At 49.1% G+C, this 142,678-nt stretch overlaps 3 protein-coding genes across 6 annotated transcripts; 1 reads left to right on the forward strand and 2 right to left on the reverse strand.

The window, feature by feature from the left end:
* Positions 1–23,425: 23,425 nt before the first annotated feature.
* LOC149864277 (uncharacterized) lies at positions 23,426–48,557 on the reverse strand. Of its 4 annotated transcripts, none has more exons than XM_090049056.1 (2): positions 48,419–48,557; positions 23,426–29,823 (listed from the first exon to the last, which is right to left on the reverse strand). In XM_090049056.1, exon 2 carries the CDS (start codon positions 29,663–29,665, stop codon positions 28,973–28,975), a length of 693 nt encoding a protein of 230 aa, XP_089905182.1. In that variant the 5' UTR covers positions 29,666–29,823; positions 48,419–48,557; the 3' UTR covers positions 23,426–28,972. The 4 variants fall into 4 exon arrangements, with proteins under 4 accessions (XP_089905182.1, XP_089905181.1, XP_089905180.1 ...); XM_090049055.1 differs by lacking the exon at positions 48,419–48,557 and adding an exon at positions 32,194–32,291; XM_090049054.1 differs by lacking the exon at positions 48,419–48,557 and adding an exon at positions 32,148–32,237.
* Positions 48,473–79,845, forward strand: LOC149864278 (uncharacterized). Its single transcript, XM_090049775.1, has 6 exons — positions 48,473–48,669; positions 49,664–49,788; positions 58,269–59,167; positions 65,491–65,992; positions 67,725–67,841; positions 73,372–79,845. Exons 1-6 carry the CDS (start codon positions 48,473–48,475, stop codon positions 74,181–74,183), a joined length of 2,652 nt encoding a protein of 883 aa, XP_089905901.1. The 3' UTR covers positions 74,184–79,845.
* Positions 79,846–112,421: 32,576 nt separating this feature from the next.
* On the reverse strand, positions 112,422–131,260 carry ZBTB45 (zinc finger and BTB domain containing 45). Its single transcript, XM_090049058.1, has 3 exons — positions 128,606–131,260; positions 122,627–124,403; positions 112,422–118,404 (listed from the first exon to the last, which is right to left on the reverse strand). The coding sequence occupies exons 2-3, from the start codon at positions 124,179–124,181 to the stop codon at positions 117,830–117,832; spliced, it is 2,130 nt and encodes a 709-aa protein (XP_089905184.1). The 5' UTR covers positions 124,182–124,403; positions 128,606–131,260; the 3' UTR covers positions 112,422–117,829.
* Between the last annotated feature and the right edge of the window lie 11,418 nt (positions 131,261–142,678).

Genomic DNA, 142,678 nt, shown 5'->3' on the forward strand with positions numbered 1-142,678 from the left:
GGGGCAATGGGGGGCAACGGGGATCACCCACTGCTGGCAGGAGTGGTGAATCTGGGGGGGGTTGTTTTTTTCTTAAAGGGCTGGAGCTGACCCAGGAAGGGCACCCGTAGGGATCGCCCCCCACCCAGCAGCACCTGCTGAGTTGGGCTTTCTTTTCCCCAAGTGCTGGGACGTGGGGCAGGCTGGGCAACCATTGCTGGGCTTATAGAGTGGGCAGGGGATGGGCCTGGCCTGGCTGATTTGGAGATTCAGAGATTTGGTAGCAGCCAAATCTCCAAATCAGATTTGTCCAAATTGAATCGGGACAGTGATTCAAATCACTGAATCAAATCACTGTCCTCTGAATTGGCTGAATCCGAATCTGAAGTGAATACTAGCCGCTTTGCACAGGCCTACTGAGTAGAGCGGAAGAATCGCCTCCTTGGTTTTGCTAGAGATGCATTGATTGATCCGTTCCAAAGTATTATTTGCCCTACTGGCTACAGCAGGGGTGGGCAAAATGTGGCCTGTGGGCCAGATGACGCCCATCAGGCCATTCAGTTGATCCTGTGGGGGCCCCTACAAAATCTAGAAAATTAATATTTATCTGACCCTGGCTGCCTATCATGAAGCCCTTGATGGTTTGCCAAAACTCAGTAAACAGCCCTCCGCCCAAAATAATTGCCCAACCCTGGGCTATAGCATTGCACTGCGGGCTCATATTCATACTGTGGCCTATTATTACCCCCAGGTCCCTTTCATTCATGATGCTATTCAGCTTGGTTCTGCTAAGCCTGTACGTGTGTTGGGGGTTGCTCGTCCCAAGGTGGAGCCCTTTACATTTCTCAACATTGAACTATAAAACATTGAGCTTTTTTGTTTAAGAAGAGTTTCCTAAGATGGAATACTTCACTGCATGTGACTTTGTGCTTACTCCATCCAATTGAAGAGGGGAGTTCCTACCTAGTAGCTATGCCAGAAGATACCTTTCTAAGGGGAATGGGGGGCGTAGCTAGGGGATGCAGGGACTGGAAAGCTGCATCAGAGTCTAAGGATCCAGGTACTCACCCGCTCTAGAAGCAATGCCTGGACTGGTTTTGTAACATGAGAGTTGGTGGGTGCTTGTGGGGATGCAACAGTGTGCATTTTTCACTTACAAAGCAAAGTCCGAAGGGCAGTCTGATGACTGTGAAACTTAAGTGGAGCTGAGCCTACTCACAAAAGTTAAAATGCAAAATATTGATGACAGTTGCATAGTGCAAGAGAATATGAGTTTATGGCTGGATCTTCTGATAAGAAATAATGAGGCATCGTTCCCAGCTAATCTTACTATATTTGTGATGATTTTAGCAGGCTCCTGTTTGTCTGGTATGTAACTGTGTGAAATGTCTATCCTTGATTAACTAATATAGTAAATATTTCTTTGCAATTAACTTGTGTTTATGTGTAGGATGAGACATTCTCCATATTGGCTTTGATAGGTGTCTCCTGATTTATTCTTGTTTTGCCTCAAGTTGTTCCCTTGAGCTTCCAAGGACAACTCCTCAAAAACCTTGTGTTTTTCCTGGTTGTTAATCCATTTTTTGGTATGTTCCAACTTAGTAGAAATTGATAACCTCTTTTTAGTGCAGAAGGCAATAACATCAAAATTGGGACTTCCTGATAACCAATAATGAACAGTTTGATTAACAAGGTTTCCCTGTCAATTACTGCTTGGGATTTTCTCCTAATTTACACAGCTACAAGACTGCTTTGAAGATGCTGAGCTAAAGGGTATAAAAGAGGAACAAAACAGTTAATAGCTTCAAGAATGAGAAATCATTCTGATAAGAACTGCTACTGTGCCCAGCTGATCTTCTGGTGAACAGAGCCACGCTTTGAGAAATTGACTGACTGAGACCACCTCTTGCTTGTATTGGTGAGAAACTATCACTTTTACAGCTAAGTATACTGGACTTTGCTTTGCTTTAGGTTCATTTAACAGTGAATACTTGTAGTAAATAAAGCCTTTCTGTCATTCATCAAACGAGTTGTTGTGTCAGTCCTTTATACAGTCCTGAATCCTATTTCATCACTTAACACGGTCCTTACAGATATCTCTTGGTAGGTGAAATATGCCAGGAACAGAATCTTGGCTATAGAATCACTTATTGTGGGTTTTTGGTTGTAGCCAAGGACATAGGCAGGCAAGGTTCTTTGAATAGATGTAGTATCTTTTATTAGACCGACTGAGTAGTTGGAAAAAAGTTCTTAGCAAGCATTTGGGTCTATCAACATTCTTCAGCCATAGGGAGTCTCTGCTGTTCTGAGACTCCAAGGAACAAGAGAAGGTAAAAGTGTGGCAGAAAGTCAGTAGAGACTTGCTATGATTAAAGAAGGGTGATTGAGCCCAAAAGCTTGCTAAGAACTTTTTTCCAACTACTCAGTTGGTCTAATAAAAGATGTCACATCTAGTCAAAGAACTTTGCCTGCCTGTGTCAGTATTAGGCATGTTTCTGTGCTTCCTCCTGGAGTACCTGGGGTCTCATGGCATGCTAATGCCCAGTCATCTTGTTGTTCTTTGAGTAAATCTGATATCTTTTATTAGACTGACTGCGAAAGCATCTGCATTTGGAGTGTGCTCTTCCTGGATGGAATAGTAAAAAAGCTGGAGGCTGGTATGCATGCAAGAAAGCCAGTCAGTGAAGATGTAAACTGAAGAGTCAATGAGTAAGAGACAGGTTGGGTGGGGAGGCAGGGGAGGGAAATGAATGTAGCTGGTAAATACTAGAGAGGTACCAGGGGAGTCAGATGTTAGGCAGGTTATAATGTGTCATAAATCCAATGTTTCTGTTTAGTCCAAGATTTTTTGTATCCAGGAGGTTGATGAAGTGAAGTTCATAGGCTCGTCTGTGAAAGGTGTTTTGTAAATTCCTTTTGAGGATTAGAACTGAGGGACTGGACAGAGAGTAGTTTTCTTGTGAGAAATGTGCCCCCACAGGTAATTAGGCATTCCTGTCTCCGATAGATTTCTGGTATGCGTTCATTCTGGTGCACAGTTGTTGTTTGGTGTCTCCTACGTATTTTCCATCATTGCATTTGGTGCATTGGATGAGATATATTACATTTCTGGAGGTGCAGCTGTAAGATCCAGGAATGCTGATGGTTCTGTTGTGGGGTGTAATGAGTTTGGGGGTGGTAGAGATATGTTGGCAGGCTTTACATTTCTTGTCATGGCATGGTCTGGATCCATTTGGTGTGTTTTGGGCCATAGGAAGTTTGCTATAGAAACTGGATTTATGGCACATCATATAACCTACTTAACATCTGACTCCCCAGGTACCTCTCCACTATTTACCAGCTACATTCATTCCCCATTCCCCAGCCTGTCTCTCATCCACTGACTCCTCAATTTACATCTTCACTGACTGGCTTTCTTGCATGCACACCAGCCTCTGCCTTCTTTACTATTCATTCAATCCAGGAAGAACACACACCAACTGCAGATGCTTCCTCAGCCTGACAAAGGGTATTTATACCTCAAAGCTTGCAAAAAAGATTTTTTCCAACTATTTGTGTTGGTCTAATAAAAGATACCAGATTTACCCAAAGAACCTTGTATGCCTATGTCCTTAGACCTATACCACTGTTAACACATCGAAGTGGTTTTAGGCAGACAAGGCTCTTTGGGTACATCCAATAACTTTTATTAGGCCAACTCAAATAGTTGGAAAAATAAAATGGTTTTATGCACTGGTTATGGGGTTTCATTATGGTGTGGCCACTCCCCACACCATGTACCACCGAAGTTGAAGTCCTCCAGTAGAAGCCTGTCCTAGCTCACCAGCCATCTAGTGACAACTCACAGCTACAGCTCTGCTCACCAGACCTCTAGTAACTAGTCACAGCTGTGTAGGTAGGGAACAGTCAGAGGAGGCATCTAGACTAAGGGTCCAAACTCCAAGCTAGCACTAACACCAATCAACATTTGTGCAACTTACAGCATAAGGTGTAACAAGGCCCCCAGAGAAGGTGCAGTCACAGCTGTTCAGTGGAATGGCTTGCTGGGCTTGCAGCCAAGGTCCCCTGGAAGCTAGCAGCCATAATAGGAGAGACACTTGGAGCCTGTAGGCCCCATGCAGTACTGAAGCCATGATAGATGTTACACTTTAAAACTGATAATGTGTTACAACCCGTAACATGATACACATGCATAGGGTTAAATTTCATTTAGGGGGTCCAAGTACTGTGTGATAATGAAAGCTCAATGGACATAGTTTACCTGAAACAGATATAGTTGAACCAGGTTCTCTGGCTGGTTTTGTAAGTCTATCATGTAAATGTGATTTAGGGTTTGTCATTGTTGAGAGTTATATAGTTTGTCCACCAGGTATAGCTCCAGAGCCTGCAATTTCTTATCTCCAGGCTTGGGATGGGCAGGGGCAGCACACTTACTAAAGCAGTTTCTAGGAAGCCAGGCTGGGAGTTCTAGCCTGGCATCACCCCAGGCTGGTCACCACCTCCTGGGAACAGGAGCCAGTGACTATAGTTTCAAGGAAGCAGAACCTGCGTCTCTGTTTCTGGGACCTCCTGCTGCCTCTGCCAGGAACTATCATTTCTAGATGTTAAATCTGGTACCAATCTACCCAAAAACTGGTGCTGTCCCAGGGGTAGAAGGCAGAGATGGGGTGAGCTTTGGCTGGTGCAGGGATAGCAGGCTCCTGAGCTAGCCAGACCTGTCTGGCCAGTTCCTTTTATGCCAATGTGGGAGAAAGGGGAGGGGTGTTGCATGTTTACTTCAGTTGTCTTGATTCCTAGAGCCCTTTTGTCATGTCCCACTGTGTCCCCTTTTGTCCAGGTCTGGGAACCAGCTTTTTACATTGAATGTCCAGGGGCAGAGACATGTCCCTAGGGTTACCACTAACTTTCCACTTAGGGCACACTCCCCCTTGGTGCCCCCTGCCCTCCCTCCCCCCTCTCCTTGCATGAGAAGCATATTGAGAGCTTGGCTCTCCCCAGTCCTCCAGGCCCAAATGCTTCCCATGAGGGTCCCATAGCTGGCTCCTGCCTCCCTCTTCATTTCCCCTGCCTCTGTGTGGCCAGTTATTCTGAACTCTAGAAGTAAAGGAGGATCCTCCCACCTTTCTCATCCCCTTCTTCCTTCCTGTTATTTGCCCCAGTTTAAAATGCCTTAGCTCCTCTGGTCTGGGTACTCTCCTTCCCAGTCGCATCAGGGTGCTTTCTGACGGTGAATACTCCTAGCTGGATAGAAGTGGGGCCTTACTGTCAGCCAAAATTTGCTTCTGTCTGACCTCAGACTGTTGGGGGAGGCTTTTTTCCCCTTTCCTATTTCCTCCAGATGGAAGAGCCCCCTTTATCACACCCAGGATCCCCTCCCTTGGAAAGCTCTCAGACACTAATTTTTCTACCCCTCAGTTTTCCTACCTGATCAGGTGAACAGATTGAACTGTGGATGTTGGCCATAGTGAGAGGTTAAGATTTTGATGGGTTGCTACCAGTGCTTAGATACCCCTAGGGATGTGGTTGAAGGGTCTTGCACTTCTCCACAGGGTCAACCAGTCACTAGGTTTGGGGCCAGGAAGGAGTTGTTCACACAGGTCACACTGGCCCAGACTGGATGTGTCTACACAAGACATTCACTGTGCAGTTGATTAATTAACTGTGCAGTAAGTGTTTTGGTATCTACACGTGCACCCCTTTTAGGGTGCACAAAACTCGGCAGCAGGGTAATCTTGTAAAATACAAGTACTACCCTGCTATGGAGTTTTTTCATGTGCAGCAGCACAATATGTGGATACTACCCCGGTTGTCTTGGGCACAGGGTGCATCAGTGCAGGGGCTGCCTCCCAGCTAGACCCACGCTGAGAAACTCTGTGCCCCAGCCAGCTAGGGCAGAATCTACATGTGGGCAGCAGGACTCAAAAAACTCCAGAGCAGTAAGCTCTGGAGTTTATTTACATTAATCATGTGTAGATATAGGTGACTAGTACGGGGTATATGGGGGTGCATATGCCGCCCTGATGGAGCCGGTGCCCCCCCCCCCCCGACAGCCGACACTGATGCTGTCGGTAGGGCTGGTGCCCTCCCTGACAGGGTCAATGGCTTCTGCGGGTGCCCCCCTGGGTTCAGGAGGCACCAGTCATTCATGTGTAGATGTGCCCACTGGAGGGGGTGGGGTTCCTGCTGGAGCACTGAGGCCTGGTCCTTTTCCTGGGACCCTCTAAGCATCTGCTTTTCTAATAATTTTTGTTTCAATATGTTACCCTGCTGTCTGTGGTATGTTGGAGGAAGTATGGAGTGTTGAGTGCTTTGTGACTGCCATGTAATAGGCTGGAGGGGATGATATATAGGGGTCATCAGGCAAATGGTCACTTGTGAACACAGGAAACAAGGCTTACTGCCTTGGGAGGCCCATCCCCTATGCTCTAGGGTTACCATATGTCTGGGTTTTCCCAGACATGTCCTTTTTTTGGGTCCTCACATCTCCACCTAGGTGGTGTTTTAAAGTATCAATAAATGTCTGGGATTTTGCTCTGCTCAGCATCAAAGTTTTTCCCGGCACTGGGCTGCAGCAGGATGGGGGAGGCACCCGCTCCTCCAGTTTGTGGGCTGGGGGGGAAGAGAGATAGCAGGGAGCTGCACACAGGGGTGGGCCAGCCAGGAGACGCTTGCAGGGCTGGGGAAGCAGGGAGCTGCAGATTGGGAGTGAGGGGCACTGGTGGGGCTGGGGCGGGGGGGCAGGGAGCTGTGGGTCAGGAGTGAGGGGCACTGGCAGGGATGGGGGGAACACGGGGCTGCAGGTAAGGAGTGGGGGGCACCAGCAGGGCTTGGGTGGGGTGGAGGTAAGGGTCTGCAGGTCAGGAGTGAGGGACACCAGGAGGGCTAGGGGGGCTGTGGTTTGGGAATGAGGAGCATCAGGGAGGGCAAGAAACTGTGGGTTGGGAGCACAGGGAACAGGCAGTGCCAGGGGTTGCAGGTTGGGAGTGTGAGGCACCAGCAGGGAGGTGGGGTGCTGTAGCTTGGGAGTGAGGAGCAGAAGCAGGGTATGGGCATATCACTGCCTCCCTTATTACCCTCCCCCCATAGGCCATGAGTGGCTCTTTTTCATCCCCTGCTGGGTTTTCAAGAACCTTTCTGTCTGATGCTCAATTCCCGCCTGCCTCCTTTTCTCATGCTGCCTCTCAGCCAGCAAAGAAGTCCTCTGTAAAACCAGCTCTGCATCTCCTTCTGGATCTGCACAAAATGTCTCAGCACCAGCTCCATGTAACAGCTTCACCAGCAGCGTCTCATGGCTTCTGGGGACATCTAAGCGTGTGTCCATCTGCTGCTCCTTAGAATATCAGCACTGTAGGACTGGTCTGTTCTCTGAACGTCTAATGCCTAGCTCAGTGGCAGCCTGATCTGCAAATGGGACTTGAGGGTGCTAACCGTCAGCACTATGGGACAATGCATGGAGCTATATAAGCACATACTGAGTGCATCTTTGATTTATACACAGTCATGCATGGGGCTAACATTGGTTTTCTTCCAAGTTGAATGGATGCAGTGGTGAAGCCTGTTAGTGAAGGGGGATAGTTGGAAGCAAGAGAAGTCAGTGCTCAGGGTAACTGGCCATGTGGTGAAGGCTAAACAGAAATAAGGGGGGGCTTCCTTGGGACTGTGCCAGAGAGGGGAAAAAGCAATTAGTGAGCAATCAACTTGGTAACTGCTACCATTGTAAAGTCAAGTACCCCTTGATCACAAACAATGGTGGGATGGGCATTTCCCCCTCTCCCCCCTTTCCTTCCCCCAACAAAGGAAACCAGGCTCAGAATAACAAGCAAATAAATTTTAGTCTTTAAGAGAGGAACACTTTAATTTACTTTATATACATATTTAGATAAATACATATATATATTATTAATTACAGCTAAATTAAAGCTAAACTAGTGAAACTATTTAAACATTAAATATTTATATACATTTATTTAAGGTTAAATATTTAAGCTTTCAGAGTATTTAAACTAAAGCTAAGTCATTAAAGCTAAAATAAATTAAATAGATATATTTTCTGTCTAGAACAGCACCACCCAGAGCATGAAAATTTGAACTACATGAATCTACTATGTAAAAACCATCATGACATGTAAGCACCATCCAGTGAAGCTATGAGGTACAGAACACACATGAACAAATGAATGTATATCACCCCTCCGGTGCATCTAAATCCGATGCAGTTGAATCCAAGTTTAGATAAATCGCTTGCAAGCATATCAAGGCCTCTGGTGATCAGCAAGGATCTGGGTTTTCTGTTTCCCACGGAAAAACAGAGAAAACCACAGATTTCCCATTTTTATCAGAGAAAACGTGGATTTTCTCTTTTAGCAGAGAAACCCACAGGTTTCCCCCTTTTGCAAAGAGATTTGCAGGCTGGCTGAGTTCCAGCCTGCGAGAGCTGTTTGCAAAAGGAGTGGGGAAACCCCCCCAACCCTGCCGGCGGGGGGGAAGGGAGATGGGGAAGGGTAGGGTCCAATGCTTGTGCTTAGGGGAGGCTGCTTCAGGCTTGCTCTTCTTGGAGGTAAGTGGGGCTTGGGGGTTGCAGGGTGGGGCAGGGCTGTGGGGGAAGCTGGCTGCTGAGGGAGCAGGGGGGTTTACAGCTGACTGGACACTCAGTCCAGGAGGGGTTTGCAGCCTCTCCACTCCCAGCTGGAGTGCCCACCCAGCTGCAAAGCGCCACCAGTCCCAGCCAGCTGCAAATCCCCCTTCCCAGATGGGGAGTGCCCAAGCTGGCAGGGGGCTGAAGGATCAGGGATGCTGCAAACCCCCTGCCTCCTGGCTAGATTGTCCAGCCAGCTACAAACCTCCCTAATTCCTCAGCCCCCAACCAGCTTGGGCACTCTGGCCCGTAGCAGGAGAGGTTTGCAGCCCCCCAGGTACTCCACAGGGGAGCCTGTTCCAAACAGTTGGCACTCGGCTTGTAAAGAAGATTTTCCTTATGTCTAGCCTGAAGTGATCTTCAATCAGATTGTGCCCATTATTTCTTGTTCTTCCCTGAGGAGCCTTGGTAAATAGATGCTCCCCCAAACCCTGATGTATGCCCCTGATAGACTTATAGGCTGCAACCAAGTCCCACCTGAGTCTTCTCTTCTCCAGGCTGAACAGTCTCAAGTTCCTTAGCCTCTCCTCATATGTCTTGGCCTCCAGGCCTCTAATCATGCATGTGGCCATCCTCTGGACTCTCTCAAGCTTCTCCACTGCTTACCTCTATTGCTTTATTTAGCCTGTGCTTGGACTCCCCTGTGGTTCAGTGGTAGAATCCTTGTCTGCCACCCAGGAGGCCTGGGTTCACTTCCTGGATGTTTATACAAATACAGCCATGAAGGCACCAGATGTCTGGACTCAGTCTGGCCTTTGGATTGTGTCTCAGTGGCCAGGGGGGGATGGAAGGTCTGGGCAGCCTCCCCCCGATGTAAAAATTACGGCTCGTTTCTTTTGGAGGCTCGCGAATAATAATTCCTCAGGCACACATTATTAGCAACACAAAGAGTATATTTGCAAATACGGTTAGAGTGGAGACAAAAGACCACTCTGCCCCCGAGGAAACCTCTCAGCTGGCTTTTATCTTCTTCTCCTGGGCACGTGTGCAGAAACAGGAATTCTTACAACTCATTTCCGGTTCATACAAACATACATGAAATGACGTCACATCATCCGTCCCATGTGCATTATAACTAACTACTTAAGTATGCGGGGCGGATAGGCATATATGCATTAGCTAATTACGCATGCTTAGAAAGCTCTCCAGGTTACCAAAAGTTCAAATCCTCTCTCTCTCAAGCACACAGTCATTTGAATTACAGCTTCTGTAATCTGCATGAGAAAGCAGAGGGAGGCTTGGGGGAAGTATAGGAAAAAGACATTAAATTAGCCAAGAGGGAAAAGGGAGTGATACTTTAGCACAAAGAATCCTTGGTAGTGTTTTTTTTGCTTATCAGGTACGAGATACAAACTGTGCAGTTCTAACAACACTCTATTCATTATGCATTCCCAATAATATTTCTAACAATATCCCCCCTCAAGATGCTTTCTGCTCCTTACTTCATTTAGGCAAATCAAGATAATTACGAGGAATTTTTCTGAGGACCATGACTTTTGCTGCAGTCTGTGCTTTAAGGGGGACTGCTGCAACTTGCATCCCTTCTACTGTGGTGGTTATCAATCTAGTGAAACAAGGAATAAGGCAAGGGATAAAAATCAAACCAGTCAGAGCACACAAAAGCACAAACCCTACTTTTCCCCACCAGGGTCCTCCAAATAATTTAAACCACCAGTCTTTACCCCATGTGTTTTCCCACGTTTGTATTGGTATATGGGCTATTTTTCTGATCTCTTTGGCAATCTCTAAGACTGCTTTCCCGTTGTCGTCTATTTGGAGGCAACAATTAGAAAGGTTGAGCTTTCCGCAGACTCCGCCATCCTCTGCGAGTAAGTAGTCTAAGGCCATCCGATTTTCGTATATGGCTGCTCTCATCTGAGAACTCTGTCGGGCCAGTAACTCGAGAGCAGTGGCAGTCTGGTTAGTAATTATTTCCAAGACTGCCTACAACCGGATGATTCTATTTAGCATATATATTGGTGTCTGATATCCCCAACTCCCATCATTAGCCCATGTAGCTGGTCCATAATACTCAATAATCCTTTGAGGAGGCCACTCGTCCTCCTTCCATTTTTGAGAGCCACCCTGTGTCAGACTTACATCAATACTTCTCTTGGCCCCTTTCCAATCATCATACAAAAAGACTCCCAACTCATTTCCAACCTCTGATGGTAGCAAAAAGAAAGCTGGTACAATCACTCCAATATAGCAAGTTCCTGTCCACCCTTGTGGTAGTATCGTATAGGCCCGTCGTCCGCAAATCCAGTAGTATCCTCTTAAGGCCCTATTTTCTCTATTAGTGGCATTTGGAGGGGCCCAACCATAGGGCATCTCGGGAAACCCCAAGCCTCCTTCTGGACCCAAAGGACCAGCGGCTGCAAGGCCTCCTTTAATGGAACATTCCCATAGCCCATCCTGGTTCTTGTCTGTACAATCTGTCCAATCATTACTTTGATTTGTGGCACTCCAATACTTATTAAACCACGCAACTGTTCCATTAGGATGCTGCCACACTAGCCGATTATACCCTGGGCTGTTAGGATAATAAAGCTGTTCTAATTTTGTAGGGTTCATCCATCTTACTTTTAAAGTCCATATGCAACGGCTATGCCCCAAGCTTTTTCCTGTACCATTATTACTGATGCAATACTCTCCCAATGCCACTTGGGAAAGTTCCCAGCTGTGGTTCTCATCCCATTTTTGACTAGTACTCTTAACATCTGCCTTACTACTCACTAGCCACTTTGGGGCCAAAGGAAAAGCCCTCCAACGCCACCGGCTTCCGGCCTCTCGGAGCCCCCCACAGGCCCAGCAGTTGGTAAGATTAAAAGTACCTGCAATTCTTTCCATCATGTCAACATACAAATTTGTCCCTGGGTAAGCAATTGGGGAAAGCGGGGGTATAGGCCAGCGGCTAAGGCTACTCAATCCTGCTTCTTTCACTATACAGATAACAACAAGGCACATTAAGATTCCCACCATATTTTCCCTTTCATGAGATCAAATACAGCCTAAATGTTCCCCTTTTACTTTCTTGTCTAATTTTCTGAACTTTGATTAAGCCGTCTCAGGCGCACTTGGAGATCACCAATAGGTTCACAGCTCCACCTGCTGGCTTCTTGTTCCGAAGACGACTCAGCTTCCGGAGTGAGCTCGTCTTGGGAGTTGATGTCCTCTGACGCTCGCGGATGTCGTTTCACACGGGTATGGTGTATCCAACGGTCATGGTCAGCAAACTTTACAGCGGTGTGGGTTGTTAGAAGTACCTGGAAAGGGCCACTCCACCTCTCAGTCAAAGGTTCCTTTTTCCACCGCTGCACGAAGACCCAGTCTCCCGGGGAGAAGTCATGTACTGGTACGTCTAAAGGCAGACGTTGAAAGGAGGCTGCATACCTGTGAAGAGAAGACAAGACAGACTGCAAAGCAATAACATACATATGAAGCTCACTATTACCTAATTCAAAAGTTACATTTTCTCGCATCCCAGGGGGTAAGACTCGAGGCGGTTTGCCAAACATAATTTCATATGGGGTCAATTTGAGGCCCCGTCGGGGAGTGTTTCGAATGCAAGTAAGAGCTAGCGGCAATGCTTGAGGCCACTTGAGGGTTGTTTCGATACAGATTTTGGTAAGCAGAGTCTTTAAACTCCTATTCATGCGTTCCACTTGTCCTGAACTCTGTGGTCTCCATGGTGTGTGTAGTTTCCAAGTGATCTTGAGAGTCTGCGCGACTTCTTGAACCACTTTTCCCACAAAGTGTTGTCCTTGATCCGACTCAATGGACTCAGGCAGGGAATACCAGGGAATGATCTCCTGCAACAAATACTTCACTACTGTAGCCGCAGTGGCAGTCCTGGTGGGCCAGGCCTCGACCCAACCAGAGAGCTGGTCTACCACGACAAGTAAACACCCGTGATTTCCGGACCGTGGGAGCTCAGCAAAATCAATCTGCCATGCCTGTCCAGGGTACGCTGCCCAGGGTCTACCTCCCATTGGCACAGGGGGTTTCCTTCGAGGGTTTACTTTCTGGCATGTGATGCACTTGGTAGCAATGCGCTGAGCTTCTACATATAGCCCTGGGGCTACTGCTTGGCAGATTACTAGATCACCCATAGCCAAGCCTCCCATATGGGTTCTTGCATGGAGCTGTTCCAGCACCTCCCGAAGCAATGGCCTGGGTATCATGACCTTTCCTCCCGGTACTATCCACCACCCCTGGGAGTTCTTTTATGCACAAGCTCTCTGTGCAACTTTATCTTCTTCAGGGGAATACTGCGGGACTAAATCCTGAACGTATGGCCATATGGCATGGGACATGGCCTGCCTGGATACCTCCTCTGCTTCTCCCCCAATAAATGCGGCTTCCTTTGCTGCCGCATCAGCCTTTGCATTTCCAAGCTTATGCTTTTCCTCAGCAGCCTTCCCATGGGCCCGCACATGAATGACTGCTACCTCTTTAGGCTGGTGGAGTGCTTCTAGTAGCTTGATAATCTGGGGGCCATTAGCAATTTTATTCCCAGAGGCCGTAATGAAACCCCTTTCTTTCCACAATAGTCCGTGCGCATGGACTGTAGAAAAAGCATAGCGAGAGTCAGTGTATATATTAACCCGCTGGTCTGTCCCCAGCTGTAATGCTCGGGTGAGCGCAGTGAGTTCCGCGGCTTGTGCCGACCATGAGCTCGGCAATGACTCCCTCCATACTACTTTATCCAAGGTTACCACTGCACATCCTGTTCGTCTTTTTCCATCAATGACAGAGCTGGAGCCGTCTACGAAGTATTCAGCATCTGGGTCTTCAATTGGGTCCTCAGCAAGTTCAGGCCGCACCTGTGTGGTTTGATTCAGGACCTCAAGGCAGTCATGCGTCGGTTTCCCTGGCTCCAGCAGCAAGGTTGCAGGGTTCAAGGCTGTAGTATGTTTGAAAGTAAGTCCTGGATTAGAGAGCAAAAATATCTCATACTGTGATTGTCTGGAGGGGTTAAGAAACTTTCCTCCCTCAGTCCCTAGGATCTGGGGAACTCCATTAGGGGTATTTCCATATCCGCACCCATGACTATCTTCTGGGCTTCTTCAACAACCACTGCTGTGGCTGCCACAGCCCGAAGACAGGCTGGCCACCCGAGTGCAACTGGATCTAGAACCTTTGAGTAATATCCCACAGGTCTCCAGGTCGGGCCCAATGGCTGTGTCAGCACCCCTGATGCAACCCCTCGATTCTCATGAACATACAGTCGATATGGCTTTTTACTATTTGGGATGGCCAGAGCAGGGGGCTGGATTAATGCTGCCTTCAGCAGATCAAAGTGCTGCATTTCTTTATTCCATTTCCATTTAGTGAGACTCTCCTTAGTTAGTGAGTCATACAGTGGTCTAGCCTTCCCACCATAATCCGGTATCCATAGTCGACAGAACCCAGTTAGCCCTAGGAATGCCCGCAACTCCTTGGGTGACTGAGGTGGGGTTAGACCTTGGATTGCCTGTATGCGATCTGTACTCAGGTCTCTGACTCCTTTTGAGAGCTTATATCCCAAAAATGTGACTTGAGGCTGACATATTTGGGCTTTCTCTCTAGAGACTTTATATCCTTTTTTCCCCAGAGTGTTTAGCAGTGACCTGGTGGCTTCCTCGCAAAGCTGCAAGTTTGGGCTTGCAACTAGCAGGTCATCCACATACTGGAGGAGAGTCACTGCGGGGTGTGATCCCTTCCACTCCTCCAAGTCCTTCTGAAGGGCAAGTCTGAAAGTATGGGGGGCTGCTACGAATCCTTGTGGGAGAACTGTCCACATGAGTTGGGCTTTATGGAAAGTATCTGGATCCTCCCATTCGAAAGCAAACAATTTTTGACTCTCCCGGTGAAGGGGAATAGAGAAGAAAGCATCTTTCAAATCTAGCACTGAAAATATTTCAGCTTCCCCCGGTACTTGTGTCAAAATCGTGTGAGGGTTCAGGACTACAGGATGGTCTGAAAGGACCTTCTTATTTACTGCTCGTAGGTCTTGGACCAGTCTGTATGAGACCCCATCTGCCTTTGGCACTCCAAGAAAGGGGGTGTTATAGGGTGAGGACCCTTCCACTAGCCATCCGCACCTCTTGTATTTCTCTATTAACGGCTTGAGTCCAGCTCTGGCCGCTCGGCTGAGTGGGTACTGTTTTACCCGAACGGGCCCCTCCCCATCCTTGAGTATGATCCTTACCAGGGAGACCGACTTAGCTCGCGCAGGGGTTCCATCAGCCCATACCGAAGGGTCTACTCCAGTCATGTGATCTTCCAAACTTACTGCAGGGCGTCGGTCCTCCAGTAGAGCCATCTGATAATTGGAGCTCTGCTTGACAGGTAGCTGGACCACCATCTGATCGGCTCTGAAAAAGATCTCAGCTTGCAATTTTGTGAGTAAGTCCCGCCCAAGGAGTGCAACCGGGCAACTTGGAGAATATACAAAGGAGTGCTCGAGCAAATGGTCCCCCACTTTGGTGAGGAGTGGTTTACAAACAGGGAGTCGGGATTCCGTTCCCTCAATTCCTTCCACAAGAACATGCTGTTCACTAGTTCCTGCACAGGGGTTTTTTTCTGGAATCATTGAAAATGTAGCCCCAGTATCCACCAAGGCTTCAAAGTTTTTGCCACCAACCCTAACGGTTACCATGGGATCTTCTCGGGCTCCAACCCGAAGGGTAGTGGTCTTAGATCCCTGTCCCCTTCATTCTGTGTCCTTACCCTTTTCTTCTGCCCACATGAGGTGACCTCTCGGTTCCCCCTCTCTCTTCTCCTTCAGCTTTGGGCATTCCCTCTTCCAGTGTCCTTTCTCTTTGCAATAAGCACAAACGTCTGCTCCCACTCTTTCTCCTTTCCCCTTCTGTATCCCAGCCTTTCCAGGGTTACCTCTAGTTATAGCAGCTGCCAGTGCTGCCATCTGTCGCTGAGCCTTTTTATCCTCCTTGCGCTCCTGCACTTGCTCACGATTCCCATATACCTTATATGCAATTTCCACCAGCTCTGAAATCAGTTTCCCAGCACCTCCCTCAGTTTTCTGTAACTTCTTACGGCTATCAGCAGTGGATTGACCAATAAACATAAGATTTACCATGCGTTGATTATCTGGGGCTTCTGGATCTAGGTCCGAAAACCTGCGAAACGCCTCATACAGCCTCCTGAGGAAAGCTGAGGGATCCTCCTCTCTTCCCTGTCTCACTTCATACAACTTAGACAGATTAGTAACCCGAGGCACTGCCTTCCCCATTGCTTCCACTATAATCCCCAGATACCGTGCACTCAGCTCTCTTCCTTCTGCAGTATGATTATCCCATCTCGGTTCTTTAACAGGACAGGTATCACGCAGGGTATGACCAGCAGCCCCCTCTGCCTCTACTCTGGCTGCTGCAATACGTTCTGCTGTTCCCAACACTAATCTCCTTTCCTCCGGGGTCAGGAGGGTCTGGAGCATCATCTGGACGTCAGCCCAAGTGGGTCGATGAGTCTGCCCAATAGATCGAAACAGGTCCCTCATCTTTTCAGGGTCTTCACGATTCTTCCAGTTAAATAAATCTGAAGTACTAAATGGGGTGTAGACAAAAGTTGCATTGCCCCCCTCTCCGATAACCTCTCGCATCGGGCAGTTCAGCACCGGCTGTGACTCTACAGGCTTGCGCAAATAATAACCCTTATTCCCTGATTCAGATAGGGCACTTGGCTGAGGCTCATGCTCTAAATCATTAGGTATGCTTTGATATGCTGGTGGTGGTCTCCCTGAGGGAGGGAGCGGTGGTGCAGAGGGACTGGATTCCGAGGAGGTGTCTGATTCATCTTTACTACCTGACAGGGCAACCGGAGAGCGGGTCCGATACTCAGCCAATTCAGAATCCCCCCGCTCATTAGACTCAGGGAGTACAGGCGGTCCTCCTCGAGTCTTTCCTTTAACAACCATCACATGAGACTTTACTAAGCATTTCTTAATCCAAGGTGGCTGATTTTGAACCACCCACAACCAACAATCAATATAAGGAAACTGATTCCAATACCCGTTCTGCATAACTATTTCATGGATAGCTATCACTTCTTTTACTACAAAGGATCCTTTCGGGGTCCAGTGGACCCCAAATGTTGGCCACTCGAGTTGACAAAACTTAATTAAATCATCTTTTTTCATCTTCACTCCATAATCTGCCGGCTTTGCAAACTTATTAAAATGACGTAACATGAATTTTAAGGGCGTATCCGAAATTTCTACACGGGAGCGACCCGTACCCATTTGCCCACAAGAGTGCGCCCAAGGCACACCAAATACCAAATACCAAAAGACCCTTAACAACAGATGGTTTACGATGAAAGCTGAGCCAAAAGTTTCTCAGCTGACATACACACCCTTTGTTTTGGATCCATACACCAGATTGGGCAAAGGGAATTTGTATACTCACTCAGATACCCCAGAGATCTCGATCAAAATACCGGAATGTGTGCCTGGCGACTCCAGAAACTAAAAATTTGCACAGGAGCCTTTAATGTCCCGAATATCCTGACTCACGTCTCAGACCTTAGGGCGAGCCCAAAAAGTTGGCTCGGTGTGCGCTCCCCGTTGTGCCGGAGGCGATTTGTCGCTGGATTTCGGGGTCGTCTAAAAAATCTCCTGCCTGGCTCGCCAGAATTGATGTAAAAATTACGGTTCGTTTCTTTTGGAGGCTCGCGAATAATAATTCCTCAGGCACACATTATTAGTAACACAAAGGGTATATTTGCAAATAGGGTTAGAGTGGGGACAAAAGACCACTCTGCCCCCGAGGAAACCTCTCAGCTGGCTTTAATCTTCTTCTCCTGGGCACGTGTGCAGAAACAGGAATTCTTACAACTCATTTCCGGTTCATACAAACATACATGAAATGACGTCACGTCATCCGTCACATGTGCATTATAATTAACTACTTAAGTATGCGGGGCGGATAGGCATATATGCATTAGCTAATTATGCATGCTTAGAAAGCTCTCCAGGTTACCAAAAGTTCAAATCCTCTCTGTCTCAAGGACACAGTCATTTGAATTACAGCTTCTGTAATCTGCATGAGAAAGCAGAGGGAGGCTTGGGGGAAGTATAGGAAAAAGACATTAAATTAGCCAAGAGGGAAAAGGGAGTGATACTTTAGCACAAAGAATCCTTGGTAGTGTTTTTTTTGCTTATCAGGTACGAGATACAAACTGTGCAGTTCTAACAACACTCTATTCATTATGCATTCCCAATAATATTTCTAACACCCCCTCCAAAACTCCTGCTTAGGCATATGCATTGAAGGTCTGGGTGACCTCTCATGCATACACCATGATCCAGAAGGATAGACAGTTGCCAAACACACCTCATGCTTATCTGACTGTGGCCTTGAAGGGAGGGGGACCATTCAGAGTGCTTCCTGAGTTCCCTCTTTGCTCAAGATGGCAAGGAGGTCCATGACCTCTGCCCATCTGCAAGTACTAAAGCACTAAGCAGATGTGGCAGAAAAGTTGCAGAGACATTATGGAAGCAGGTACACAGGTGATATGCTTCAAAAGGATCCTTGATATTGTCCCAGAACAGAAGACATAGAGTCCTCAGGGTAGATGTCAGACGAAGCAAAGTTGCAACATGCTTTTGCACCTAGCTAGCACATGCCAAGCAGGTCTGTGTCCCCCCCGTAGCAGCTGAGTTCAGTGTGACTCACAGAGGCAGCTCTTTGAAACCATGGGGGTTTGGAAGCAAAGCATTGTGTGTTTGGGAAAGACCAACCAAGTCCTTATTTTGCTTTACGGGAAGGTGCAAATCGACATGAAGTGATTCCCACTGAAGCATTTCAAAGTTGCTCCTTTTTTTTCCAGGATCATTTTTGGAACAGAACAGCCATTCCTAAAACACTTCGTTGTGAGTGTGCACCCTCAATTTTTGGAGCACTTTAAAGGAACCTAGAATGCTTCAAAGCCTATGTCTGTCCATGTCCATTGATCCCCAGGGAGCAGGAGGGAAGGTAATTCAAGGCCTGCTCCAACCAGCCCCTACTGTATTTCCCTAGGTGGTGGCAGTGTGGTGGGATGCAAGGGTCCTTTTCATGTGCCATCTCTTGGGGATGGAGTTGGCAGGCACCGAACCAATTTGTTGGGAGAACCCAGCTGGGGCTCAGACCAGAGGGAGGACAGAGTCTTAGGAGACACTCTTTCTGGAGAGCCTTAGTCATAGACATGCAGCTGAGCCCAGTTCTTCCCCTGGTTTTTCGTCCCCTCTAGCAGGGAACTAAGGACCATCTCTGAGGACCCTGGCAGTTAGTGCTACTCTGCATCCTCCGATAGAAATATAGAATCATAGGGAAAGAGGGCTGGAAGGAGGTCATCTAGTCCAACCCCTCTGCTCAAGACAAGAACATGCCTGTCTAGTCCTGATGATGTTATGCATGTTTGACTATGTATGTTATCAGAATTTGTGTATTCTTTCTTTGCATACCCTCATTAGTATGAATGTTTGGGGGGATACTTAGGCCTGTTTTTACTGTTTGTAGACAAAAGTGTGCAAACATAAAGGGCAGGTGGTTCAGATCCTGTTTGTCCCCAGACTCTTCCTTCCAAAATCATGAAGTTTGTAGGCACACAAGTTTTGTGTGTGGAAAACCGGACAAAGGTCATTGAGGAGTCAGCAGTGCAGTGGCCCTCAGTTCCAGCACAGGAGCAGGACAGGCATAAGACAGCATTTATTCCTTGAATGGTTTTGTGGATCATCAATTTCACAAAGGGAAAGACACTACGGGTACAAGCCTCTGTGGTGTGGTCAGGTGGAAACCTGATACTCAGTGGGCATGTCTACATGTGTGCCCAACTGTGCAAGTTGTTACCGCACAGTCATTTAGTACTTGCTTTATGGTGACATAGCATCTTGTGTAAATGCCCCTAGTTTCTAAAAGAGCTGAAATCCCTCAGCCTGCTTTTGAGCAGGTTGGAGTCTAAAAGAACAGGAGTTGCATAGGTAACCTGAAGAGGACCAGTGGCAGTGATATAGTAGCATTCTCTGACCCCCAGCAAAGCACTAGTGACCCCCTAGTGGCAGTGGTAGACCCCCAGAGACAGAGTAGTGTCTTCAGTTGTGGAATGGTGGTAACTGTAGTGTGGGGTTCTTTACCCAGGACTTGCTGCTTTGGATGGTGTAGGTATTAGAGCCCACAGTAGCCCTTCATGGCAGAGAGAATCAGGGTTTCTAGAGTGAGTGTCCCCACTTAGCACCTGCCACCTTTGGCTGGGTTAGGTGGTAGAGCCCCTGGATAGAAGCCATGGGTGAGACCTCCTTCCCAACAGACTGAGATAGGTGGTAGCTCCCCTGGGTTGGTTTGATAGTGACTCTTAACTGTTTGAGGTTTCAGTTAATGTTTAATAGGATTTTTTTTAAAGGTTGGTATTTGTCCCTTTCCCCCTGTTATAAACCCTGCTTTAGTTTCATGTAGTTTGAGAGTAGAGAATTTTGTTCACTTTGGGACATACAGTTAAAATTTATTTTCCCAGGCTTATGAGTAGGGCTCTAGCCAGAACAGAAAGATTGTCTTAAAGCCGTAAATTTGAAACTGACCCTTGTTTCTGCCATCCAGAGACTGGCAGAAGGGTCACACCTGTCTAACACATCCCAGTCAAGTGTTTGTCTAACCTGCCCTTAAAAACTTTCATGGATGGAGCTTCCACAACCTCTCACAATAACCTGTTTAACCATCCTCATAGCAAGAACATTCTTCCTAATATCCAATTTAAATTTCCCTTGCTGCAATTTAAGACTGTTACTCCTTGTCCTGTTCTGAAGCCACAGAGAACTATCTATCTTCATCTTCTTTATAACCACCCTTCAGGTATTTGAAGAACTTATTAAATCTCCTCAATTTTCTTTTATCCAGGTTAAATAATCCCAGTTTTTCCAGCCCTTCCTTGTAAATCAAGTATCACAGACCTTTAATGATTTTTTTCACTCTCTGCTGTACTCTAATTTGTCGACATCTTGAAGTGGGGTGCCCATACAACAGGGGCGGGCAATTATTTTGGGGAGAGAACCACTTACTGAGTTTTGGCAAGCCATTGAGGGCCGCATGACAGGCAGCCCAGGGCAGATAAACATTAATTTTCTAAATTTTTTTAGGGGCCCCAAGGGCCGGATAGAAGGCCTGGAGGGCCACATCCAGCCCCTGGGCCGCATTTTGCCCACCCCTGCAATACAGCCTAGATCTAGATGGTCATCCCTCCATCTGTATTTGTGCATGTAATTGCTCTGCCCCAATGGCAGGTCTTTGTACTTGTCCTTTATGAATTTCAGCTGACTGACTGCAGACCAGACTATCCAAGTCATTCTGGTTGCTAGTCTTATCCTCCAGAGTCTGCAATTCCACCCAACTTGATGCCTGCAAATTTGCTAAACATGCACAGAATCCCATCATCCAAATCATCAATAAAGATGTTAAACAATACCTGACCTAGGACAGACCCCTGGGGAACCCCACTTGATACCTCCTCCCACCAGGGCATTGATGGATACTCCAAACCAGGAGGGTCTGGAGAGGCAGCCTGGAGCAGGAAGGGCAGAGATGCTCCCCAGAGACCTAAGTGCAGGCCCTGCAGGGTAGAACTGCAGAAGGGATTTAGGTCTGAGGCAGGAACAACTCCTCTGAGGGGATGATGCATCAGTCCAGACACAGAACTGGGTGCAAATTGTTATGTGCAGTCCACTGTAGGTCATGGTTAGACACCATGACTCCTGGGTGCAAAATGGAGCCCTCAGGGTTAGAACAGAGGGCTCGGAGTCAGGGTCTTTGGATACTATTTGTAGCCCTGGCAAGGGCAGTGAGAGCAGGATCTAGGAGTCAGGACTTCCTGGACCCCTCTTCTGGCTCTGCCAGTTCCCATTAGTGATATGGTGCGTGTCTTTGCCCCCACTTGATACCTCCTCCCACCATGGCATTGATGGATGCTCCAAACTAGGAGGGTCTAGAGAGACACCCTGAAGCAGAAAGGAGACAGATGCTCCCCAGGGAGTCTGAGTGCACCTAAGTGCAGGTCCTACATGGGGTGGAGCCATATTACAAGAACTCTGCACACAGTACAGTTTGGGGGTCAAGAACTCATTGTCATAAACCCTCTTCTTAACCCTCCAAAATAGCCCCATTAAAGTGCCTGGTCTATACAGATATTGGATGAGCCAGGTCCAATGAACACAATGCCTCTTCTGGGCATGTGCTGGAGCATGCCAAATTTCAAGTAAAGTGCCATTTTTGGTTGTTTTTTTAAACAACTGTAATGGCCAATGTACCTTTTTTATCCTGGGTGAATATCCTTTTGGCTTCTCTAGTTTATGCTCAGTTGCATATGGTGATAGAGAGCTTCCCCTTGTACTTGTAAGCTACCCATGCTGCAACCAGGAGGACAGATAAGGTAAACCTGGCTCTGCCAGGTTTTCATGTATGAGAAAGCCCTGCATGAAGGGTGTTTTGAGGTATTGGACTGTGAGAGAGTCAGCTCATTGCCATCCCAGTATAATGTTCATTGTCATCCCACATCCCAGTCCATGTTGCTGGAATGATTTCCCGGTGGGTGTTTAGAGGCTCTAATCCCCACATTAACTTGGTGCCTGGGTTCATCTTGGACTGTCTGAAAAGCCTCTAAACCTTAACTAGAAGGACTCAGAGCCACAGATAACAGCTCCCCTGGGCTAGACCTAGCTCCTTAACTGAAAGGATTTCACATGGGTACATAAAACCAAGGGGCTTGAGTGAACATCAGCTCAGCCCAGCCCAGCCCAGAGCCTGAAATAGCATGTGGCAGCAAAGGGAAGCCTGAGCTCTTCTGGGTGCTAAACACGACAGGGGGTTGGAGGGACCCCATCACACAGTAGTGGAGGGAAAAGCTTGTTCCATGTGGTTTGGGGGGAGATCCACCCAGGACCCCTGGGTGCCAGATGGTGCCAAATAGGGCAATTTAGGGAAGACAGAGGAAAACTATTAAAGGGAAGGCTTAATAAATAGCTGTTGGGGGAGAAAGGGGTGGAGGGCAGGGAGGCTGCTATTCTTGCCCCAGCAGAAAGCATCAAGGTGATTTTAGAATCTTTGTGAGAGTCTCCCCATTCCAGAGCTTGTTGAATTGTCTTGCCTCAACAGCTGGTCCCCAAGGCTCCCTAACACATTCACTCCATATTCCCCAGAGCACATGCCCCATCAGGGCCATGTGAAGTACTAGCCTGGGACAGGGTGGACAGAGCTCTGCTGCTGCTCTGCCAGGCTCATGTCCACCTGTTGCTTCCCCCAGAGATAAGGCCTCCTTCAATAGCCTCTCCAGAGTCTCAGCTTCCATGGGGAGGGTGCTGGGGGAGGGGGGTGGCAGTCAAACTATCTGTTGTTGTTAAGAAGTAAACTTTCAAAATGCAAGCCATGTGTAGCTGACATGGTGGTACCACCTGACTTTGCAGAGCCTGAGCCAGTCACTGGGAGGGAAGAGCTGCCCCAAGGGTGGCAGATGCAGTGATACTATCAGAGGGTGCAGAGCAAGAGCTCTGGTTCCCACTGTATGTGCCAGTCACAATGCATTGGGTTGTGGTGACGGGGGAAGGCAGGGGGTCTGGGACCTAGCAGGCATTTTGTTTTTTCTATGCTGTACTGCAGCCATGACAGCTTAAGATTGGGGCCAACACAACACAGAGGAAGGTCTGTCCTTCCTGTTCATTTGTGCCCTGAGTCCAGGACCACTGTGACCACTAACTTCTCTGAACTCAAACAGAATTGCATTGACTGATGCCACCTGGGGATCAAGCCCGGGGATATTAGGACAGAAGATAGCATAAAACAAACATTGGATAAAGAAGATTTATTCTCAATTGAGACGAACTGTTAGCACAATAGGAAAAGACAGTCAGAAGTCCATGAGAGTCTGAGTATCTCATCAGGACACCAAGATTAAGGCAGGCCAGATTCTGTAGCCGATAGCACACAGGGGAATGATGTCATTAGTTTCATATCTGACTGCCTGTGACTTCTATGACTGAATAACTAGGTGTCCATTCACAACTGAGTTAACTAGCAGGGAAGATCAGCATGAGTTTGCAACAAGGCTCAAACTCACTTCTTCATGATCAGAACCCATAGGGATTCATCTTTCTGGAAGCCCTCTCCCCTCCCCAATAGAGAAAAAAAAAGAAAGAGTAGGACATTAAAAACACTATGTCAAACTTGAGGCAGAGAGGGCTGTAGCTATTTGAAAGGGACTAAAATTACAGAGCAGAGTTTGATAAGGATGTTTTGAGAAACCCAAGAGGTTGCTACATTCCAGTCATTCACAGAATGAGCCCATTTTACCAGCTCCAGGCCCAATGAAAACATGACCTATGAAATACAAATGTGGTAACATCTCAGACAATAAAGGTCTCAGCTTTTCCACTCTGTTGGACATAAAAGGAATATCTCAGCTCTGTCACAGTAAATAAAAACAAGCCATCTTGAAAGGCAATCACTGTTGGCTCCTTCAGAATTGAGTGATTTACACCTCTGCTGTGCAGTTCTGTAGGGAAGTAGTTCTACCATCCCTGTTATTCTCAGATGATAGGAATAAAGCATGAAAAGACAGCTGTAGAGGTAGGTATCTGGAATCCAGAGGGGATCCTTTCTAGAGCCAACCCAAGCCCTTGGAAATTCATTGGAATCACCACAGTATATGGGTATGGTCTTGTCTCTACAGAAGAAAGTGATTGGTATAGCTGTTCTGGTACAGTTCAGCCCGTTCCAGAACAGTGGTCTCCAACCTTTTTATGGTGAAGATCACTTTTGTTAGTAAAGGGCACCCCAGGATATACCGCTCCTGCCCTGCCCCCTGGACAAGCCGCCAGGGCTCTGACCCCACTCACCCAGTCCAGCTCGGGCAGCAGGGTGCATGGCTCAGCCCAGCCACGTGCATCCTGCCACTCCTAATTGTGGAGCCTGACAGACTGAAATCGACTGTCAGAATCTCCATGAACAACCAGTCGATCGAGATCAACTGGTTGGTGACCACTGTTCTAGAATAACTCTCATATGGACACTGTTCAGAAACAAAGAGATTTTATTCTGGAACAAAATCTCATTTATTCTGGAACTGTGTCCACACAGTTGCTCTGTAATAGCTAATACAGAATAGTTATGCTGGTCAATATGTCTATGTCAGCAACAGGTGACAAAGTAACTGACTTAAGGTACCTTCCACCTGTGATTCTATGAAACCCACAGATGCTGTGGGAAGCCTCTGGCATAGACTCATAAATTATTATATGGTGCTGCTCTTTCAGCCAGGGTTGGAGAAGGCCTGCATGGCTGAACAAGTTCCTTTGCTGTTGAGGAAGGAAGAATGTATCATAGAAAAGTAGGTCTGGAAGGGACCTCAGGAAGTCATCTAGTCTAGCCCCACACTCAAGGCAGACATACCCATTTAAACCCTCTTATAAAAGTTTTTGTTTAACCCAGTTTTAAAAACTTCCAAGGATGGAGACTCTACAGGATAGCTTGTTCCAGTGCTAAACCACCTCATAGTGAGAAAGTTACTTTTAACATCAAACCTAAATTTTCTTTGTTGCAACTTAATATCATTAATCCTTGTGCTGTCCCCTGTAGTCGCAGAGAATAGTCTATCTCCATCATCCATATAACCAGCCTTCAGGTATTTCAAGATTGTTACCAAATTCCCACTCAGTCTCTCACTTGGCACGTAAGAGACAGCTGGAATGGGGAGCAGAGAGGTGAGGGGCAAACTAGACTTATCTGGAGCCAGCACTGTTTTGGCTTGGAAGCAGAGGGGTTCCTGGAAAGTTGGATCCATGACAGCTGTGGCAAAAGGCAGCCCATGGTTATCATTCCTCAGGACCATGATCTCCAGCAGCTCCCAGCCACAATCACCACTGGTCCCAGTTCCTGCTTCCAGTTAATAGCATGCCACTATCTTCCCTGCCTGAAGCCCAGCCTCCCCCACCCTAGATTCCCTAGAACAGCAGTCACCACTGACAGTCCCAGATCTCCCATTACTTAGGTGCCCCAGATGCAAGTCTCATGGCCTATTCTTCCACCTCCGTAGCTCACAATGAGAGCTAGGCACCCCTGTTCCCAGTAGTAAGCATAACAGCGTGACTACAACTGATCTCCTTCCTTTGATGTTGGGCTGGACTCTGCTTCCACACATAGATCCTGTGGCAGGGCACAGAGAGAGCTTTCCCTGTCCTCAGGACTGACTTTCCCAGGCCAGGCTCTGCTGTCCAGATTGGAGGGGAGTTTCAGTGCTGATGGTGAAGTAGGGATGGTGTTGACAACTCCATTCAGTTCCCAGCCGTGACTTTACATTGTCATGGCCACTCTCAGCCAAGGATCAGATTCCCATTGCAACCAAGCAGGTTGTCTCCTCTGGCTCCCTCAGTTGCCCAGTGCTCCTTGCATTCATTGGGGTAGAGTTGCTCAAGTCACACATGATGGGACACCCTTAAGAGACTTCCACTGGAGCCAGTGCCAACTGTTTACAGGGCTCCCCTGACAGTGATGACACCCTTCCTTCAGTAGAGCACGTGAAACAAGAGGTCCTTCATGATTCTTCTTCACCCTCTCTCACTCTGAGCTTGCAGCCTCTGATTTGTAACAGGTTAGAAGAGTGGGGCTGGCAGTGACCACTCAGACCCAGGCATGGCCCAGATTGGACAGGAGGCATCTGCTACCCAAAGTGATGCAGCTTTGAGGGCTAGCACATCATCTGCCATCTGCTAGGAAGCCTTTAAACATGGCTGCTTCCTCCTACAGCCCAGCAGTGTCTGGGAAAAGCCTTATCTATGGAGATGTAGAACACTCCAAGCTGTTTGCAGGGTCAGGGCCATATTTCTTCAGGTTAGGGGAGACGGGAGAATAAATTTCAGACCTGAGCCAAGAAAACATGATGGTTCTGCTTTTGCAGCCCAGTATCTCCATGATGTTGCTGTAGTAGGATGTGTGCCTCTCCTCACTGCTCCCCTCCTGAAGCCTGCACTGAAGCCAGCAGTGCTCATAAGCCCAGAGAGGGGAGCAGCACCAAGCCACCTTTCTTGCCTGAAGCTAGCTGTCAACAAGGCTGGTGCAAGACAGGCTTTGCCACCAGCTCCAGATTTTGAACAAAACCGATCCAGAAATCAGGAGCTAAGGGAAGGGAAGAACCTATCTGCTGTCCAGTTGCTGAGCCCTGAAAAGGGAAACTGTTTGTCTCTGAAGCATGGGGGAAGCATTTTGCACTCAGATTCCAAGCTGAGGCACATGGACCTCATTGAGCTCTCCCAGCCTGCAACACCCAGGACCTCCCAGCGTCTCTCCAGCTCAGGCTTGGATTTTCACACTTGTCCCTTGCAGCACCCCACACTTCATTCTTCAGCTCTGACAGCCTATCTTGTTCCCCAAATATCCCTTCAGCATCTCTAAACTCTCATATGTCTTCCTGTGCATTCTCCATTGCTCAGCCCAGCCAGAACTTCCCACATCCCCTTAGCACCCTTATATCTCGTTGCATGCCCACAGCTTCCCACATCCCCCTAAATCCTCACACCCCACTCTTGCAGCCCCAAACTGCCATGAATGCCCTCACCTCCACCTAGACCTCTGCCCTCCCCATCTCCTTCTTAGACCACTGCACCCACATATCTCCCTACACAGCCTCAGCTCCCTTCAGGCCCATGCCTTCCCAGCCCTAACTACTGAGCAGGAGGTGGGCCCTTATCTTCCCTGAGACAACCTGGCTTTGTCTCCACTGAAATGAATGGGAGAAAGCAGTCACTATGAATAGGCAGCATTTGAATCTGAAGTCAGGAATCATGGGATCATTTGAAAGGTAAAGGCCATCAAATGTCATAACAGTCATGATTATACTCACAACATTTGGCAACAGTAAACTTGGGCTCTTTGCAACAGGCTTCCGTGTCCTCAGGGAAGAGCCTGCTCCAGGAAGGAGCAGATGACAGGGACTCAGAGGTCCCTCCAGGAGTATCCAGCATCCCCAGGGACATCCACTGGGTCCTGCTGGAAGACTCTCCATTTCAGTTGTCATCTCCAGCTTTCAAGAAGTGTGTACACCCCACTCAACCAGTAGATTAGCTTAAAAAGAGATTAAAAAAATATAATACATCTGGGTTCCCCTAGAGGGGGTCTGGTCTCTGAGCCATCCAGGCTCACATTTTCAAGTTTTCCTCCGTTATCGCAGATGTTAGGAACTTCCTTAAAAAAAAAAGAAAGGAAGCTGAGATTCTCACATTATTCCATGACTCCAGGAACTTGTGGCTTCACCAACTATGGAGAAATGCCCTACAGAATCAGAAGAACTGGCAACACTGTAAATTTGCTGGATAGTGGCAAGGAAAGCACCTCCCCTGCCAAACCTATATTGTGTGTGAACACACATATTCCCGTATGTATGCACGTACGCATGTATGCACACATACATTTTATGTACAGACTCAACAGTCTCTGTAAGGGGAAACCAACTGGCACAATTATTCCAGAACAATTTTAAATACTCCAGAATAACTCCTCTGATTTGTGAATGGAGTGGAATTATTTTAGAATAAAATCCTTTTATTCTGGAATAGTATGTTTAGCTGGATAGCTAGTCCAGTCAATGTCTCTGTATAGTCAAGGCCTTGGGAATGGAGAGCTGGATTCTGCCCTCTTTGCAAGACAGGTCCTGGCAGTGAAAGTGTGCGCGCATGCACACACATACACAGCCCAGCCAGCTGTTATACTCTGGTCAAGCAGTTAGGATCTGTCTACAATGAAGTCCCAGGCTTGACAAGCACTCAAGTGGCATTCCTGAGCTAGATTTCACCCAGCCAGTTTAGGCACCAGCAGCCGTCTGGTTGTGGCAGCACTGAGTTTGGTGCTTCTTGGGCAGGTTATATAGACTTTGCTCAGCTCCATGTGGCTATGCTACTCTGCTACTGATACCCAAGATGGCTGGCTTAAAGCTAACTTGAGCATCTACACTACACTGCAGACCCAGCAGAGACTGAAGTGCAGACCTACCCCATGGTATGGAGAGAGATGAATTTCTTTCTCTTGACAAAACAGACTGGCCCTGGCAATGTCGTCCCTGGTGTACCCAGAGCACACTTAGACTCCCATGACTCCCCAGGCTTCTCCTGCTGCTGCTGGAAAGCCCACAGTTAACACCCAGACAAACCAGTCATTGCTGCAGGGCAGGACGCACGTCTTCTGCCCTGCCTGCAAGAAGCTATTTTGTGGGTGCCAGTATGGAAATCGGCACCATTTGGATCTCACAGGGGAAGCTCTTTGGGAGGCAGTAGTGTGGGAACTAGCACCCTCTTGGAATCTATAGGGGGTGAGGATATCCAGGGCCCCTGGTACCGAAGTGGGGCCATTAAGCCCGGTGTGTCCTCTGGTGCCGGATGAGGTGGGATGTAGCGCTGAAGCCCTTGCCGCAGTCGGCGCACTTGTAGGGGCGCTCCCCAGTGTGGGTGGCCCGGTGTCGCGCCAAGTGGGTGTCACGGGTAAAGCTCTTGCCGCAGTCGGCGCAGTGGAAGGGCTTCTCACCAGTGTGGGTGCCCTGGTGCCGCGCCAGGTGGGCATTGCGGGTGAAGCCCTTGCCGCAGTGGGCACATTCATAGGGGCGCTCCCCGGTGTGGGTGAGCTGGTGCCGGGTAAGATGGGAGCCACGGGTGAAGGCCTTGCCACAGAGCCCGCACTGGTAGGGACGCTCCCCGGTGTGGGTGCTGTGGTGTCGGGTGAGGTGGGCGTTGCGCCCAAAGGTCTTGCCACAGTAGGAGCAGCGGTAGGGGCGCTCCCCTGAGTGGGTTTCCTGGTGCCTTGCCAGGTGGGCGCTGCGCCCAAAAGCTTTGCCACAGCGGGTGCAGGAGTAGGGGCGCTCACCAGCGTGGGCTTGCTGCTGGTGACGAGCCAGTGATGAGCTCTGTGTGAAGATCCGGCCACATTGGGGGCAGGCGTGGAGGTGCTGTTCACTGCCCCCTGAGTGGGTGCCCAGGTGCCGTGCCAGGTGGGAGCTGCGCCGGAAACCCTTCCCACAGTATGGGCACGTGTTAGTCTTCTCCCCCATGAGAGCAGCAGGCTGCAGACCACCAAATGGACAGTGTCACAGGGAAGGGACTAGCCTGACCATGCCCCTAAAGTTCTGCAGCCTCAATCTTCCCAGCTGGTTTTAGGCATGGGTCACTTTGGAGCCTCTGTGGATCCGCCTCCTCATGCTGCAGCTTTCTGTGAAGACAGAGAATCCAGCCATGAATCAGTTATTTCTCCAGTTGGGGACACAAGGAGAAGGAGGGGGATGTTGATCTTACTCTCTGCCCCCACTGGCAGCCTGGGACTTGGGAGACATGGTTTCTAATACTGGCACTGCTACTGCCTTGCTTCAGATGACCTTGGACAAGACACTGGTAAGCATTTTGGTCAAGGTCTTGGTCCTCCTCTACATCTGAACAGTATCTAGCATAGCTGCTGCCAGAACAAGCACCATAGACAATAACAACACAAGTGCAAGCCATATAGGCTAACAGAATTTATCTAGCAAATTTAATTAATCGGGACAAAACTGTCCTTGCATCCATTTAGAAAATCTTGATTCCTATCATCTCTCTTCCCTTGTCCCTCAGAAATCCCATGTGATGTTTATTATACTTCACTTTCTGATCTCTAAGAACCCTGCCCCTCATCAGTTTCTCTTCTCTGTAAAAGTAGGAAGAACCTACCCTGCCTTGCAAATGCACTGAGATGTATGGATGAGGAACACCAGGCAAGAGCCAAGTACATAAGGCCAAGGGCTTGGTTCTCACCTCTACCCATCAGAGCTGCAACAGCATAGTGAAATACAGAGCCAGGATGATAATGGGAACTGGCAGCTTTTCCCCTTCCTCCAGAGGAGGCACATGGTCTTGCTCCAGGGCCCAGAAACCTAAGGCTGGAAGGGGGTTTTGAGCAGGACCAGCAGGGGCTGGTTACAATATCAAAGGAGCTGAGAGTGGCCAAGCAAGGAATTTCTCTTGCAGCACCTTTCCCAAGGTTCTTGTTCAAAGCCTCCCTTTTGGTGTGACAATTTACTCAAGGGCTCCTTTCCTTAAGGCCCTGCTGCCATCACATTCCTGAAAGACCACATCACTAGGGAATGGGAATCCTTCTTCATGGGGAAAGGCAAGAGGCTGTCAGGGCTGGATCCAGGGTTCCTGCAGTTTGGTGATGTTTGTGTGTCAAGTGAACATAATTAAGTCTATTTTGCAGAGGATCTCAATTTTGCCCCTGGTCTTTGTTTGACCAGCCCCTTCAAGAAAGGCCAATCCCAGACTAGTAGAAGAGCCTGTCCCCCATCCAGAAGAATCAGAGGTCTCACCCCAGAGACCTGCTCCGATTCACTCAAACTCTGTCTACCATGGCCAGGAATCACATTCTAAGCTCTCCTCTGCTTCTCATGCAATGTCTCCCACATAGATCGCTTGGAAAAAGTCTGCACTGAGTGGCTTCAATTAACATTTCTGTCTGCTCTGGGTCATGACATAATTTATGTTTGTATATAAAATGGATAAGTTAAACTGCTGGAAATATGTTGAGTGTCCACACTAGGAATGAATGACTCAGCACTTCTAGTCTTAAGGCAGCAACAGACTTGTGAACCTGACTGTGGAGACGCACAGGGGAGACGCGAGTCATTTTTTAGGCAGGAGGCAAAACTTTCTTGGGACCTAGTTCCAGACCACAGAACACACTCCCATGGAAATCAAGGATGGCCCTCAAGCTTGCCACCTGCCACCCAGTGCAATGGGGCAGCCTGACTTCTCTACTTGAAGCAGAGAGCAAACAATACCTACCAAAAAAAAAAAATGTTCCTGCCCCCAGAGGCAGGATAGGAAAGGGGGCAGATATCACCCCATGGCTCAAGATACTCCTGGAAAACGTGCAAACACAATAGTGCTGAGCACTCTCCCAGACTATGTTGAATCATCTAGAAGTGGACTAAGCCAGGCTGTCTGGGCTCCCTTTCCTTCGCAAGTCCCAGGGCCTGAAGTCAGAGGGGGATGGAAACAAACGCAGCTCTCACTTGTTAACGAACACTTATATAATCCCATACGATATAGGTAAATATATACATCCATACAGCTTAGCTTCCAGTAATGGCCTGTGTTCAGGGTGACTGGCCTGAGCACTGAACCATGGCTCAGGGGCCTGCCTGCTCTACCCCACCGGGCCTTGCCAGCCGGCTGACCCCAAATTAGCCTCCCCACCTGCAACGTGGGCGTCATGGGGCAAACTGCTCCAGGACCTCCTGCTGCCCGCCCCGGCCGACGCCCCTCCTGCCGCGGCTCGCGGAATAACTGTTCCCCGGGCTGCAAACGAAGGGAAGAGCCCGCCGCCCCCGTCATAACCCCAGGACCGTTCAGGGCCCGGCGCACGGGGCCCAGCTCCGCGCTGCCCCGCAGCCCCTCGCTCGGGTCCCTGGGGCCCTGCACAGCCCGCCCCTCCCCGGACAGGGCCCGTGGGCTCCGCGGGTCCCAGGCCCCCCCAATCTCCGCGCGCCCCGGCTCGGCTCTCACCCTGCGGCCGCTGCCCACCCCATTCCCGCCGACCCGAGCCGCTCACCGGAAGCCGCTCGGCGCCGGGCGCCCGGCTCCCCCCGCGGCCGCTCTGCGCGGCGGAGGACCGCGCGCTCGATGGTTCCTCCCCCTTCCCCACCGGGGGCTCGGGGCCCCCTCGAGGCCAAGGCAGAGGCCGCGGGCGGCTGGGGGAGCCCCCGGCAGCGCAACCCCACAACACAAGGAAGGTGCTGCGAGTCTCAGGAAAGGGCCCGTCGCCCCAGGCCCCCCGCATTCCCGGCCCCCACAAGCAGGGGGCTGCTGCGGGGAGCCTGCAGGACTGCGGCAGGAGGAGACAAGCTAAAAAGGCCCTGGCATTTCTCACAAAATCTCATGACTTTGTGGTGTCCGGCTCAAGATTTTGGGATGCCCCCGGTTAGCAGGATGGGTTCCCCCCCATCTGCTAGGGTCGCCATCATAGAGGACGCTGCAGTTTTCTGCTACTCTGTCCTCTATTGATAGAGAACCCTGCACCTTTATGTCCTCTATTTCTCTTTTCAATAAGAGGACATAAAGGCATCCGATTTTGTAACAACACAGGACAGAGGACAACCGGACTGTCCTCTATGATAAGCGCCCTATCGTCTGCTTGTGCTTGCAGGCCAGGGTTGGAGAGGGAGTCCTTCACTAAGAGAACAAGGCAGTCCCCTTAACAAGATGTCCAGCTCCTCACCTGACCTATCCTGCACTGCGCACAGGAGAAAATGCAGGTGTTGAAAGGCAAATCAACTCCCCTCTCCCCTCTTCAGCCATCTAGAAAGCAAAACTTTCAGGAATGTACTGTACTTGGTAGCCATGTTGATTTGAGACAAGAAGACATACAAAAAACAAGAACTCTGGGTTCCAAAATGATACCTTTTATTAGACCAAAAAAGCCTAATAAAAGGTATCATTCTGGAACCAAGAGTTCTAGTTTTTGTATAGAAACTTTCAGGAAAGAGCCCAGGAGCAGGCCAGACTTTAACATCTCAGGCTCCTTAAAAAGAAAGACAATGACATTGCCCTGAGCTATTGCTAGTTCAGAAAAGTGAACCACGATTTTTGAAGGTGTTGCAAAAATGCTGCGGTTCGTTTCTCAGGAGGCGAAGAACTCTCAGACACACTATTAGCAACACAAAAGGTATATTTGCAAATAGGGTCAGAGTGAAGACAAAAGACCACACTCTGCCCCCGAGGAAAACTCTCAGCTGGGTTTTATCCCTTCCCTCCTGGGCACGTGTGCAGAAGCAGGAACTCTTACAACTCATTTCCGGTTCATACAAACATATATGAAATGACGTCACATCATCCGTCGCATGTGCATTATAATTAACTACTTAAGTATGCGGGGCGGATAGGCTTATATGCATTAGCTAATTACGCATGCTTAGAAAGCTCTCCAGGTTATCAAAAGTTCAAATCCCTCTCTTTCCCAAGGACACAGCCAATTAAATCACAGCCTTCGTAGTTTACAAGAGTAGAGGCAGAGGAGTTTGAAGGTATGTGTGATTTAGTGTTACAAAGAGATAGTAAATTAGCGAGATGTCCTTGGTGGTGTTTCTTCTTATCAGGTATGAAATACAAACTGTGCAGTTTTAACAACACTCTATTCATTATGCATTTCTAATAATTTTTCTAACAAAGGGATAGGGAACAGAAAGGCTGGCCTGCAAGCGGGCAGGCTAAGCCAGGGCAATGCCAGCATTGAGAAAACATATTCACTCACAAGTTAGGGAAACCAGGCCCAAAAGAGGAAAACAGAAAGGGTAGCTGAATGTAAGGCTATAACAAGGTCAGCTGAAACTGAGCTTTAAGTACACCTTGATAAACACATAAAGTTTGTCTCTGGAAAAATGGTGGCTCATGTTTAGCTCGCAAGAATAGGAATCTTAGTAATTCCTAGACGAACTGCTGCCGGACCGGACCCAGAGGGGAGTGCCTGATCCCACCCCGTGCACCAGATGGACTTCACTTTGAGAGGATTCTTCAGCAACCGATGACCCCGCTCCACCCGAAGAGGACCCCCGCGATGAGACTCTATACGGACTGAGACACTTTCTTCAAATCACTTCCTTCACCATTGCAGACCATTGTAATGGGTTTGTGTGTATCTATCTTCTTTCTCTCTCAGCATTGCAAACTCCCTCCTTCCCCTTCCCCCATCTCCCCACCCCCAGGGCTTAGTTGGCTAACATTGTATCTGCTGTAACCTAGTTGCATCCCCCTCCTGACTCCATCCCTCTGATGTTAGTCCCTCACTCGGGGGATATCTGTTTCCCTACTGGCTTTGTCATCTTTTTTGGATTCACAATCCTAAAGATTTACTAATAAAAGTCAATCTGTAGGCCATTGGCACACCTTGCTTGGTAGGCTGTCCAGCTTCAAGAACCACTACTGCTTGCCCAGCCTTCTTACATCAAATCACAGGTCAAGCTGAAGGGGACTTCTTAGAAAGGAAATGACCAAGTCAGGAATACAGGGTATTGTTATGCTTTGTGCTGTGTATAGGCAAGCTCGACTCCCATTTTTGTCGCTTTATGTGTTTAGCTGCAGGAAAGGCAACCTTTCAGTTCCTCTTCCCTGAGAAAGCTGGAACCAATTCCATGCACTCCAGCCAGTATTAGCCAGGACTCAGACCCAGCTCCCAAGAATTACATGGTATGAAGAACCTTACATACCTGGTAGTAGGAGTACCAGCAGCACCTTAGATATCTGGTTGCCTGGCATGCCAAGCAGATATGCCTTTCTATTAGCCAACACTTAAAAACCTGAACAAACCTCCCCAACAAAAGCCACTTGCTTAGGGGCCACTAGTGAGCTAGCTGGGACTCAGATCCTGTTTGTTAGAGTAATAATTTCCCATGATCCCATTACATTGATTCTTGCCTTGTCTAGTGAGCAAGCAGGGTTGCTAACAGGGTAGCTTTCATGAGGATGGAGAAGCCCTACTTCACCTAAGTGTTAGAAATATTATTAGAAACGCATAATGAATAGAGTGTTGTTAGAACTGCACAGTTTGCATCTCGTACCTGATAAGCAGAAACACCGCCAAGGACATTCCTCCCCCTTTTCTTATACTAAATCACTCACTACCCCCACACTCCCCCTGACTATTCACATTCAGATTACAGAAGCTGGAATTCAACTGACTGTGTCCTTGAAAGTGGGGGGGATTTCAACTCTTGGTGACCTAGAGAGCTTTCTGAGCGTGCGTAATTAGCTAATGCATATATGCCTATCCGCCCCACATACTTAAGTAGTTAATTATAATGCACATGCGACGGATGAAGTGACGTAATCACATGTATGTTTGTATGAACCGGAAATGAGCTGTAAGAGTTCCTGTCTCTGCACACGTGCCCAGGAGAGGGAGTATATAGTGCCTGCTGCGGGTTTCCTCGGCGGCGGCAATCTGAGATTTTCTGTCTCTGCTCTGATCCTATTTGCAAATACACCTTTTGTGCTGCTAATAGTGTGTGCCTGAGAATTATTTGCGAGTCTCCAAAAGAAATGAACCGCAATTTTTGCATCATAAGTTTTCTGAATTTGTGTGGGTCTGTGTGGTAGTCATTTCTGGTTTATGTGGAGGCACTGGGATACTAGAGAGGTGGTAGAGATCTTTGCTCTCCAGGGGCTTGTTTCCCATCTCTGCTCACAACCAAGATTTTGTTATTTTTTAAAAATTCCTACCCATTCAAGATAGAAGATGCACTATCAAGGGAAGAGATATCAATCACAGCAGGGAAAATGAAGCTAAGATGTGAAAGCTGTGGAATATACATTGTCTTTGAATGGGGATATGTTACCTACATAGGCATGACCTATCACTTGATGAAGGTGTTCAAGAGAATATTAAATGGCTGGGAATACAATGGAAGACAATGAGGGACTTTAGGTAGGATTTTGAGCATGTAATGGAGGTAAGGAGAGATGCAGCTGTGCATACAACTGAGAAACCACACACCTGATCAAAAAGACAATTTGGTGGGTAGATTGGCAGGTGAGGGCTGAAACCCAAGGAGGCAGGCAATCATGAACAAAAGGTGGAGACAGTGACTGGCTAGTGGAGGGGAAACAGAATGAAGGAATTAGCTCATCAAGTTAGATAAGGAAGGGTAGAAACCAGCAAGATCTGATGGACAATGTGAAAGAAGAGCGGGTCAGTGAGTCTATACAGAAGGGAAGAGGGAATGAAGCTAGTAGGAGACTGGAGCCCAAGAAGAAGATAAATAGATTTAGGGAGAACAGAATATGAGATTGCAGAGGGAAGGGAGGATGAAAAGAAAAAAATACAAGATAGTAAAGCTGACACAAATATAAAGAGGTGAAGGTTGTAGGGGATTCACTATTAAGAAGAGCAGGCAGGGAAAGTGCAGAAAACAGGTGGCTGCACACTCTGCCAGGAAAAAAGATATAAGAAATGGACCTGAAGCTGAAGAGGATCCCAGTAGGAGTGAGCAAGAATTTGCAATTTGTTCTTTATGATGGAAGATACAACACGTCCAGTGTAGCAAGTGCTGAACCCTAGGGGTGGCTGTGATGACCCTTGGTGGGCACACAGCTGGTGCTTCATCCTGGTTCTCTGGGTACCCTCCCCTTTTTCTTTCCTGCCACACCTTGATGTAAATATTTAATTTTTAAAAGAGAGGCTACCCAGGGATCTCAGACTGAGCCCACCCCCTCCTAACAGGCTGCATTTTAGCATGCTAATCGCCTTGCCTGCATCCAGATGAGCGCAGCTGTGCAGTATGTGGTGCCACAGACATGTCTGCATTGCCACTTACTGCACATTCAGGTGTTCTCCATGTTACAAGGCAGCAGCATGGGTTGGGATTTTTTGACCCTGGGAGATCCCAGAATCAAAACAGCCCACGTGAAAATAAAGTAGGGCAGCATACACAGGGACAGCTGCCCAGAACTGGAGCCTGGCCAGCTGGAGCCACATGCAAGCTGTCAGCCAGGCTCTGAGCAGCAAAATCACTGCTGCTGTAGCCCCAGGAGGCTCCCAGAATCCCAGGTAAGGCTGCTGGGGCCAGCCCAGTGCTGGCCCCAGACTCCCCTACCTCACTCAGGGTAACCTGCCACACTCCAGAAGAAGCATTGCACAGGCATTCCCTAGGGACAGGTAGCAACAGCTGTGTCACTGCTTCTTGTCCCTGGGGAAACAAACATCCACACTCATGCAGATGAAGCCCTCAAGGGCTAATTTCATGGCCTCTGACCTCCCCTGTAGCCATGCCCATGTCTTGCAGATGCTACCATCCAATCAGTCTCCCTTGTAGGGGGTCTTTGCCTTTGCCTCTTTTCCTCTCCCTGGGTCTTCTAGCCTAGGTTCACTGTGTTGGAACTGGCTTCTGGGCTCTAGCCCTTGCCTCTGCCTCATTCTGGGCACATCTCACATGCCTTGGCTCTGGGTACAATGGTGTTGTCTCTACAGGCATACTTCGGAGATATTGTGGTTCCAGACCATCGCAATAAAGCGAGTCACACAAATTTTTTGGTTTCCCAGTGCATATAAAAGTTATGTTTACACTATACTGTAGTCTATTAAGTGTGCAATAGCTTTATGTCTAAAAAAACAATGTACATACCTTAATTAAAAAAAAATTATTGCTAAAAAATGCTAATCATCACCTGAGCCTTCAGCGAGTCATAATCTTTTTGCTGGTGGAGGGTCTTGCCTCAATGTTGATGGCTGCTGACTGATCAGGGTGGTGGTTGCTGAAGGTTGGGGTGGCTATGGCAATTTCTTAAAATAAGACAACAATGAAGTTTGCCGCATCGATTGACTCTTCCTTTCACGAAAGATTTCTCTGTAGCATGTGATGCTGTTTGATAGCATTTTACCCACAGTAGAACTTCTTTCAAAATTGGAGTCAATCCTCTCAAAGATCACAGATCACCATAACAAATATAATAATAATAATGAAAAAGTTTGAAATATTGCGAGAATTACCAAAATGTGACACACAGACACGAAGCGAGCAAATGCTGTTGGAAAAATGGCGACAGTAGACTTGCTCGATGTGGAGTTGCCACAAACCTTCAATTTGTAAAAAACACAATATCTGCGAAGCACAATAAAGCAAAGCGCAATAAAATGAGATATGCCTGTATCTCTGCTCTGCTCTGCTCTAGGCACTGGGCTCAGTGGCCCAGTCTCTCTCTCCAGCCTGTTCCCAGGCTCTAAGCCTGCTTTGTCCTTGCTTCTGCCCTGCTCCATTGCTGGAATCTCCATGTCCCCTTAATTGTCCCAACCCAGATCTCTAGTATAAGCTATAATAAAACATAAGCCCATTGGCTGTAACACAAACTTGCCTTACATGTCGTTTACACATAACCCCAGTTGTCTGGCTGAACTACCAGGCTTCCCCCTACCCCAGGGGCAGGCAGTTATTCTGGGTGAAGGGCTACTTAGTGAGTTTTGGCAAGCCATCAAGGACCACATGACAGGCAGCCAGGAACAGATAAGTATTAATTTTCTAGATTTTTAGGGGCCCCGCGGGCCAGATAGAATGGTCTGGCGAACCATGTTTTGCCCACCCCTGCCCTTCCCTGTGCTATTTTTCTTGCATACTGCCAACATTACTCCCAGGGTAGTCCAGGTGTCAGCCAGGGGCTTCTCTGCAGCCCTCCTGTCCCAGAACATTTTTCCTCAGTAGCCTCCAGGCCAGAATGGTCCCTTCTGGTCAAATGACATCCCAGACTGGCTGCAGGTGTGCTGCTTACCTTGATGGGCCACTTATGGCCTAGGCAACAGCATCTCCTTGCTGCCTTCCCTCTTACAGCTGGCCCGTGTTTATTTTCTTGGGTTCTAACTGCTGCAGTTTCTCCCCTTAAAGTAACAGGAGATCTAAGCTCCCTGTTACTCCAGATACTCACTGGCCACACCTGCACGAGATGCTGACTGTGCGGTAGCCTGAGACTACTGCGCAGTAGTGTCGCTTGGCAACAACTGTGACTTGAGGCTACCGTGCAGTAGTCTTAGGCTAGTGCACAGTCAGTGTTACAAAAAAGCCATTTGTCAGTGCTGCTGCACAGTAACTGGGATTACTGTGCAGTCATTTCGTACAGTAAAACCTGTGTTAACCGGCATTTTAGTAACCAGATTTTCTATTAACTGGCATTTTTGACCAGACACCAGGAGGAAGGGGGAAGCTTGCAGAATGGCAGCCACCGCATCTGGGCTGCCACCTCCATCCACCCCCCGGGTCTCCCTTTGGCAAGTCCAGTTGAAAACCCCTGCCTCAGGTAACCAGGGTTTTTATCTAACTGGCACACCACATTCACCACTCATGCCGGTTAACACGGTATATACAAGTACTAAATGACTGCACAGTAACAACTTAAAGATGCTTAAAAAGGTAGGTGCTCAAGTGATTTTTATTGGGATTCTTTTTGTCCCAAGAAAAGAAGGACAAAGGCAGGACAAGGTATGGAAGGATGATCACTGGATACTTAGGGACTGGCATTACAGTGTTTGACCACTGGCAGACATTCACAGACAAACAGCTTTTCTCAAAGGACTGGCTCCCCTTGGGGAAGAAGCCTTCTAGGATCAAGTCTGCCAAACTGATCAGGATAATTTTAAACTAGGAAATCAGGGAAATCATATCAGACTGGTCTAGTATCTTTCTACAACAGAATAACTGAATTTTCAAACAACACAATACAAGGGACCTAGGGCTAAATCCTATTTCACCTACTGGGTGACTAAAGCATAGTGAAGGATATTTTGAGGGGTGATACTTTTATTGAACTAACCAGATAGTTGGAAGAAATTTTAGAGAAGCATGTGAGCACAAAATATTCTTCTTCAGGTAGTCAGCAGCTACCCCTGGCTTATATGATCAAGGTCTGGGGATTGATCCTATTTCTCCCATTAGACACAACAAATTTCCATGCTGGGAATAAACATAAAACAGAAAGGAAGTAAGGTAAATGAAGAGATTGTCAAGGAAAAGGGAGTACCAGGGAGTGAAATGAAATGGCCAGTAATAACATCAGTAAACATGGAAGCCAGGCAAGTATTTCACATGGCAAAGTGATTGCATCAAAACCTAGTGGGAACTCAGGGAAGGCCAGATAGAAACAATTAATACCTTTGTGCTGAAGTGCAAGAAGTTTGGGCAAGAAAATGGAGGAATGAGAACTCTGTCCGTGGGACATAGCACTGGATATTGCAGAAATAACAGAAACATGATGGACTGATAGTAAAAAGCAGAACACAGGCATTGAAGAGCATAAACTGTTTAGGAAAGACAAAAATGTAAAGGGGCAGGGGTAGCACTAAATATCAGTGAAGGGTAAATTAAAATTAATTTAAATGTGATAACATAAACAAACAGAAACTATTTGAGTGAAAACCACACCAATATGGGATAAGAAGGGTCCCCTAGGGATTGTGCAGGGTATTTATTATAGACTCTCAGGCTCTTACTTGGACATGGATAAGGAGCTCTAGAAAGTCATGGGAAAGTGTAATGCTAAAGGAAATTGTGAGATTATGGGACTTCAACTGATATACAGTGGATAAAATACTAACAATAATAGTATAGTACATACAGTCTTGGTTGTGGTAGCCGCATGGTTTCGCTATCTGCAGGTCATTGAGCCAGTGAGAAGTAAGGCTATTTTAGATTTGATTTTAATAACTGCTCAACATCTGAGAGAGCTGGCTATTGAAAATAATATAGAATCAAGTGGTCAAACTGATTTAGTTCAGCAGAAATTGAGGGCTAGGGAAGAGCAGGTCTATAGTTAGGTTTTTGAATTTCAGAAGATTAAAACTTGAAACATGAAATAAATCAGTTTTGGAGGTCAACTGGATTCAAGACGTCAAGGATTTAAATGCTAAAGAAGTGTGGAATTATTTTATGTCAAAAGTACACAGCTCACTACTGTTAGAAATATTATTAGGAATGCATAATGAATAGAGTGTTGTTAGAACTACACAGTTTGCATCTCGTACCTGATAAGCAAAAAAACACTACCAAGGACCCTTTGTGCTAAAGAATCACTCCCTTTGCCAATCTGTCAGCCGTTCTTACACTAAATCACTCTCAACCCTCATACTCCTCCAGTTTCTCTCTGCTTTTTATCATGTAGATTACAGAAGTTGTAATTCAATTGACTGTGTCCTTGGAAGAGGGAGAATTTCAACTTTTGGTGACCTAGGGGCTTTTCTGAGCGTGCGTAATTAGCTAATGCATATATGCCTATCCGCCCCACATACTTAAGTAGTTAATTATAATGAACATGCGACGTATGAAGTGACGTATTTACATATATGTTTGTATGAACTGGAAACGAGTTGTAAGAGTGCCTGTTTCTGCACACGTGCCCAGGAGAAGGAGATAAAAGCCAGCTAAGAGTTTTCCTCAGGGGCGGAGTGGTCTTTTGTTTTCACTCCAACCCTATTTGCAAATATACCTTTTGTGTTGCTAATAGTGTGTGCCTGAGGAATTATTATTCGTGAGCCTCCATAAGAAACGAACCGCGATTTTCGCATCACTACTATGAGGAACTTGCATCAGGCAAGATGAAAAAAACGTGGGGAAGGGCTAAAATCTCCTTAGATGAACAAGTACTTTAAATAGAGTAACAGGGAATCTACAAGGAATGGAGAAAAGGATTGACCACTAAAGTCAAAGGCCATTAAGTGAAGAGTTGGACCCTGTAAAGAGAATCAAAATGGACAGCAAACAAGTTTTCAGTCATATAAACCAGGGGCTTTCAACCTTTTTTGGTCAGGGTACCCCCAGCGGCCAGTTGATGAGTGGGGAGTCCCCCGGCAGCCACTCAAGGAGCAAGGGGTGGGGAGTCGCCGGTGGCTGGTCCCCCAGAGGCCAGTCGACAAGCAGGGGTGAGGGGGGTGCAGCAGGGAATCCAGAAGTGCTGTTAGCAAAACTGGAAGTACCACCAGCTTCTCTGCACCGCTGTCGCGTACCCCCTGGGGCCTTTCAAAGTACCCCCAGGGGTAACCATACCCCTGGTTGAAAACCCTTGATATAAACAAAAAGAGAACCAGGAGGGAAGAATTGGAACCTCTATGTCCATTGAAAATGGGATGGAGATTAAGGATAATCTAGATACTGCATACTGCCCAAGTACTGAATAGTCACTTTGCCTCTGTCTCCAGTAAAGATGATGGCATTAATGAGAATAACGGTAGGGAGTAAAATGGAAATGAGGATATGGTAATGAAAATTACAAATCTGAGGTGGAAACTAGGGGCGCACTGTTAAGAGATTTTTTGGGCTGATACCAATAGCCAATTTTTAATGAGCCATATTGACCGATACTGATACAATTCTTGATATGCAGCCAGGTGGCTTGGAGAGCAGCGTGGGCTGGTCAGTCTGTGGTGGGGGAAGGGACAAGGGGGGAGGAAAGAGGCATGAGGGGGAAACAGATTGAGGCCCCTGCAGTGAGGGAGGGAGTGGGATTAGGGCAGAGACAGGTGCTGCACAGCTGGGGTGGAGCATGGGATGAAGCCATGAGCAGCTTTTTTGGCGGGGTGGGGTGGAGAGGGTGGCTTCTGCCACTGTATGCACCCCAGAAAGGCATGAGAGGGAGGGTGCCCCTGGATCTGTGTGCACAACAAGGGTGGGTGGCTGCTGTGGGCTGGGGTGGCACTGAGTTCCTCCCAGCGGGGGCTGGGCTGGTCTGTGCTCTGGGTGGGTAGTGGCGGTGCTGGGAAAAGCTGCAGCCACCCCAAAATTCACCAGAACTCCCTTCCCAGCACCACTGCCACCTGCCCCAGGTGTAGCTTCGGCCTAACCCTCCTACTGGGAAGAGTCCAGCACTGCCCCCAGCACCAGCCTGCAGTGGTAGCCCACCCTCGCCCCACGTGCAGCTCTGGGAGCACACACTTCTATGCCCTCCTGGGGTCTGTGCAGCAGTGGGAGTCGGCTCCCACTCCCCCTGGACAAGCTGCTCGCGGCTTCATCCCGCCCCCTAGCCCTGGCTGGGTTCTGTTTTACCTACTGGGAGACTAAAGTATAATTGGCAGCCACCCCTGACTTATGTGACAAGGGTCTAGGGTAGGGGTAGGCAACCCCTGACATTTGTGTCAGAGCATGGCATATGAAGGCATGTTGCTTGGCATGTGTGTCTTGGGGTGGATGGTGGGGAAGCTGCAAGACGCCCGATCCTTGTGGCAGTTCAGCCCAAGCCCCTTCACCACTGTCTGCCTCAAGGCATATACGCACTTGCCACTGGCAACAAGCTGGGCCAGAGCTGCATGGACCCCAGTTCAGCTACTTGTAGCCTCCTTGCTGCCTGCTTTGAGCAGCCTGGGCTCTATGGTGCATGGCAGGGGCCTGCTCAGAGGCTGAGCTAGCTGTGGCAGGCAGCTGAGAGGTTGCAGGTGGCTGCACTGGGGTTTGTGGAGCCCCGGCCTGGTTCATTGCTGGCAGCACACCTCTGGGCGGATGGTGGGAAAGGGCCTGAGGCTGCGGCTGCACTGCCACAACAAAGATTGGGCCCTTTGCAGAACCCCTTGCCTGCCAACATTTTATATGTCCAAGTTGCAAGTGTTTTTGGCATTTTGCCGAAAAATGTTGCTGACACCTGGTTTAGGGATTGAAGTTTTTCCCTGCTAGGTGCATAGGTGCCCCATTCTAGAAATGCGACAGGATTTGGAAGTCTCTGGAGATGTGTCCTATTTCACCTCAGCCTCTCCCACGCAGAATAGTGGTGTGCTTCCACTAGGCCAGTGGCTTTCAAACTTTCTAAAGTCATGGAACCCTTTTCTATTACTTCTGCCACAGAACCTCTGCCCTTAATTTTGAAAACTGACAGGAGCCAGGCAACCCAGCTTGGCAATGGTGGTACACTGCCTCCCGACCCCCTCTGCCATTATCTCTGATCTCTTTATGGACCCCCTAATGACCTATCACAGACCCCTAGGGTTCTGCGGAACACAGTTTGAAATCCATTAGTGACTAGGCAATTCAGAGAACAGCTCCCTGCAGGTCAGGCAGCTTGCATGGGGTCTGGTGGCATTATCAGTCCCTGCAAACAACTACATTCCTTAAAGAAAAGACACTCCTGGGAGACCCCCAACACACTGCTGGACAAGGCAAACAATGGGTAGCTCCCAGAACATGCAGGGAGCTGCTGCCAAACAGTGCACAAAGATGTGCACTGTTAGCCAGCATGCAACACAAGGACACACGGTCACCCTCCGCCCCATCTGGGGAGACATTGGTACTCACCCTAACGCTACAGCAGGCAGACTTCATGCACCCCAGCACAAGGCACCCCAGCACCTTCCTCAGCACACCACAGTGGGTAAATTTTAAACAGGCCACTTGGGCTGGCAGCAACACCATATGACTATGCGCAGAGCAGTGGGAGCTCAGGCACTGCTGAAAGGAGGGGGCTGTCGGGCAGGAGGAAAGGAAATGGAGGAGGGGAACTGCTGCCTCACAGAATCCACTACAGTCTTGGTGCCCCTCTGGCTTTTTCATGGGAACTCCACAACTGAAGTTCCTCCACAATCATTCTGGAGGCAGTCCACCTCAATCTCATTCCTGAGCACATCAAAGAGACCTTGGGGGAAAAAAAGAGCAGTCTTCCCTTTGGACCCAGTCCTAGTGCTACAGGACCTATGGCTGGAGAGCTACCTTTTTCCTGATAGAGGAATCCTGGAAATGGGGCATAATTGCCATCAGTGGGTGCCTGCACTGAGGCATGAATGCCACGTGGCCCCGGAGGCTGGGGGGGGCACAGTGAGTTCCCGCAGGTGGCGACAGCGCTGCTGGTGGTGGGAGCATGGCAGCGGTAGGCAGGGAGCTCCCACAGGTGGCTATGGCGCTGTCAATGGCGGGTGTGGGTGGCGAGTGCTAACCAGCAGTTGGCGACTACTCACAGATGCCACCGGCAGCATTGGTGGTGGCCAGTGACTATCGCGGACTGCAGTGTTGGCGGCGAGGGGGTGTCTGGCGAGTGGCAACTGCCTGCAGGCATCACCAGCAGTGTCAACGGCACCTTTTTGCAGGGGATATGTTGTCACGCTCAGGGGGTGCATGTGCATGCACATGTACCCCCTATGTGTCACCGGTGCACAGAGGCTAGGGGTGGATAAAGGATTCTTGGGGCCCAGGGCCCAAAGATGGTTGTCTTGCCCTCTTAAGTACCACCAACCAGGATAGAAAGTTGCCATTATTAACAATGCAGCCAAATATGAAAAAGGCACACACAAGACCATGATGCATTTATTATTTTTCAAATGACCGGGTTTCTTTAAGCTTTAAAGATGGAGAAAAAAAATCTGATGATGTCACAGCAGTGAGGACCTGTTCATTAATCCACCCTTGCCTAAGGCACAGATCTTTCCAGCCAACCATATTTGGTTCCTGTTGCTGATTGCTGTTACATCTCCCATTGTCCCTCCTATCTCCATGCTCCCTGTCACCTCCCAGCATCTGACCACCTGGACCACTGCAGGGCATGCTCCCAAAACAGCAGCAGACTTATTCAAGAGGACAGGCCAGACCTGCTTTTGCACAGAAGCAACTGCTACTCTTGTACCCTCAACAAAAGGGTAGCTGCACTCAGCCAGAGGGACCCCTTCAATTCACCTGCTGCAAAGATGTTTCTGGGGGAAAAGGATAAGTAGATTGCATCCTGGGGAAACAACAGATGGAAGGAGAACAAAGTAGCAGAGCCCCTTCTTACAATCCTTCACAGCCAGCCTACAAGCTATAGCCCAGGTTGAGACACAACTCTGCAGTTAATCATGCCCTATATCTCCAGTGCTTCCTGAAAACGGCCAGGAGCTCCCAGGTACAGATTCTGCTCAGACTACTCTGGGAACCTGGGGTTGAGGTAGCAGTCCCTAACATGAAGGTCAGATTATGGATAATCCAATAGGGAACCTCTAGTAACATTGGTGAGTCAGCTCTAGGGCCCTGGGTTGTTTCCTGTACCCAGACTGCCTTCCTGTGTCCTCTCTTTCGTGTGCATTCAGGTGTCTCTAATTTTTATGGAGAGCATGAGTACTTTGGGGCAGAGACTGCCTTTTTGTCTGTGTTTTGGCAGCAGTACCATACCTGGACTCCTAGTGGCCCTGGGCAAACTTTTAGTATCAGGCCCCCCCTTCGCCAGAGAGAATTATTTTTTTGTTGCAAAAGTTTTATCACATCTGTGGTATCTATGTCTTTAAATAGTTTGTTCTCAATTGATAACATTGCCAGTCCAGGATATACACAATATTAAAACTTTTTTTTTACAATGGTAATTTCTTTTTCATTTTTGGGACCCCCTTCCTGTCTGAGCTCTGGGCGGCAACCCAGTTTGCTCATGCCTGTGTCTAGGTCTGTTGGGCAGCATGTAGCACTGGGGGTTCTGGTCCAGGATTGTGGCTCCTGGAGTTTACAGAGTCCTGGGAAAAAAATCAGCTTTATTGCAGAGAGTTGTGCAGGAAACATGCTGTACCCGCCTCCACTACTGGGAAAAACACTTGGATTTAGACAGCACCCACTCTCTTTCATAAAATCATAGAAAACTAGTGTTGGAAGGGAACTCAGAAGGTCAACTAGTCCAGGGGTTCCCATCCTTTTTGATCGTGGACTGGCAAACCATGAACCGGAAGTAACTGTGGACCGACAAACTGCGGACTGGCAAACTGTGGACTGGCAGACAACCCTTTTTTACACTCAGTATAAAAGCCAACCCTTTTATATATCGAGTATAAAACAGGGTTGGCTGCTGGTCTGCAGTATGCTGGCCACTTCTGGTCCGGCAGCCAACCCTTCATGGCCTGGTACCAGGCTGCATCCTGGGGTTTGGGAACCTCTGAACTAATCCAACCCCTGCTCAAAGCAGGACCATCCACTACTACATCATCTCAGCCAAGACTCTATTTTAAAATCTTGCAAGGATGTAGATTTCACAACTTCTCTAGGTAACTCATTCCAGTGATTTATTGCTCTCATGATGAGAAACTTTTTCTTCATTTCTAACCTCAACTTCCCTTGCTGCAACTTGAGACCATTGCTCCTCGTTATCATCTGCCACCATTGAGAACAGTCTAGCTCCATCCTCTTTGGAGCCACCGTTCAGGTAGTTGAAAGCTGATATTAAATCCCTTCTTGTCTTCTCTCCTCCAAACTAAATAATCCCAGTTCCTTCAGCCTCTCCTCCAAAATCATGTTCTGCAGTCCTCTAACCATCTTCATTTCTCTCCCCTAGGAAAAACTTGGGTCCGTAAGGGCTTCTCTGCCTACCTGTAGAGCAGTGGTCTCCAAACTTTTTAAGCAGGAGATCACCTTTGACATTTAAAAGCAACCCAAGATCTACCTTGCGCTGCTGCCACCCCCCATCCCTGCCCAGCAGGTAAATCTGTGGGGCAGGAAGGGCTGGGGACAGATTGAGGCAGAGGGAGAAAACATTATTTTGGGGCATGCCTCCCCAGCAGGTAAGTCACACCCAGCCAGGGCCCCACTCATTTTATCCCTGCTCCTGCCTCTGCAACACTGTCCCTCACTACAGGGGCCTCGATCTAGCCCCTGCCCCATCCCTCCCCTCCCCCATGGACTGAGCTGTGGGGCTGCAGCATGTGCATGCACATGGGCACTCAGTGCCCCGCCCCAGCCTCCAATTGACTCCAAGAGGCTCTGAGATCTACTGCAAGAGCAGTGGCGACGCATAGGGGGTGCACAGGGGTGCATGTGCACCGGGAGAGCACTGGTGCACCCCCTGACAGCCAGCATTCCCAGGCTGGTGCCCCCCCGACAGCACTGTCTGGGTGGCGGGGGCACCAGGAGAAGCATGCCCACCCGGAAGTGCCAGTGGTGTGCATGATCGGCTGCCCCACTTCCATGTGATCTGCTGCAGGTCTCCCCCTGTTGCTGACTGGCCACTGTGGGGACAAGCGCCCCCCCCCGACTCAGGAGGCACTGGTTGCCCAGGGGCTCTGAGATCTACTGGTGGATTGAGATCCACTGGTTGGTGACCACTGCTGCAGCCTTCAACTTGCAGCTTTCCAGCTGTACTAGTCCAGCGCTCAGGGCCCTGAGCCACAGAACAAGCCCAACCACGCTCGCCCTGCTCTGCACCACCTAGCACTGCTGGCACTGAAACGCCCCGGCCATGCCAGCGGTGACTCGCCTGGAGGCAGCTTAGGCCACCAAAGAAAAAGGTCCTTTAACTGATATGATTGTGGAGAAGAGGAGTACACGACGCCGGCGGGCTTGGCTGTGCCCGGGCGAGGTGGATCGGCTGTCTCCGCGCACCGGCCTTACCACACGAGCTAATCCGTCTCGCCAGCTCGGGCCGGGCCCCGGGAGCGCGGAGCGATGCCGCTAGGGGGCTCCGGCTCTCGCGGCCGCGGGGCTGGCGGCTCCCGGCCCCTGCTGTCGACGCGCACCAAGTCGGGGGCTGAACTTCCCAGGTCAGGCGGAGGCGGCGGCTGCCGGAGCGACTCCTCTCCCCTGCGCGGCGGCCCCGGCTGCAGCGCCCCGGCGGCCGGCAGCTCCGGGGCGGCGGGGCCCAGGTGAGGCGGGAGCGGCCCCTGCGGCCGAGCTCCCCGCGGCGGGAGCAGGCGGCCCGGCCCGGCGCTCGTGGTGCCCCCCTCCTGGCGAAGGCTTGAGCCGAGCCTCTGCCGACTCCCCGTGATGGAGACCGGCTCCCCGCGGGCGCTCCTGGCTACGAGCCGGGAGAAGGCCAGGGGGACTCGGATAGACACGGCCGTGGGGTGGGGTGGAGTGGGCTCCTGGCTGGGATGCCTTAAGACCCGCACATCCTGGTTCAAGCAGCCCCCCAGGTCCCTTCCATGCCCGGTGTTTGGTGGGCATCACCTCCTGCCCCGCTCCTGGGGTGTGCCCTTGTCACTTTTTGGCAGGTGTCGGTCAGGGTGCTCTCAGCGCCTCCGTTTGGGGCGTGATCCGGAGAGCGTAAGGAGTGTGCAGCTAGAGTACGGTCATCATGACTCCACAGCTGCAGATCTCCATCGTCTGCCATATTGATTTCCTGCAGCCCAAGAGTACTTTGCTGTACCTGACCCTCCTCTAATACCCAGCCCCTGTTGCTGACACAACCTCCTACCACTATGCTCTGCCTGCTCCTTTCATACCCAGCACCCAGATGTCCCATACCAGAGTTAACCAACTACTTCCTTGTCATTGCAATAGCAAGGGTGACAGTGCCCTCATCTCCCCAGATTTTACCATAGCCTTTTACAGGATGTTCCTGGTATTTTGGATTTTGTTCCTTGTAGATGGGGAACAAAATCCTCCTTACTGTAAGGAGGCAGGACTGGTTACAGTGGAATGGGACTGATCTGCGGGATGTAGGATTGGAATAAGGGGTGTGGCAGAGCTGGGGAGTGGGGCTGGAGATGGGGGCTCTGGGCTGACGTGGGAGATGTGAGGCCAGCTCAGTGTGGCCTTGGACCCCAATCTAAGGAGGAAGGGATCCATTTAGCCTGTGAGGATAGGACTCTGTGGCTGGGCACCAGGTGACACTGAGCCTGGACATTGTTGTTGCAGAGGCTGGGCCACTGGAGGAAGGCGGATGTATTTTGCTGAGATCCAGTGGGCTCTGCTGGACCCTGGTCAGAGACCTGTCTACAGGGATGTGGTACCTGATGGCTATGGGACCCTGGTCTCTCTGGGTAAGGACTAGTTCCCCTTTGCTGCTAGAGGCTTGCAGTCTCAGATGTGCTGGGGTAGTCTTATCCTGTGGAATCTTCTTTAGACCCATAGATTTGTGGGGCTTTGGCCCTACTCTCCCCTGAATGTATGAGAGGCTGTGGCTTCTGCACTCACCATTGTTTTGTCTCAAGGCACTTGAAGAAGGAGACCAGTGTCACTGCTGCTGTTTCATTGCTGGGATAGCTGGGGCCTGCATGCATTTGAGCTTGCTTAAGCAGGTCTAACCCTGAATGGTGCTTGGAGGAGAGACAGGCTTGGAATCCTAGGTGCTGTAGGAAAAAAGCCAGGGAGTTGGGGTCAAAAGAGTGAATGGGGAGGCTTCTTTCAGCCCTTCCATTCCTGTTGAATGGGACTTGAAGGAATGAAAGTGAAGGCACAGAAGAAGTAAGTGGTGTCATCAAGGTCACCAATGATACAGGTGAGACTAGAATCTGATCTGTCTGAGACCTGGACTTCCTTCCTGGTGTTATCTATCTGCCTAGTGAATGTCTGGTTTGAGGAAACAGATGCTTTATTCTCTCTGGGCTCTAATGAGTCCAGGACCCTTTGGTGCCAGGAGCTGTGCATATGTGTCCTATGAGACAGTCTGCCCTAAAGAGTGTATGGTCTCAACAATGAGGCACGTGGGTGGGAGACAGGAAATGTTACTTAAGAGGTTGGTTAGTGAAAAGCACACCAGCTTGGGGATCACAACACTGGGATACTAGTCCCTATTCTGCCACTGGCTTCCTGGGTGATGACTTTTAAGTCACTTCTCCATCTCCTGTGCCTCAGTTTTCCTGCATGTTAATCAGGGGCAATTATTACTATTTATTAGCATTACTGTAACACCTTTGAGTTCCAAGCTTTGGCTAAGACTGCAAATGAAAAAGAAAAAAAGCCTGGTTTTACAGAAGAGACAGATAGAGAATAACTTCCCTGGGGTCATTCAGTATGGGTAGCAGAGCCAGGTCTAGTGAAAAGTGCACCAACTGAACTCAGGACTCAACCAGTATCACAACCCCCTGGAATATCACCTGGCTATTGTATAATTTGTTGCAAAAAAGTCTTGCTAAGGACAGCTTTTTATATTTAATGCATATATTTCCCTTTGTGATCATAGGCTTCATATTCATAATACCAAACACATACAATATAACAGATGGAAGACAACATTAGGGTTGCAAAGTCAAGCACTCAAATGTTAGGAAATGCCAGAATCAAGTAGGAGTGTTTGAACTATTTTTTTCAGTTAAAATAAAAGTAAAACAGAAAACAAACCTCTAAAAAATTACATTTCAGGTCAATCTGAAATGCTTTCTTAGATCTCAAACAAGAACATTTTACTTCATTTTCAGGTTATTGGCCCTTCCCGTCCCCATCCTTTTTTAAAATTCAAGTCAAAGAAATTCAAAATGAATATACCATTTCAAAATGAAAAGTCAAAATCTTGAAACTGTTTCAGTGTTTTTAGAATAATTTCCCCTATTTTTTTTTTATGACTGAAGCTATTCAGGAAATTTGACCCTAATTAATTAATTAATTAATTAATTTCTCTCCTAAATTGTATTTCCCCCTGTATTTACCAATGGTTATAGTGCTAACCTGTACCCCAAAACAAACTCCTCTGCTCTAGAGTTAATCTTCCATAGATTTCATAGACATTAGGGCTAGAAGGGTCCTTGTAAGATCATTGGGTCCAGCCCCCTGTCCAAGGGGCAGGAAGTCAACTCAGGTCAAATGAGCCTAGCAAGATAGGCATCCAGGTGTTTCTTTAAAGTGTCCAGAGTAGATGCTTGCACCACCCCTGGGGGGAGTCTCTTCCAGGCCGTGGGGGCTTGGATAGCAAAGAAGTTTTTCCTTATGTCCAGCCTAAAATGGTTTTTCAGGAGTTTGTAACCATTGGAACTTGTCTTTCCTTGGGGAGCTCTGGTGAATAGACGTTGTCTCAGTTCCTGATGCACACCCCTTATATACTTATAGGCTGCCACCAAGTCACCCCTGAGCCTATGCTTTTCCAGGCTGATGAGTCCCGTGGCTCAGTCTCTCCTCAAAAGGCCTACTTTCTTGTCCTCTAATTGTGCGTGTGGCTCTCCTTTGGATCCTCTCAAGCTTCTCCACATCCTTTCTGAATTATGGAGCCCAGAATTGGATACAGTATTCCAGCTGCAGCCTTAGTACAGCTGAGTAAAGTGGGAAGATGACTTCCTGGGTCTTGCTTGAGATGCATTGGTAGATGCAAGCCAGAGTTTTGTTTGCTTTGCTGGCTGCGGTGTTGCATTGGTGGCTTATGTTCCTCTTGTGATCAATCATGACCCCCTAGTTTCTTTTAGTGTGGTGCTAACAAGCATAACACTGGTGAGTGTTATGCCAGTGGTGAGGCATAAGGGCGTGTGGGGGTGCATATGCATCCCCCGAGAGTGCTGGTGCACCCCCTGACAGCCAGCGCTCCCTGCTTAGGCAACGGGCGGGGGGGCAGGTGGGAGCACTGGTGCCCCCCCTGCGAGCACTGGCCAGGGAGTAGGGGTGCTAGGAGAAGTGCCTCTGGCACTTCTGGGAGCATTGCTCATGCTTCTGGGTCAGTGCAATCAGCTGTGGGGGGACCCCCGGGGGGGTATGTGCCCCCCCAACTCAGGAGGCACCAGTTGCCCATGGCCAAGCCTATAATTGTGGGTTTTTTTCCCCGAGGTGGAGCACCTTGCATTTCTCTGTGTTGAACTCCAATAGATTTTGATCTACCTACCTTGCAAGCCTGTCAAAGTTGACCTGGATCACCAGCCTATCCTCTAGGGTGAATTCCCCATAGCTTGGTGTCATCAGTGAACTTAGTTTGCTTCTGACACCAGAATCCAGATAATTTATAAATACATTGAAGAGTACAGGTCCAATAACAAAGCCTTGGGGGACACCACCGATCATCATGTGCTATGTTGATTTGGTTCCATCAACTATCACTCTCTGGGTCTGACCATGGAGCCAGTTCCCCAGCCATCAGACCATAAGGTTGTTGAGGCTGCAGTTCCCCAGTTTTACCATGAGGACATCATGGGGCACCAGGTCAAAGGCTTTCTTGAAGTCCAAATATATGATATCAACCTCTTCTCCTTTGTCCAGGTGATGCATCACCTGGTCACAGAAATGAGATTATTCAGGCAAGACCTACCCACAACAGAGCCATGTTGGCTATCTCTCAGAGTGTTGCCTTCTGTTAACCTGTTGTTAATGGTTTCCTTGATGATTTTTTCCAAGATCTTTCCAGGGCTTGAGGTCAAACTGATTGGCCTGTAGTTCCCCAGATCTTCCTTCCTCCTTTTCTTGAAGCTAGGCACCACATTGGCCTTCTTCCAATCTTTAGGTACCTCGCTCAAGTGCCGCGAGTTCTCAAATCAGCCACGCTCAGGAGGCAAGTTTCCCTTCGATCCTCAGGTCGCTCACTAGATTGTCTCCTTTGGCCAGTACCAGGTCCAGCATCGCCTTGCCCCTTGTTGACCCGTAGACTTCTTGAGACAAGTAGAGCTCATCAATGCACATGAGGAAGTATTGCGAGCGATCGGATTTGGCTGAGTGCTCTTCCCGTGAGATGTCAGGGTAGTTGAAATTGCCATAATAACCATGCACTGGGAGCATGCAGCCTTAGCCAGTTCCATAGTGAATTCATGGTCAAGTTCTTGCTCCTGATTAGGAAGTCCATAGTAGACTCCTACCATTGTATCTCCTTCACCACGTTCCCCCTGTATTCTTACCCAGAGGGTCTCAAGCCGCCCTCCTTGGCTGACAATCTCTGCCTGTAGAGAAGTGTACTGCTCCTTCAGATAGAGAGCTACACCCCTGCCCTTTTTTGCAACATGATCTCTCCTGTAGAAGGTATAGCTATTAGTGCTGTGCAAAACTTTGGGTGCTGATTTGATTTGGAGGAGATTTGGCCCAATTTGGTGGCTGACTCTGTAAATCAAATCAGGAGACAAATTAAAAGGCCTGAATCAATTCAAAGTTTTCCAAATCGATTTGGAAAAGATTCAGAGAGCTTTGGAGATATGGGCAGTCCCCGCTTGCTGCTGCAGGGATCTGAACCTGGACTCTGCTGGTAAGCAGGGGACAGGGGAGTGGGGGCTGGAGAAAGGGGGAGGAGATCATCCCCTGTCTGCTCCCCCAGCCTCCCTGAGCGCCCCTCGACCCCTGCCTACTCTCCCAGCCCCAACATGGCTGCCCTGCTCAGCCCCAGCTCCCGGTTCTTTAAAACATAAGGCCCCTACTCACCGGCTGTTGCCAGGCGGGGAGGGGGATGCCTGCTGCCTCATTGTGTGGGGGACTCTGCCACAAGCCCTCACTCTCCCAGCCCCACCCCCCATGTCTGTCCCGCCTGGTCCAGCTCCTCTTTAAAAAAACAAACAAAAAAAAAGTCCTAGACTCACTGGCTGCTGCAGTGGCCTCAGGGCTTCTGGGGGCTTGTGGCAGACCCCTTCCATGCAGCGTGAGGCAGCGGGGATTGCCCTCATCCCAGTGACTTGAGGTTTTTTTTTTTTTTTAAAGAGCCAGGAGCTGGGGTGGGGCGGGGGTGCACTGGGAGAGTGGATATGGGTCGGGGGGCTCATGGCAGAGCCCCTCACATGACGGGGGGGCAGCAGGGATCGCCCCCCCACTTGGCAGCAGCTGGTGACTGAGGGCTTTTTTTTCAAAGAGCTGGGAGCTGGGGCCAGGTGGGAGAGCCATTGACGGGACTGGGAGAGCAGGCGGGGGATGGGGCCAATTCAGCGGTGGCCGAATCTCCAATTCAGATTTGGTTGAATTGATTCAGGATAGTAATTTGAATCACTGAATTGAAGCACTGTCCCTGGACTTGGCCAAATCCGAATCTGAAGCAAATACTAGCCGCTTTGCACAGGCCTAAGAGCCATCTGTTATACCTGTGGTCCAGTCATAGGTGGAGTCTCACCAGGTCTTCATTATCTCTGTGAGATTGTAGTCATTTTTGTTTAGCAGAAGGGCCTCCTGTTTGTTGTCCAAGCTCCTGGCATTTGTGTATAGGCAAGTGAGCTTGCCATCGGAGGCCCTAGGCTTCCCTGCACTCCTAGAATAGCCCTGTCCCTGGGCTGAGGTAGGAGTGAGTTCCCTTGTGCAGCCCAACCTTCTGATTTTGTGGTTGGCGCTTGGTGGGCTTGCACTGGTAGTTATCCGCCTATCCTCTGGCGAACTTCATTTAAAGCCTGGTCAAGCAGGTCAGCCATTCTGGCCAAGAAGAGCTTCTTCTCTATTCAAGTGAGGTGGAGGCTGTCCTTCCCAACAAATCACTGTCTTTCTCTCTGAAGTGCAGACTGTGGTCGTAGAGGCCAAAGCCTTCACATCTTCTGTTAACTTCTACAATTCTTCTCTCTCTCCTAGGCCTGTGACTTGTAACCGGAAGGATTGAGGAGAAAAGCACCTGTACCCCCAACCCTCTGAGCGCTGTTCCCAGAGTCCTGTAGTCATTCATGACCTGGCTGGGATTGCTCCAAGCCATGTCATTATGTCCACATAGATAAGGAGCATGGGGTAGTGGTTGGAGGGCTGGATAAGTTTTGGGATCCTCTCAGCTAGATACCGGATCTGGGCCCTGGGAGAAAGCAGACCACACGGGCTAAGGGGTCAGGGTGGCAGACCAGGCCCTGAGTCCCCATCAAGAAGGAGTCTCCCATGATGATCACTCTGTGTTTTGTCTTAGGGGTGGTTGCTGGTTGCCTTGCTTCCTCAGGAGCAGGAGCTGGTGGTTCTGCTGGCTCTAGTGGTGCTGCAAGGAGTTTGTACATGTTGTGAAGATCCAGGAGGGTGGTGACCCTGGTGCAGTATGTCTTGGGGCTGGAGACAACCTTCATCCAAGTGACCCCTGGCTGGACATTATGGGAGTTCCTCTTGTACACCCTTGTCCTGCCAACAAGCCTTGCTCTTCCCTGTTCTTTCTTCTGGTGAAGAGCCTGGCAGTAAGAGTCAATCTCCTCTTTGCCGTCCCTGATGTCACACATCCCCTGCACAACGGTCTGGAGCTCCCTTATCCAGTACTCCAGAGACTCCAATGTGGAGCAAACCTCACAAGGGGAGGTGTCATTGCTCCTGATCCCATGTGCTTGCAGACGTGCCAGGCAGCCCCCACAGCCAAGAGAGCCAGGTGCCCTGTGTGAATGGAGGCCGGACCCATGGATTCCGTCTGGGTGCAGGCCTCAGAGGTACCAGGTGGGGGGAAGGAGGCAGCCACAGAGGGGATCTTCAAGGTGTGGCACGTCACCACCATGGTACAGGTAATAGTCTGGCCTACTACTGTGCCAACCCTTTTCTTCAGGCTTGCTGCCTAAAGCCTCATGCCCCATCTGCGCACCCTCCTGTGCGAATTTTCATACTAATTCACACACCGGGCCCAGAGTGCGCCTGTTTGCACGCTCTGTTCGCAAGGGTCTGGTTGCGTGGCTCCCTGGGGGGTTGGGCCAAGTAGAAGCCGGGGGGACGGGGGGTGCAACCTCAGCTCCTCTCAGCTGCCTCCACAGCTGACTATCTCCCACCTACCGCGGGCCCCACATGCCTCCCAGCTATGCTGGAAGTCGGGGTTGGGGTCCACCAGGTGTCCTGTTGGGGGTCCAGTGCTCACTGGGGCATGACGGGCCTCTGCCCATTCATCTTGTGGTGGAGCCAGACCAAACTTCCCTGTGGCACCAGAGTTCAGGCCCTGATGTGTATGACCCTGTCTTTAGCTAAAGGAGCACCAAATATAATTTTTTTCCACAGAGCCCCTGCCTCATTCAGAGCACAGCTTGGAAGTTTTCTGGGGAGAGACTGGGGCTATGCAGTGAAGGAGTTGCTGTCTGTAAAAGTCCTGCCTCATCCATTGTGGATGTTGGCAGGTCTGTGGTCAATGAAACCAGGAGTTGCAGGAGGAGGCAGTCAATGCCACTTTTGAGAACTGGATACTGTTTTTTAATCTTTGTATAATCTATTTCAGAAAGGATCAATAATTTGTTTTTAAAAGGGACTGGGTTTAAAAGATGGAACTGTTGGGCTTTGACTGCTCTTCTCGAGAGAAATACAGAGGTGCTCTTCCAAGATCCGTAAGGCAATGGTCTCTTTGCTCTTGGGCAGAGTTGTCCAACTTTCAGGGGAGAGGGGGCTGCATGCTTGAGTCTCAGACTGCAGACTGAGGGCAGCTGGCTGTATGGACAACCCCTTCTCTGCTCTCTTGCCCTGTGGGCAGTCTAGTGTGTTCCCTGCCACTGTGCACACAACCTGAGCTTCCTGGCACCACTTCCCCTCCTAGCAGTCCAGCCCTCCCATCCCCTCCCCTCCCATTATGCTGTGTGGGCAGCCCTGGCACCCTCTATATCCCCTCCTCCCGTCCCACACAGGCAGCCTGGCTCCCTCTACCACACATGTAGCATCCCCTCCCTCCCAACCATAAGCCCACTTACAGCATGGGCAGCCTAGCTCTTGCCTTTCTTGGATAGAGTGCAAGCAGCCCAGCACAGTCCTCTCCTGTTGTATGCATAGATCAGGAATCCCAGTGCTCTCCTGCTGTGCTGCTCAGGATTGGGGGCAGGAAGTAGAAGCTGGAAGCTGGTAGGGGAGCCTGAAGAACTCAGCTGTTGTGGTAAGGGCAATGGTGACCATGCCAGGAGCCTGCAGGCTGAATGCTAACCATGCAGGGGGTTGCATGCAACCTGTGGACTGCTAACTGGACAGCCTTGACCTAGGTCTCCAGGACTCAAAGGGCTTGGATGTTCATAAGAGGAACTCATGTGGATGAGAATTAAGTTAGAGCAACTCAGAAACTAGTTGCATGCCCTCATGAGCTCCATCTGAGCCAGGATAAAATTAGAAATGCTTTTGCAAGCCCTCCTCCCTTTCCCCCATAAGATAAGCTCTGCCCATACAGCACACAGCCATCATTTGATCAGTTTAAGTCTCACAGAGTACTTGTTCCAGGTACTTAGCAAATTTAGGTAGTGTCAGTTCCACTCAGGACAGTCCTCTGCCATACTCTCAATTTTCTTAAGCTTTCTGAAAACCAAGGTAGAACTGTACAGGTTTTATACTGGTTAAACTCAGGGCAGTTCTCCCTCCCCTTGAAGCAATTGTCTCACATTATTTGGAAACAGAGCTGGAGGATCCAGTGCCAATGTATGCCTAGGGCAATTCCAGCTTAACATGGACCAGTTTTTCAGGCTCTCCAAATTCAGGCAGGCATTACTGCACTCATTACACTTGTGGCAGAATCTCAACAGTCTGAGCAATTTTTTCAAACTCTCTGCAGACTTTTACAGGTATCATTGAATTGGTAGGCATTCAGGTTGCCTTCTCAAGGGTTTTTTTCCATAGCCAAAGCAGCTAGAAACTTATTTGTATAGATAAATATAAAAGGAAGCTGAGATTCTAGGGAGTGAGGGGGCTGCTTGGTCTGGTCTGAGCCTGAAGTCTCATTACCTGGGTTTTCTCTTTGTCTCAGCAGATGGTGGGATGACAAATGCAAATCCCCAACAGGGATGCCTTGAAACAGCCCAGCCACATGGGACCTTACCCGGGTTACGGTCTGAGGTGAATATTTACCAGGCCCTGGGCCATGCCATTACCAGGCCAGAGGGGCAGCAGGGGAAAAGATGGGGTAAACTGCCTCCTGGCGGGGAAGCCCTGAAGAAGTTCAAGGAAGGCAGTGCAGCCTCGCAGAGAATGCAGGTCCTGGCACGGGGGATGGGGGCAGGGGAAGGGCAGAACGTGTGTGCCCAGTGCGGGGGGAGCTTTATTCAGGGCACACGCCCTGCCCAGGCCCCACAGCTGCAGCCGCAGCCCCAGCCCCTGCCACCAGCACTACCACGGATCCCTGCAGCAGAAAGACTCTATCAGTGCCCTGACTGCGGCAAGCGCTTTGCTGTCAGCTCCCACCTCACCATCCATCGGCGTGTCCACACGGGCGAGAAGCCATACCAGTGCGGAGAGTGCGGGAAGAGCTTCAGCCAGAGCTCAACGCTGGTGCTGCACCGGCGTGTCCACACAGGGGAGAAGCCCTACAAATGCATGGACTGTGGAAAGGGCTTTGCTGTCAGCTCCCATCTCACCAAGCACCAGCGCGTCCACACAGGTGAGAAGCCCTTCCAGTGCCAACACTGCGGGAAGCGCTTCAGCCAGAGCTCCACACTGGGCCTTCACCAGCGCACCCACACTGGGGAGCGTCCCTACCGCTGCAGTGAGTGTGGCCGCGGCTTTGCTGTCAGCTCCCACCTCACCATCCATCAGCGCATCCACACAGGGGAGAAGCCCTACCGCTGCCCCCAGTGCGGCAAGAGTTTCCGCCAGCGTTCTGGGCTCATTACCCACCAGAGGAGCCACACGGCAGCACGGCCCTACAAATAGGGGCCAGGCATTCACGGATGGGACACTGGGCCGGGGCTTGGGAGGACGTGGGCTCATTAGGGTGGCCACAGGTGAGCTGCCTTGCTTCCATGTCCCTCAGGTCCCCTCTGCACGATGTGGGGGCAGTGATGCCAGCCTTCTTTTTGAAGTCAGCTGTGGGTTGGGTGTGAATGCACATTCTTGCAAATTTTCTGTAAGGTGAAAAAGGTAATGCGAGAACAGAAGTGCCATGACAGCCAATGATTAGTGCAGTGCCTCAGGCGAGTGGCAGTGTGATTGCTTTACACTCTTCTCCTCCACAGCTTGAGCTCTGTGCTTGGACTGGGTTTCCCGTGGTGCACCAAGGCTTCCCCTCTTGCTGATCCATCATGGCAGTTCCTTAGCTGCACAGACTGATGATGAGGGATGTAAGTCAACCCTCAAGGAGACTGGGGATGAGGTAGCTAAATTACACTTTCCAGGCAGCACACACTAGTATTTTGGAACTGAAATATTTTAGGGTTTAAAATATTCCAGTTGCCAGGCAAAACAAATTGTATATCGCTTTATTTTTACTGAGATCCTGTGCTTTGCGGTAGAACATTTTGACAAAGGATTTTTCCTTTTTGGGTACACAATAAACACTCCTATTTTATGATCAGCCCTACATAGATATGTCCTGCACATGGCTGATCAGAAATGCCAGTTCACCTTACTTCCTGTGGCCTTTCAAGTTGAGCACTGCCAAAATTACAGCTCAGGGCCGTAAAATGTGAATGGCCAGTTCTCCTATATCGTGGTGGCCTGTCAAGTCAGGAAATGCCATTTATGGCTTCCCATGTAACCTTAACTCTACCCCTGTGTATATATGGATTGCCATAGTCCACAACCACATGCTATTTTCTCTGGAGAACACCTCCCATGTCCTTTGTACTCTTTTAATGTAGCATCCTTGGATGGAATTTTCTATTCATTTTTTTTTAAAGATAGACAAAGATATTCTTTCATATGGAACAATTTTCATGTCATGAATCGCATTTTAATAGATACACATTTGTGGATTGCTTCTGCTGCTTGTGACAGTTGCATCAGGTCCCTGCAACAGTGAGAGCAGCCATCTTCTTAAGGGACCAGAAGAACAGTATTGAATGACATCTTTTTTTTTGTTTCTTTAATTTAGTTTATTTGTAAAGGTGGAAGAGCTATATGCTGAATGGGCCCAAGTTATTCTTGAAACCATGGCATGGCTCTTTCACTAACAAGTTCTTTAATTCTTTTCCACAGTTATTTGTACAAAAGCAGGGGTGCTACAACATAGAGTGAATGGGCTGACAAGGCCCACAGAAATTCAGTTATAGAAATTGGGCTCAGACCAGAAATGGGACTATGAGCTAGGAAGTGACCTCGCTGTGGACAGAGACTGGGAGCCATTTGGGGTAGAGCAGCTTCAGCCAGCTTGTGTTATAGCAACTCCATTATAAAGCTTTTTTCGGACATTTATTCTGCCCAGACAGAAAAACCAGTAACATGAAAACACTTTGCAATAAAACGTGAAGAGACTCTTCATTCATGTGTCTTGCTGCCTTATTTAGATTGCAACCTCTTTTCATCCTCGAATTACATGTATATGGCATCTGTTTATCAGCGAGTGATGGTGGATATTGCAGCTATTCTGACTGATAGTGCATTTTCTGTTGTGGCTATACAGACCAATGTTTAGACTTGCAGGTCCTGTCACAGGTGTATATGGCATTTCCTTTGGTCTCATTTCTGACAGGCTGTTTCTTTTAGTCATGTTTTAGTTGTAATCTGAGTGACCATTTCTTGTTGTGATATTGGACTCCATGATTGAGAAGGGAGCACCACTTTGTCCTGTTTCCAGCTAAGGCCTTACAAAGGTTCAGGTCATTTCCAAAAGCCTTCATATCCTGTTTGCATATGTCTTTCAACCGGTGATCTGATGGCCACCTATAAGTTTATCAGGGGTGACCACCAGGATCTGGGGGAACATTTGTTCACCAGAGCACCCCAAGGGATGACTAGGTCGAACGGTCATAAACTCCTGCAAGACCGTTTCAGGCTGGACATAAGGAAGAATTTCTTTACTGTCCTAGCCCTCAAGGTCTGGAACAGTCTGCCAGCGGAGGTGGTTCAAGCACCTACATTGAACACCTTCAAGAGTCAATTGGATGCTTATCTTGCTGGGATCCTATGACCCCAGCTGACTTCCTGCCCTTTGGGCAGGGGGCTGGACTCGATGATGTCCTGAGGTCCCTTCCAGCCCCGATGTCTATGAAATCTATGAAATTTAGGTTGCCCTACTCTTCTCTCCCTACTTGCAGTTTGCCTATACAGGATGTTCTTCAGGATGCACCCATCTTCCATCCATTACACAGCACCTGGTCCATTCCAGGCAATTGGAGTATTACTGTTGTTGTTTTGTTACACAGGCTACAAACACACCAGGAGTTGTTTAGTCACCCTTAGGCTTTGAGAGAGTTAGGAATTTACCCAAACACAAGTTACTGGGCTCAGTGGAGGTGAAATTGAGTAATTTGCATGGAGTTTTATATATAAGAAGTCATACTAGGTCAATAGTTCATGGATTCTGGGGCCAGCAGACCAATTTTTACCCTCAAATTATCTACTGGACCTCCATACAACCTTATCAAACTTTTAAATTAAGACCCTATGAAAATCAGTTACTTAACATGGTCTTACAGTAGCCCACACAGTACCATTTAGGATCCACTGGACTAGGTGTATGATCAAATGGTCTTTTTTGGCCTTAAACTCTATGAACTGAACCTGCACCTTTCAACACACTGCAACTTGTGATGCACAGAACTGGTCCATATTTTCCTAGTGCTTACCAGCTTTCCGTTCACGGGAGTGTCCCAGTCTTACTATGTTGTCTGCATCATTATTTTTAGTCTTGCATCCTGTTTCCTATTGTTGCAAAATCCTTTAAAACCAAAAATTGGAGTCTTGATAAAATGAACTGATTACATGGATTTTTCTCCTCCAAAACAATAAGCTTTCTCTGGAACATTTTATGTTTTATTAAACCTTTTGGTCTGAAACCAAAAATGTTAAGCTGAAAACCAAAGTTTTTTTGGCTGGAAACTAAAAAGATTTTATTTTGCTTAAAAACATTTAGATTTGGGCCTTTGGACCCAAACGTATTTGTGGAAGATATCTATATAACCTTTTGTGGTTTTCTGTTTTCATCAAGTTTTCTGAGTGGTTAAAGGGAGTTCTGTTAGGCTCTAACGCCAGAATGGAAATAACCACCATCTTGATTGATAGTGGGGAATCAATTTGAATATAAACATTAGTTGCTACAGTTAGATGTAAAATATTAGTCTCTATAGCTAGTCCTGGAACATTACTAGAGAGGATGTTCCTCTGGTTACTTTGGGACTTAATATCTATTACATGGTTGCCTGCAACTATCAGGGACTGGATCAAGTAGCACCTGCCAGCCCATTTCTCTGGTGTTACACTCCAGGTAAGGGTGCTGATGTGAAACTGGAGCATTTGATTACAGTTTTTGCCAGAAGTCTGACAGATACCTCCATCAGAGGTGCTGCACATTGTATCACAATCATTCCTACCACGCCTTGCTGTGTCCCTGTGTTGCTTCCAGGAAAATTAAAACTATGAAATCTATGAAAAACTTTAAATGGGAGTGAGTGCCCAGAAATACAACCAAGGTCATATATCCAGTCCTGTGTACAGTACTGCTTTCACAACAAGGCAGGCTAGGTTTGCACTAAGAGACAGCTTGTAGCCCTGGACTGCTACAGTAACTCTGATATCCTCAGGGTCAAGCACTTGGGAAACACAGTATGGTGATACAAAATTATCACTCCCAGTGGCTCCACATGAAAATGCCTCATATTTATTCCCAATTAGGTATAGCTGAAAACTGGAATTCCCTTCTGGTGGGAAAATCTGACATTTCAAAATTTGCCTTCATTCTGAATTAGAGCAAAACAAAAGTTAAAATGTCCTGCAAAATATAATTTCTGGAAAATAAAATAATTTCAGGTGAATTGGAACATTCTGTATCAATAAAGTAAAAGTTTTCTTTCCAATCTTTGTTTTAAAATACAGATACTTTTTAAAATAACAGATTTTGAAATGAGGTTGATTCAAAATGAAAAATCAGTGTTCCATTTAAAGTGTTGAACTGGAAAATGATGATTGAAATGCTTCATTAGTTTTTTAACCAAACCTAATTTTTGCAGATCAATCCATTCCCGAGAAACATTTTGATTGCAGTGAAATGGGATTTTTAGATGGAAAAACTTTCAGTAGGATTTTTTATCAGCTCTTTTCCCTGTACAGTATGTAATCTCTGTAAGATGTATTTCTTTTTCCCTGGAAGTATTTTCCTTAAATTTATTACTATCATACATATTTTAAGCTTACTTAATATCACCGACTCCAAGTGTTCCAAAATAATGCATCAGCCCCTTCCCAAATCATGAATTTGGCTTCAAAATACAAGAATTTAAATGAATTAATAAATTAATTCATTGGGATTTCTTCATGTTTGCTTTTATATAAAGACTCTAAAAGAGCACAGTCTGGTCCTGTCTTCCACCTTTTCTCTGCTATAAAGATTAGAAATTTACTTGTTTAAAAAAAGCATGAAACCTGGAAGTATCCCCAAATCACAGTGAAGTAAAGATCTCAAGACTCATAAAAAAATCATGAGTGACAGCAATATCATTCAAGTATCTGCAACATGTTCCCAAGATCCTACCATTCCTCATTGGATATTAAATTCTGTAGCTGTCAGATGTGGGAGATTGGGGGAGGGGAGAAAGAGTTATAAAATCTGTCTTTTATGATTATTAATCATATTTTTTACAGCTGTTCCAAGAGGCCCCAGTATGCTTGACATCATACAGAGAAAGAGCATTCTGTGGAGCCTGCCTGGACAACCTTACAGCCCAAATAGACTAGTCAGGATGGGGAAAAGTGAGAACTGAACATAGTGGCCAAAGCAGGTAGTGTGCTGGGACCTAGGACAGCTTAGTTTCACTTCTAGCTCTATCACAGCCCTGCCCAGCTTTGGGCAAATTATTTTGGTCAAATCATATCCCTGTTTTGGCCACTAAAAAAGGAGTGTCATTCTGACCCTCTTTGCAAAGCATTTAAGATGTTACACTTAAGCCATGATTAACAGGTTAATCCTCTTTTAAGTAGCGACCTGGCCACATGCAGTGTGATAAGCCAAGGAATAAGCCACAAAGTTATTATACAAAAGATGTGTAGTAACTTTGTGGCTGTTTCCTATCATGTCTTTAACTGAATAGCGCCCAGCCTCTGGAGCACACTGAAACCTGTCAAGACTCCTGTGTGCTCCAGGGGCTGGGAGGGCCCCTCGGTTGATGGGGGCTCCCAACCAGGGACTGCACCATGCACTCCCATGGCTAGGAGCCCTGGAGCCCCCAGCCAGGATGAACAGGCTCCTCTGGCTGGAAGCCATGATCATCCAATTGGGGCATATCCAGAGGAGCACAGGGAGCCAAGCTTGCTACTTTCTGGTGCAGGGGGAGCCAGGGATCAGGCAGTATGGTATGATGGGATCTGATGCGGGCTCCTACAGTTGCGTCTCCTAACCGTGCACCTGTGGCATTGCAGGTCCATTTGACACATATCAGTAACGTGGGCCTTCTGCCCACAGAACAAGGGTTAGCCCCCCACTGTTAATAGATGGGGCTATCGAGTATGTGCCAAATGAACTTTTGGGACAAATAGGAAAACAGGGAAAGGAGTAATGGTCACAGGTTCAAATCAAATGCACTGTAACTGGGTGCAAGGCTCAGGGGCCAGAGCACAGCTGCAGGCCCTTAAAAGTGATAACCTACCTACTGCCTCCTCCCTGGGCAGAGGGATTGCCCACTTCTGTGGCCTGGCAGGCCTTAGATCCCTTTGCACCTTTACTGTTAGCCTCTGCCAGGGGCAGGGGGAGAAAATTGTCTCTGCAAAATGAAACACCTCTGTCCCCGACCCCGGCAGGGGAAGGTCCCTGGAGCTGGCCGGCACACTGGCGCTGGTGGCACAGCCGGTGCGATGTGACTGGGACACCTGGATCCGCTCCCCAGGCGCCCGATTGGGTCTGGGCGGGCCGGGAGCGCCCGTTAGCTCTGGCCGAGAGCGGGGCATAACGTGAGGGGGGCACTTGTGACTCGGCTTCTTCCTGCCTCAGTTCCCCCCCGCCCGGGCGGAGGACAGGGCGGCCGGCTCCTGCTCCCGCGCGCCCAGGGAGGCACGTCTGAGCTGGGGGTGGGAGCCGCGGTGCCGCTCACCGGCCCCTGGGGCAGCTGCTGCCCGGCTCGGACGGGCCCGGGGCGGGGAGGGTTAACACCAGCGAGCCGGGCGCTGGCTCCGGTGCAGAGCGGCCCTGGAGGACCGCGGGCGGGGGGGGGAGGGGGCACAGGACCTTCCTGCGCTCCCCGGCGCATCTCCCCGCGCGGAGCTGGCCCGGCGGCTGCGGCAGCGCAGGTGGGGGCGGCGCGGGGGCACGTCCTCCCCGCGGCGGGGCGGGGCGGGGCGGGGCTCCCGGCCCTGCCTCAGTTTCCCTCCCTGCGCGGCGGGACGGGTGGTTCGGTATCCTCTACCTGGGCTGGCATCGGCGTCGGCGCGGGCAGCTGGGGGGCGCAGGGCCGGTGCGCGGCTTCTCGCCCCCAGCCCAGCCCAGCCCTGCCCTGCCCTGGGGGCCGAGTCGCCGCTGTCGGGTGCGAGCCAGCGGCAGCCCCGTAGTGGCCTGGCCCGGGGGCCTTGAGGAAGGGCCGCGGCCAGCGGCGGCCTGTCTAGCTCGCAGAGGTGGGTGAGCACGAGCCGCCTGCGGGCGTGGAGGGGGCTGTTCCGCTCTGTCTGCAGGGTCCTAGGGCAGTAGCGGCAGGGGTGAGGGTCAGAGGTTAATACCAAGTGCGGCGAGGAGGACCTGGGCCAGCAGCGGAGGCTGTTCTCTGCGGTCCCTGAAATGGAGCTGAGCCCGTGAGCCAGAGGAAGGTGCAGAGCTTTGCCCAGGGATCCTGCGGAACATACCTGGGGGAGAGCAGTGCCCATGCTGTAAAGCAGCTCTCTTCTCTTCTGGTGGAAGCAATTCAACTCTGTAGCATGGGCTTCGCATGGGGAGCACAATAATTGTTGCTAAATGCAGCTAAACTTATCCCGGAATAGCATGTCCGCACAGGGAGCTACCTTGTTCATTTTCCCTGTATAGACAAACCTGGGGAAAGTGCTGGGCAATGATTCCTGAAGGCAGAGCTCCTGCTGCGTGCTTTGATCCGCTGTGTTCAAGGACTGGGGTACTTGCACATAGATGGGTGTAAGTGAGCAACTTGCATTAAAAAAACGCATAGAATCTGCCTCAGCTGATTTCTCCTGTTATAGGAAGCTGATATGCAAGGGCCTATCTCTTATGTCACATATCAAAGAGGCGATGCTGTGAAATAACTGGGGAGTATTTTGCACAATCTACCAGTTCTGGCTGATGTTAACCTACTTGGTACAATGAAAACTGCTGTACTTCTGCATCCTCTTTGCATATCAAACATGGGTTTGGCAGGGCTGAACAAAGTCCAAGCCAGACCAGGGACAATGGAGGGTCATTAAAAATTAACAACAGAGTGCACAAGCCTCTGGACGATGGGTTTACTTGAGCTGGAAGAAGCCACTTCTTCCTCTTGTTTGAAGGGAGATAGAGTAGCAAATTACCAGTCACGAGAGGGAGGTGGTAAAGAAGGGCATCAAAAGGGTTTACAAGGCATGTCTACTGGGAGAAACACAGGAAGCTTCAGGCTGGCAGGGAAGTGAGAGCTGAGTTTGGTAATTAGAGAGGAGAGGGTGGCTGTTTAGAGTCAGCAGATGACCTGCTGCTTGCCTGTCTTTCTAACCACATGTGGATGCTCTGAGACTCCCAGAAGGAAGGGAGAACGCATGATCTCTCAGGATCTGTAGCCTCTTGTGCTTCATTACTTTTACTTAAAAATCCGGTGCTAAGTCAGGATGTCTGTGAACCAGAAAGCTCATGTCCTTGAGGCTTTGGGAAGGGGGGAATTTAAGATTTGATGGGAATCTGAGGGGTTGTACTGGACCCTGATGATGGACTGAATGGGTAACAAGCTTCTTTTTTTGGGAGGCTAGGGGAATGATGGTGGGCAGAGAAGCCCCAAGAAGGCAGGACCTAGACACTGCTCAGATGCTAGAGGCTTAAAAGCAGCTGGGGGTACAGCTTTTGCAACCCTTGACAGCTATGTGGTAAGCACTCAAGGGGAGTGCTCAGCCAGGTGTTGTCAGCACACTGATGTTGGTACAGCATGCAGGTGTTGGAACAAGGACACTCATACACAAAGGATCAAACACACTTGCATGGAAGGGTCTGGTATCTTTCCAGGGATATGTTGTTGTTTTCCATGTCAGGAGGCATATACTAGCAAGGTTCCCAGCCTGTGGTACAGGGAAGAGGCAGTTGCAGCCCTATGGGATGCTTTGCTGCTCCCAGTCCCTCGGTTGTGATCTCATCTCTTCTCTTCCTTTCCCCCTGCAACAGCATTTCCAGTGCTTGGACTTGACAAAGTGCAATCCCGGATGAAGCAAGGAGAGGAGCCTCATCCTGTGGGTTTCTTAGACTCCAGGGAGAGGGTGATCCAGGGAGCCATGTGCACAGGTGAGGGACACACTTAATCCATACAGAAACCTGTGGTGGAATCATGCGAAAGAAGGGATGGAAGGGATCTCCGGAGGTCATCTAGTCTAACCTGCTTGAGGCAGTATCATCTCTATCCAGTCCATCCCAAACACATTCTTGTCTAATTTATTACTAAAACTGCATGGGAAACCCTGTCAGAAGAGAAGGTGGCAAAAAAAAATGATCTGGTCAGAAAAGAGAATGTAATTTAATCCCAAATTGGGATGGAATGCCAAAATTCTGGTTTCTTTATGGGAAATGCAACTCTGGCTTGGCAAAGCGCTTCCTTTTAAAGAATGTGACAGTTTTTTCCTTTAGAATTTAACAGGGCTTTTTATTTTTAGGTTTAAGAGTGTGCGTGTGTGTGTGTGTGGGGGGGTGCGTGTGTGTGTGTGTGTGTGTGTGTGTGTGAGCGAGAGAGAGACTTCCATTTTAGAATGGAATATTGTTTTGAAAATGAAAATTTTTTTTTATGTGTTTCCAAAATGTTTTTCCTGTTTTGTTTTTGTTTTTTTTCCCCTCCTCAAAGCCTTGAGCTCTTCAGGTCATGTATTATCTTACATAATTATAGTTTTCTTTTATTAGTGTGTTCATTTTTTTTTTTTTTTTTTTAAATTTCAGTTTCTTGCAGTTGTGGTTGCTGGGGAGGACAGATTGAAAATATAACTCCTAAACTCTGGAAAAAAATCCCACATGTTTAATCCCTAAATCAATATTTAAAAACTATTTTATGATTTCTAACCCAATCTCTTGGTCTCTTGGGACCTGATCCATGATAGCAATAACACTTACAAGAAAGTACTACTGTAGATCTCAAAGCATGTTGCCAAGGAGGTTGGTGTCATCATCCCCCTTTTACGGAGTGGGGGCAGAACAGGCTCAGAGCCAGGTAAGTGACTTGCCCAACTTCACCTAGCAGGCTGGTGGCCGAGTTGGAAATAGCTCCGGAGCAGTTGATGGGGGAACTAGAGCATGATGATTGAATACTTGGGTTTGACAAGACTGAGTCTGCCTAGGGATGGAGCTGGCTTCATTGAAGGGAACTTGGCTTGGTCTGACCTGTGCTTGTTTTTCTTATATGAGCATGTCTAACAACCATGACTTCTAGGAGATAATGGGTATAAGAACCAAACCTTCCCATCCACCCCATCCATTTTCTCCATCCATTCCCATCCATCTCCATTAACAGCTCATCCTTCCCCAATTAAATTTCATAGAATTCATAGACCTTAGGGCTGGAAGGGGCCTCAGAAGATCATCGAGTCCAGCCCCTGCCCCAGAGGCAGGAAGTCAGTTGGGGTCATAGGATCTCAGCAAGAAAAACATCCAGGTTTCTCTTGAAGGTGTTCAAAGTAGGTGCTTGAACCACCTCTGATGGCAGGTTGTTTCAGACCTTGGGGGCTCGGACAGTAAAGAAATTCTTCCTTATGTCCACCCTGAAAAGGTCTTTCAGGAATTTATAACCGTTTGACCTTGTAATCCCTTGGGGCGCTCTGCTGAACAAACATTCCCCCAGGTCCTGGTAAACACCCCTTATAGGTGGTCATTAGGTAGCCCCTGAGCCTGTGCTTTTCCAGGCTGAAAAGCCTCATGGCTCTCAGTCTCTCGTCATAAGGTCTGTTTTCTTGACCTGATCATGCGCATGGCTCTCTTCTGGACTCTGTCAAGCTTCTCCACATCCTTTTTGACTTGAGGAGCCCAAACTGGATGCAGTACTCCAGCTGCGGCCTCACTAAGGCTGAGTACAGCAGGAGAATGACATCTGGGGATTTGCTTGAGAAGCATCTATGGATGCAAGCCAGCATTTTGCTCGCTTTTACTGGCTGCAGCATCACATTGCAGGCTCATGTTCATCTTGTGGTCAATCCTGACCCCCCCCAAGTCCCTCTCATCCATAGCGCTAGTCAGCGTAGCACTGCCGAGCCTATAGACATGCTGCAGGTTTTTCCTCCCAAGGTGGAGAACCTTGCATTTTTTGGTGTTAAACACCATCAGGTTCTCATCCACCTATTTCCTGAGCCTGTCAAGGTCAGCTTGGATTACCCCCCTGTCATCAGATGTGGATGCTTTACCCCAAAATTTGGTATCATCAGCAAACTTGGCCAGTCCACTTCTGACTCCGATGTCCACATCATTAATGAAGAGGTTGAACAAAATAGGTCCAAGGACAGAGCCTTGAGGGACCCCACTGGTCACGGGGCACCATGACAATTGACTTCCGCCAACCACCATCCTCTGGGTCCGACCACGGAGCCAATTCCCCAGCCAGCGGATCATGGTGGACCCGAGGCTGCAGTTGGGCTGTTGTGCCAAAAGGTGATCATGGGGTACCAGATCGAAGGGTGTTTTGAAGTTGAGATATATGACATCAATCTCTTCCACCTTGTCCAGGTGATGGGTCACCTGGTTGTAAAAGCAAATGAGATTGGTCAAGCAAGACGTACCCACAACAAACCCGTGCTGGCTGTCCCTCAGGGTGTTGCCATTGGCCAGTCTGTTAAGAATAGCCTACTTGATGATTTTTTCTAAGACCTTCCCCAGGATAGAGGTCTGGCTGATTGGGCCTGTAGTTTGCTGGATCCACTTTCCTCCCTTTCTTGAAGATAGGCACCACATTGGCCTTCTTCCAATCATCGGGCACTTCACCAGAGCATCAGGAGGTCTGAAAGATCCATGACAGGGGCTGGGCTATAAGGCTAGCCAGCTCCTTGAGTACCCTGGCATGTAAACTGTCAGGGCCAGCTGACTTGAAGGTGTCCAGCCTCTCAGACTGTTCCTTCACCAGGTCAGCATTGATGGCGGGCAAAGAACCACCCTCACTTAGGCGTTCCTGTCCTGTAATGGGTAGGAGTGTCCCATGGGATTTGTGAAAGATTGATGCAAAGTATCCATTTAGCAAGTTGGCTTTTTCCTGGGCATCAGTTGCCAGTTCTCCCTTTTGGTTTAGCAGGGTCCAATATTGCCCTTGCTTTTCCTCTGGCTCCCCATAAGTTGTTGGAGAGTAGGTTTAGATTAGACATCCATAAGAACTACTTCGCAGTCAGGGCAGCTAGGATCTGAAACCAACTTCCAAGGGAAGTGGTGCTGGCTCCTACCTTGGGGATCTTTAAGAAGATGCTTGATGCTTACCTGGCTGGGATCATTTGAGCCCAGTTTTTTTCTCTTGCCCAGGCAGGGGGTTGGGCTTGAAGATCTACAAGGTCCCTTCTGACCCTACTTCTGTGATTCAATGATAGTTAAAAAAAAAAAGGACTTTTTATTGTCCTTGATGCTTGCAGCCAGTTGGAGTTCCATGGTAGCCTTGGCTTTCCTGGTTTGTTCCCTGCAGGTCCTGACCAGTGCAGAGTATTCCTCCTTGGCAGTGGATCCTGTCCTCCATCCTTTGTAGGTCTGTCTTTTTAGACGCAGGAGGACTGCTAGTTCTTTGGAGAGCCAGGGGGGCTGCTGTACCCTCTTGCTGCCTTTCCTCTGAGACGGAATAGCTTTAGCTTGTGCATCTAGGATTGCTCCCTTGAAGAGCAACCACTCTTTCTGGACTCCCCTCCTTTGGGGGTTGTGGTCCCTTAGGGCCTCACCGACAAGTCTCCTGAGCTTGTCAAAGTCAGCCCTCCTGAAGTTGAGGACCCCTGTACTGCTGAGTGACTCGTCAGCTTTTTGGCAGATGGTGAAGGTGATCAGCTCATGGTCACTGTCACCCAGCTTCCCTTCAATCGTTAGGTCGCTGATTAGGTTGTCCTTGTTTGCCAGTACCAGGTCAAGCAGTACTTTGCCTCTTGTTGGCCTGTAGACTTCTTGAGTCATACAGAGCTCATCCATGCACGTGAGGAAGCTTTGTGACTGTTTGGATCTGGCTGAGCACTCTTCCCATGAGATGTCGGAGTAGCTGACAACCATGGACCGGGAGCGTGCAACCTCAGCCAATTCCCTGGCGAACTTCTGGTCAATCTCTTGATTCTGGGAGGGAGGTCTGTAGTAGGCTCCCACCATTGTATCTCCTGTGCCGTGTTCCCCATGGATTGTAACCCAGAGGGTCTCTAGTCGTCCACCCTGGGTGCCAATGTTGGCTTGTATGGATGCGTAGCTCTGCTTGACATAGAGAGCTGCACCTCTGCCCCTTTTGTCCACGCAATCCCTCCTGTACAGGGTATAGCTGTCTATATCCGTGGTCTAGTCATGGGTGGAGTCCCACCAGGTCTCCGTTATCCCTGTGACATCATAGTTGTTTGTGTTGAGCAGGAGGACAAGTTCCTCCTGTTTATTCCCCAAGCTCCTGGCATTGGTGTACAGGCATGCAAGTGTCCCCTTGTGGGGGTCTTGCCTTGCCCACAGCTTGCTTCAGGGCTGGGGCAGGGGTAGGCTCCCTTAAGTGCCTTGGCCTGCTGGCTTTGCAAGGATTGCTCAGCAGGCCAGCAGTGGCTGTAGCCCTCCCCACCCCCGGTGGGCTCAGTTTAAAGCCCAGTGGAGCAGGTCAGCCAGTCTGGCTGAGAAGAGCCTTCTTCACAGCGAGGAGAGGTGGAGGCCGTCCCTTCTCAGCAGCTCACTGCCTCTCTCACCAAAGAGCAGACTGTGGTCATGGAAGCCGAAGCCTTCCTGATGACAACAGTGCCGCAGCCTTTGGTTCACTACCTGGATCCTCCTCTCCCTCCTCAGCCTGTAGCCTGAAACTGGAAGGATCGAGAAAAACACCACCTGTGCCTCCAACCCCTTAAGTCCCATTCCCAAATCCCTGTAGTGCCTCATGACCTGGCTGGGAGAGTTCCAAGCTGTGTTATTGGTGCTCATGTGGATAAGGAGTATGGGGTAGTGGTCAGTGGGCTGGACGAGTTTAGGGATCTTCTCCGCAATGTCTCGGATACGGGCTCCCAGGAAGCAGCAAATTCCCGGGCCGAGGGGTTGGGGCGGCAGATTGCCCCCTCTGTCTCCCTCAGGATAGTCTCCCACGACAAACACTTTGCGTTTTGTCTTAGGAAGAGTGGGGGCAGTAGCTACAGTTAAGCCTGTGTTGGCTGTGGGAGCTGGCAACTTACCAGGCTATGCTGGGGCTGCAAAAGGTTTGTACCTGTTGCAAAGTTCCAGTGGGGCAGGAGCCTTGGTGTGGCGGGCTTTGGGGCCCTTGACCACCTTGGTCCAACCCCGTGGCTGGACAGAATGGGAGGTCCTCGGGTCCTCCCTTGTCCTGGAGAGAGACTGTAGTCTACCCTCTGTCTCCTGGGGGAGAAGGGCCTGGCAGTAGGAGTCTATCTCCTGCTCACAGTCCCTGATGGCACACAGTCTCTGGACTGTGGCCTGGAGCTCCTCCAGCTGGCACGCCAGAGACCCCAGTAGGGAGCAGACCCCACAAGGGGAGGTGGCCATGCTCCTGGGCCCCAGAGCCTGAAAAAGTGACAGGCAGCCCCCACAGCTTTGGGGTGTGGGGGTGCGGTGGGCTTTAATCTGTGCATCTCGCGTCGCTCCCTAAGCCTCAGGAGTGACTTGTTGAAGGAGTGACTTGTTTCTTTGCCTCCCACAGGTGCTAGAAGCAGGCAGGAGGAGCATGAAGAGCTGTGTCCCCAGGAGCAGTTGGTGGAGCCCCACAGGATGTTGTTAGGAGGATCAGAAGTGGATAAACCCCAGGACCCAGACCTGGACCTCTCCTGGAGAAGCGAGGCTGAGGTTGGGGGTGCTCAGGGCAATGTTGTAGAGGAGAGGCTGGGCTGGAGCCCTGCCCATGAGCTGTCCTGGGTGAAGGACAGTGAGCAGGGGGACTCCCCTGACCAAGCCCTGTCCTATGCTGGAGGCTCCACACCCCGCCCCCGCCCTTGCCAGGGGAAGCCCTACAAGTGTACAGAATGTGGGAAGGGCTTCAGCCAGAGCTCCCATCTGATGCGTCACTTGGGCACACACACGGGTGAGAAGCCATACAAGTGCGCAGCGTGCGCTAAGAGCTTTACCCAGAACTCCAACCTGCTGCAGCACCAGCGCATGCATACAGGTGAGAAGCCCTACCACTGCCTACAGTGTGGCAAGCGCTTCAGCTGGAGCTCCAACCTCATTCAACACCAGCGCCTGCACACTGGCCAGAAGCCCTTTCAGTGTGCCCAGTGTGGCAAGCGCTTCTGCGAGAGCTCCCGCCTCCTGGAGCACCAGCGTACCCACACTGGGGAGAAGCCCTACCGCTGCCCACAATGTGCCAAGAGCTTCAGCCGCAGCTCCCACCTCATCCGCCACCAGCGCATTCACACCGGCGAGCGTCCCTACCAGTGTGCCCAGTGTGGCAAGGCCTTCAGTCAGAGCTCTGCCCTCCTCATACACCATGGGACCCATGCAGGCAAGATGATATGAATGAGCAGCCCCTGTTGCAGGGTAGGGGTCAGGGGGGACCTGGAAATCATGCCTGTGCCTCACTAAGTGCTGGGGAGCCCCTCCAGGGAGGGGCAGTGATGGTGAAAATGTGCCTGGTCGAAGGGAGGGGCTCTGAGTGCAGCTCAGATCTGAATACATGTTGGGGAAAGCCACATGGATGCATGGGCAAATGCCTTTCAGAGAAGGTTGCCTGGCTTGTTATTCATCAGATAATTTCCATGTGGTGGTGACCATGGTTGTGTATTTGAGTGGCTCTTATTCCAGTATAGCCTTTACTGTGTCTTGGAGAGTCCACCTGGTCATGTGGTTATCAGCTTTCCACAGGAATTCAATACACATCAGGTAATCCATGCATAGAAGTAATTGGAGACATGGGAATGAGCTCATTCTGTGTGAGTGAAGCACTTATTATACATGAGTGAATTCAAGTGGGATGGTGACTCCAGCCACATGTAATACACGCACATTAGAGAATCTATATATAACACTATCTGGATACCTTGAAGAATGACTTTCGTGTGAGTTTGGTGCTTACTGCCTTTGAATAATCAATGCATAATAGTGACCACAGACAGATAACAAGTAGCTCTTTGTGCATTCAATTTTGCTTATGTTTTGGAGGATCCACAGTCATAACTTAGCTCAATATGTATTATACATCAAAGAACCATATGTGACTTTGGCCCTGGGGATGAATGGCTTCTATGTGAGCCAACACTTAATACTTGTCAAAGAATCCACGCAGGATGGTGACCAGTGCGTGCTTTGTCAACTCAGTGCTTATTACTTGTTGGAGAATCTACACTTATCATGAGCATGAACAGATGGCAAGTGGCTTCCAGAGAATTGAGAGAATCCACAGTTGGGAGGAGAAGAGACTAAGTTTATCCACGTGGAATAAACTTTATTGTGATTTCTCAGTTTACTGCAGGTCCTCAATGAAGAAAAAGCTCTGTCAGCAGAACCAGGCTTAATCTGCGTATGAATTGCACCTGTTAATACCTTAGATGCCTACACAGTGAAAACCATGGGGGAGAAGCCTGTGTGTTTTGTGTGTTTGCATATGATGGGAGGAGGTGTTTATAAATGTCGGGGACTGCTGGGGAGAGCTGGGGGATGGGGAGTGAAATCACTAAGCCAGAGGAAGGGGTGTAGGTTGTAGCTATGTTGGTCTAAGGACATGGGCGAACAAAGTTCTATGGATAAATATGATATCTTTTATTAGGCCAACTCAAATAGTTGGAAAAAATCTTTGTAAGCTTCCAGGTACAAATACCCTTTGTCAGGTTGAGGAAGGGTCTGCAGTTGGTCTGTGCTCTTCCTGGATGGAATAGTAAACCAGAGGAAAGCACTTACTCAGGAAATGAGTTCTTCACCCACCTGGAGGCACATGAGGATTTACTCTGAACTTCTGCACCCAAGTCTGGCATCGCACTGTGGGGCAGAAGTGGTGCTGAAGGCTGTGGGAGAAATGCTACCTTTGCAGAATGGGCCAACATGCGACCAAGGCTCAATTGGAGCCTTAGTGTAAGGGTGTAGGTAGGTCTAATGTTGTGGATGTATTTTGTCTTGGGTTTGCTTTTCTTTTCCTTGGTGTATTTTGCATATTGCTGCCAGTACTACCAACCACCTCTTGCTGAAGGGACTTTTGTGGGATCAAAGGCTTGTGTGCATGTTACCACCTACAGCAGAAGAAAGGTCCAGCAGAAGACAGACCTTTTTCTCCTTTCTCTTCTTACCCCCCTCCCCCCACAGCCTTTTGAGTTTCATGAACTGGACAAGAAATGAAGGAACTCAGTGGATCCATTGGGAGGCTAAAGAACAAGGAGACATGCTACGCCTAAGGTACTAACTGATGATGGCTGCACAGTGGAGTATAGATGGAAACCATGGCCAAATAGGCGTGGGCCTGAATGCATGTAGGGCTTGCTAAAAACACAATGGTGAAGTTAGGCTCTGAAGGAGACCCCATCTTTCATGAGTAACAGCAGTGGACCACTCCCTGAGGCCTTGTCTATATAGCTTTGGCATAGCTGTGTCAGCTAGTGATGTGGAAAGATTGCACCCTGTTGCTGACAGCTATACTGGCAGAACCTTCCCAGGATGCACTCTTCTCTACTAGCAGAAATGAAGTGTCTTACAAGCTTCTGTCAGCAGAGCTGCATCTGCTGCAGGAGGCTTCAAGCTGTAGTAAAAGCAGCTGTAGCTTTGTTGACACAGCTGTAGAATTGGGAGAGAGGGGTTTGTTGCTGCCCTCCATGGAGCTGATAGTCGCTCCTGGGGCCCCCATGATTCTCAGCCCTCTTTAAAATTGATGAGGTTGCAGCAGGTGACTGGCAGTTGTAATTCTTTGCCCAACATTTGGAGTTACTTCTCATTCAGTATCATTTCCTCCTGTTTCAATATGTATTTAATGAGGGCTATTAGGGGTGAACCGATAAAGATTTTCTTGACTGATACCATTAGTTGATTACTAACCAACCATATTGGCCAATGCTGACGGGATGAAGACTGGAAGAAGGCCAATGTGGTGCCGATCTTCAAGAAAGGGAGGAGAGTGGATCCGGCTAACTACAGGCCCATTAGCCTGACTTCTATCCTGGGGAAGATCTTGGAAAAGTTTATTAAGGAGGCCATCCTTGAGGGACTGGCCCAGGCTAACATTCTAAGGGACAGCCAGCATGGGTTTGTAGCGGGTAGGTCTTGTTTGACCAATCTCATTTCCTTCTATGACCAGGTGACCTATCACCTGGACAAGGAAGAAGAGATTGATGTCATATATCTTGACTTCAAAAAAGCTTTTGATCTGGTATCCCATGATCACCTCTTGGCCAAACTGCCCAGTTGTGGCTTTGGCTCCACCACGATCCGCTGGCTGGGAAATTGGCTTCGTGGTCGGACCCAGAGGGTTGTGATTGATGGCAGTCACTCATTGTGGTGCCCTGTGACCAGTGGGGTCCCTCAAGGCTCTGTCCTGGGACCCATACTGTTCAACATCTTCATTAACGATGTGGACATTGAAGTCAGGAGTGGACTGGCCAAATTTGCCGATGACACCAAACTTTGGGGCAAAGCATCCACGCCAGAAGATAGGCGGGTGATCCAGGCTGACCTGGACAAGCTCAGCAAATGGGCAGACGAGAACCTGATGGTGTTTAACACCGAAAAATGCAAGGTTCTCCACCTTGGGAGGAAAAACCTGCAGCACCCTTATAGGCTCGGCAGTGCTACGTTGGTTAGCACTACAGAAGAAAAAGACTTGGAGGTCATCATTGACCACAAGATGAACATGAGCCTCCAATGCGATGCTGCGGCTAGTAAAGCGACCAAAATGCGGTGTGCATCCATAGATGCTTCTTGAGCAAATCCCGGGACGTCATTCTCCCCTTGTACTCGGCCTTGGTGAGGCCGCAGCTGGAGTACTGCGTCCAGTTTTGGGCTCCACAATTCAAAAAGGATGTGGAGAAGCTTGAGAGAGTCCAGAGGAGAGCCATGTGCATGATCAGAGGTCAGGAAAACAGATCTTACGATGACAGGCTGAGAGCCATGGGACTCTTTAGCCTGGAAAAGCGTAGGCTCAGGGGTGATCTGATGGCCACCTATAAGTTTATCAGGGGTGACCACCAGGATCTGGGGGAACATCTGTTCACCAGAGCGCCCCAAGGGATGACGAGGTCGAACGGTCGCAAACTCCTGCAAGACCGTTTCAGGCTGGACATAAGGAAGAATTTCTTTACTGTCAGAGCCCCCAAGGTCTGGAACAGTCTGCCAGCGGAGGTGGTTCAAGCACCTACATTGAACACCTTCAAGAGTCAATTGGATGCTTATCTTGCTGGGATCCTATGACCCCAGCTGACTTCCTGCCCTTTGGGCAGGGGGCTGGACTTGATGATCTCCCGAGGTCCCTTCCAGCCCTAATGTCTATGAAATCTATGAAATCTATGAAACCTGTCCTGCGTCACATGTATCAGCATCCCTGTGCTTAAAAATGGTGGCGGGGGCACTTAAACTAAAGCTTGTTGAATAAGCTTCAGTTCAAGTGCTGCCACCACCATTTAAAAGTGCGGGGATGCCTTAAAGTGGAGGAGAGCTGAGCTGAGTGAGGTGAGGGCAGATGCGGGTTGCCCACTGTGAGCTCAGGGCTCTCTGCTCTGCTGCCTTTGCCCTGGGAGCCCCTTGCTGGTGGGTGACATAATTCGCGGGGGTAGCGGTAGAGGCAGACTTGCTGGGAGTGCAAGGGGCACATGGCAGCAGAGTGAAGAGTCCTGAGCCCACAGCAAGCATCCTGCATTCAACTCCTACATAAACCTGGGGGGGCATATTCCTGCCCATGCCTCCCCTGGGGGGTGCATGCAGTGGGGTGGGAGCCACCTTCCTTCCCAATGCCCCCTGTACAAGCTATTCATGGCTCTGTCCAACTCCCTGCCCAGGTCCTGTGTCCCATTCACCACCTTGGGTAGGCAGTACCCCTAGCCCCTGTCCCTGCCCCACTCCCTCCTTCACCATGGGGGCCTTGATCTACCCCTTCCCCACCATAGACTTACCTGCAGGAAGCTGATCTCCACACTGCCCAGCTGTATTTCTGGCCACGTGCATGCGTGCAGTTGTGCACGTGCATGTAGCGTCCCCTGTATCTTGCTCTTGGCAGCCCGAAGCAGGACCCCTTGCAGACTAGAATGCTGCCCACTTATAAGGAGAAACCCGCCATTTCCTGAAGGAACCCAGGCTCCTGGGGGGCCTTGGCCCCATGGGGGAGAGGGAACCCAGGTATCCAGGGCCCTGGCCAGAAGGCATAATTATCAGTCAATATTATTGGCTACAATAGCCAAAAAAAGCTGATAGCTGATAATATAATTTCTTCTTTTATTGGTGCTGATCTGATAGGCAGCCAATATATCGGTGCATCTCTTAAAAGCTGTACCTGAGCACATGGTCCTCTAAGGGGAATGATGTACTGGCGAGGTACAATACAGAGTTTATAGTGTAGAACGTAAATATCCCTAGCCAATATTTCTGTTTTTGGGGTGGGGATGGAAGTGGACTGCATAGGAGGGTGGGGGGAAGGTGAAAGACTGATTGATCATGCCTGATCTCAAATAATAATTATTAAATTGTGATTTTAAAATCTCAACTGCAGGGAGGTGGTATAAAATGGTACTTCCTTTGCATAGAAAAATGAAACTGGCTGTTAGTCCTGAGTGGGCCTCTGCTTCCCAGTACTTTTCTCTCCAATGGACCCTGGTTTATTTCCCAAGATGTTACTAACAAGCCTTTGGGCTGGATAAAAAGGACATGTGGTACAGTGCTTCCATGGAGAAATTGCTTGGGAATCAACTTTATGACCTTTCATTTTCTCTCTAGACTTTGCAGTTCAAAGGCTTCCTTCTAGTTGAAATTCCAGCTCATTCACTCAATTCAAATATATACCTATGGTTGTTGTGAGCATCACTCCTATCTTTCTTTTCTCTGAAACCCTGAGTTACAAAAGTTGTCTTTTCTTTTAAAAAAGGAAAACTCTCTAACTCAAGTTGGCTAATATGAATCATGGTAGCTAATAAAATTGGGAAGAACTTGTATGAATGAATAAAAAAATAAAAGAATGTGTTCTTAACTTGAGTTTGCCAAGGCAAGTTTGCTGTGATTTACGTTTGGGTTGTTAGTTCTTTTGAGTGATCTTGAGTTAAAGACCATTCTCCCCACCCCATGTCAGGTTGTCTTTTTGGAGGGATCTCTGGATGTGATTTGAGAATAATGATAGATATATTGCAGTGAACTGTATATTGTGCATTCATCTGCTTCCCAACAAAGCATTCTGTCTTTCTTGGGCTCTGTTTAAATTGGATGCTTATGATTTGGATGTTGATTTCTGTAAGGTGGTTACTGGGAATTGCCTATATGTTGTTGGAGTCATTCAGTCTTCTTTATGAATATATATCTAATGCAACTCTGACTTCATGACTGTATAAGTATCTTCACAAGGAGAAATACCAGCTTTCTAAAGAGTTTTTGAATCCAGTAATGAAAGGCAGAAGAAAGATTGGTGGCTAGAAGGTTGAATCCAGACAAATCGTAGAAGTAGGGTTGGAAGGGACCTTGTAGATCTTCAGGTCCAACCCCTGCCTGGGCAGGAGAAAAACTGGGCTCAAATGACTCCAGCCAGGTAGGCATCAAGCCTCTTCTTAAAGACCCCCAGGCTAGGAGCCAGCACCACTTCCCTTGGAAGTTGGTTCCAGATCCTAGCCGCCCTGACTGTGAAGTAGTTTTTACGGATGTGTAATCTAAACCTACTCTCCAACAACTTATGGCCGTTATTCCTTGTTATGCCAGGGTGCGCTAGGGGAAACAAGGTCTCTCCCAAACCCTTCTGGTTCCCCCTGGTGAGTTTATAGATGGTCACCAGGTCCCCCCTCAGCCTTCTCTTGTGAAGGCTGAACAGGTTCAGGTCCCACACAGGCTGTCATTGTAGGGTCTGCCCTGTAGTCACCGGATCATGCGGGTGGCCCTGCTCTGGACCCTCTCAATGTTGTCCACATCCCTCCTGAAGTGGGGCGCCCAGAACTGGACACAGTACTCCAGCTGTGGCCTGACCAGTGTTACATAGAGGGGAGGATCACCTCCTTGGCCCTGCTTGAGATGCACCTGTGGATGCACAACAAGGTCTGGTTAGCCCTGTCAACCATGGCCTCACACTGTCAGCCCATGTCCAACTTGGAGTCAATAATGACTCCAAGATCCCTTTCTGCCTCTGTGCTCTCAAGAAGGGAGTTTCCCATCTTATAAGTGTGCTGCTGGTTACTACTGCTCACGTGCAGCACTTGTCAGTATTGAAAAGCATCCTGTTTTTGTTAACCCACTCCTGTAACCAATCTCCTCTTAGCTTTCCTCTGTCTGTCTCTCTCCTGTAACCTATCCAAATCTGAACTGGAAGTGAGACTTTTTTTTGTACAGTGACTAACCACTGGAACAAATGCCAAAGGACAACAGTGGCAGATTCTCTCTAAATCGTGACATAGGTGCTTTTCTGGCAGATGATTAACCAGACACACAGCTTGAGGTCACCAGTAACAACTGGGGTTAAAAGAAGCCTTTACCATTCATTCTAGGTTGATGTTTTAGTACAGGGTGGCCGAGTACAAGGTAGCCAACCTGCAACATGGGTGCCACAAGTGGCATGGGCAGCCTCTTTTTGGCCCATGGCAGATTGGGGAGGGCACAGGCAGCACAGTGGCAGATAGGGCAGGGAGTTGAAAGCAGAGCATCAGATCAGGCAGGGAACATAGGGTAGGAACCAGAGAGCGGCAGCTTGATAAGGGAAGAGAAAGCTGAGCAGATACTGAGCAAGGGAAAGGGTTCTTAGTGGCACTTGGGGAAGGGTGTGGGACTAATTTGGGGCATGTCTGCCAAAAAAACGTTGATTCTTGCTGGCTTATTATTAACCAAACATTTGGTTGTATCTAAGTGCCTCAGATTCCAAGACAGTCCCTGTAGAATCCACAACTAGGGCTGCTTGGCTTCCCCACTTTAAACAAGATGAAGTGCATTCAGTACAGTATGACTACTTTCAGCTGAGAGGTAATGCAGCAAAATATTTTGGGCTCTACAAGTAGTTAGGATGGATGACCTAAAAAAGACCCTTTGTAGTCTTAATACCTGAGATGTCTCAGATGATGCTTTTTCATCTTCAGTTATAAATCCAGAAACTCCATGGCTTGATAAAAACAATTTGGCCCAGCATTTCTATAGTGCTGTCACATCTAGCTTGGGTTTCCTATGATTTGCCATCACCATGACTAGGATGGTGCTGTCCACTTAATGGAGTGTGCTGTGTCTTTTAAAAACAAATCTACTTGAGAAGCTCTTCTTTTCATTGTTGGCCTGAGGCAAGCCCTGTAGTGCCACTACTCTGAGGCTGGGTTACCAATTCAACATTTACCTTCCTATGATTCTACCAGTGAGTCCAGAGGACCTCTGTTAAAGACCTCTTGCTGCTTGGACTGTGCAGCGGGAGTATAGTATCTTAGAACCATTGGATTCAAATGGCAAAGGAAAACTTCTCTGTCAGCCCACATAGCCAGTGTTGTTTGTGCCCTGGATCTGGGATGTCATGTATCCCTCTACCTTTGCCCTGCCAACAGTATCCCTGAACCCCTAAGTTTCCACTTCAGGTCTTTGGTTCAGGTTGCAGTTGGAGGCTGTGTGCAATAGCTGCCTGTTAATTGTTTTTCCTTTGCATCTCCCTGGGAACTCTACCTATATGTACAGGTTGTTGTTTTTTTTTTAAATGAAAACAAAAGATAATCATTTTAGGAGGAGTTGGACTGAAAGAGGCCTCCTGGGCCTCAAAGTTTAGGACTTTCCTGTCTTGGGCACTGTGGTTATGAGTCCCCTCCATAAATAAGTCAAGTTCTGACTTAAGCATTGTTAGGCTGCTTGCCTTCCTGTAGGGAAGCTGATCAAGAATAAGTCATCTGATGCTAGGAACCTTCCAGTTGCTATCCTAATTTTAGATGTGGCCATTTGTCCTTGTGCTAATGTTGTTCTTCAGCTTAAACCATTTTTCTCCCTCTCTTACCATCTTCCCCCATGTTTTCAGAGAAGACAATCCAATCTCCTCTTAGCTTTCCTCTGTCTGTCTCTCTCCTTTTTTCTTTTTCTTTTGCCAGGCCAGTTCGCAAATAAAAACCTCGGATTCCAGACTAGTCCAGGGATCAACATGGCACCTTGTTCGATGAGTGACAGAAACGCTTTATTTACTGCAAGTATTCAAAATCAAGTCAAGTGACCAAATCAAAGTCCAGTAATTAGCTATAAGGTGATGATTTCTCACTAAACAGGTGACAAAGAGGCGGTCTGTTTCTCTTCAACTTCTTGAGTAAGTTGGGCACATCAGCAACTGATGTCAGAGAGATTTCTTACTCTCTTCAAGCATGCACGCTGTTTGCTGTTTTACTGCCTTCTTATACCCTTAATTTAGCATCTTCAAAGCATTCTTTTAGTTGTGTAAATCAAGAGAGAGTCCCAGGCAGTAATTAACACGAAAAACCTGCTCATTACTGGCTATCAGAAATTTCTCATTTGAATGAGTTACCTTCTTCAGTAACACGAGGTTATCCAGTTTGAACATATCAAGAAACTGATTAACAGCCAGGAAAACATACTAAATCAGGAGGAGACATCTATTACATATGGAGAATGTTCCTTTCGGCACATAAACATGAGTTAATCGCAAAAGAAGTATTTACCATACTAATTAATCAAGAATAGACATTTCATATGGTTACACACCAGATGACTAAGAGTCTGCCTGAAATCATTCTAAATATAGCAAGATAAGCTGGAAGAGATACTTCATTATTCCTTCTTAGATGGCCTAGCCATGAACTCACATCCTCTTGCAGTTAGCATTATTATTCTGTATTTTAACTTTTGTGAGTAGGCCCAAGCTTAGCATGAGTTTCAGAGTCATCAGGCCATGTCCAGCTGTTTGAATATCCTTTGGGCAGATGGAGTTTCAAGGAGTGAAATGCTTGACTCCTGGTTTTCAGTGAGTCAGGCATCTAAACATTTTTAATGTCTCTGCAGATCTCTGAGCTGCACCAGTGGAGCTCTTGCATGGCTGTTGTCCTCCAGGTTTTGATCAGACCCATAATATCTATCTGATGTTAGAAGCTTTCCAGACTGAAAATGCTGTTTTCAGGCTCTGATTGGGGCTGTGGAATAGGAGGTGAAAAACCAGTGGTGTTTGGTCACAATTTCCAAGTAGACAGGAGATAAAACTTCTACAAAAGCCCTCTATCATGTCAAAAGAATAGGACAAGTCATAGCCGAGGGATCATCTTACAGATACTGCCCATTCTATTCGTGGCCTGTCAGGCCATCTTCCTCCTATGCACCAACATGTTCCCTTCCTGGGATAGCTATGGCAGTGACCAGCAGGAGAAGGCAAATGAATTAGTCTGCCTCCTCAACAAATGCTGGGATGTGGCAGCAGGACGGTTAAAGCATTTTGCACTGGTTCCAGAGATGTGAATTTGAGTCTTGCTTTGCCCTTCTGCTGAAAGCTGATCACAGTCAACTCAGCTGTAAATGGCTACCTGCTCATTCATTCTGGGAAGTAAGAGGTGACTGACTGTCACTAGCCATATCCCAGCTTTCTGTGCTTTTGGCTACAGAAGCTGGTGGGCCTTTATCCCACTAGCAATGCAGACATGGCAGCCTGGGCATCATTGTCAGCTGTACGAATGGCTAGGGATTCTGGGGATGGGCTCAGTTTGTGAGCCTGCACTGATGTCTTGCTACCTTTCTTTGATAGCAGTCCACCCTCGGTGGCTGGATTAAAGTAATTTGCCCATGTTTTCCCATACAGAAGTCTCCTCCGCCATGTAAACTAGCTCTTTCCATGTTTGTCACACTTTCTACCGTCATTCAGCAACAGGATGGCTGACAATTTATGTAAAGGAGGGTGGGAGCTTCCTTGTAGAGCACCGTACCTCTCATTGATCTGGGAAACGGTCCCAGCTTTTACAGTAGCATTGGTCCTTTTCCAGAAGTCCACAGATGCTCATTGTACCAGTTGACCCCAGTGATAGCAGGAGATATTTCAGTGGGCCTGACTCTTCACTTTGGGATAAACCTGGATACATCTCACCATTGTTTAAGTCCAGAGTTACTTTATATAGGCTGTGAGGTGAAACTGTTTGTGTGTTCAGTCCTTACCATAGAGTTAAATTCAGGATAAATCACTACGATAACCATACTCTGTGTCCATACTGTTATCACCAGCTTCCTTTTCACACTAGCTGTACTTGTACAGGAGTAACTCAATTGGACCTGGTTTTCTTCTTGCCTGAATTAGGAAAATCTCTATGAGAAGCAATGATTTTTTGTGATATCTTTTTATTGGACCAACTGTATAGTTTGTGACTGGTAATATGTTTGTCTCTCATTGGACTTGGGGCTATATCACTCATAAAGTAGACAGTTGGGCCAGTAAAAGATACCACAAAAAAATCCTTGCCTCGTGCATTTCCCAGACCATCATGAGTACAACAGCATTCCACCCGTTACAACATGGAAAATCTCCACTGGAGTCAGCAGGGCTGATTTCTTTCTCAACCTGAGGGGTGAGTTATTCCTCATTTTTAGTGTTCATAGTGTACACCAGGGAAGCAAGAGGAGAGTCGGGCTTATTCTTTCTGGGTCCCAGCTAAGATGCTATGTGCATTGTGAGAATAAAATGAATGGAAGAGCCTAACTGATTAATCTGGTACTACCAGCAGATACCATTCTAGTGCTGCCTAAAGTGCATGTCTTGGAGCATGGCTGGGTCTGCCTCCCTCTTCACTCAATCTGGGCTAGCAGTGAGTAGCTGTTGCTCTGTTGCTTCTGCTTGCTGAGCTCTCTCCCCTCACTGGGTGCTGCCCTTCTGTCCTCTGCTACTTTAGGGACTCCTTCCAACCCACGCACTTGCCTGTTCCCTGTCTGGGGCTCTTCTTATGCCCTCCCCCCCTCCGGCCACATGCTAGAATCTTATTGTATCCTTCCGTTTCCACTTTCCCCCATGCCACTACCTCCTGTGCCCTCCCCATGGCATGGCTCTCTGTGCGTCTCTCCCCTCACCCCTCCAAAATTCTCATTTCTTTTCTCCCTGGATGTGGGCACACACAACACAATTGCTGTTGCTATGGAGTAATTTATCCTGGATTTTACCCCATGGTATATTTATTCTGTCATCATCATTAACAGGTGTAGGAGGCTTGCCTTCGGAGCTTGGGTTGAGTCTCAGGCTTGAAATCTTGCTGTTTTTGGTTGGTGGAGTTCATCCACCAATCAGGAGACAGCAGAGGAGTTAAGTCATGCCCCTTCCCCCCACCTGATTGAAGACTGCAGCACTCAGGTCTGGAAGACTTCAGGTGTGAAGCCTTGGACTGTATAAAAGGACCTGCGTGCCCAGCATAGTGGGAAGGGTAGGGTTGTAAGGGACCTGAGCAAATCATCTAGTCTGACCCCCTGACATGGGCAGGAAAGAGTACAGGGGTCAAACAACCCCAGCTAGATGATTGTCTAGCCTCCTTTTGAAAACCCCCAGGGTAGGAGTGAGCACCACTTCCCTTGGAAGTTGGTTCCAGATCCTAGCCGCCCTAACTGTGAAGTAGTGCCTCTCGATATCTAGCCTGAATCTACTCTGTCAGCTTATGGCCGTTATTTCTCGTTACTCCCGGTAGTGCTCAGGGGAACAGGGACTCTCCCATTGCCTGCTGGTCTAACTTGGCCGGTTTATAGGCGGCCACCAGATCCCCTCTCAGCCTTCTCTTGTGGCGGCTGAACAGGTTCAGGTCTCGTATCCTCTCCTCGTAGGGCCTGCCCTGCCACCTGATAATGGGAGTGGCCCTCATCTGGACCATCTTGACATTGTCCACATCCCTCCTGAGGTGTTGTGCCCAGAACTGGACGCAGTACTCCAACTGCGGCCTGACCAATGTCATATAGAGGGGAAGGATCAACTCCTTGGACCTGCTTGCGATGCATCTGTGGATGCGTGACAAAGTGTGGTTAGCCTTCCTGACTGCATCCCCACACTGTAGGCCCATGTTCATCTTGGAGTCTATAATGACTCCAAGATCCCTTTCTGCCTCTGCACTGACAAGAAGGGAGTTCCCCAGCCTGTAGGTATGGTGCCAGTTTTTCCTCCACAGGTGCATCACCTTGCACTTGTCAGTGTTGAAACCCATCCTATTCTCATCTCCCCACCCCTGTAACCTATCCAGATCCAATTGCAGCCTGTCCCTCCCTTCTAGTGTGCCCACTTCTCTCCACATCTTAGTGTCATCTGCGAATTTCAACAAGGTGTTTTTCACCCCCTCATCCAAGTTGCTGATGAAGATGTTGAACAATTCAGGCCCAAGGACTGAGCTCTGGGAGACCCCACTGCCCACATCCCTCCAGGTCGAAAATGACCCCTCCACCACCACTCTTTGGGTGCGGCCCTCCAGCCAATTGGCAACCCATCTGACTGTGTAGCCATTGACACCACAATCTCCTAATTTTTTAATGAGAAAGGGGTGCGAGACAGTGTTGAAGCCCTTCCTAAAGTCCAGAAAGACTACGTCCACTGCTACCCCTGCATCTAAGGATTTGGTGACCTGGTCATATAAGGCCACCAGGTTCGTCTGACAGGACCTGGCTCTAATGTTGATTGCTCCTAAGCATAATCTCCCCTTCTGGTCCCTTGCAGATGTGTTCTTGGATAATTTTCTTAAAGAGCTTCCCCAGGACTGAGGTAAGACTAACAGGCCTATAATTTCCTGGGTCCTCCTTCCTCCCTTTTTTGAAGATAGGAACCACATTGGCCCAGTTCTAGTCCTCTGGCACCTCGCCAGAGTACCACGAGTGCTCGTAAAGCCATGCCGGGGGTCCCGCAATGACCTCTGTTATTCCCTCAGCACTCTGGGGTGGAGATCATCAGGACCTGCTGATCTGAACATGTCCAATCCCATTAGAAGTTCCCTAGCTAGGTCCTCTCTGACCCTGGGCCTGGCTGTGCCTCCCCTGGGACCTTCGGGGATCACAGTGGGGGGAATGACCTGGTCCCTGCTCAGAAAAATGGAGGCAAATAAATTGTTAAATAAGTTAGCTTTGTTGTCTGGTGAGACCACCAGATTTCCAAGCGTGTCCTGCAGAGGCCCCACATTACCCAGAAGCTTCTTTTTACCCCCTATGTATTTAAAAAAGGATTTCTTGTTATCCTTGTTCTGGGTCACCAGTCCTGGTTCCGTCTCTGCCTTGGCCTTCCTAACAGCTCCCCTACAATCCTGAGCAACAGAGGTATAATCCTCCTCGGTGATGGCCCCTCCCTTCCATTGGGTGTATGCCTCCTTCTTAGCTTTGAGACATTCCTGAATGCTTTTGGTGAGCCATGGGGATTTTTGAGCACTCTTGCTCCCTTTGATCCATGTTGGGATTGCCACCCTTTGGGCTTGGAGGATCATCTCCTTCAGGAACGACCAGTCTTCTTGGACTCCCAGCTCCCCTCCCCTCTAGGACCTCAGTGCCTCCCTGACTAGTCTCCTTAGCTCAATGAAATCCACCTTCCTGAAGTCCAGGGCTGCTGTCTTACTGGCGGCCTTTGCCACCCTGCGCTGGATGGTGAATTCCAGCAGGCAATGATCGCTATTGCCCAGGTGATCGAGCACCTGCAATCCCCTCACCATTGCTTGTGGCCAGGAACAGGTCTAATGAAGCATTTCCCCTGGTGGGACTGTGCACCGCCTGGGTTAGCTGGAGGTCCTGTAACATGGCTAGGAATCTATGTGAATGGTCAGACCTGGCTGACTGCTCTTCCCAGCAAATGTCCAGATAGTTTAGGTCTCCCATGATGACCACATCCTTTGACTTAACTGTCTTCATGAGCTGACATGAGAATTCCCAGTTTAGCTCTTCTCCCTGGTTGGGTGGTCTGTAGTAGACCCCCACCGTTAAGTCCCTTTCCCCCCTGACCTCCTTGTATTCTGACCCAGAGCATTTCAGTCTGTCCTTCCTCTGACCCTGTGCTGCTTGTTGAGGATGTGAATTGTTCTTTGACATAAAGCACCACACCCCCAGCCTTTCCTCCCTGTCCTATCCCTCCTGTACAGACTATAGCCCTTGGTGTTCACCGCCCAGTCGTGCGTTGGATCCCACCACGTGTCGGTGAGCCCTGCTATGTCTGGGTTGGTGTTAGCTAGAAGGAGGGCAAATTCCTCCTGCTTGTTCCCCATACTACGAGCATTAGTGTGTAGGCATTTCTCCTGAAGGTATATGCACTGCCCTCCTAATCCCAGCACTATTTGGGTCTCTTACCTGGGTATTTGTTGTGCTCGTTGTCAGTCTTGGCTGGGCTGTTTTTGTGGGTGACACTTGGTTTGGTGTTCCCAGGCTCCCTTTGACCTCATCCTCCCCTTCCCCCAACGAGCCTAGTTTAAAGCCTGCTGGAGGTGATCAGCCAATCTAAAAGAGAATGCATGCTTACCTTTGGGGGAGAGGTGAAGCCCATCCCACCCAAGCACGTCTCTCATCTTGAAGTATGGGTCATGGTCCAAGAAGCCGAAGCCCGCCTCGAGACACCATTCCCGAAGGCGCGAGTTAACCTCTCTGATGCAGATCTCATGGCATTGTCCACATCCACTCACTGGAAGGACAGATGAGAAAACCACCTGTGCCCCGTCTCCTTCATCTTGCCCTCCAGAACATGAGGGAAACGCATCTGGGACAGAGAAGAGCAGGGCTTAGAAGAGCTGAGGAGAGCTGCTCAGCAGGGCAAAGCAGTAGCCCAGAAGCACCCTTGAACACTTCCATCAGCGGGGAACGGCAGATGGCTCAGGCAGCTAGGTTCTCAGTGCGCAGCACGGCACATGGCATCCAGACCCTGGGAGCTGTGTGAGGTGGCTCGGGTCTGCAACCTCTGGCGTACGGCCAGAGACATGGTGCACAGGACAGTGCACGGAGTAGCACCTTTGGAGCACTTGGGCGGCTCAGGTCCTCAACCACCAGAATGAGGCTGGGAGCTTGGTGCAGGAGACGCTGCATGGAAGGTCCAGGAGTGGACCAAGCCTGGTGGTGCACGAGGCAGCCCAGGCCTCCAACCCATAGCAAAAGGTTGAGTCCAGGGAGCCAGATGGTGCTCAGGGTACTGAGCCAGCAGACAGAGCTGAGCCAGAGGCCCCAGAAGCCCTGCATGGAGGAGCCCTGTTCCAGGGGACAGTGACCCCCCTGAAGCCCACTGCAGGCAAGAGAGCAGCCTGGTGCAGAGGATGAGGGCCACCCTCAAGGCCTGGGAGCTGTAAGCTGCAGGGAAAAGAGGATTCCCACAGGGGAGGGGAGTCCCCCCCAGTTAGTTAATGGCTCCTGAAAGGGGAGGTCCCACTGGGAGGCCCCCCTAAAGTTACCAGCTTCTTTGTAGGGCTTGGGGAAAGCCCAAGGGCATTGGGGTATCCCCTTGGGATTGAGTTTATCTTTGGGGTTCTTGCACCATAAATGGTGTGTCATGCCTTATATTTTATGAACTCTCATGTTGTAAATTAGTAGATGAGTAGAGTCCTAGGGCTCTGCCAGGACCCCCTGTTGCTATTATTTCACCTGTTGTTTATTTGTATTTATTTGTGGCTTATTTATTGTTAACCCATACTTATCTATAGTTTATCTGTTGGCTATCTATGTTTATTTTGGGGTTTATCTGTTTCAGATCAGATACTTATCTGTATCTGGAGCACTGGTATAAGGTTTTATGGCATTTACCCAGAGGGTATTGTTCATGTTATTTGTTTAAATATCTTATATATACATAGTACATATGTTTATATCCATGTTTCTTTTTCTTCTGATAAGTTAATGTAAATAAATGTGTATATAGTTAAGTCCCCTGACTGTCCTGGCCTGGTTCTATAGGGACGGAGGGAAACTGAGTGGTCTGCTGGTCCCCTGCAGCACACCTGTCAGCTAACAATCCCTCCAGCTCAGCTGGAGAAGGAGAGTATATACCCGAGTTACCTGGGTTACACAGGAGTTCCTCATACAAGGATGGCAGTAATAGATTTCATAGATTTCATAGACATTAGGGCTGGAAGGGACCTCGGGAGATCATCGAATCCAGCCCCCTGCCCAAAGGGCAGGAAGTCAGCTGGGGTCATAGGATCCCAGCAAGATAAGCATCCAATTTACTCTTGAAGGTGTTCAATGTAGGTGCTTGAACCACCTCCGCTGGCAGACTGTTCCAGACCTTGGGGGCTCGGACAGTAAAGAAATTCTTCCTTATGTCCAGCCTGAAACGGTCTTGCAGGAGTTTGTGACCGTTCGACCTCGTCATCCCTTGGGGCGCTCTGGTGAACAAATGTTCCCCCAGATCCTGGTGGTCACCCCTGATAAACTTATAGGTGGCCATCAGATCACCCCTGAGCCTACGCTTTTCCAGGCTAAAGAGTCCCATGGCTCTCAGCCTGTCATCGTAAGATCTGTTTTCCTGACCTCTGACCATGCGCGTGGCTCTCCTCTGGACTCTCTCAAGCTTCTCCATATCCTTTTTGAATTGTGGAGCCCAAAACTGGACGCAGTACTCCAGCTGCGGCCTCACCAAGGCCGAGTACAAGGGGAGAATGACGTCCCGGGATTTGCTCGAGAAGCATCTATGGATGCAAGCCAGCGTTTTGGTCACTTTACTAGCCGCAGCATCGCATTGGAGGCTCATGTTCATCTTGTGGTCAATGATGACCCCCAAATCTCTTTCTTCTGTAATGCTATCCAACGTAGCACTGCCGAGCCTATAAGGAAGCTGCCTATAATAAGCAGACACATAACTAATTCTCCCAAGCTAGCTGCCAGCCATAGGTGCTATTGCAGCATCTGACCACTAAGGGGCAGGGGAGCCAATCTTTTTTTCCAGGAATAAATTACTGCAACTAGGGGGGTAGATGTGTTGTTATTCCTCAATGTCCAAGGGGAAACTTACCCTGAAATGGAGTGCTTTATACTTGTTTAAGGCTGTACATTATGTATCTGTTCCATTTTTATTCCGAGTAGCTAAATTGATCTAGATTAAATGGTGATTCCCCAGGCCATACCAGGCCTGCAAATAACCTGGCTAGCATTACGGACCAGCTGGTCATGGATACTAATGTCTAGGCTTGCTTGTAGACAATAAAGGCGGACAAGCTTTTTGTCACTAACAGAAGTCTGTGGTTTTTCTTATAACAATGAAACTGTTAAGGGCACATCACAGATGATAACCCGATAGCACACATACAAAGACCATGAGGAAGCTTGTTTTGATCATTAACACCTAAGCCCCTAACATCACTAATAGGGTCAGATCCGTCCACTCAGCCATCCAAGCCAGGTGGGGCGGAGTGGGTGCAAGGCAGCCAGGAGTGGGTAGTAATGCTTGCACATGGGGCTAACATTGCTAACAGGGTCAAATATAGACAGATTACGGCTTGGATGGCTGACTGGACCCCGAAAGGATCCTTTGTAGTAAAAGAAGTGATAGCTATCCATGAAATAGTTATGCAGGATGGACATTGGAATCAATTTCCTTATATAGATTGTTGGTTGGGAGTGGTTCAAAATCAGCCACCTTGGATTAAGAAATGCTTAGTAAAGTCTTATGTGATGGTTGTTAAAGGAAAGACTCGAGGAGGACTGTCTGTACTCCCTGAGTCTGATGAGGGGGGGAGGGATCCTGAATTAGTTGAGTACCAGGCTCATTCTCCTGTCACCCTAACAAGTAGCGAGAATGAATCAGACACCTCCACAGGATCCAGTCCCTCTGCACCACCGCTCCCTCCCTCAGGGAAACCACTACCGGCGTACCAAAGCATACCTAATGATTCAGAGCGTGAGCCTCAGCCAAGTGCCCCATCTGAATCAGGGATAAGGGCTATTATTTGCGCAAGACTGTAGAATCACGGCCGGTGCTGAACTGCCTGATGCGAGAGGTTATTGGAGAGGGGGGCAATGCAACTTTTGTCTACACTCCATTTAGTACTTCAGATTTATTTAACTGGAAGAATCAAAGCCCCTCTTTTCGTGAAGACCCTGAAAAGATGAGGGACTTGTTTCGATCCATTGGGCAAACCCATCGACCCACTTGGGCTGATGTCCAGATGATGCTCCAAACCCTCCTGACCCCGGAGGAGAGGAGATTAGTGTTGGGGACAGCAGAGCGCATTGCAGTAGCCAGGGTAGAAGCGGAGGGAGCTGCTGGTCGTACGTTGCGTGATACCTGCCCTGTTGAGGAACCGAGATGGGATAATCATACCGCAGAAGGAAGAGAGCTGAGTGCACGGTATCTGGGGATTATAGTGAAAGCAATGGGGAAGGCAGTGCCTCAGGTTACTAATCTGTCTAAATTGTATGAAGTGAGACAGGGAAAAGAAGAGGATCCCTCAGCTTTCCTCGGGAGGCTGTATGAGGTGTTCCGCAGGTTTTCGGACCTAGATCCAGAAGCCCCAGATAATCAACGCATGGTAAATCCTATGTTTATTGGTCAATCCGCTGCTGATATTCATAGGAAGCTACAGAAAACTGAGGGAGGTCCTGGGAAACTGATTTCAGAGCTGGTGGAAATTGCATATAAGGTGTATGGGAATCGTGAGCAGGCACAGGAGCGCAAGGAGGATAAAAAGGCTCAGCGACAGATGGCAGCACTGGCAGCTGCTATAACTGGAGGTAACCCTGGACAAGCATGGCAGATTGATTTTGCCGAGTTCCCACGGTCCGAACATCATAAGTTTTTACTTGTTATGGTAGACCAGCTCTCCGGTTGGGTCGAGGCATGGCCCACCAGGACTGCCACTGCGGCTACAGTAGTGAAGTATCTGTTGCAGGAAATCATTCCCCGGTATTCTCTCCCCGAATCCATCGAGTCGGATCAAGGACAACACTTTGTGGGAAAAGTAGTTCAGGAGCTCTCACAAGCCCTCAAGATCATTTGGAAACTACACACACCATGGAGACCACAGAGTTCAGGACAAGTGGAACGCATGAATAGGACCTTAAAAACTCTACTCACCAAGATCTGTATTGAAGCACGCCTTAAGTGGCCTCAAGCATTGCCGCTAGCTCTTACTTGCATTTGAAACACTCCCCAACGGGGCATTAAATTAACCCCATATGAAATTATGTTTGGCAAGCCTTCTCGAGTCTTACCCCCTGGGATGCGAGAAAATGTAACTTTTGAATTAGGTAATAGCGAGCTTCACATGTACGTTATTGCTTTGCAGTCTGTCTTGTCTTCTCTTCACAGATATGCAGCCTCCTTTCAACGTCTGCCTTTAGACGTCCCGGTACATGACTTCCGCCTGGGAGATTGGGTCTTGGTGCAGCGGTGGAAAAAGGAACCTTTGACTGAGAGGTGGAGTGGCCCTTTCCAGGTACTTCTAACAACCCACACCGCTGTAAAGATTGCTGGCCATGACCGTTGGATACACCATACCCGTGTGAAACGACATCCACGAGCGTCAGAGGACATCAGCTCCCAGGACAAGCTCACTCCGGAAGCTGAGCCATCCTCGGAACAAGAAGCCAGCAGGTGGAGCTGTGAACCTACTGGTGATCTCCAAGTGCGCCTGAGACGGCTTAATCAGAGTCCAGAAAATCAAATAAGGAAGTAACAAAGAAAAAGTTTAGGCTGTATTTGATCTCAAGAGAGGGAGGATATGGCGGGAGTCTTAATATGCCTTGTTGTTATCTATGTAGTAAAAGAGGCAGGATTGAGCAGCCCTAGCCGCCACCCTATATCCCCGTTTCCCCCAATTGCTCCCCCAGAAGCAAATTTGTATGTTGACATGATGGAAAGAATTGCAGGTACCTTCAATCTCATCAACTGCTGGGCCTGTGGGGGACTCCAAGAGGCCGGAGGCCGGTGGCCTTGGAGGGCTTTTCCTTTAGCCCCAAAGTGGCTAGTGAGTAGTAAGGCAGATGTTAAGAGTACTAGTTAAGAATGGGGAGCAGAAAGCATCTTGAGGGGGGAATATTGTTAGAAATGCGCAGCTTGCATCTTGCACCTGATAAGAAAGAAATACTGCCCAAGGCTCCTTTCTCCCCCGGTCCCGCCTTAGCCTTTCTCATGCTGATTACAGAAGCTGGAATTCAATTGACTGTGGCCTTGGGGTATGAACTTTTGGCGAACTGTTGTAGTTTCTGGGCATGCTTAATAAGCTGTTACATATTTACCCCTCCGCCCCGCATACTTAAGTAGCTAATTATACTATACATGCGATGTATGTAATGATGTAACTACATGTATGCTTGTATGAAACGGAAGTAGCTGTAAGAGTTCCGGTGTCTGCACACGTGCTCAGGAGAGAGAAGATAAATTCCGCTTGCAAACACAATTAGTTGGTCAGAAGCTGATTTGGGCATCAGTGCCTCACTCTGACCTTGTTTGCAAACAAATACATCCTTTTGTGCTGGCTGATGTTTGTGTCTCTGTGATCTTTGCGGGCCTCCAAAGAAACGAACCGCTTTTTGCAACAGGTCCCTGCAGGGCCAACTCAGCAGTGGTTTATTACCGGGTTACCAATGTGCCTGGTGCTGCATAAGCTCCAGAAAGAAACTTGACTCCAAGGAGCTTGGAACGGAAAACAACCTTCTTTTATTCCTTCCTGAGCCTATCCCACCTATTGAAACTTTGAGCTCTTCTGTGAAGGGTCTGAGTTTTTGTGCAGTGCCTGGCATAGTAGGGGCCCAGTCTGCATTGAGGCATTTAATCTGGGTTTGAATGGCTGGAAGCTGAAGCTGACGATGGGGCCACAAAGGTGATATCCTGTGGGCTGCTGTGGGTTCGCTATCCCTTGATCCAGTGAGGCCAGAAGGACATTGGTTGGTTGACTAGAGCCTACTCTGTTTCACAGTATCTTTAGGTTTAGGTTTGGCTGGTGTATTTTCCAGGCCACACTTCAGCAGAGCTGCAGCCAGGGGGTCCAAGGCAGGACTTTCTAGGGGTGTTCTCAGGCCTGTGCTGTGATCTCCGCATTGGAAGGGACAGAAAGAAAAGCAGGAAGGAGGTTCAACTTGTCTCTTTTCTAACAGGCTTCCTCCCTACATCTTGCACATCGAGGAGTAGGGGAGAGAGAGCATGACCCACCTACCTGTCTCTTCTAATTCCAGCAGAGAAAGGTCCTTTGGAGGGTGGTATGGAGAAAAATGAGAGAGACAGAGAAACCCTGGCTGGTGGGGAGATAAAAGAGACCCATACTTGTGCATGGTGGGAGGAAGGGGTGGGGGGCAAGGGGCAGATAGCTCCTGGCAGGGCAGAAGGTGGGCTTAGAAAGTACAGAACATTCACCCTCTCAGCCTTAGGTTGTTCATTACTTTTTTCTAGGGAACTACGTGTGTTGAAAGCAAGAACCTACTTCATTATAATGTGTTGCGGAGCTGAATGTTACAGTTCACTGCCTACAACAGTGCCCAATCTTTTGGCCCTGCAAGCTGGGTGAGTGGTGTGGGGTCAGGCTGTTAGAAATATTATTAGAAACGCATAATGAATAGAGTGTTGTTAGAACTGCACAGTTTGTATCTCGTACCTGATAAGCAGAAACACCAAGGACATTCCTCCTCTCTTCTCCTATACTAAATCACTCTCTTTTCTTCTCCCCCTGACAATTGACATGCAAATTACAGAAGCTGTAATTCAACTGACTGTGTCCTTGAAAGTGGGGGGGATTTCAACTCTTGGTGACCTAGAGAGCTTTCTGAGCGTGCGTAATTAGCTGATGCATATATGCCTATCCGCCCTGCATACTTAAGTAGTTAATTATAATGAACATGCGACGGATGACATGACGTAATCACATGTATGTTTGTATGAACCGGAAATAAGTTGTAAGAGTTCCTGTTTCTGCACACGTGCCCAGGAGAAAAAGGGATAAAAGCCAGCTGAGAGTTTTCCTCGGGGGCAGAGTAATCTGAGATTTTCTGTCTCTGCTCTGACCCTATTTGCAAATACACCTTTTGTTCTGCTAATAGTGTGTGCCTGAGAAATTATTATTCGCGAGCCTTCAAAAGAAACGAACCGCAATTTTTTGCATCAAATTTGGCGAGCCAGCCAGGAGATTTTTGGACGACCCCGAAATCCAACGACAAATCCCCGCCGGCACAAGGGGGAGTGCGCACCGAGCCGACTTTTTGGGCTCTCCCTGAAGTCTGAGACGTGAGTCAGGATATTCGGGAAGTTAAAGGCTCCTGTGAAAATTTTTAGTTTCTGGAGTCACCAGGCACACACTCCGGTATTCTGATCGAGATCTCTGGGGTATCTGAGTGAGTATACGAATTCCCTTGCCCAATTTGGTGTCCGGATCCAAAAACAAAGGATGTGAATGGCTGCTGAGAAAATTTTGGCTTGGCTTTCATTGTAAATCATCTGTTGTTAAGGATCTTTTGGTATTTGGTGTGCCTTGGGTGCACTCTTGTGGGCAATGGGTACGGGTCGCTCCCGTGTAGAAATCCCGGATACGCCCTTAAAATGCATGTTATGGAATTTTAATAAATTTGCAAAGCCGGCAGATTATGGAGTGAAGATGAAAAAGGGTGATTTAATTAAGTTTTGTCAACTCGAGTGGCCAACATTTGGGGTCCACTGGACCCCAAAAGGATCCTTTGTAGTAAAAGAAGTGATAGCTATCCATGAAATAGTTATGCAGAACGGGTATTGGAATCAGTTTCCTTATATTGATTGTTGGTTGTGGGTGGTTCAAAATCAACCACCTTGGATTAAAAAATGCTTAGTAAAGTCTCATGTGATGGTTGTTAAAGGAAAGACTAGAGGAGGACAGCCTGTACTCCCTGAGTCTAATGAGGGGGGGATTCTGAATTGGCTGAGTATCGGACCTGCTCTCCGGTTGCCCTGTCAGGTAGTGAGGATGAATCAGACAGCTCCTTGGGATCCAGTCCCTCTGCACCACCGCTCCCTCCCTCAGGGAGACTACCACTGGCGTATCAAAACATACCTAATGATTTGGAGTGTGAGCCTCAGCCAAGTGCCCTATCTGAATCAGGGAATAAGGGTTATTATTTGCGCAAGACTGTAGAGTCACAGCCGCTGCTGAACTGCCTGATGCGAGAGGTTATTGGAGAAGGGGGCAATGCAACCTTTGTCTACACCCCATTTAGTACTTCAGATTTATTTAACTGGAAGAATCAGAGCCCCTCTTTTCGTGAAGACCCTGAAAAAATGAGGGACCTGTTTCGATCTATTGGGCAGACTCATCGACCCACTTGGGCTGACGTCCAGATGATGCTCCAGACCCTCCTGACCCCGGAGGAAAGGAGATTAGTGTTGGGAACAGCAGAGCGTATTGCAGCAGCCAGGGTAGAGGCAGAGGGAGCTGCTGGTCGTACCCTGCGTGATACCTCTCCTGTTGAGGAACTGAGATGGGATAATCATACCGCAGAAGGAAGAGAGCTGAGTACACGGTATCTGGGGATTATAGTGGAAGCAATGGGGAAGGCAGTGCCTCGAGTTACTAATCTGTCTAAGTTGTATGTAGTGAGACAGGGAAGAGAGGAGGATCCCTCAGCTTTCCTCGGGAGGCTGTATGAGGTGTTCCGCAGGTTTTCGGACCTAGATCCAGAAGCCCCAGATAATCAACGCATGGTAAATCTTATGTTTATTGGTCAATCCGCTGCTGATATCCGTAAGAAGTTACAGAAAACTGAGGGAGGTGCTGGGAAACCGATTTCAGAGCTGGTGGAAATTGCATATAAGGTGTATGGGAATCATGAGCAAGTGCAGGAGCGCAAGGAGGATAAAAAGGCTCAGCGACAGATGGCAGCACTGGCAGCTGCTATAACTAGAGGTAACCCTGGAAAGGCTGGGATACAGAAGGGGAAAGGAGAAAGAGTGGGAGCAGACGTTTGTGCTTATTTCAAAGAGAAAGGACACTGGAAGAGGGAATGCCCAAAGCTGAAGGAGAAGAGAGAGGGGGAACCGAGAGGTCACCTCATGTGGGCAGAAGAAAAGGGTGAGGACACAGAATGAAGGGGACGGGGATCTAAGACCACTACCCTTCGGGTTGGAGCCCGAGAAGATCCCATGGTAACCATTAGGGTTGGTGGCAAAAACTTTGAAGCCTTGGTGGATACTGGGGCTACATTTTCAATGATTCCAGAAACCCCCCCCACTGTGCAGGAACTAGTGAACAGCATGTACTTGTGGAAGGGACTGAGGGAATGCAATCCCGACTCCCTGTTTGTAAACCACTCCTCACGAAAGTGGGGGACCATTTGCTTGAGCACTTCTTTGTATATTCTCCAAGTTGCACGGTTGCACTCCTTGGGCGAGACTTACTCACAAAATTGCAAGCTGAGATCTTTTTCAGAGCCGATCAGATGGTGGTCCAGCTACCTGTCAAGCAGAGCTCAAACTATCAGATGGCTCTCCTGGAGGACCGTTGCCCTGCAGTAAGTTTGGAAGATCACATGACTGGAGTAGACCCTTCGGTATGGGCTGATGGAACCCCTGCGCGAGCTAAGTCGGTCTCCCCGGTAAGGATCATACTCAAGGATGGGGAGGGGCCCGTTCGGGTAAAGCAGTACCCACTCAGCCGAGCGGCCAGAGCTGGACTCAAGCCATTAATAGAGAAATACAAGAGGTGCGGATGGCTAGTGGAAGGGTCCTCACCCTATAACACCCCCATCCTTGGAGTGCCGAAGGCAGATGGGGTCTCATACAGACTGGTCCAAGACCTACGAGCAGTAAATAAGAAGGTCCTTTCAGACCATCCTGTAGTCCCGAACCCTCACACGATTTTGACACAAGTACCGGGGGAAGCTGAAATATTTTCAGTGCTAGATTTGAAAGATGCTTTCTTCTCTATTCCCCTTCACCGAGAGAGTCAAAAATTGTTTGCTTTTCAATGGGAAGATCCAGTACTTTCCATAAAGTCCAACTCATGTGGCCAGTTCTTCCACAAGGATTCATAGCAGCCCCCCATATTTTCGGACTTGCCCTTCAGAAGGACTTGGAGGAGTGGAAGGGATCACACCCCGCAGTGACTCTCCTCCAGTATGTGGATGACCTGCTAGTTGCAAGCCCAAACTTGCAGCTCTGCGAGGAAGCCACCAGGTCACTGCTAAACACTCTGGGGAAAAAAGGATATAAAGTCTCTAGAGAGAAAGCCCAAATATGTCAGCCTCAAGTCACATTTTTGGGATATAAGCTCTCAAAAGGAGTCAGAGCCCTGAGTGCAGATCGCATACAGGCAATCCAAGGTCTAACCCCACCTAAGTCACCCAAGGAGTTGCAGACATTCCTAGGGCTAACTGGGTTCTGTCGACTATGGATACCAGATTATGGTGGGAAGGCTAGACCACTGTATGACTCACTGACTAAGGAGAGTCTCACTAAATGGAAATGGAATAAAGAAATGCAGCATGCCTTTGATCTGCTGAAGGCAGCATTAATTCAGCCCCCTGCCCTGGCCATCCCAAATAGTAAAAAGCCATATTGACTGTATGTTCATGAGAATCGAGGGGTTGCATCAGGGGTACTGACACAGCCATCAGGCCCGACCTGGAGACCCGTGGGATATTACTCAAAGGTTCTAGATCCAGTTGCACTCGGGTGGCCAGCCTGTCTTCGGGCTGTGGCAGCCACAGCAGTGGTTGTTGAAGAAGCCCAGAAGATAGTCATGGGTGCAGATATGGAAATACTCACCCCTCATGGAGTTTCCCAGATTCTAGGGACTGAGGGAGGAAAGTTTCTTAACCCCTCCAGACAATCACGGTATGAGATATTTTTGCTCTCTAACCCAGGACTTACTTTCAAACATACTACAGCCTTAAACCCTGCAACCTTGCTGCTGGAGCCAGGGAAACCGACGCATGACTGCCTTGAGGTCCTGAATCAAACCACACAGGTGCGGCCTGATCTTGCTGAGGACCCAATTGAAGACCCAGATGTTGAATACTTCGTAGACGGCTCCAGCTCTGTCATCGATGGAAAAAGACGAACAGGATGTGCAGTGGTAACCTTGGATAAAGTAGTATGGAGGGAGTCATTGCCGAGCTCATGGTCGGCACAAGCCGCAGAACTCACTGCGCTCACCCGAGCATTACAGCTGGGGACAGACCAGCGGGTTAATATATATACTGACTCTCGCTATGCTTTTTCTACAGTCCATGCGCATGGACTATTGTGGAAAGAAAGGGCTTTCATTACGGCTTCTGGGAATAAAATTGTTAATGGCCCCCAGATTATCAAGCTACTAGAGGCACTCCACCAGCCTAAAGAGGTAGCAGTCATTCATGTGCGGGCCCATGGGAAGGCTGCTGAGGAAAAGCATAAGCTTGGAAATGCAAAGGCTGATATGGCAGCAAAGGAAGCCACATTTATTGGGGGAGAAGCGGAGGAGGTATCCAGGCAGGCCATGTCCCATGCCATATGGGCATACGTTCAGGATTTAGTCCCGCAGTATTCCCCTGAAGAAGATAAAGTTGCACAGAAAGCTTGTGCATAAAAGAACTCCCAGGGGTGGTGGATAGTACCGGGAGGAAAGGTCATGATACCCAGGCCATTGCTTCGGGAGGTGCTGCAACAGCTCCATGCAAGAACCCATATGGGAGGCTTGGCTATGGGTGATCTAGTGATTCACCAAGCAGTAGCCCCAGGGCTATATGTAGAAGCTCAGCGCATTGCTACCAAGTGCATCACATGCCAGAAAGTAAACCCTCGAAGGAAACCCCCTGTGCCAATGGGAGGTAGACCCTGGGCAGCGTACCCTGGACAGGCATGGCAGATTGATTTTGCCGAGCTCCCACGGTCCGGACATCACGGGTTTTTACTTGTCATGGTAGACCAGCTCTCTGGTTGGGTTGAGGCCTGGCCCACCAGGACTGCCACTGCGGCTACAGTAGTGAAGTATTTGTTGCAGGAGATCATTCCCTGGTATTCCCTGCCTGAATCCATCGAGTTGGATCAAGGTCAACACTTTGTGGGAAAGGTTGTTCAAGAAGTCGCGCAAGCTCTCAAGATCACTTGGAAACTACACACACCATGGAGACCACAGAGTTCAGGACAGGTAGAACGCATGAATAGGACCTTAAAGACTCTACTCACCAAAATCTGTATTGAAACACGCCTTAAGTGGCCTCAAGCATTGCCGCTAGCTCTTACTTGCATTCGAAACACTCCCCGACGGGGCCTCAAATTGACCCCATATGAAATTATGTTTGGCAAACCGCCTCGAGTCTTACCCCCTCGGATGTGAGAAAATGTAACTTTTGAATTAGGTAATAGTGAGCTTCATATGTATGTTATTGCTTTGCAGTCTGTCTTGTCTTCTCTTCACAGGTATGCAGCCTCCTTTCAGCGCCTGCCTTTAGACGTACCAGTACATGACTTCTGCCCGGGAGACTGGGTCTTCATGCAGCGGTGGAAAAAGGAACCTTTGACTGAGAGGTGGAGTGGCCCTTTCCAGGTACTTCTAACAACCCACACCGCTGTAAAGATTGCTGGCCATGACCGTTGGATACACCATACCCGTGTGAAATGACATCCACGAGCGTCAGAGGACATCAACTCCCAAGACAAGCTCACTCCGGAAGCTGAGTCGTCTTCGGAACAAGAAGCCAGCAAGTGGAGCTGTGAACCTACTGGTGATCTCCAAGTGCGCCTGAGACGGCTTAATCAAAGTTCAGAAAATTAGACAAGAAAGTAAAAAGGGAGAAGTTTAGGCTGTATTTGATCTCAAGAAAGGGAGAATATGGTGGGAATCTTAATATGCCTTGTTGTTATCTGTCTAGTGAAAGAAGCACGATTGAGCAGCCTTAACCGCTGGCTTATACCCCTGCTTCCCCCAATTGCTCCCCCAGGGACAAATTTGTAGGTTGACATGATGGAAAGAATTGCAGGTACTTTTAATCTTACCAACTGCTGGGCCTGTGGGGGGCTCTGAGAGGCCGGAAGCCGGTGGCCTTGGAGGGCTTTTCCTTTGGCCCCAAAGTGGCTAGTGAGTAGTAAGGCATATATTAAGAGTACTAGTCAAAAATGGGATGAGAACCACAGCTGGGAGCTTTCCCAAGTGGCATTGGGGGAGTATTGCATCAGTAATAATGGTACAGGAAAAAGTTTGGGACATAGCCGTTGCATATGGACTTTAAAAGTAAGATGGATGAACCTTACAAAATTAGAACAGCTTTATTATCCTAACAGCCCAGGGTATAATCGGCTAGAGTGGCAGCATCCTAATGGAACAATTGCGTGGTTTAATAAGTATTGGAGTGCCACAAATAAAAGTAATGATTGGACAGATTGTACAGACAAGAACCAGGATGGGCTATGGGAATGTTTCATGAAAGGAGGCCTCGCAGCCGCTGGTCCTTTGGGTCCAGAAGGAGGCTTGGGGTTTCCCGAGATGCCCTATGGTTGGGCCCCTCCAAATGCCACTAATAGAGAAAATAGGGCCTTAAGAGGACACTATTGGATTTGCGGACGACGGGCCTATACAATACTACCACAAGGGTGGACAGGAACTTGCTATATTGGAGAAATTGTACCGTGTTTCTTTTTGCTACCATCAGAGGTTGGAAATGAGTTGGGAGTCTCTTTGTATGATGATTGGAAAAGGGCCAAGAGAAGTACTGATGTAAGTTTGACACAGGGTGGCTCTCAAAAATGGAAGGAGGACGAGTGGCCTCCTCAAAGGATTATTGAGCATTATGGACCAGCTACATGGGCTAATGATGGGAGTTGGGGATATCGGACACCAATATATATGCTAAATAGAATCAACCGGTTGCAGGCAGTCTTGGAAATAATTACTAACCAGACTGCCACTACTCTCGAGTTACTGGCCCGACAGAGTTCTCAGATGAGAGCAGCCATATACCAAAATCAAATGGCCTTAGACTAATTACTCGCAGAGGATGGCGGAGTCTGCGGAAAGCTCAACTTTTCTAATTGTTGCCTCCAAATAGACAACAACAGAAAAGCGGTCTTAGAGATTGCCAAAGGGATCAGGAAAATAGCCCATGTACCAATACAAACATGGGAAAACACATGGGGTAAAGACTGGTGGTTTAAATTATTTGGAGGACCCTGGTGGGGAAAAGTAGGGTTTGTGCTTTTGTGTGCTCTGACTGGTTTGATTTTTATCCCTTGCCTTATTCCTTGTTTCACTAGATTGATAACCACCACAGTAGAAGGGATGCAAGTTGCAGCAGTCCCCCTTAAAGCACAGACTGCAGCAAAAGTCATGGTCCTCAGAAAAATTCCTCGTAATTATCTTGATTTGGCTAAATGAAGTGAGGAGCAGAAAGTATCTTGAGGGGGGATATTGTTAGAAATATTATTAGAAACGCATAATGAATAGAGTGTTGTTAGAACTGCACAGTTTGTATCTCGTACCTGATAAGCAGAAACACCAAGGACATTCCTCCTCTCTTCTCCTATACTAAATCACTCTCTTTTCTTCTCCCCCTGACAATTGACATGCAAATTACAGAAGCTGTAATTCAACTGACTGTGTCCTTGAAAGTGGGGGGGATTTCAACTCTTGGTGATCTAGAGAGCTTTCTGAGCGTGCGTAATTAGCTGATGCATATATGCCTATCCGCCCCGCATACTTAAGTAGTTAATTATAATGCACATGCGACGGATGACATGACATACTCACATGTATGTTTGTATGAACCGGAAATAAGTTGTAAGAGTTCCTGTTTCTGCACACGTGCCCAGGAGAAAAAGGGATAAAAGCCAGCTGAGAGTTTTCCTCGGGGGCAGAGTAATCTGAGATTTTCTGTCTCTGCTCTGACCCTATTTGCAAATACACCTTTTGTTCTGCTAATAGTGTGTGCCTGAGAAATTATTATTCGCGAGCCTCCAAAAGAAACGAACTGCAATTTTTTGCATCAAGGTAGTAAGCTGGTTCACAAAAGGGAGGTCAGTCCATGGGGCCTAATCTTGCAGCATTTGCTGCCCCAGTCTGGCCACATGCTGTCCCTATCTATCCATGTGCTGCCCACCACCCTGATCCAGCTCCATGCCCCCCTGATCCAGCCTTGTGTTGCTCCCCTCCCCCATCTGGTCCCACAACACCCACCTACAGGAACTGGTTGGCACAATCTGGCATGCAGTGACATGTTACCTGGTCCATTGGACCCCCCATGGGTCTGGACATTTGGCAACAGGGGAGCAGCAATTAACACTGCTACTGCTTCCCCAATTTCTGGACTCTTGGAGAGCCCCATGGGCTAGATGATATGGCTGGATGGGCCACATCTGGTCTGCAGGCCGGGGGGTGAGCACCTCTGGCCTAGGTAATGCTAAAAACAGGACAGAATCCTCTGTTATCATCTGCAAGGGCTGGAGCAGTATAAACATGCTCCTTCCATGGTCCCATAACTGGAAAGGATCAGATCTGAATTCTAAATGGGTGTGAAACATACAGAAATGGGAAAGTGCCAAAACAGTGATGAAATGATGAGTGGCTTAGATGGTGTCACCAGTCAATTCAGGATTAGAGGCAGTACCAGGTAGCAATGCTAGAGGTCAGTATATTTAATTAATAGAATTCACAGATGTTCTGTTTTTCCAAAAAAAATTCTGGAAACCCATCTATGCTTAAAAAGCTGGATAGCAGGCTGAGCTTGGCTGTCTAGGCAATGGAGTACAGGTTTCCCTTACTTTATGCTGTACATGCATTGCATTCCTGGAAAACCGTGCATAACTCGAATTTGCATAAAGGGAACCCACTTCATAATGTAACAAATAGGGATATGTTCCAAGACCTTGACTGTACTGACCACCAGACCCATTTTTCCAAGACAATTTTGGTACTCACCGACAGTACACACGAGCACAGGGTGGTGATGAATGTTACCATAAAGGGGATGGCAACTACAGAAACATGTGTTGCAGACAACAAGCAAGGACCACAGATCCACACAAGAGACTGTATTTTGGTGTGTGAGTCACTTGTACAATGCACCGCACAAAGCGGATAACTGCAGGCTTCCACCACACTGATCGCGTAAGAGTGAATTTGCCTTGCATATGACAAATTTTTGGTATAAAAAGGGGCATTGCATAAGAGCGAATTGGCACATATGGAACCCGCATAAAGCGAGGGAAACCTGTAGAGGGGATCACATGGAGCAGTGCAAGGAGCCCTCCCTTCATCTGTTTAGACAGCCTGGCCCACAGAAACCATAAAAAGGGGAGGCTTTTTTGGAAGTACACTGGGTGAAACTTCAAGTTGACAGGTCCCAATTGCTCATCATGGAGATTAAAGGACCTTTCTTGAAAATTCAGGGATTTATTTAACTGCATGTCCTTGACTGTGATTTCTGCCCCTGCCCTACTGTGTGGCTGAACATGTAGCTGTTGCTTTTGCTCCTCAGAAAATGAGCCTTATATGACTACTGTTTGTAAGGACAGAATATTGTAGAAATGAGAGATAATTTTAGGAAAAAGAGTGGCTATGTATTCTTCAGTGTAATGCTTTTCCATCAAAAAGAAGTATTTAACTGAAATTAGAACATTTCATGGAAGCATATCATCTTCAGCATCTTTTACTTTCTTGGGTTTTTTCAGTAACATGGAGATACTTCAGTAAAGTAGAAATAGGTTTTTTTTACTTTTATATGAAAGTATTTGTAACATTTTTACATTTGAATGTTATTTCCAATGCATTACATTTAGTATTTTAATATAAGTCAAAATTAAAAATGTTTCCAGATTAAAATTATTCTCAATTCTAGTTCTGTGATGGTGGCAGGTGATATTATTTGGAAATTTGTTGACTGTTGGATCATTTATGAGCAAACGTCCAGCAGACCAATCCAGCACAGCTTAATTTTAAACTTGTGGCTTTTTTTTTTATTACAAATGGGGAAAAAAAGAAGTACTTGTCGTTTTGGATTTTCCCATACAATGAAAACTCCCCTCTCTGTACAGCTCTACTGAAACCCTTCCTAGTGTAATGCAGGCTGGGGAAGATACTGCATGGAGTGTGAGCAGCATGAAGATCCTTCTGTGTGACTCACCCCAGAGGCAGCTTTCTGGTTTAGGCACTATAGTTAGAGATGATGGGTCAAGTTCCAGCTTTTAAACAACATGTTGTGTGACCTTGGGCATGTTGCTCCCTCTCTGTGCCTTAGTTTCTTCATCTGTAAACAGGGATAACACTTTGCTAGGGGGCAGTGGTGAGGATAAAGGCATTCATGAGCCTGAGGGGCTCCAACAGCCTGATGCTTGGACCCATCTAGAAAGGCAAACTCATCTGGTTTCTGATAAATGTGAGAGTAACCTCAGCTCAGCTTCCTCACCTTCATGATAAGGGATGTTGCTGTGATGGAGTGGGGCACTGTTGGGGGTCACAACACTGCAGGGCATATTCTGGCTGTAATGTGACATGGTTCCTTCTCTGATTATGTGACCCAAATGCACTTTTTACTGTAAACATTAAGGGGCAGATCCCCAGCTGGTACAAGTCAGCCCATCTTTGCTGGCATCAGGAAGCCAGGCCCCAGTTGGGGTAAACTGGCCATGCTCTGTCAGAGTTTATGGGCTAGATTCCCAGTTGGTATAAACCAGCAGTACTTCATTGGAGTAACTGGGCCAGGATGTGCACTGCCCCACTGAAACCAGTGGAGCAATATCAGTTTACATCAACTGAAGAGCGGGCTTACCAAGTCTGTACTGTTACCACTAAGTCCTTCCCTTTCCACCAGGTCACACACAGTCCTTTAGGAAACCCCTTTGATTTGCATTAGCATATTTGAGTCCACTGTGGTCCTAATCATTGCACCGGGGCTCTGAGAGCATGTGCTGGGAATGGTGAGTATTCAGATAAGTGTCATTTATTTGGCATGCCTCCACCTGTGCAGATGTGTTCCCCCACAGGAGAATCACTCACCAGTGAGACAGGAATGATTGTTAATAATTAAAGCAACTTGCTCTGGGGTTAATTACAAGATGAGTCATCTCCAGGTGCTTCATGGTAGAGGCCATAATAAGCTCTAAGGGAAAGAACAAGTGCTTAGGGAAGCCTCAGGAAAGCCACTTGTAAAGTAGTTATGCTGAGGGTCATTAAAAGTTTCCAGTCTTAAATTGCAGCTGCACTCTGTGGAGGGACAATTAGAATGGTCCTTGGAGCCAGGAGGGTTTTCATAGTTATTCGTTGGTATGGGGCCAATTCCTTGTTGCTATATTTTGTCTTGGGCAAGGTGAGTCTAAAATTGTTTTCAGATCTAAATGGCTAGAGGTTGTGTGTCAATTTTGGACTGAGGAACATGCATACAAAAGATTCACTGAGTCAGAGGGCAGAGGGGTTAGACCTGGTAAAGTCCCTTCTTCCCCTATTTTCTGATTCCCTGATCTTTTTACAGCTAGACTAGGCCATTAGATCACCTAGTTTGTGACCTCCTGCATAAGACAGGGCTGAACATTTTAGCCAGTTAACCCTCAATTGAACATGTATGCAGATTTAGAAAATCCACCACATCTTTAAGAAAGTTTAATCCTTGCTGTTTAAAAGAAGAACATAGGAGCTGCCACTCTGGGTCAGACCACAGGCCCATCTAGCCCAGTATTCTGTATCTCAGAGAAGAAGGTACAGATGTGGCTAGCTGTGTGGCACTGTGGATGATGAGGGGAAAAATATTATCCCCTGCTTCTCTTTTCTTACAGCTTCCAGCATTTAGAGGCTAAGATGTCCTAATTTGAAGGTTGCAGTCCTACCATCATGTTTAATACCTATTGATGGACCTATCTTATGTGAATTTGTTTAATTCAGTGGTGCTCGACCTTCTGGCCCTGTGGGCTGGAGGAGTAATGTGGGGCTGGTCTATGGGCTGGATCCACCATGGGATCCATGTGTGGGGTCAGTCTGCAGGTATGGTCTGGCATGCTGTCCTGGCCCTGTACACTGGATCTGGCCACACTGCAACCCAGTGTGCTGGATCTGGCCATGGAGTGACCCCACGTGCCTGCACAATCTGGTGCATGGGGCCATGTCATCTGACCTGCAGGGCTACCTCCCCACTGCTCTGGAAATTTTGGGGCAGATGAATGGTGGTAGTGTTAACTAGGGCTGTGTGAAACAGCACCACTTCATTTTGACTTGCTTTTCGCTGTTTCAAAGGGACAGTATTTCATTTCATCATTTTGTTTTGTTTTGAAGCACTGTTACGTTTCATTTTGTTGAAATTGTTTTGCATTTTGATGTTTTGCCCATAGGCTATAATGGGCAATCATGGAAATACCTATAACTTTGTTATTTCTTGCCTGATCTGGACAAAAATTGCAGGGATGGTAGGCCCTTCTGAAGGCACAAAGCTTGCCAAGTTTCAAGGAGATAGGTGCTGCAGAGGTTTTTGTGAAACTGCACCTCAAATACTTGAAAAAAAGCTCGTATCATTTGCCGGCAGCCTGCAGTCATCCTGCATGCGGATCTGGAGGCCCGAACACTGAGGAAGAGTCTGGCATCCAGGAAAAACTGCCAAGAAAGGTGACTGTACCACCTCCACTGGAAGTGTGTTCCAGATTCTAGTTACCCGTAAAGAAAAGAAGATTTTCCTTATGTCTAGCTGAAGCTTTTCCTCAACTAGCTTGTGTCCATTGGTCCTTGTCTTCCCAGGGGGTGCTTTTCTGAACAATTGTTCCCCTAAGTCCTGGTGTTCTCCTTAGATTTATTTGTACCATTCCATAGTTGTCTTTTCTATAAGCTGAAAAGTCCTAGCCAAGCCTCTGTGTACCTTACTTCTAAGGTCAGTTTTTCAAATTTGCTAAAATCTGCTTCAGCATGGGGTTTTCAGGGATGAGGTGTTCTCCAGCCCACCCAAGAAAAGAGTCAAACAAAGGACTGGCAGCAGGGAATACAGTGAATAAAGTGTTGCCCCTTCTGCTTGCCAGTTGTCCACAAATATGTACTGGGTTTTCTCCTCTAGATTTGGAATTAGTGGCTGTTGCTGGCAATAACTCAGTCTGGAGTTCCCCAGTTCGGAGCATTTCCAGATCAGCATGCTAGCAGTCTGACTGAGAGTGAAGGTTATCCCTGATAAAGCAGGTGCAACCCACCAATCAATATTTACTGTCCCTGAAAGCTCTGCAACATTTGCTTTGTGTGCAAATCCTTCTGCTGTCAAGAACCCACTCCTATTAAGTGGACAAAGAGTAAGCAAGAGAGATGGGGTTTTCTGATCCATCCATTTCACCAAAGGCATCCGGGAATGCCTGATTGCCAAAAAGGCAGTGTACACCTGGTGGAAGCGGGGTGCTATCTCCAAAGAGGAGTATACCTCCTCTGCTCAGGTCTGTAGGGGGGCTGTCAGGAAAGCTAAGGCGGACATAGAGCTAGGAATTGTGTCCAAAACCAAAGATAACAAAAAGTCTTTTTTCAAATATATAGGAAGGATGGAGAAAGCACTGGGAAATGTGGGGCCCCTGCAAGATCCTCTGGGCAATCTGGTCGTTACGCCAGAGGAGAAAGCAGACCTCTTTAACCAATTCTTCACCTCTGTTTTCTTGGGCAGGGACTGGGACTTCCCCACCGTGGTGCAAGACGGACTCGAGGGGAACGCCTCCAGACCTCAGGTTGGGGAGGACCGGGTTAGAGAGCTTCTGGAGGGGATGGATGTGTTCAAATCAGTGGGTCCAGATGCTCTCCCTCCCAGGGTGTTGAGGGAGCTAGCAGGGGTTATTGCAGGGCCCTTGGCACGGCTTTACCAGCGCTCATGGTACTCGGGCCAAGTGCCGGATGATTGGAAGGTAGCCAATGTGGTCCCCATCTTTAAAAAAAGGAGGACCCAGGCAACTATAGGCCCGTCAGTCTTATCGCAATCCTAGGGAAACTCTTTGAGAAGATCATCATGGAGCACATCTGTGATGGGCTGGCCTCAGAGAATGATGCTCAAGGGCAACCAGCACACTTTCATTAGGGGCAGGTCATGTCAGACCAACCTGATTGCCTTTTATGATCAGGTTACAAAAGCCTTGGATGGAGGTGTTGCTGTGGATGTAGTCTTTCTGGACTTCAGCAAGGCCTTTGACAATGTCTCCCACCCATCCTCATTAAGAAACTGGGCGACTCTGGCATTGATGCCTACACAGTCAGATGGATTACAGATTGGCCAAAGGGTCGCACTTAGTGGGTGGTGGTGGATGGGTCGTATTCAGCCTGGGGAGAAGTGGACAGCAGAGTCCCCCAGGGCTCGGTCTTTGGGCCCGCGCTGTTCAATCTCTTTATCAGTGATTTGGACAATGCGGTGAAAAGCACCCTGTTTAAATTCGCTGATGATACCAAAATTTGGGGTGAGGTGAGCACGCTAGTAGGGAGGGAAAGACTGCAGCAAGACTTGGACAGGTTACAAGGGGTGGGCTAGCAAAAACAGGATGCACTTCAACACTGACAAGTGCAAGGTGCTGCACTTGGGCAGTAGTAACCAGCAGCACACTTATAAGATGGGAAACTCCCGTCTTGAGAGCACAGAGGCAGAAAGGGATCTTGGAGTCATTATTGACTCCAAGTTGAACATGGGCCAACAATGCGAGGTCACGGTTGGAAGGGCTAACCGGACCTCGTCGTGCATCCACAGATGCATCTCTAGCAGGGCCAAGGAGGTGATCCTTCCCCTCTACGCGACACTGGTCAGGCCACAGCTGGAGTACTGTGTCCAGTTCTGGGCGCCCCACTTCAGGAGGGATATGGACAACATTGAGAGGGTCCAGAGCAGGGCCACCCGCATGATCCGGTGACTACAGGGCAGACCCTACAATGAGACTGCGGGACCTGAACCTGTTCAGCCTTCACAAGAGAAGGCTGAGGGGGGACCTGGTGACAGTCTATAAACTCACTAGGAGGGGACCAGAAGGGTTTGGGAGAGACCTTGTTTCCCCTAGCGCCCCCTGACATAACAAGGAATAATGGCCACAAGTTGTTGGAGAGTAGGTTTAGAATAGACATCCGTAAGAACTGCTTCACGGTTAGGGCAGCTAGGATCTGGAACCAACTTCCAAGGGAAGTGGTGCTGGCTCCTACCCTGGGGGTCTTTAAGAGGAGGCTTGATGCCTACTTAGCTGGGATCATTTGAGCCCAGTTTTTCTCCTGCCTTGGCAGGGTGTCGGACTTGAAGATCTACAAGGTCCCTTCCCACACTACTTCTATGATTCTATGATTTTGTTACTTTATCCTCTTGGCTTACCCTGTGCTGTACTCCTGTCCCATGGATGGTGAGTTCCATTGGGCAAGAGCTGTCATTTTGCTATAGCACATAGTACAGCAGAGCTCTGATTCCTGACTGGGTCTGCTAGGCACTATGGGTATAAAATTAATAAACAGTAATTTGCCATGTGAGGGTCCAGCTGCACAACATTTATTGAAATATGTTCAGTATATTTCACGGAAGTGAATGCTCAAAGGCCAGAACATGAGTGCAGGGAACACCAGGATTCTTAGATTTGAAGGCCACAAAATCCAATCTTCATAGACTACATAGACATTAGGGATGGACGGGACCTAGGAAGATCATTGAGTCCAGCCCCCGCCCAAAGGGCAGGAAGTCAGCTGGGGTTATAGGATCCCAGCAAGATAAGCGTCCAATTTGCTCTTGAAGGTGTTCAATGTAGGTGCTTGAACCACTTCCGATGGCAGGCTGTTCCAGACCTTGGGGGCTTGGACAGTAAAGAAATTCTTCCTTATGTCCAGCCTGAAACAGTCTTGCAGTAGTTTATAACCGTTTGACCTCGTCATCCCTTGGGGCGCTCTGGTGAACAAATGTTCCCCCAGATCCTGGTGGTCACCCCTGATAAACTTATAGGTGGCCATCAGATCAGCCCTGAGCCTGCGCCTTTCCAGGCTAAAGAGCCCCATGGCTCTCAACCTGTTGTCGTAAGGTCTGTTTTCCTGACCTCTGATCATGCGCATGGCTCTTCTCTGGACTCTCTCAAGCTTCTCCACATCCTTTTTGAATTGTGGAGCCCAAAACTGGACGCAGAGTACAAGGGGAGAATCACGTCCCGGGATTTGCTTGTGTCACATGGACTAGAGAATTTCACTCATCTCCCCTTGTACTGAACTTGCAAGAACTTTTATTTGATTGAAACATCTTTTCCAGAAAAGGCATTTAACCTAGACTTGAAGACTCCAAGAGATAGAGAATCTGCCACATCCATGGAGAGTTTGGTACACTAGTGAATCACCCTGATTGCTGTTTATAGGTCTTCAGTGTTTCAAAGATCCTACCACTAGTTAATGGTAGAGAAAGAAACAAAATCCAGGATCCCAACTTCCAGCCCACCTGCTCTAAGCACTAGGTTGCACTCCTGTCCTGAAACAGGTCTGCTTATTATGCAAACACTAGCCAATTGCCCATCAGGAATGATAAGGCAGGGACAGAGTGTTGCCACCCACCATCCTGTGCCACTGTTGCTTCTCAGGAGCAGGGGCAGGGAAGTGGGGGGAAAGCTTGCCCTGCCATCCCTTCCATCCCCCTTGGGCAGCACATGCCTGCAGGGAGCAGGGCTGGGGGCGTGGAGTGTGCGAGGCCAGTGCTGCTGGCCTCACGTCCCCGCTCTGTCCCCTCCCTCTTGGCAGCACTCCACCACCACCAACTCCTGTCTAGAACACTCTTGGAGCACTCTGATTGGTTGTTTCTGTCAGCATTGTGATTGGCTGCCGAGACAACCAATCAGAGTGCGAATAAAATGTTATGACCAGACAGACAGACTAAGGCTTTTATTATATTAAAATAATAGTGGGCCTAGGACCACCAGCAAACTACAAGCCCCACTCAGTGGTTAAAGGGAGGCCATTAACTACATAACAACTAAATCCTTGGGTCAAATCATGGAAAAAACAGGAACAGGAGTGCAGGTCAAATATGGCACTTTCAACTTTTATATGCAGTTAATGGAGCTGGGTAACGTTTTTCAGCTGAAACTTTTTTCATATTAGAAGATTTAGATTGATTTGAAGCGCTGTTATAGTGCTGAGATTGCTTGGATGGTCCAGGGATGGTCCAGTGACCCGAAGAAGGACATTTTATACCCCAAAACTTGTTTAACATCTTGCCTAACTAAAAAAAGTCATTACAAAACTCCTTTAAAATAGTTCACAAATTTCTTGTGATTTTGGCAGATTTTAATAAAAAAAGATCAAAAATCAAAACATTTCATGCCAGATATTTTCTAATGAAATGTTTCTATTTCTGATTCAAAACAGTGTATTCTTTTGAAATTTAACGAATTAAAAAAAAGATCAAATAGTAAATGTAGGATCATAGGGAAGTAGGGCTGGAAACGACCTCATGGCTGCATCCACATGTGGTGTGGATGGTTGGTTCCTTGGGGATGCCTCTGTGATACGCACTTTGGCACATGGCAGGTTACCCTGGATGGGGTAGGGGAGGCTGGGGCCAGCACCGGGATGGCCCTAGTAGCATTACCTGGGGTCCTGGAGGCCTCCTGGGGCTGCAGCAGTAGTGATTCTGTTGCGCGGAGCCTGGCCAGTAGCCACAGCACAGTTCTGGGCAGCCCAGCTCTGCTTTTGAGCAGCGTGTGCTGCCTGTGTATGCGCTGCTCTGCTCTGTGGAGCAGCACATGCACTAGGCAGCACTTTGCAGCGTGGAGAACATCTGAATATGTGGTATGTGGCACCACAGTCATGCTTGTGGCACCACACAGCCACGTTTGTCTGGATGCGGCCCATGAGGTCATTTAGTCCAGCCCCTGCTCAAGGCAAGATCATCCCTAACTAAACCATCCCAGCCAAATGTATGTCCAATCTGCTCAAAATTTGGAGAGTCCACAATTTCTTTAGGTAGACAGAGACAAAAGCTTTTTTAGTTCAGGTCAAAGAAAATACTTTGTTTGATTCCCAAAATCCCATTTTTTCCTTTGCCTTTTCAATTTGACCAAATTTTTTTATGTTAACATGAAACAATATTGAGGGGGGAGTGATTTAGAACATCCAGTAAATTGTAATAACATGATCTACTTAGAAGTTTCATAAGCATTCATGAAAATTTTGCCCTCTGTCCTTGAGGGTCTGGTGAAGGCATTTGGCCAGAACCATATACCAGTATTCAGCACTAGACTTGTGCTAAAGGCTGGCCTTTTCAACCACCCTGTGAACAAGTATCCAGGCATTTCAGCTGGAGAGTTAAACACAGTTGGATATGATGACAACCATATTCCTTCCTTGTGAGCTTTTGGTTACAGAAACTGGAGTCTTAACCATGCTAGCCTGATGGGTTATTAAGGCCCAGGGCAGACTTTTGATCCATGAAATCCATACAAGGTTTTATACAGATTAAAAAAAAATCACTGGTTAAAAACAAAAATCACCTTCAACACATGGGCAAGACCTGAGCAAGAACAAACAAGAGACATAAGATGAAGCAGCATTTTACTGACTACTGAGCTCTGAGCCCCGATACCTGCCAGAGACAGGACTAGAAAGATTGGCTTTGCTCCAATGGGCACCCATGAGCCATAAGTTTGGATTCTTCTCATTTGTACATTCAGTGCTTATGATCCCCTCCAGCTCCACAGCTCATGGGCATGTCCAGTGCCCTTCCAAGGGAGCAGATGTGTGAATGGAGGAAGCAGATGGTAGATGTGAAGGGGCTCCCTGTCAGTGAAGGCCAGCTCCCTGTCAGTTCCTTTTCCTATGAAAAGGACCTGGAGCACGGGAAGGTGTGACAGGTAGCTAAATGTTCCTTGGTTTGTAACCCCAAACCCTGCTGGAATTATTTTCACTTATCTTGTCCTTAAAAGACCACCCCATCTTCCCAAACACAAATGATTTGAGCTCCAAAAAAATGAGAACACACTGCCTCCAACCCTCATCTTTCCAAGAGGCACAATCCTGCCCTCGGTAATCTTAAGAGGGGCAGTGGTCCTGCAAAGAGCTGTGACACTCAGTTTAGTGGCAGCAGTGTATTCAAGTGCCTAGTTCTTGGCCTGCACCTGTGTGTGTGAAGAGTGCTCTCCAGCTGATGTTCATGCAGGTTTCTTCAGCAGGGAAGAGTTGAGAGAGAGCCAAGAACACAAATTTCAAACATAGGAAATTATTTCTTTTCCTCAGTGGGAGTCTTCTGTTCTCCACTTATCTTTTGCCTCTCCTGAGCTGGCAGGTCCCTTCAGTCTCCTGCTGGAGAAGGATGCCCCTTATCCACCTGGCCTTGTCTGCCCAGCAGATTGCTTCCTCCTCAATCCCTCCACCTTGTTTTTATAGATGCAAACATGAGGCAAAGCATGGGCTGCCAGGTGAACCTCATCCTAGGGGGTCAGGAAGGGTCTCCATGGTTTTACATTTCTGGGGTAGAGGGGCCACACTGCCAGCCCTCAAACCTGTAGCAACTTTACCAATGTCCTTCTGTAGCATCTAGGCAGGCTGTATGAATTTGTGGGGAGACATCTCCTTCCAGAGTCCGAGTACAGCAGACTGACCAGACCTTGTCCAGAGCGGTGTGGGAGATAGGTCTTCATGTGCATGCAAAAGGCAGGAACTGAAATGCACTGGCAACAACATTGGGATCTTGATACCACCCAGTGTGTGACTAACATGGAAGGAACTCAGAGGAAACAACAGCAAATCCTGTTGGTACCCCCACTAGAACACTATAATCCAAGTCACCCCTGTTCAAGAAAAGATTTAATCCAAAAGCAGATTCAGAGTGGGGCTCCTAGGATGACCAGAGGAATGGAAAGTTGATTTTCTGAGAGGAGACTAGAGGAATTTGACTTATTCCATGTGGCAAAACAAAGGGATAGACTGTGCTCCCCAAATATATTGGGGGCAAACACCAGGGAATGACAAAGGCTATTGAAGCCAAAGGGCAATGCTGGCACCAGCATGGATGGGGATGAATTGGGGATGACTACATTTCTGTACTGGAACTGTGAAGAAAGTTTCCAACTCCTGGAGCAGGGAGCTGCCTTGCAATCTGATGAAGGGAAAAACCTAACCATTCTTTTAAGGTGGACCTTGTTAAATTTATGAGCAGGCTCATATGACACAGTGCTTATGACAGCAGGAGACTGGACCTGAAGAGCCAGAAGCAGTGATCCTGTGCTCCTCTCATCTTCTTCCATTTAAGCATTCCCAGGTGTCACTCATGGTTAGAACACTTTTGGACAGAGAAGTCACCAGCAACCCTTTAATATACACAATCAGAATGCTATTCTGTGTTTTATTATTTGATATTAAACACTATTTATTCTGCCCTTAAAGCTCTTTGTATGCCCCTGCTCTTCAGCTGAAAGGCAATGAACTGATTTGTACGTGTTGTTGGCGGGGGGAAGGGAAGCTGGGAGATCTGGGAGCTGGAGGGACAGTTTGAGCTCATAGGACAAGCGTATGAAGTGGGCATTGCTGACAATACCAACAGCATGGTAGTTAATTAGGTCAACATTTAAGCAGTTATCAAAAAGTTTCAGAGTGAATAACCTGATATAATGAATGGAGCAGTTCATGCCCCTTCTGCAGCCAATTTTAGGCTGGCTACAGATTTGGGCAGGCAACTGTTTTATGTCAACATTTTGCAACCTTACAGCCATATAGTTATCAGTTGATAGGAGGACCATATGCAGAGTGAGTGGTGGGTTTTGTTGCCAAGGAATAGCTGGAATGCTGCCTCATGTCTGCCTCCGAACTCCTCCAATAAACCAGGAGCTGCTAGAGGGATGAGATTTACTACCTGCCATGTGCCTGGTTCTATGCTCACTCCAGGGACCTGAGATGGCTCCTGCCTAAGATGTCCCAATGGTTCTGCAGTCATGGTTTGGAGAGACTTTCTACTGGGGGTGACAGTAAGGCTCCTGATAGGGGGCAAACCTGTCAAGGTTGAATTAAGGCTCATGAGGGCACTCAGTGGGCACCTCTGGAGACTTGCAAGGAGGCTGAGCCCACAGAAGAAGCACCCTCCTTTAGAGATAAGAGCAGGATGGCCCCCAAGCCTGTTGGCCAGAATGCATGTATCAGGTGTGTGTCAAAGGAAGTGGATATCTGGTGCCCCAAACACCTCCCTGGACCAGGTCTAGGAAGTCTTTTTCTTCCAGAGGGTTGTCAGGCTCCCTCCCAGGCTATTTTGGTTGGTAGGTGGTCAGCAGAGTCTCTCCCTGGCAAATTCCCAGCACTGCTGGGCCCTTCTCTTTAGGCTGTGTGAGTTGGAATGGACCCATCTCCAGAAGGGTCTCCTTTCCAGGCTGGGTGGGTGGGAAGAGGGCTTTCTGTGGCAGAGTCCCCCTTCCAGGCTGTGATGGCACCTTCCGTACCTGGGTCTCCTTTCCATGTTGGGTGGGCAGCCATGGTGCCTTCTGTGGCAGTGGGATCCCCCTTCCATGCTGTGTGGCTGGGGATCGTGCCCTCGGCAGCTGGGTCCCCCTTCCAGGTGGCCACAACAGCACCCTCTCCTGTATCAGGCTTCTCCTTCCAGGTCACGGTCCCACTGGCCCCATCAGCCTCTCCCCCCTTCCAGGCTGTGTGTGTGGCTACGTGGCGCTCCAGAAGGGTGCGGTGGGAGAAGTACTTGTTGCAAATGCAGCACTGGAAGCGTTCGGGGCGGTGTGTGCGCATGTGGACATTCAGGGAGCTCTTTTGAGTGAAGCGCTTGCAGCAAATGGAGCACTGGAAGGCCCTAACACCTGTGTGTGTCACCATGTGCTTCAGCAAGTAGTCCCGCAGTGAGAAGGAACGCCAGCAGATAGAGCACTGGTGGGGTTTCTCACCTGCAACAAAACATAGCAGTCAGCTTTGTGGCACTGAGCCCACAGTCCCTGATGCCTGCTTCAGTCATAATGCTGTACCCGTCATGCCTCCAGATGCCTTTACCACGATGCCACAGCCTGGTCCTGGCGCCCTACACCTTGCCCCATCTCAGCTGTAATACTGCACCCGAGTCCTGGCGTTTTCTGCCTGACACTGCACCCTGGCCCTGGTTCCCCATGCATCTGCTGCAAGTCTGCAGCCTGGATCTCAGTTTCCTACATCACAGCCCCCGGAAGAAATGAACTGTTTATCAGAAACCAGCCTGGATACTCCTCTCAAGAAGGGACTCCCCCTCTACAGCCTGGGGTGACCCTGCCCTGAGTCTGTGCACCTTCACCCCAAATCCTTTCCTCTATGTCGATGTGGGGAGACCCTGGTTGGGATGCCTCAGGAGAGAGAAGCCAGACTCTCTAAGATGGTACAGCACAGAGGCAAATGGGAATAACTGGAAAGACCTCCTCAGACAAGCACAGCCACCTGCTGATGGCAGAGAGCAGTGATGCATCACCAGGATGGAGGCCCATCGCTGCCTGGTAATGCTGGTGTCACTGGGACACAGCCCCGGGTCATACTGACCCAGCAAAACCTAGGCATTTCCCTCCTACCCCATGGGAATCAGAGAACGGGACTGTTTTACATCTTGTGCTCCATGGCAAGAGGAGCTAGAAGACTGCTCGCAGCTCTCAGAACTATTCCCTGCTTGGAGCTCTCTAGATCAGGCCCCTCCTTCTTCCCATACACAGCTCCATGAACATGAATCAACCCCTCGCCCTCCACAAGCACCGCTTCTACCTCTGCCTCTGCTTCAGTGTCTTCGTGCACATCTGGGCTCTAGGACCTTTGTTCCTGCTCTGTGGACAAGAAATCTCCAGTGCAGGAAAGAGCTGTAACTCATTGCAGGCACTAGCTTCTTTTTAGAACAGGTCCATAGCAGACATTAAAATTATTAAAAAGGTTATACAATTGGGATTTAAAGAGCCCAGGTTTGGGGAACAGGTTCTCTGATGTAAGGCTGCATCGGTGCACCTTTCAATGGCAGGGATCTGGGGCTGCTTCCAGGGATTGGCTTGGGGAAGAGTCCTGGATTTTGGAGTCAAGACCCGGTGCAGCCTCGGTGGATTAGTTAGGGACAGCCCCAGGTTCCACTGGAAGCATGCAGCTGGAGAGTGGGGAACTTCATAGTCCCTAGCTACAAGGTCGCTAAGTGGTGAAGGCTGTGACTGACTAATCCAGTGTGTTCTGCATGCATGTTTGAATCTCATCCTTGCATTCTGTAGGGGGAGAGGAGTCCAGGAAAGCTGGCTTTACTTTAAAGAAGCCTCACTGAGAGTGCAAGATCCCGATGCACAGGAAGACTATCATATATGGAAGAAGACCAGCTTGGCTTAGCAGGGAATTCTTCCGTAAACTAAATCACAAAAAGGAGGCTTATAAGAAGTGGAAATTTGGACAAATAACTAGGGAAGAATATAAAAGCATTGCTCGGACATGCATGGATGAAGTCAGGAAGACCAAAGTGCAATTGGAGCTGCAGCTAGCAAGGGATGTGAAGGATAACAAGAAGGGTTTCTACAAGTATGTCAGTAGCAAGAGGAGGATCGGGGAAAGTGCAGGTCCTGTATTGACTGGGGGAGGCAACTGTGACAGAGGGTGCAGAAAAGGCTAAAGTGCTCAATGCCTTTTTTGCCTCAGTCTTTACAGGCAAGGTCAGCTCACAGACTCCTGCACTGGGAAGTACAATTTGGGTGGGGAGGTGAGCAGTCCTCAGTGTTGAAAGAACAGGTCAGGGACTACATAGAAAAGCTGGATGTGTACAAGTCCATAGGGCCAGATGGGATTCACCTGAGGGTGCTGAGTTGGCTGATGTGACTGCCACTGGCCATCATCACTGAAATATCATGGCAGTCAGGAGAAGTCCCAGATGATTGGAAATGGGCAAATATAGTGCCCATTTTTAAGAAAGGAAAAAAGGAGATTCCAGCGAACTACAGATCAGTCAGCCTCACCTCAGTCCCTGGAAAAATCATGGAGCAGAACCTCAAGGAATCCATTTCTAAGCACTTGGAGGAGAAAAAGGTGATTAGGAACAGTCAGCATGGATTCACTAGGGGCAAGTCATGCCTGACCAACCTGATTTCCGATGCGGGGAGACTGGCAGATATGGTATACCTTGATTTTAGCAAGGCTTTTGATACAGTCTTCCATAACCTTCTCCCAGGCAAGCTAAGGAAGTATGGGCTGGATGTGTAAGGTGGACAGAAAACTGTCTGGAGCACTGGGATCAGAAAGTAGTAATCAATGACTTGATGTCTAATTGGCAGCCGGTATCAAGTGGAGTGCCCCAGGGGTCAGTCCTGGGACTGGTTTTGTTCAATGTCTTCAGCAATGACCTGGAAGATGGCATAGAGTGCACCCTCAGCAAGTCTGCAGATGACACCAAGCTGGGGCAAGTAGTAGATATGGTGGAGGGTAGGGCTAGTATTTAGAATGACCTAGACAAATTGAAGGATTGGGCCAAAAGGAATCTCATGAGTTTCAACAAGGACAAATGCAACGTTCTGCACTTAGGACAGAACAATACCATGCACTGATGCTGGGGGCTGACTGCCTGGGCAAATTCTTCAGATAAGGACCTGGGGATTACAGTGGACAAAAGCTGAATATGAGCCAACAGTGTGCCCTTGTGGCCAAGAAGGCTAATGGCATACTGAGCTGCATTGGTAGGTGTGTTGCCAGTAGGTCAAGGGAAGTGATTATTCCCCTATATTCAGCACTGGTGAAGGCATATCTGGAGTACTGTAGTTTTAGGCCCCCCACTACAGAAAGGATGTGGACAAATTGGAGAGAATCCAGCAGAGGGCAACAAAAATGGTAAGGGGGGTGGGGGATATGACTTATGAGGAAAGACTGAGGGAACTGGACTTATTTAGTCTAGGGAAGAGGAGACTTAATAGCAGTCTTCAACTACCTGAAGGTGGGGTTGAAAAGGATGCAGCTAGACTGTTCTTAGTGGTGGCAGATGACAAAACAAGGAGCAAATCTCAAGTTGTAGCAAGGGAAGTTTAGGTTAGATATTAGGAAGAGTTTTCTCACTAGAAGGGTAGTAAAACACTGGAACAGGTTACCAAGAGAGGTGGTGGAAGCTCCATCCTTGGAGGTTTTGAAGACCTGGCTAGACAAAGCTTTGGCTGGGATGATCTAGTTGGGGATGATACTGCTTTGAGCAGGGAGTTGGACTAGATGACCTCCTGAGGTCCCTTCCAACCCTAACTTTCTATGATTATATACATGCACACTGGCTGTACATGTCCTGGCCTTGTACCTTCCACAATGTGGGACATTCAGTTAGGCATCATGGAGCCTACTTTCCCTTGCTACAGACCCAATATTAGCCTCCACACCCTGGCTTTAAATGTCTGTGCAGGGGGAACCCATAGGCTCCCCATACAGGCTATTTAAAACCATAGCATACAGCCTGATGGTGCATGCCGCATGTTCAAATCTGTGAGCAATACAAACAAACCACAAATATAGTACACATTAAATGCTTTGCATTTCATCATCTTACAACTTTGCTGAATGTGTGGAATGTTGCAATTTGTGGCATGATTAACATATACAACACTGTAACGTCTTCCAGGGGCCATATGGCCCTGTGACCAGATCTCTTGGGTAGGGAGCAAATTCCCCTTCAACTTCAGGAGGACAATGGGGCTGTGTCTGTAGCCTCAGACTCCAGTGCCCAAGTCAATAGTTCTCAACCATTTTAGATGCAAGGTACCCCTTATTAGATTCAAGGCAAACCTTGGAAAGTGCCAGTTCTTAGCTTTCACTTGTTTTTTGACAACAGAAAAATAACAGCAATTATTCCATTGCAAAGAACTCAGAAAGACCATAACAGGTCAGAATGTCCTAACTGACAGCAAGGTTTCTTGTTTGAAATCTCTGGGTTTATCGTGTGAATCACGTGTATGTGTTTGCACACCTAACAGTGCTAATATTGTGTAGTGCCTTTAGAAGGATCACATGGCATCTAGGATGCCAAGCCACCCTACTTGAGAATCACTGACCCAGGCTCTTCCCAGTGAATGGAGACAGGGAGTAAGGGGCATCTTCCCCTGACCTGTCCCCAAGGGTCCATGCCCCTTGGAAGCCCCAGAGGGACCAACACCTGCCCCTCACCTGAATGGATGAACATGTGCTTGGTGTAGTTCTTGCGGGAGCTGAAAGTTTTCTGGCAGTGGCTGCACTGGTACGAGGGCTCAGGGCAGCGTGAAGGCCCGGGACGCTGGGCCTGGTCACTGTGTAGGGTGCCTGTCACCATGGTGCCTGGGCTCAGCTGCACCATGCTGTTGGCAGCACCCGTTTCTGGCTGGACACTGTAGAAGCTTTGGGCCACACCTGGTTGTGGCAGGTGGAACTGGAAGATGCTTGTGGTGGTGGTGCTGGGCCCTGCCCCTGCTGCAGCAGCCACGCTGACCTCGGCCTTCAGCTCCCGCTGGATGCCCAAGCCAGATACAAAGGCTAGGCTGCGGGGTTCAGGGGCCCGGGCTGTGAAGCCTGCAGGGGCTGGCTTAAAATCTCCTGCCAGGCTCCTCATGTTGGAGGCCTCAAGGCTGCAGTCAGAGTGAAACTTCTCACCATCCCGTGAAGCTGCTGCTGTCCCTTCGCTGCCATCCTCACTCTGCCAGGTTGGGATGAATGACTCGGAGAAGACATCCTGACCGCTGAAGAAGTCCTGCCCTTCAACAGGGGCATAGTCCAGCTGGACACTGTCCTTCCTGGCTGTGCCCCCACCCCCACCCCCAGGGTCCTCAGCACTGCGCATTTTGGCCTCACCACAGCTGGGAAATGCCCCGCCACCACCACACTCACTGAAGCAGCTCAGCTTGTTGCCCCCAGCTTCCTCTTCTTCCTCATTGTCCTCTTCCTCTTCATCCTTGATGATGACAGGTAGCGTGTCTGAGAGTTGCAGCCTCACTGGCTGGCGCTGTTTGCGGCTGTGACAGCTGGGCTGCACCTCAGAGGGGTGAAGGCCCACATATGGACCTTCCCCATCACTGCCAGCTGCTGCCAGCTCTCCCTCTGAGGCTGGCCGCTCCCTGCCTTCCCCCAGCTGCCTCTGCTGAGAGGAGAGCAGGTCACGAAGTTTGTAGCGCACTTCAGAGGCACAGAGCAGCTTAGGGGCTTCCAGCTGGGGAGCCCCAGGAGGCTCCATCTCATTGGGTCGGGAGGAGGAGGGACAAGAATCACGCAGGAGAGCCACAGTGCCTGGGCTATCCTTGGACTGCTCTTGGGATTTGGCAGTCGGCACCCTGGGCATAGCGAGAGGCATGGAGGGGGCAGAAGGAGGGGGTTTTGGGCTACGGCTCTGTGAGATGATCTGGGTGCATTCATCAATGACTGTCTTTATCTGGAGGATGGAGGCAGCTGTGAGGATCTGCAGGGCCTCAGACTGGGCCACCACCAGGGAGCCACTGTACATAAACTCTACCAGCTGCTGCACCACTTGGCTGGGTACCACAGGGGGCACCTCTATCTCTGAATAGCCCAACAGTAGCTTGTCATGGAAAAAGGGGCTGCCAGCAGCCAGCACACAGCGGTGGGCCCGGAGTGTAGCCTCATGGATGTGCACCGTCACATCACAGAAGTGCCCACCCAGGCGCTGCCCATTCAGTGTCTCCAACAGGGACTTGCTGAAGTTCTGTAGGTGGATGTAGTGGACAGCTTCAGCCATTGTTGCTCTGGTAGGCTGGGAGGAGGTCTGAGGGGCACACGTCAGTGAAAACAAATAGAAAAGTGTTCAGAAGGCAGCTTCAGGACTTGCTGGAGACTAGACACACATCAGAGATGTATATGGCTACTTAGGCCTGAGGAATGGTATCCATATTACAAGCAACTGCTTCGAGCAGAGGGCCTTCAAGGGAGTTCATAAACAAGGATGTGCTTCTTGTAAGACCTGAGAGAGAAAGACATGAAACTAACAAAACTCCCTTCTCATTTTATCCCACTCCCAGCCTATTCCCACAAAAATCCTTTTTAAGGAAGGTACATGCACTAAGCTCATATAGGGCAAGGATATGTTGAGGTTCAAAAGGGTCAAAGAGCAATTTTTATGGGAAGGAGTGAGAGGTATCTGACAAGAGCTGTGGCCACAGTGAGTCTTGGGTGGTGAGAAGATCAATAATAATACTAATTCTTACCTCTCAAAAGGTCTGCAAATATGAGAATGTGTGCTATTTTAACCTAGGTTGTGAATTGAAACCATAGCAGCTACTCCTCAGGATATCCCTTCAATCTTAGCATAGAGTATCCTAGCATAGAGCAATCTGTTATTAGTTGAGTGTATTTTGCCTTCTAAAGTGCTTAACCCAAGCTGAAAAAGGTAATTCTTATACTAGAATTAAAGTGTCCACCTAGAACATAATGTTCCACATTATGTTCTAAACGCAAGGTGCTGTTTAGGGAGCATCATCAAAAATATAAATACTAAATGGATGACATCTGGCTAAATGGCAGCACTATGGAGAAGGATCTGGGAGTCTTTGTAGATCAGACTCAATATAAGTGTGCAATGTGATGCTGCTGCACAAAAGGCAAATGCAATTTTGGGATGCATCAACAGAAGCATGAGGTGCAAGGCATGGGAGGTGATAGTGCCTCTCTACTCAGCACTGGTTAGGCCTCATCCAGAGCACTGCATGCAGTTTTGGGCTTTACATTTTGAAAAAGGACATGGAGAAGCTAGAGAAGGTACAGAGGCAGGTGACAACGAATATAAAGGCCTTAGAAAGCAAGTTATTTGAGGAGAGGATGAAGGAGCTCAGCACAGTCAACTTGCAGAAAAGGTGCTTAAGAGGGACAACCTTCAAATTTTCAAAGGGCTGCCATAAAGAAGACAGAAAACACCTTTTCTCATGCTGCAGAGAGTAGGTTATGCATCAGTGGCTTGAAGTTCCAGCAAAGTAGGTTTAGATATCAGGAAAAACTTCATCACTGTTAGAACAATGAGGCAGTGGACTAGACTGCCTAGGGAAGTTGTAGACTTGCCATCACTAGAGGTGTCCAGGAAGATATTGGACAGCCACCTAGGGACAATCTAGGTGTAGTTATGCCTATGTTCTACTATGGGTATATCCCATGCTTTTGGCCTTCGCTGGTTGCCAGAAGGGAACTCTCTCCCTATTGCTGCTGTGTGTCAGGGTTTTTTGAAGTCTTCCTCAGAGGCACTGGGTACTGGCTACAGCCAAGGCTGGGGTTTTGACTGTGGTGTGCTAATGCTCTTGTTGGCAGAGGTTCCTGGCCAGAGGGTCTTGCCTGTCTGCTATGGGGCAGACTGATCACTATATTTGGGGTCAGGAAGGTATTTTACTCCACAGTCAAATTGGTATGGACTATGAGGGTTTTTGCCTTCCTCTGTAGCAGGGGGCATGGCCCTCTTCTAGGGATCTCTTCAGCATATTTTAACAACCTTTTATAGAAATAGGATATCGGCTGCTGTGGTGCTCTTGCTTTATATGTGGCAGGCTAAGGTGTTATGTCTTATGGGCTAGGGACTGAAGTTACACACACCTAAACCCGTTCAACTGATCAGAAACTGATTAAAACCTGTAACAGAATAGAAGTTCAGTGCACATAAACCACTTTCAAACTGGCCAAAACTGGTTTAAGATAAACCTGGTTGAATGCAATATCAGACTTAACTGATTTGGGTCAAACTTCTGTTCCAGACCCCTTCCTGGTTTAAATTAAATCAGAGTCCCTCAGCATCCAACAGCATACTTTTCAGCCTTGGGCTAGGGCAGGGGCGGGCAATTATTTTGGGCAGAGGGCCACTTACTGAATTTTGGGAAGCCATCGAGGGCCGCATGACAGGCATCCCAGAGCAGATAAATATTAATTAAAAAAAATTTTTTAGGAACCCCATGGGCCGGATAGAATGGCCTGGTGGGCCACATCCGGCCTCCAGGCTGCATTTTGCCCACCCCTGGGTTACGGTATACTGTCTGCTCCAGACAGCAGGGCTGGCTTCGCCCCTCTGTTGTCTAGCTGGAGCAGGGAGCAGGGGCATGGTAGGGGCCCATGCCATCTGGCATCTGAAGGCGAAGGGGCAGGGAGGGGATTTATTCCCTTTCTCCCCACTCCTGCCAGGGGACCACAGCTGGGGTCTGCCTGGCTGGGCAGTCCCCATCAGGGTCCTCTACCTGTCTCTAGCGGCAGGGGCAGAGGGTGTGGTCAGAGCCAGCTGGCATGGCCCCGCCATCCTCCCGCCTCACCTGGGGCTGAGGCTGGGGCTAGGGCATGACTGTAGGAGCTGTGCATCTGGAATCATTGTCGATGCATAGGGGGTGCATACAGGTGCACATGCACCTCCTGAAATTGGTGGTGTACCCCCTGCGACTGGCCACTGCCAATGGTGCCTGTGAGCAGTCACTGCTTGCCACCCCCTCCCCTCATTGTTGACACCACCAGCAGTGTCTGTGGGGCAGTTGCTGATTGCTGCTGGTGACACTGCCAGCGGCGTCTGTAGGTGGTCAACGACCGCTTGTCAGCGCTTGCTACCCTCCCCGCTGCTGACACTGCTGCGGCCGCCTGTGGGAGCTCCCCTTTCGCTGCCACCACACCACTGCTGCTGTCTGCAGGCAGTCACTGTGCCCCCCCCACAGCCTCCAGGGTCATGTGCTGTTCATGCTGATTGCTCCCAGCTCCCCACACTCAGGCCGGGCTGTACCATCATGGAGCTGCAGTGCCTGCAAAGAATCTGTCATCTATGATGCAGCTGGCCTCACTCAGCCCCAGGTGAGGTGGGCAGATAGTGGGGCCAGCCCAGGTGGGCCACAGGGGCAGGGCCTTTCCCAGCTGGCTGTGGCTCCATGATAGCTCAGCCTGGGTGGCAGCGTGGAGGTGATGCCACTGCAGATACAGGTGGGGACTTTGGCAGCTGAACTGGTTGCACAGGTTGAATCCATCATGCCTGTGATTGCCTGGGCTCACTTGGAGGTGCTGGTGGACCTGAAGCCCAGCAGCTGCCTGCCACAGGGACTCATGTGCCTGCAGCTACCGCCACCACATCCTTGCACAGAGGATGTGAACAAGCAGGTCAGCTTCTCTCCAGCCTTGAGGTTGCTGCCCAAGCAAGGGGTGGGGGAGAAGGGCTGCTCTAGTGCCCCCTGGCTTTTGGCCTGAGCCACTGCAGGCATGTGGCTGTATTTCCAGAATCAAAAGTGAATGTCTATTCACTTGCAGATTGTTTCAATCTATGCAGGTTAGAGGTTAGAAAATGGATTTATATAAGATGGCTTGGATAGGGACTATCCTTCCTCAGGCTGGGGCCTGGACTAAATGACCTATAGAGATTCCTTTAGCTCCACTTCACTATGATTTCTAACATCTGGTAATCACCCTTTGCATACATCAGTGTTTGTGAAGTCTTGCTGGAGATCTCAAAGCACTTCATAGGGAGTAAACAGCACTGCCAGCTTCAGAGATTCCAAGTGATTTATGATCTTTTTTCATGTTACAGTTCCAACAGTCACAGGATAAAGCAAGAGTCTGGGCTTCCCTATAAAAATGAGGTTTGCTGTTTAGCTTCTTGGCTGTAATGGCTTGTATATGTACATACACACGGCTAATGTGCCCTGAAGGTTTAGGTCGCAGAAAGCAAACACGTGTTTCTGGCTTAATGAAGGAAAATCCTATGTTTAAACTAAATTCATTATTTTGTAGAACCAGAAACAGAATGCTCAGGGCCAGCATCATGGGACCACCTATACTTGACAGGGAAAGCAGGAAGGATCCACTTGGGGTTGCTAAGGTGGGGAGAAGGGGCAGCAGCATCCAGTGCCCTGCAGCCCAATGCTGTTGCTCTAATTCACTAGCCAGTGTCCCTCCGGGACACCTCCCCAAAAGGACCCAGGCTCCACCCCGAGTACTGGGATATCCTGGCTTCCCCCCTCCTCTCCATACTGTGAGAGAAGCCCGGCGTCCTACTCCCCGCAGCATCAGGGCGGAACCCAGGTGTCCCGGGGCCGCAGCAAGGCACCTGCTGCAGACGGGAGAGGGCGATTTGGGGAGGCCGAGAGGGGGCGGGGCCGCCGGCCCATGGGCGGCTCCCAGGCGGGGCGGGGCAGGGCCCTGCGGGGCGGGCGGGGCCGCACTCACCTCTCATGGAATCTGTCGGCCTCTCGCCTCCGCGACCCGGAACCGCATCCCCGAACCGCTTCCGGCCGCGGCGAACGAGTGAAAAGCCACTTCCGGCGTGCGGGGCGGGGGCTGAAAGAACCGGGGGATGGAGGAGTCCAGAGCCAGCGAGCGCCGACCGCGGGGTAGAGCGGACGCACCAGGAGTGGAGGTGGCCATAGAGACCGGAAACGGGGAGCTGGGCAGCCTCTGGGGAGAACGGACGCTCTCTCGATTCTCCTCACCGGGCGGCAGCGCCCTCTGGAAGCAGGAGTGCGCCGCCCTTCCGTTCGGCTCAGGGCGCAGGCGGGCCTGGGGCCTCCGCGCGCGCGGGTAGGGGGGGCGACCTGCGGCACCTGGAGGCGTGGTGGGGTCGCTGCCTTTCAGTACAAACCTCCCCGTCCCCCGGAGGGGCAGGTCTTGCCGACGCGCGGGGCCCAGTTCGAGTGTGCCTGGGACTGGCGCATCCAGGCAGGTGGTCTCGCTGGGGTCAGCGGTGCGCCCCACTGAACAGCGGCCTCTTGTGTCAATACCTGCTGCTTTGGTGTCTGTAACCTGGTTTCAAGTAAATGAAACTTGAGCTGTTTCTCTTTGTCAACTTGAAGCTCTAGTTTTCTAGCACTTTCTGCTGCAGTATTTTATACATTGAAGCTGTATTAAAAACCCGTGGCAGAGGGTGGAGGCTGAAAGGGAGCGTGAACTGGGTATGACCACGGGTTTTTTTTGCCCACTGTTCCTCTTACTTGCAGCCTCCAGCCTTTAAGGTCTAGGAAGTTCTGATTTAGGGGCTGTGCCCCTAACTCCTACGCCCAGTAGCTATTGATGCCCCTTTCCTCCAAGAATTTCTTCAATGCCTTTTCGAGTCTGGCTCAGCTGTCAGCTTCCATAACATCTGGTGGAAAAGCTCCACAATAGGTGATCTGATCAATGGGAGTCACTGCAGAGGAGGAAATCGCCTTGGTACTTTTACAATGGTGAAATGATTCTATGTGCTAACTCCAGGAACATTCACAGATTCAGCCAATTAGCATTTCTGGCCTGGGTGTGGTGGCTAACCTGCTGGCAGGACCTAAAACAGGTAAGCCCAAGTCCAGTTCCATCTTTAGATGGGTAAATGCCATTTTGGGTCATTAATGTAGGGTTTAGGTCTTGCTCCTCTTAGGAAAGTGTGTAATTCCATGGAAGTAATAAAATGGAGGAAAATGGTTGTCCCACCTGTTAATCTCATCAGGGTACTTGTCCACAGCATGGGAGAGCTGGGTTTTTAGGCCCCTTTCACCCAGAGGGGACTTGAGTCTGTATCTTCTGCCTCCCTGCAAAGGGCTCTGACCACCAAACTATAAGGAAGACATTGCTCCCAGAGTACCCCCTTGAGGATGGCCCCCTGAACTGCCTTGAGGGAAGAAGGGGGGCAAGGAAGATTGCAGTTCAGAGGTGGTGGGGCTCAGTGACATGGACACTGCTCTGGAAGGGGGAGGGCTTTGGCTTTTTACCCCCTTGCTCCTGTCTGCAGTAGAGCAGTGGCTGTCTTCTGTGCATGAATGACGCGTGCCCCTGGTGATTGGGGGGGCCCCGGTGGTGTTGGGAGCATGGTGGTGGTAAGCAGGGGAGCTCCCACAGATGCCGCCGGCACTGTCAGTGGCAGGGGGTGGCAGCAAGTGCCAACCAAGGGTCAGTGACCACCCGCAGCCACTGCTGGCAGCATTGGCGGCAGCCATCGGGGATTGCGGACTGCCTGCAGATACCGTTGGTGGCGTCAGTGGCAGGGTGGCGAGCGGTAACCGCTCACAGGTGCTGCTGACATTGCCTTCTTGTAGGGGGTGCACCCTGAGTGGGACACTGCACATGCACTCACGTGCACCCCCTACACATCGCCCTGGCATCTGTGTATCTATTTTGTCCAATTATTATTAAATGCAAAATGCAGAAGCACATTCAGAGCAGGTCCTTCCAAGGCAGTGCCCATCTCACTAAGTCACACTCCCTCTGGCTTGCTGTCCTGTGATTATGGATCATGAGACAAAGTTATTGGTCCCTGTGCAATGAATCATTATTATAATTTACTGTTGCTGCCCAGCAACTTTAAATTGAATATTCATGATTTAGCCTGTGCCAGGGGACTGTTAATACATACTTTCCTTTCCTTTTTAGTTGCAGACTCTAGTTTAGGTAACAATAGTTTCTGTATTGCTGAGTTGATGCTAGTTTCATTCTTCCCAATTTTATATGAAATTCCATTTACTGCTGCCTTTGTCTCACTTTTATTGTTAAATAAGTTTGCCCTTCTCCATCCTGTAAAAGGGAATGTGAGGAGGACAAATACTTTAGGAAAAAATGCATTGGCTGGCTGGATTACTTTCCTCTCTTTATCTTTTCAGGAGAAGTCCTTTTGAATGCCCAATTAAATATATTTTCACAACAAATAATTTTGGTGCATTTAGTTTTAAGTGTATACCCCATATCTTCCTGACACATGATGAAAACATCCCTTGCAAAGTTTGTGGAATTCTGGTGGTTCAGATTTATTTGTTAGGAGTGAACAGTATGGTGGCACCTCCCCCAGAAATTAACTCAATGAAATTTACTGAAGATAAATACGGAGCCCTGTATGTAGGATGGAATAGACACATGCACAAATACAGATTGCAGTACTGCAGAAAGGGTTGGGGTGGGAGCTTATATTGAAGCATAAGCTGAATGTTTCATAGTTCCATAGTTGGTAGGGGCGGAAGGGACCTGAGCAGATCTTCAAGTCCAACCCCCTGCCATGGCAGGAAAGAGTACTGGGGTCAAATGACCCCAGTGAGGTTTTCATCCAGCCTCCTCTTAAAGACTCCCAGGGTAGGAGCCAGCACCACTTCTCTTGGAAATTGGTTCCAGATCCTAGCTGCCCTGACCGTGAAGTAGCGCCTCCTGATATCTAGCCTAAATCTACCCTCTGCCAGCTTGTGACTTATTTCTTGTCACTCCTGGTAGTGCTCGGGGGAACAGGGACTCCCCCAATGCCTGCTGGTCCCCTCTAACTAGTTTGTAACAGGCCACGGAGAGCGTGGCGAGGGCCCAAGAGAGGGCAAGGCTCCAGAGGGGGCAGAGAGCGCATGCGAGGAGTGCAGGCGTGGGCCCTAGAAAGGGCAAGGCCCCAGAGGGGTGCAGAGAGTGTGGCGCAGGCCCAGAGGCAGGGCAGCGGCCGCGGAGAGCGTGGCGAGGGCCCTAGAGAGGGCAAGGCTCCAGAGGGGGCAGAGAGCGCGTGCGAGGAGCGCAGGCGTGGGCCCAGAAGGGGGGGCAACGGCCGCGGATAGGGCAGCGGCGGCAGAGAGCCAGGCCCAGGGATATCAGGCGGGTGATGAGCCTGGGGTGCTAGAGAGAGCACCAGAGGGCAAGGGACCACACAACGTCCCATGCATACCCCTTAAGGGAGGGGTGCACAGAGGCACCCCATATGGAGTAGGGGCAGGACACATTATGTACCATTCACCAGGGAGATAAAGGCAGCCTCCCATTTAAAACTCATTTAAGATCAAAGTCGTGGTGGGCGAGAATCTGAGGGTGCTTGGACGACCTGAAGTGACGGTAGAGGGGCGCTAGGGAGTTCACGGCCGCTCCTAGGCCCCACTCCCTCACAACTGGTGCATTGGCTGGGAAGTTGGCTGTGCCCGGGGGTAGAACCCATGACCCTGTAGAAGGGACACGAACCCCAGGGCAAAGAGGGGTGTGATAGGAAGTCAGTTTTGTCACTTGTTAGAAGATGGAGGTCCATTATGCAGCGTGCTGTGCTGAGGCCGAGGCCATAGGGCAAATACATGAGGCTGGCGAAGAGGTAGCCCAGGGGGGCTTGAGGAAAGCCAGGAAGAGCTCGTGTATCGGCTGAGGATGGGGGAAGTTCAGGAGCAAGTGATTCAGCTAGAGCAGGAACTAGAACTTGTGAGAGCACAAAAGGAAAGTGCTGAGGCCAAGTCGGCCGCCCTGGAGTGACACTTGTCGACGGGTAGAAAGGGCGGGGCGGCTAAGGAAGTTAGACGCCTCATAGGTGGTGAGGCGGAGAGGATTGAATGGGTAGAGCTGTTCTTGGCCAGCAAAATAAAAAGAAGCCAAGACAGGGAATATCGGCTCTGTGCGATGCAGGCAGAATTGGGGCGTTGGAAGGACCAGGTTCTTGAGGCTAGACAGATCCCGGTACGAGGATAAAAGGAGTTACAACTAGAGTTGGAGGTATCTAGGGATTTGATAACCACTTTGCAGTGAGAGCTTGAGGCTCACGAGATGCAAATACAGGACCTCCAGGAGGACCGGGAACAGTGGCAGGAGAGGTGCTTAGGGGCCGAGTGTTCTGTTAACCAGTTCCAAGAACAAATGAGCCGGGAATGCGCCCAAACTGAGGCATCGACGAAAATGTGGGAACAACAGTTAGAGAAGGTGAAGGCCTTAATGGAGGAGCAGGAGGGGCCCTGGAAGGCCCTAGAAAAACAATTGGAGACTCTCCAGAAGGAGATCGAACAGCTAGGGGCCGCAATAAAAGGCCTGGAGAGTCAGCTAAGAGAAAGCCAAGGTAGGGAGACCGACTTAGCCACGGACAAGAGGCAACTCCAGGCGGAGAAGCAGACCCTGGAGGATAAGATACAGGGGCTGTGGGAAGTCAATAGCCAATTGACCTTAGAGCTCTCTGAGGTTAGGGAAACGGAGGGATTAAGGGCCGCGGGCTTAGTCGAGTGCGAGGTACAGACCTTGGATAGTGTAAGCCGACCAGAACAGGCATTCGAGGAGCTAGGAGAGCAAGTGTGGGGTCTGCAGACAGAAAGAGACCATCTTAAGGAGTAGACGAAAGCACTAGAGACCCCCCTAGCAGAGAGTCAAGTTAAGGTGACAGTCCTTATTGCAGAGCAGGAGAGGCTGCAACTGCAATTGCAAGCCCTGAGGAAAGATCTGCAGAGGCTGGAGGAGGATGGTCAGGAGTCCTCCGAGGTAGGCAGCCAGATGACCGAGGAACCTCCCCAGTTCCTGGTGGTTGAGAAGGAAAAGGGGAAGGCCCTCAAAGAGCAGGGAGTACAAACCCTGGGGAGCCCAGCCAGCTTGGAGAGGAAGCTGGAAGGGCTGGAGAAACAGTTAGGGAGCTATGTGAGAGCCAACCAGATGGAGCTCCGGGAAAGGGGGGCACTTATGGAGGCGCTGAGACAGACGGAGGCGCAGGTTGAGGGACTCCAGTCTCTACTGAGTTAAGGCTCAGAGAAAGGGAAGCCCCCTAGGACCAAAAGTCCAAAGTGCCCTCAGAGGACGGGTGGATTAGAAAAGTTGAGTGGTATCACCCGGGAGGAGAACCTCACTGGAGAAAGCCTGGGGGCCTTACTGCAGGAGACCCCATTAGGCCTACTTGAGTACTGGGAGCTAAAGTGGTCCCAGTGGCAAGAACTTCACTCACAAGGCTTGAGCCGGCTAGAACAGCAGCTGAGAAGGATAGCCTGGCGGGAAGGTAAAGCCATGGGGGGAGCACCCAGTCTAGCACAGCCGGAGGGGCAGAAGGTGCTAGAGGGTCGTACCTTAAAGATAAAGGAAGAGGCCCCTTGGGGGAGAAAGCCCTCATATCAGAGGGGAGAAGGGAAGAGAGGACATTGTAGTTGGGCAGAGACGAGAGCCTGAGAAAAGGCCTTGTCTATTTATGGCGGGTATACCCGAACGGGTAACATGGAGGCTCCTCAGGAAGAGCATTGAGGAGAAGGTAGGGAAGGTGGCCTTTGTATGGATTTATAAGGGGCCTGGAGGAAGGCACACAGGCCGGGGCACAGTCGAGTTCTGGAGAATGGAAGAAGCCCAAAAGGCACAAAGGTGCCAGTGGGAAATATGGGGAAAGCTCCAGGATGCCCAGGCGCAGCAGGAGAGCCGAGCGGCCCGACGAAATATCAGGCCAGAAGGAACCAGAAAAGGGACAAGAGAGTGGAGATCCCAGAGAGCAAGCCGAAGAGCAGCGGAAGAGGTAGGGGATTTACCGAGGGCTGCTAATGTGGGGGGGCTACCTGTGGCAGGTAAACCCCAATAAATCCCATGTGATGCACCCTCGGGCAAAAGGCGAGTTGGGGGCGCCTTAAAACCTCTGCCACCAAATTAGATGCTGCTGAGAGCCGGGGAGGAGGGAAGCCCCACAGGAATGTCCCCCACCGATGGAACACCTCACAGAGGGGCGGAAGGCCCCTGGGGGGCTGAGAACTTAAGGCGGGGGGTGTCACGGAGGCACTGGGGTGCTCCGTGCCTAAGAGAGAGAGAGAAGGTGAGCTGTCAGTCATCAGGGCAGCTCAGGTGCTGATTGTCAGAGCTGCCAATCACCAGGGCAGCTCAGGTGTGGGTTGCTAGGGCAACCAGGTGGGTCAGGTGGCCAGAAGGGGGCAGGACCTGGCCTTTATAAACAGCCCAGGCCGGAGCCTGAGGAGCAGTTCCCTTCTGGCAGCTGCAGGAGAGGGAGCTCTGTAGCAGAGCTGAGCAGCCTGAGTTGTGGATGCTGCCATTGTTGCGTTGGCTGGCTGTGATGATGCTGGGAACAAGAACACCCTAAAAGGAGGTAGGATTGAGAGCCCTGGTGGGGGCTTGGAGTTTATGGTTTGGAGTACGGAGACTCGGTGTTTATGTTACAGCCAGATGGCTTGAGTCTCAGTTACAGCCTCACCCGGTCCTCCGGTGTAAACTATAGTGGAGCGAGGAGGCCTCAGGGGAGCTCCCCAGCAGCTTGGGGGTGCCCAGTGCCCAGTAGAGGCACAGTGCCAGCAGGGCACTACAGTTGTGCCGGAGAGGCCCGGTGTGGGCCAGAGAGAGGCGTGGTGGTTGCCCAGAAGGTAGCAGACCCAGAGAAGGGTCAAGAGGGCCAAGCACGGCTGCGGCCACCTAAGCCCCAAGAGCACGAGGCGCACGGTATCGGCCTAGAGAAGGCACAGGCCCCGGAGTGGGCACGAGAGGCGGGGCACAGGCCCACAGATGGGCAAGGAGCCCGGGGTGCTAGAGAGGGCACGCTTAGCCCTAAGGCGGGGACAGATAAAGACACCCCATACGGAGTAGGGGCAGGACACACTTACCAGTCACCAGGAGGATAAAGGCAGCCTCCCATAAAAATATTAAACAGCAAAGTCGTGGTGGGTGAGATTTCAGGTGGTCCAAGCACCCTCGAGTGATGGTAGAGGGGCGCTAGGGAGTTCATGGCTGCTCCTAGGCCCCACTCCCTCACTGTTCATCCGTTCAGGTTGAATAAGATCCATCTACCACCACTCTCTGGGTGCGGCCCTCCAGCCAACTAGTGACCCATTTGACTGTGTAAGTGTTGATGTCACAGTCTCTTAGTTTATTAATGAGAATGGAGTGAGAGACAGTGTCAAAAGCCCTCCTAAAGTCCAGAAAGATTATTTCCACTGCTACACCTGCGTCTAAGGATTTTGTGACCTGGTCATAGAAGGCCACCAGGTTGGTCTGACAGGACTTGCCTCTAATGAACCCATGCTGGTTGCCCCTAAGCATAATCTCCCCCCGCTGGCCCCTCGTGGACATGCGCCAGAATAATTATCTCAAAAAGCTTACCTAGGATTGAGGTAAAATTGACTGGCCTATAGTTTCCTGGGTCCTCCTTCCTCCCTTTTTTGAAAATGGGAACAGCATTGGCCCTTTTTCAGTCCTCTGGCATCACGCCAGAGCACCATGAGTGCTCGTAAAGGCATACCAGGGGTCCCGCAATGACCTCAGCCAATTCCCTCAGCATTCTGGGGTGGAGATCGTCTGGACCAGCAGATTTAAATACGTCCAGTCCCTCCAGAAGTTCCCTGACTAGATCCTCACTGACCCATGGCCTAGGTGTGCCTCCCCGGGGTCCTATGGGGTTCCCAGTGCAGGGGCTAATCTGGTCCCTGTTCAGAAAAATGGAGGTAAAGAAATTGTTGAATAGGATAGCTTTGCTGTCTGGTGCAATGACCAGATTTCCAAGCATGTCCTGTAGAGGTCCCACGGTACCCGGTACCTTCTTTTTATCCCCTGTGTAGTTAAAAAAGGATTTCTTGTCCTTGATCCAGGAAGCTAGTCCCAGTTCCATCTCCACCTTGGCCTTCCTGACTGCCCCCTGACAGCCCTGAGCAACAGAGGTATAGTCCTCCCTGGTGATGGCCCCTCCCTTCCATTGGGTGTATGCCTCCTTTTTAGCTAGGAGACATTCCCATGTGCTTTTGGTGAGCCATGGGGGCTTTTGCGCCCTCTTGCCCCCTTTGATCCGTGTTGGGATTACCTCCCTATGGGCTTGGAGGATCATCTCCTTAAGGAACAACCACTCCTGGACACCCAACTCCCCTCCCCTCTAGGACCTCAGTGCCTCCCTGAGTATTCTCCTTACCTCATTGAAGTCCACCCTCCTGAAGTCCAGGGCTGCTGCCTTGCTGCAAGCCTTTGCTACCTTGTGCTGGATGGTGAATTTCAGGAGGTGATGATCGAGCACCCGCAGACCCCTCACCAGGTTGTTGCCCATGGCCAGGACCAGATACAACAAGGCGTCTCCCCTGGTGGGGCTGTGCACCTCCTGGATTAGACGGAGGTCCTGTATCTCAGGTAGGAACCTACGTGAGCAGTCAGACCTGGCTGACTGCTCTTCCCAGCAGATGTCTAGAAGGTTCAGGTTACCCATGATGACCACGTCCTTTGACCTAACTACCTCCATGAGCTGACTTAAGAATTCCCAGTCTAGCTTTTCCTCTTGGTTGGGTGGTCTGTAGTAGACCCCCACCGTTAAGTCTCTTTCCCCTCGACTGCCTTGTATTCTAACCCAGAGCACTTCAGTCTGCCCCTCCTTTGACCCAGTGCTACTCACTGAGAATGTGTATTTCTCCTTGATGTAGAGTGCCACACCCCCACCTTTCCTCCCTGTCCTATCCCTCCTGTACAGCCTATATCCCTTGATATTCACTGCCCAGTCATGTGTTGGGTCCCACCACGTTTCGGTGAGCTCCACTATGTTTGGGTTGGTGTTAGCTAGCAGGAGGGTAAGTTCCTCCTGCTTGTTCCCCATACTACGAGCTTACTTGGGTATTTGTTCTGTTCGTCGTCGGTCTAGGCTGGGCTGTTTTTGTGAGTGATGCTTGCTTTTGTGGTGTAAGGCTTCCTCCGCCCTTGTCTTCCCCTTCCCCCGACGAACCTAGTTTACAGCCCGCCGGAGGAGATCAGCCAACCTAGAAGAGAACACATGCTTACCATTGGGGGAAAGGTGAAGCCAATCCCACCTGAGCATGTCTGTCATCCTGGTGCGTGGGTTGTTGTCTAGGAAGCCGAAGTCCGCCTCAAAACACCATTCCTGAAGCTGCAAGTTGACCACTCTGATGCAGGTCTTGTGTCATCTTGTATGTCTGCTCGCTGGTGTTTGCTTCTTTTGCCAAAAAGTCAATAGCATACAGGGCTGTATTAACAGAACCATCACTTCCAAGTCAAAGAGAGTGATTATTCCACTCTGTTCAGCACTAGTGTGTAGAGGGCAAACTGAGTTATACTCAGGCTCTTAGCATAACTTTAGGCCTTCCCAGAACTAAGCAATTAAATTGTACAGATTACCTTATAGGGAAGTGGGCAAAGTGAGTGCTGTGATTGATATGGTGGGCTAACCAGGTACAGTAGTTTCCCTAAAAGGAAAGGAAACCAAAAATGGAATAGGATTGGAGTACCTTATCTAAAAAGATGAGGTAAGAAACTTGAGGACTGGACAGTTTGAGGTGAGAAAGTTACAAAAGTGGTGGACAAACAACGAAGCAGTTGTCTGTTTTGTGTTGCCACCTTGGGGAGACAAGAGCAGCCTTGGAATTCTTGTTCGAACAACAGGGATTTCAGAAACTAACATCCCACACACCCAGCAGAGGATCTGAAGCCAGTACCACCAAAGGTTGCTTTTGTAATGTCTGAAGGAACCACTTGCCAGGTTGTATTGTAAAAACTTGTAAGAAAGCATAGGGATTGCTATTAAAGTTCATTGATTCATAGATGCTAGGGTTGGAAGGGACCTCAACAGATCATTGAGTCTGACCCCCTGCCTGGGCAGGAAAGAGTGCTGGGGTCAGATGACCACAGCCAGATGCCTATCCAGCCTTCTCTTAAAGACCCCCCAAGGTAGGGGAGAGCACCACCTCCCATGGAAGCCCATTTCAAATTTTGGCCACCCTTGCTGTGAAAGAGTGTTCCTGATATCTAGCCAAAATCTGCTTTCTGTCATTTTGTGACCATTGTTCCTTGTTACCCCAAGAGGCTCCCTGGTGAACAGAGCATCTCCAATCCCTTGCTGCATCCCCTTAATGAATTTGTAGGTGGCCACAAGATCACCTCTCAACCTTCTCGTGTGGTCCAGGTCCCTCAGTCTCTCCTCACAAGGCTTGTCCTGTAAGCCCCTAACCATACGAGTGGCCCTCCTCTGGACCCTCTCGAGTCTATCGACATCCTTCTTGAAGAACGGCACCCAAAACTGGACTCCAACTGGGGTCTGACCAATGCCGCATAGAGGGGAAGTATCACCTCTTTGGTTCTATTTGTCATGCATCTGCTGATGCATGATAAAGTGTAGTTAGCTTTGGTGATGATTTTGTCACACTGACTACTCATGTTCATCTTGGAGTCCACTATGACTCCGAGATCCCTTTCTGCTTCTGTGCTTGATACCACATTGGATGAAGGGCCATGTCAATCCTTGGGGGTCTCTGGTAAAAGGAATTGTAGTGACAAATGAGGCCTCACCTGGAGTACTGTATCTAATTTTGAGCACTGGATAAATTTGAAGTAGCTCAGTGGAGAGCCACAAAAAATAATTACAGGCCTAGAAAACTTGACTCTCAGGGAAGGGTTGGAAGAATTGGGATTATTGAGTCTGGAGAAGAAAAGACTGTTATCAAATCAGTCTTTAGTCTTCTAATACCTGAACAGTAGTTATAAAGAAGGTGGCAATAGATTTATCTTGACAGGACAAGGGACAACGGTTTTAAATTACAGCAGGGGAAATTTAGGTTGGATAATAGGAAGAACTTTCTCACTGAGGGTGGTTAACCTTTGGAATAGGCTACCTAAAGAGCTTGTGGAATCTTTACCTTGAAAGCTTTTAAGGGCAGGTTAGACAAACACTTGTCCATGATAGTTTGGATAGGGATGATCCAAAGTAGTAGTACACCAGTATGGCTGCCCTTTCCAAAACAGTGAAACTGTATGGAGCGGGGGGGGACATTTTATTGCATTGGTAAACCCAATAAGCAGGTAGATCCAGGTGATTTCAGTTTATATAGTATATCTGGACTTACAAAAAGCTTTGATAAGGTGCCCCAGCAAAGGCTTTTGATGAAGTTAGGAAGTCATAGGATTTCAGGGAATGTCCACCTGTGGATTAGCAACTGGTTTAGGGATGGAAAACTGAGTATAAATGGTAAGAAGTCAACAGCAAGGGTCCCTGAGGGATCTGTGTTGGGACCAGTGCTGTTTAACATATTCATAAATGGTCTGGAAAGGGGGATGAGTAGTGAGGTGGCCAAATTTGGGGATGGCAAAATTATTCAAAGTGGTAAGGACCAAGGTGGACTTTGAAGATCGAAAGAATTATCTTGCACTATTGAGAAAATGGGCAACTAAATGGCAGATGAAATTCAATATAGGTAAGTGTGAAGTGATGTACGTGGACAAAAATAACTCAAACTATACTTACGCTACGGCAGACTACACAAGCTGTCACCACACAGGAGAGATCTGGGAGTCGTTGTGGATAGTTTCATAGAATCATAGAAGTAGGGTCAGAAGGGACCTTGTAGATCGTCAAGTCCGACCCCCTGCCTGGGCAGGAAAAAAAATTGGGCTCAAATGATTCCAGCCAGGTGGGCATCAAGCCTCCTCTTAAACACCCCCAGGGTAGGAGCCAGCACCACTTCCCTGGGAAGTTGGTTCCAGATCCTAGCCGCCCTTACTGTTAAGTAGTTCTTCATAGATTTCATAGACGTTTGGGCTGGAAGGGACCTCAGAAGATCATCAAGTCCAGCCCCCAACCCAAAGGGCAGGAAGTCAGCTGGGGTCATAGGACCTCCTCTCCAACAACCTGTAGCCGTTATTCCTTGTTATGCCAGGGGGTGCTAGGGGAAACAAGGTCTCTCCCGAACCCTTCTGGTCCCCCCTAATGAGTTTATAGATGGTCACCAGGTCCCCCCTCAGCCTTCTCTTGTGAAGGCTGAACAGGTTCAGGTCCCGCAGTCTCTCATTGTAGGGTCTGCCCTGTAGTCACTGGATCATGCAGGTGGCCCTCCTCTGGACCCTCTCAATGTTGTCCACATCCCTCCTGAAGTGGGGTGCACAGAACTGGACACAGTACTCCAGCTGTGGCCTGACCAGTGTTGCATAGAGGGGGAGGATCACCTCCTTGGCCCTACTTGAGATGCACCTATGGATGCACAACAAGGTCTGGTTAGCCCTGCCAACCGTGACCTTGCATTGTCGGCCCATGTTCATCTTGTCAGTAATGACTCCAAGACCCCTTTCTGCTTCCGTGCTCTTGAGAAGGGAGTTTCCCATCTTATAAGTGTGCTGCTGGTTACTACTGCCCACGTGCAGCACCCTGCATTTGTCAGTATTGAAATGCATCCTGTTTTTGTTAGCCCACCCCTGTAACCTATCCAGGTCTTGCTGCAGTTTTTACCTCCCTACTAGCATGCTCACCTCACCCCAAATTTTGGTATCATCTCTAGGGACCTAGCGGACCTCCTGTGGCTAAAAAGGAAAGCCTACAAAGGATGGAGGACGGGATTCACCTCCAAGGAGAATTATTCTGCACTGGTCCGGTCCTGCAGGGAGCAAACCAGGAAAGCCAAGGCTGCAACGGAACTCCAACTAGCTTCAAGCATCAAGGACAACAAAAAGTCCTTTTTCAGATATGTGGGGAGCTGGAGGAAAAGCAAGGGCAATGTTGGACCCCTGCTAAACCAGATGGGGCAACTGACAACTGATGCCCAGGAAAAAGCCAACCTATTAAATAGGTACTTTGCGTCAGTCTTTCATCAGTCCCATGGGACGTCCATGCCTGTTATGGGACAGGGAGATCCGGGTGATGGGGATCCCCTACCCTCCATAAAAGCTGACATCGTGAAGGAATACCTTGAGAAGCTGGATACCTTCAAGTCAGCCGGCCCTGACAATCTGCACCCCAGGGTACTCAAGGAGCTGGCGAGCGTCATAGCCCAGCCCCTGGCACGGATTTTGAAAACTCCTGGCGCTCTGGTGTAGTGCCCGAAGACTGGAAGAAGGCCAATGTGGTGCCAATCTTCAAGAAAGGGAGGAGAGTGGATCCGGCTAACTACAGGCCCATTAGCCTGACTTCTATTCTGGGGAAGACCTTAGAAAAGTTTATTAAGGAGGCCATCCTTGAGGGACTGGCCCAGGCTAACATTCTAAGGGACAGCCAGCACGGGTTTGTTGCGGGTAGGTCTTGTTTGACCAATCTCATTTCCTTCTATGACCAGGTGACCTATCACCTGGACAAGGGAGAAGAGATTGATGTCATATATCTTGACTTCAAAAAAGCTTTTGATCTGGTATCCCATGATCACCTCTTGGCCAAACTAGCCAGTTGTGACCTTGACTCCACCACGATCCACTGGTTGGGAAACTGGGTCCATGGTCGGACCCAGAGGGTTGTAATTGATGGCAGTCACTCATCGTGGTGCCCTGTGACCAGTGGGGTCCCTCAAGGCTCTGTCCTGGGACCCATACTGTTCAACATCTTCATTAATGATGTGGACATTGGAGTCAGGAGTGGACTGGCCAAGTTCGCTGATGACACCAAACTTTGGGGCAAAGCATCCACGCCAGAAGATAGGCGGGTGATCCATGCTGACCTGGACAAGCTCAGCAAATGGGCGGACGAGAACCTGATGGTGTTTAACACCGAAAAATGCAAGGTTCTCCACCTTGGGAGGAAAAACCTGCAGCTTCCTTATAGGCTCGGCAGTGCTACGTTGGATAGCACTACAGAAGAAAGAGACTTGGGGGTCATCATTGACCACAAGATGAACATGAGCCTGCATTGCGATGCTGCGGCTAGTAAAG

Source organism: Crocodylus siamensis, chromosome 5 (genome assembly GCF_052110815.1).
Source record: "Crocodylus siamensis isolate JL-2025a chromosome 5, ASM5211081v1, whole genome shotgun sequence".
NCBI lineage: Eukaryota > Metazoa > Chordata > Crocodylia > Crocodylidae > Crocodylus > Crocodylus siamensis.

What these genes read in the sequence shown, in the direction of transcription:
- LOC149864277 (XM_090049056.1), bottom strand. Translation starts at nt 29,665, where the DNA reads ATGGGGGAGAAGACTAACACGTGCCCATACTGTGGGAAGGGTTTCCGG.
- LOC149864278 (XM_090049775.1), top strand. Translation starts at nt 48,473, where the DNA reads ATGCCGCTAGGGGGCTCCGGCTCTCGCGGCCGCGGGGCTGGCGGCTCC. An exon ending in CGGCAGCACGGCCCTACAAA is followed by an intron (nt 59,168 to 65,490) that starts TAGGGGCCAGGC and finishes CCCCTGGGGCAG; the next exon opens with CTGCTGCCCGGCTCGGACGG. An exon ending in GGCCTGTCTAGCTCGCAGAG is followed by an intron (nt 65,993 to 67,724) that starts GTGGGTGAGCAC and finishes CCCCTGCAACAG; the next exon opens with CATTTCCAGTGCTTGGACTT.
- ZBTB45 (XM_090049058.1), bottom strand. Translation starts at nt 124,181, where the DNA reads ATGGCTGAAGCTGTCCACTACATCCACCTACAGAACTTCAGCAAGTCC. An exon ending in GCACATGTTCATCCATTCAG is followed by an intron (nt 118,405 to 122,626) that starts GTGAGGGGCAGG and finishes GTTTTGTTGCAG; the next exon opens with GTGAGAAACCCCACCAGTGC.